This window comes from Bactrocera tryoni, chromosome 3 (assembly GCF_016617805.1).
Source record: "Bactrocera tryoni isolate S06 chromosome 3, CSIRO_BtryS06_freeze2, whole genome shotgun sequence".
NCBI lineage: Eukaryota > Metazoa > Arthropoda > Insecta > Diptera > Tephritidae > Bactrocera > Bactrocera tryoni.
In genome coordinates, this window is record NC_052501.1 from 71,562,007 (window position 1) to 71,676,927 (window position 114,921).

At 36.9% G+C, this 114,921-nt stretch overlaps 1 protein-coding gene across 1 annotated transcript; it reads right to left on the reverse strand.

Moving 5' to 3' along the window:
- Positions 1-3,383: 3,383 nt before the first annotated feature.
- LOC120772224 (DNA fragmentation factor subunit alpha-like) lies at positions 3,384-112,822 on the reverse strand. The gene is made up of 4 exons (XM_040100709.1): positions 111,912-112,822; positions 41,089-41,307; positions 15,474-15,751; positions 3,384-4,117 (listed from the first exon to the last, which is right to left on the reverse strand). Exons 1-4 carry the CDS (start codon positions 111,939-111,941, stop codon positions 3,601-3,603), a joined length of 1,044 nt encoding a protein of 347 aa, XP_039956643.1. The 5' UTR covers positions 111,942-112,822; the 3' UTR covers positions 3,384-3,600.
- Positions 112,823-114,921: the final 2,099 nt, after the last annotated feature.

Below are 114,921 nucleotides of genomic sequence, written 5' to 3' on the forward strand. Positions count from 1 at the left end.
AATCATCGATAGCTGCGGGTTAGTTGTAAGTACATGTAGTTTGTAAAATTGTAAAATCTATGGCATAAAGTTACATTTTACTGTTTTGGATAAGTTTCTATGTTACGCTCATTGTTAACATGGTGATGCTCTTTTTCTCTTTGGTTTTATTTACTTTCAGTTTTGCTTTGCGGTATTTTACGTTACTTACCTTACGTCTTAAACAGTTAACATTAAAATGCTTGCATACTATCATTCACAACGTTCAATAATGAGTATTATTTTGAGTGACATCGATGATGAGTTGACATAAATGTGTATGAAATGTTCGTTTTAATGTATATGTGTGCATGTTGTGACATTTAATAAGAATATTGAGATTTAAAATTGATATTATATATAATGGCTTACTTAAAATTGAGTGAATTTGTTAAGTAGAAACCAAAAAAATAGTTTAAGTGACATCAATGAAGAATAGAGAAAATTGTGTGATATAATATTTATTCCAGTATATGAGACAATTATTATATTTTTTTTGCTCGAATTGAGTGAGTTTGTATATTAAAGTGAAAATAAAATTAAAGTAAAAAATTGTCTCAAAAATATTTTTACAAATTTTATGAATTGAGTGACATCAGTAAACTAAGCCTTAATAATATCAAATAATTGCAATATTTTTAACTTGAGCATAAAATATTTGAGTGATTTTCGAGTGAGTTTGTAAATTAAAGTGAAAATAAAATTAAAGTAAAAAATTTTCTCAGAAATATCTTTAAAAGTTTTGTGAATTGAGTGACATCAGTAAATTTAGTCTTAATAATATCAAATAATTGCAATATTTTTAATTTGAGCATAAAATATTTGAGTGATTTTCGAGTGAGTTTGTAAATTAGAAACAAATAATATTAAATTTAAAAAATTAATTATGAGAAAGTATTTTCAAAATTCAAATAAGTAGTGTTTAACCTTAAACAAGGTGTTTAAGGATTTTAAAATGAGTGTACAAGACGGAAAAATATATTTTTGCGTAATAAAGCGCGATTTTTTAAAAAATCACTCAGTAAATTATAAAAATTTTGTGAAATTAGCTATGCTATATCTTCAAATATTAAATAATTGCAATATTTTTAATTTGAAAATAATATAAAAAGTGATTTATGAGTGAGAATTGAGTGAGTTTTGTAAATTATAAAAAATTAGATTAAAATAAAAAATGTTATTGTGAAAATCTAATCTTTGATTTAAATATGTAAATTTTGAATGAGTGTAAAAATCAACTTTGCAAATGATTTTTGCTTAATAAAGAGAGATTTGCTCAAAAATCACTCAATAAATCCTACACATTGAGTTATATCAGTGTTGCTATGTCTTAATAATATCAAATCATTGCAATGTGTTCAATTTAAAAAAAAAATATAAAAATAATTTTTGAGTGAAAATTGAGTGAGTTTCGTAAATAAACTATGAGAAATTATTTTAAAACTTCTTATAAGTGGTATTAAACCTTGAACAAGATATGTAGGGATTTTTGAATGAGTGTAAAAAAAATATGATTTCTTAGTAATAAAAAGCAAATTTCTCATAAATACCTTAATAAATTTAAAAAACTGAGTGATATCAGCAATGTTAAGCCGTAATAATAACAAATTAATGCAAAATTTTTAATTGAGTGATCTTTGGGTGAGAATTGAGTGAATTTGTAAATTAAAAATAAGAAACAAATTAACTTTAATTAAAAAAATAAATACGAAAAATTTTTAAAATTTACAAAAGTTAATCTTTGATCAAAATATATAATAATGAGTGTAATAAAATTTAAAAATGATTTTTGCGCAGTAAAGAGCGATGGGAAATTATTTTAAAATTAATATATGTAGGTTATGCTAAACCTTGATCAAGAAATCCAAGGATCATTTAGAAATGAGTTTAAAAGGACGAAAAAAAGTTTTTTTGGCGTAATTAAGACCAATTTTTTCATAATTCACTCAAAAAATTATATAAACTGAGTGATATTGGGAAATACTAAGCCTTAGTAATATTAAATCATCGCAATATTTTTAATTTTATAATAAACTAATTGAGTGATTTTTTTGAGTGAAAAATTTTGATAAAGGATTTTTGAGTGAGAAGAACTAAGTTGATAGAGATGTAGCTAATCAATTGAAATATGAATTTTATGAATTAATATCAAATTATTGCAATAATTTTACTTTTATAATAAAACAATTGAGTAATTTTTGAGTGAGATTTCTAGATATATATGTTATATGTAGCAGATGAAATGAATTTTTATAAATTGAAAACTTATTTACTATTAAATCAAACAAAATAATTTCTTAAATTGGATTGTACCCTCATAAAACACTCGAGGGAAAAACATTTTTTGAGTGCTTTCGAAAGGGCAATGATAGTATGAAATTGTGAATATTATTTAGGTACTTACTGTTTTTCAATGTTCATTGTTAATATATGATAAAATAATTTTGTTATAAAACACTTGAGTGAAATAAAATTCTTGAGTGATTTCGAAAAGGCAATAATTTTATGAAGTTATGAAATTAACAAATAAATTAATGAGTAAATGAGAATCTTGAGTGAAATGAGAAATGAATACTTATACATATATATGTATGTACATACACTGTTTTAAATTGAGTGACTCAAAGACTAAATATATGATGGTGAGTAGAAATATGCTTTCATTGAAGTTCAAATAAATGCTTGAGCAAATGAGTATGTTGAGTGGAATGTGCACATAAAAGTGAATACTTCTCCATAATTGAGTCATTTTACTAATAAAACACATTTTTACTAAGCCACTGAGCCACGAAAAGAGTTGAATTTTAACAAAAACTAGTTTCAAAACAGTTATTAGCCTTCAAATACAAAAAAAAACGTATAACCTCTCTAGTAAAATAATTTCAACTCCAATTATCGCAAATTGAGTGATTTTATGAGTGAGTGTGCGCGTGCGATGAGTGAAATGTTTGCATAACAGTGTGCGTTACTAATGATCTACACTTTAATGGGTGAGCGTGAAATTCAATTATATTGCGTGAGTGTTTTTTTTTTATGAGTGAGTTTTTTTTTTTGTGAAAAAGCTAAAAAAATAAGTGCTGCTTACATTATGAGCTACGTGCTAACTGACATATGTACTAGCGCCGTAAATTTAATTCGTTAATGAGCTTCTTCGTTATGACTTTCAACTATAATTATGCTTCACTCGGCTAACGGCTCATGATTTTTGAGTGTTACATCTATACTACGCACATAAGCACTTAACTATAGCTAAACATGGTTCGTGACTGATCGCGTCGCGTTTCAAAGTTTGAATGTTTTTTTTTTTTGTTGTTATACAGTTAGGCTTTACGCTTACACCGGCATCAAAAAATTTCTTTCATTGCTTGTATTTTTTTGTTTTTATTGTTGTAGCAGCATACATATACACAAAATACGCACGTTAACTGTAAATATTACAACCAATGCATAACTGATTGCACCGCCAACTTCTTACGTGGCACAATGTCACGCTGCTCTCCCCCGCTCTCCGCCGTTGTGCTCTTAGCCCTTCTCCTTGTAAACGCTCTCTAAATTTCAAGTTATGCTACTAAAAATCGGTAGTCAAATATCGTTTGTCTTGTTATTGTTGTTGCTGCCGGCGGTTGTCATCTTCTGCTGATTATTATTATTCTGTGTGTTTGTTGTTGCTGCCGCATGTGTCTCCACAATGGTTACCACATCCACCGACGTCATTTGCGTCTCCATTGTTGCGCGGCGTTGAGCTGCTGCCGCCGCCACCGCCGCTGCCGCCACACTTTGCACTTGTTCGATTGTCTTGTTTGTTGTAATAGTCTGTTGTAGTTGCTGGTGTTGCTGTTGTTGCTGCTGCTGTTGCTGTTGTGCTGTTAATACGCCAATATTAACTGTGGTTGTATTCGCTGTAATTGTTGTTGTTGTGTTTGTATTAGTTGTCACCGTGGTGGTGGTTTGCGCCACATCCATATTCAATTGTCTGCTAATCTCCATGTCGATGGCCTCCGCATCCTCCGGATAACGCTCGGAGCAAAAGATGGCGCCCTCACGCAGCAATTTTAACAGGTTAATTCGGTCCTCAGCGTTTCGCTTTGCACACAATGGTCTGCAGTGGAGAGAAAAAGCACAAAAAAATACACAAAATATTAAAGATTATACTCTACATTATATTATAATAAAACGCTCAGCGTGTGAGTGAAAGTATGAGTGAAACCATTGAGTACATAATAGCAGTCAGCTGCATGAATGAACACTCGATTTATATGAAAAAAAAATCTTTAATATTTTTGTAAAGGCTTTCATATTTCGTTACTAGCTACAAAAGGTTTACGGCTAAGTTCGTTCTCATATATTTTATGTACTCAATGGTCGTGAGTTTTAACTCAATAAATATCTAGCTTATGAGTGTAATGAGAGCGCATATTACAAAACTATTTTTTACATTACAACAACAAGAAAGTAATGTAAGTAGTTACGAAAATAAAACGAAAGCAGTGAATTTATGATATTTGAGATGACCTTATACCTACATATGATACCTATAGTCGTACGATCTGAACAATATTTTCGAAATTTGTAGCATTGTCTTGAACCACAAGCCGTGCCATATTTCATGAAGATATCTTGTAAAAACTCGCCATATTTCGTGAGGATATCTTGTTAAAAAATATCTTTCCATACAACAATTTGATTTGAACGGTCAGGTTGCACGACAACTATATGCTATAGTGATCCGATCTGTATAATATCTTCATATTTTGTAGCATTGTGTTGGAAAGCAATATATGCCAAATTACGTGAAGATATCTCGTTAAATAAAGACGTTTTCCAAACAAGCACTTGATTCCGATACGCTATAGAAGTCCGATCTAAACTATTTCTTCGAAGATAGCACCACTGTCTTAGGTAACAACAGATGCCGAATTCCATGAATATATCTCGCCAAATGAAAAAGCACCTAAACGATCGGAATAGTTTGTATGATAGCACTATTGTATAGTGGTCTGATATCAACGGTTTCGAAGAAGAAGCAGATTTTTGAAGTGTAAAGAATGTGTGCAAATTTTGAAATCGATAACTCAAAAACTCAGAGACTTTTTCGTGTATACACAATCAGACGAGCTTGAATAAATCCGCTCAGCTCATCACACTGATCATTTATAAAGGATCTCCGGCGTTCACTACGAAACCAAGCGGCAAACTTAATATAACCATAAGTTAATAAGCCAAATTCTGGCCATAAATATTAATAAATGATTTCTGAAAACTTGAATCTCTTTACAATTTTAGTTAGGCTCAGGGAAATGGACGAAACTTTATTAATTTTGATATTGGAGTGTTTAAAACAATACCACATTTGCAAGTAGATTCGGAAGATCTAACGAGCAGAGCTCATCGGCATAAATGCCATCTTGCATATAGTTTCAAAGATATCGCCGAAATTATTAGACTCAGAGAAACTGAGCATCCAAATGAACAACATGTCTGAACATACGGAAATCCTCATACGCTTTGACTTTATACGAGATGTTTGGTTCATGGAATCGCCAAACCAAAATCTAAAAGATTTTATACCTGATCTTTTGAATCATGGAGTATTAAATCAAACTCTGGCGGCTTTTTTCCGCCAACATACCTGTGAGGGATTTGTGGGTGGGTTGAAACCATTCCAAAAGTGGGGCAGTAAGCTACTTTCCGAATGGATCAGAAACTCTCTATCAACTTCAGTTTCAAACTTCCAAGGTTGCTGCCATTAAATTAACGGTAATTTTAGGAAATAGAAATTAAAATCCGGGGCAAATTACGTGAGTCGCCTCATTCCACAATGACGATTCGAAACGGTGAAGTTTTATATTCAAAACAGCTGTCCGCGTGCATATTGCCGAACCATTACCACACAGTCTTTCGAAGTTAGTGGCCAAAATAGTTGTATTCAAGGAGTTTACAACTCATTTGAGATCCACAAAACGGCATTACATAATTTAAAACTACTATTTGGATTGTCGATTGTACCAAAACTTTGATTTTGCTATATTTTAACAAAATCAAACAACAAAAAAGACAAGGAGCGTTTGTGAACGAAGTCGGTAAGCGTAAGATTATTGTGTCTCTCCACAATGGCCCAAAAAAGCTCAAGGGACAACTACCATCAAAAGTCACAGTTTCGACCACGAAAATGCAAAAAGGATCTACGTTTTCTCCAGGGCTGAAGAGGTGGACAAGAAAGGTCTGTTCTGAGTGCTCCTTTACTACTCATACGACCCCGATAACTATCAAAGTACACGCCACAAATACATACTCAAGTCGGTAGACGGCAGCTCATGGAAAAAGGAGCCTTTATTTTTTGCATTATACATATATGAGTTTCAGTTGTAGAACTCAGTACATTAAGTAATAAAGGCTTCTTATTTTTCTTTATTGGTGTAGGCACCGCTTAGGCTTGGTTATAGCCAAGTTTACAATAGCGCGTCAGTCGTTGTTCCTTTTCGCTGTTTGGCGCCAAATGGAGATTCCAAGTGTAGCCAGGTCCTCTCCATCTGGTCGTTCCAACGGAGTTGAGGTATTCCTCTGCTTCCCCCGGCGGGTCGATTGATCTCAGAGCTGGAGTGTTTTCATCCATACGGACGATATGAGCAAGCCTGCGCCATAATCTTGCGTAAAACCTTTCTCTCGACTCATCAGATGTGGTCATACTCCATGCCTCTTAGATGCCATACAGCATGGCGAGAATTATGAGTGATTTGTAGAATTTGGCCTTTGTTCGTCGAGAGAATACTCTATTTCTCAATTGCCTAATCTAGTAACACCTGTCGGCAAAGGAACTGCGTTGGATTTCGAAGCTGTCGCTCCTGAAGCTCCTTTTCGAGCTGTAAAAAGACTTCAAATTTATTTATTTTCACGGATTTTTTCTAAAATTTGGCGCATCTAGTCAGCTGTTGATTTTTCCGGCCTGAAGCCACTCTAATAAAGTCCAATCAGTTTGTTGGCGGTGGTCTTCAGTCTTTCACACAGTGAACTCGATAGAACTTTATATGCGATGATGTTAAATTTTATTCGTCGATCATGCTTTCCTCCTACCATAACAAAGAAGCTACTGCATGCTTCTTATCAGTCCTTCGCCGCCGTATTTGAATGCTCGGCCGACAATCCATCGATCCCCGCCACTTTATTGTTCTTCAAACAGATAATTGCTGTTCGGGTTCACCATTTCCTGGTGTTATGCTTTCACTCCCATTCAGCAGGCTGGAGTAGTGTTTCCTCCAAAATTCCAGTAAGCTCTGGGCATCAATCACTTGATCATCTATGGGAGATCACAAGAGTATGCTCCGGTCTTGAAACCATATGTTAGTCTCCGCATCTTTTCGTAGAATTTTTGAGCATTACCCTTGTGAAGCTTGTGAAGCTCTTCGTACTCACGCATTTCGGGCTCAATAAAGGCTTAAATCTAGAATATTTCAACAGTAGGAACTGTAATATCCAACCACTCACAAAATTAGTCAAAGAATACGTCAAGACACGATCTCGTTTTCTTAAATATTTATTTTTAAAAATATATTCCATAAAAACTAACTGACTTTAATATATGTGTTTTCTAACATCACCATAAACTTGCAACTTTCAGTGCTGATGTCTTCACATAAAAAAGCTTTCTCAATTTTCAATACCACATACCGTTATGCAGCACAAAAACTCATTAACGTCATTCAAAATGAACGTTTCAGCAAAATATTTCCCGCTTTCACACACCGCCGATTTCGAGGGGACCGCAACAGCCAATCATGCACCACCGATTAACGGTGTTTTCTTGTGAAAATTTTTAAATTTTCAAACCACACATTCTAAGCAAAAAGCAGCGATGCAGCAAGCAAAAGAGAAATACAAAAACGCATATTTAAAGACGACAACGTTTGTATGTGTGTGTGTGTGTATGGGTGTGTTTTTTATGTGAGCAATTTAAAAGCACGTGAACGCAACCACCGAAGAAAACCATTAATTTAACGGTATTTTTGCATTTAACAGCGTTGGAAAACCACCCATTAAGGTACATGTATATGCAGTAAGGGGTCGCTGGTTATACGAGGGTGAACAAAAAGTATTGTGGACCCGGATGTTGGAGTGAAATTTTCGCTCTTTTGCAGATTGGAATTTGTTTGGAAGTAGCAAACATTCATAAGAGGCATCCCTATTCGAGAACTTAAGAATATTTCTAAGTCTTCTCTTATTTCTTCTAAGAATAATAGTCTCTTTTCTCAAATGGGAATATTCTTTTTTCCTTCGCATAATATAGAAGATAAATGGATGCAAAATTTATTGTTTTTATCCACAAAAAGTCGTAATTGGAGAATATATTCTTAATAGTGCTGCCACCTATTTGAAAATTCTTTAAACCGGGCTGCCACCTATTTAAGAAATATAAATACATAAAATCTATAATTTAATTAATGTTAAAAACACTTTTTGAACGATTTAGAAAAAATATTGCTGATAAGTGTTGCCACCAGTTTATGTTTTTTAAAGTAATCGTTAAATATTGAAAAAAACATATGAAATATTACGTGGACGACAAACTTAAGAGCTTTAAAAATATTTTTTTTTTATATATTTTACAAAAGCGTTGCCACCTGTTTCAAAAAAATCTGCGTAAGCTAACTGGTACTAGTGCATTTAAAGAACAATTATTTATTAAGCAGATTAATGAGATATTTTTGATAAGAGTTGCCACTTATTTAAAAACAATATCAACTTCGTAACTGTTGTTGATGCATTTCAAAAACAATTATTAATTAAGCAGATTTAAGAAAATTTTCTGGTGAAATATTTTAAAAAGAGTTGCCACTTATTTAAAAACAATATCAACGTCGTAACTGTTGTTGGTGCATTTTAACACTATACATACACACATACACACAATTTAAGTTTAAGTTTATTAAACGCTATACAAAAAGATACACAAAACTACGCAGAAAAGTTGCAATTAAAAATATTTCTGAAAAGTGTTGCCACTAGTTTAAAACTTTATTTTTACAAAATTTAATTGTTAAAATACATTCAATTATACAACAACGCATGTTAAAGTAAATTTTCCGTCAAAAATTTTTACGAAAAGGGTTGCCACCTATTCTAAATTCAATACAGCCAAGTTCAAAGTATTGCTACCAGCAACACTTGTTATACAAATTAAATTTATTAGGCAACCAAAGGCATTAAAAAGGCTTGCAGTTTAAAATATTTCTAAGCAGTGTTGCCACCAGTTCAAAATGTTTTTCACAAAATTTAATTGGCAAATTTTTTTTTTTTTACAAAATTTAATTGATAAAATAATTTACATATTACAACGAAAAAGCTTAACGAAAAATTTTAGTCATCTTTTTTGAAAAGAGTTGCCAACTGTTTTAAAAAATCTCCACATCTTAACTGTTGCTAATACATTCCAAGAACCGTTCTTAAATGAATTATATTTAAAAGATAAATATTACTAAGCAGCAAGTTTGCTGTAAAAAATGTTTTCGAAAAGTGTTGCCAGCAGTTTACTTTTTTTTATGTTTTGTTTCTGCGAAATTTCAATAATGCAATAATTAAATGTTATAACAAAACTAAATTTTAGAAAAAAGTTATTAAGAAAATTTTGAGACAAATTTACATATTTTTGAAAAGCGTTGCCATTTATTTGAAAACAAAATGTGCATAACTCAACTGTTGGTAATGAAATTAAACAACCTTTATTAAATAATTTTCTTTTAAAGATAAATAAAACTAAGCAGTAAGCTTTCTGTAAAAAATATTTCCGAAAAGTGTTGCCAGCAGTTTACTTTTTTTGTTAATTTTCATTTTACAAATTTTGTTATAATTGAATATTACAACAAACCAAAATTTAAGAAAAAAATACTCAGAAAATTTTCGGACGGTTATATTTTTGAAAAGAGTTGCCATTTATTTGAAAAAAGTGTATATCTTAGCTGTTGCTAATGTATTTAATCTAGAATTACTTTATAAATAACGCCAAGAGTAAAGTTGCATTACAAAATATTTCCAAAAAGTGTTGCCACCAGTTAAATATTGTTTTTTTTCAACATTTGAACAATACAATAATTAGATGTTACAAAAAAGCAAAATTTAGGAAAAAAATTACTAAGAAAATTTTGAGACCAAACAGCTTTTGAAAAGCGTTGCCACTTATTTGAAAAAAAATGTTCATATCTTAACTGTTGCTAATGCATTTCAGCAAAAGCTATTGTATAAATAGCACCAAACAGTGAGTTTGCATTAAAAATATTTCCAAAAAGTGTTGCCACCAGTTAAATATTGTTTTTTTTTTTAACACTTGAATAATGCAATAATTAAGTGTTCCAAAAAAGCAAAATTTAAGAAAAAAATTACTAAGAAAATTTTGAGACCAAAAAGTTTTTGAAAGCGTTGCCACTTATTTGAAAAAAAAAATGTTCATATCTTAACTGTTGCTAATGCATTTTAGCAAAAGTTATTGTATAAATAACACCAAACAGTGAGTTTGCATTAAAAATATTTCTAAAAAGTGTTGCCACCAGTTTAACATAATATTTTTTTTTTCAAAATTTGCATGATACAATAATAAAATGTTACAAAAAAGCAAAATTTAAGAAAAAAATTACTAAGAAAATTTTGAGACCAAAAAGTTTTTGAAAAGCGTTGCCACTTATTTGAAAAAAAATGTTCATATCTTAATTGTTGCTAATGCATTTTAGCAAAAGTTATTGTATAAATAACACCAAACAGTGAGTTTGCATTAAAAATATTTCTAAAAAGTGTTGCCACCAGTTTAACATAATATTTTTTGTTCAAAATTTGCATGATACAATAATAAAATGTTACAAAACAGCAAATTTTAAAGAAAAAATTTTTAAAAAAAATTTCGCCCAGTTAAATTATAGAACAGAGTTGCCACTTACATATGTATTTCAAAAAAAAAATGCATAACTTAATTGTAGTTATAAACTAGTAACTAAATATATTGAGTCTCAATACTATTCATAGCACCCACGTACGCTTAACCGTATACTCAGTCCGAACAAAAAGAAACTGTGGGCAACCAGCCAAACACACTCCTGCTGTGTTATCCTTTGTGTGATAAAGTATAAATGTTTATCTGGTTTGTATGCAGATGACGTTTTCATTATTCAATGTGCACACAGCCACTCAAATATATGTAAACATGCAGTGCACACATTTTTTCACACAAACACATTTCCATATAAGTGGTTACAGCAGACCTGCGGGATGCTAGCTCCCAGCAATGTAAGGTAAGTGCCTTGAAAACGACAGCTGACCATCAGCACAGGCGCCACAAATGATTGACTGCGCGAAAGCATAACTGTGTCTGCGTGCACCTTTGTGCTATGCGCTATTATGCGCGAGTAAGCGCCATATCTACATATGTGTATATATATATGTACATAGCGCTATTGAAATTTGTACGCTCAAAGGACGCCGACAAAGCTGCAGAAACCTTTGTTGGCATTGTAATGTATTTAATTGCATAACCGCGCCACATACGCCCCTATATAGGTACAAACATATACTACTTACGCCTAAGTGAGTTATAGTTGCAGTCGGCATGCGAGCTCTCTTCCGCCCACTTCTCAGGTGAGTAAATCGCTGTGTGCGAAAAACGTTTCCATTTATAACACTTTATTAAATCATTTGTAGCTGTTGGCTTTTGTTGCATGCAACACATGCTCGTACCTGCCTGAACATACACACATATGAATATTTCAATGTTGTCGGTCAAGCTGCCGTTTCTTGTTGCTGGCCTGCCGTGACAGCAGCGGCCCCGGCAACGTGATGCATTATTCATGCGCCTGCTTCGTGTCGCATATTTTTCCATTACGACATCGCCCGCCTCAACGCTCACCGCAGTTGAGTACAAGCAAGTTTTTCACAGTTCGCAGCCGGTTAGTAGACCAATAGGCTTGCTGGCTGCCGTCAACGTTTCCAAATTGCATTATATCTTACATTTTCGGCGAGTGCACATTGCAACTATTTTTACTCCAGCTTGTTTTCCAACACTTTCAGCCAATTTCGTACTTCCCTTTTTTCCATAAAATCTCCGCCTATTTGCCGTTATGCATAAAGCATAATGCTTTATGACCGTCAAAGGCTGACTTTGCCAAGGAAATATCAAATTCCAGTGCAAAGCCTTCAGCCACATTTATCAAAAAATTGATAAATTGTCTTGCTTCGCACAAAAAAGGGTTGCCTAAAATTGCTAATGGCAGCTTGCTTTGCTGCCAAAAGGATAGCGAAAAAAATCTTGAGTGCTGAAAAAGAATTAAATACTAAATTATGGCTTTTGTGAATTTCGCATTATTTCTGTACACTTTTACATTGAAAATGTTCTTTGATGTTAAGAATATTCGTGAAATTATTAAAAAGTGTCTACCGAATTCTCTTTTTAACTAATTAAAGGTTTATTCAAGTACTACCAACTTGGAGGTACCCGTACACCTCATCTAATATCTAAGTGAACATTTTTAAGTATTTTTTAATACGTGTGGCTTTCTATAAGCCAATACTTTTTTCGGAGTTAATCTGCCTGATAGCTGTTACTTGATATATAATCAGTTTGATTTGCCCTTTTATGAAGAGATTTACTACGGAATCAGATTTACAAACCATGCAAATTTATTACCTAAATAATGGTTCGGTTCCGGCAACGCAACGCACAGCGTCCAATCCTCGCTCGATATAGCATACCGTTCAGTACCGTACCGTCCAGCATACCGAACTTTACAACCTGGCCGAGAGGGGTAATGCTCGAAAATTCTACGAAAAGATGCGGCGACTAACAGAAGGTTTCAAGACCAAAGCATACTATTGCAGAACGCCCAAAGGTGATCTATGACTGATGTCCAAAACATACCGAAATTATGGAGGAAACACTTTTCCAGCCTGCTGAATGTCAGTGAAAGCAAACCACCAGAGGATGGTGATCCCGATTCTCCAATCGATGACGAAGAGGCAGACGTTTCATTGCGCGACTATGACGAAGTTCGAATAGCAATTAACCGCCTGAAGAACAACAAATCGGCGGGGGCCGATGGATTGCCGGCCGAGCTATTCAAACACGGCGCGAAGAACTGATAAAAAGCATGCATCAACTTCTTTATAGAATACGGTCGCACGAAAGCATGCCCGACGATTGGAATTTAAATGTCATCTGTGCCAACTACCGTGGGAAAAGCCACCTCAACATCGCATATATACAAGTAAATAGAACCTTATAGCGTAATATGTGAAAGATTAAAGCCCACCCTTAACAAGCTGATTGGACCTTATCAGTGTGGCTTTAGTCCCAGAAAATCAACAACTGACCAGATATTCACCATGCGCCAAATCTTGGAAATGACCCATGAAAAGTGAATCGACACACACCACCTCTTCGTCGATTTCATAGCTGATTTTAACAGCACGAAAGAGAACTGCCTCCATGTCTAGTTTCGATAACCCCGCAAAACTAATACGGCTGTGTAAACTTACGTTGAGCAATATCAAAAGCTCCGTCAGGATCGGAAGGGACCTCTTCGAGACTTCCGATACCAAATGAGGTTTCATACCAGACGACTCCCTGTAGGGGCGTAGACACCGCTTACGTGGTTACAACAACGCGCCAGTCGTTCTTCCTTTTCACTGTTTGGTGCCAATTGGAGATTCCAAGTGTAGCCAAGTCCTTCTCCATGAGATCTTTCTAACGAGGTGGAGGTCTTCCTCTTCCTCTGCTTCCCCCGGCGTATACTTCGTCGAATACACCCATACCTGAAATGTTTTCATACATTCGGACGGCATGACCTAGCCGCCATAGCTGATGTCTCTAAATTCGCTCAAACATTCAATTGTCGTAGATCTCGTACAGCTCATCGTTTCATCGACCACGGTATTCGCCGTTGCTAATGCTCAAAGGACCATAATTCTTCTGCATAACCTTTATCTCGAAAACTCGTAACGTTGACTCATCAGATGTTACTATCGTCCATGCATCTGTACCATATATCAGGACGGGGATGGTGAGTGACTTGTAGAGTTTGGTCTTTGTTTGTCGAGAGAGAACTTTACTTCTCAATTGCCTACTCAGTCCGAAGGAGCAGCTGCTGGCAAGAGTTATTCTGCGTTGGATGTCAAAACTAATACTGTTGATGGTGTTGATGCTGGTTTCAAGATACAAGTAGACGAAATTATCTACAGCTTCGAACTTATGACTGTTAACAGTGACGTGGCACCCAAGTCACGGGTACGACGACTGTTTGTTTAATGACAGGAGATATTTTGCCTTTCCCTCACTTACTTCAAGACCCATTTTCCTCACGTCTTTGTTTAACCTGTAGACAGCAGACCTAAGGTTGTTTAAATTGAATTAAAATTGTGACTGTCTCTTTCTCCTTTGGCTCTACAACCGTGGGTCGGTCTGGGCCGACCAAATTTTCGCCAGCTGTATCAATCTTTTTTCGAGATCACGCCAGTTGTACATACCAGTTACGTACAGATCCTTATACATTTGGTATTTCCATTGGATGTGTGAAAGCCCTTGTCGTGAGCGCGAACGGCTCCAACAATCTTGCAGAGAACAGTTTTCTCTAAAGGTCCAAGTGCTTTCTCATCCCGGTTTGTCTTAGTCCATGCTTGTGGGCCGTATAATAGAACGGCAATGATAAGAAGCTATTTGAGCCTATTCTTGACAAGAAAAGAGTCTGCTTCTTAATTGTCTACCGATCCTAAAGTAATATATTTGCCAACATTGAGTTGAATACACACCGATTTTCTTTCTAAGCCAGGTTCAACTCGAGCTAACACTATCAAGTATATATGTCACCCTAATAAAGGAAGAATTGGACTATGTAAAAAGTTTAGGTAGATTCTTAGCTTCACAGTTTCATTTTTTTTAGTCAATATCTCGGTGAAAAAGAGAAACAATACCTACGACTAACAAGGATATACTAACTGGTACTGATTAGAAGTCTTCCTTGGGGACTCTTTCTAAAACTCTGGCAGCAATATTATATTGAGCAAGACAAAGGACTCTCTCAACAAATATATGTATAGTATGATCGATATCGTAAGTATGAATATATATGTATGTTTGAATGGAAAATATATACGCTTAGAAGTAATGGTTAATACGAGGATAGTTTGATACCTTCATGACTTTTTGCATACCGAAAGTATCACTCTGCGTGGTTGAAACGCAATCTTTTTCTTTTTTGAACGCAAGGAGTATCCAAAAAAATCGGTATATTATTGGAGATGGACTTTTATCGGCTACCTTTGGGGCCATAAAACGGAAGGCAGTTGCTATTTCAATTGAAACGCGACACACAGCCATATCAAACTATCCTCGTATTTACGTATAATGCATAGAAATAAATGAAAGAAAAGCACATCGAGACAAAGATTGTGGGGGGGATAACCACCACATCTGGGCCTCTCCCCCTAACCTGCCTGAATCCTTCAACTGCTCCATAAAATCCTTTCCCGTTATATCCACCAACGAATTGGGATCCATGTTCGACAAAGAATCCAAATCCGGATCGCTCAACACCGACACATTGCACAGATTATTTTGCAGTTGGCCAACCAATTGTTTGATACGCGCCGTCTCGGCCACAGCATCGGTGGTGTCACCGAGTTGCTCGCTGCCGACACCAAGACCGCCACCAACAATGCCGCTATTGCTGCCGCGATGATGACTGGTGATGGTGACATAGTTAGTGGGCTGAAAAGAGAAGAGGAAGAAAAAGAGTAAAATTATTATTTATATGCATTTGAAACGAATTTTCTTAAATAGCAATAAATTCCAAATAAAAAAACAGAAAAATATTGCGTTTTTCCTAGTAACAAGCCCTCTCTATTAAAAACATGAAAACTTTTTTAGCAGAATTTCTTTGTTGCCGAGCTCACTGTAGGCTTTTTAGCATTTACATTTACTATTGTGTTTTGATTTTTTCCTTCGGCAGCACACAACAATCCAGAAGAGCGAGATGAGATAACATCAATTCCACTCTTTCTCTCTTTCCCACATTCGTTGCTCCGTTGGTCCCTTTCGTCCATGCGGCAATTTGTCATGGTTTGTCACCATTTATATTTATGAGCCTTTGAAGTTTGAATTATAGAGTGCAACGCACACTGCTCACGAACAATACAAACAAACAAAAAAAATTAATTGTTGTATGTGAGAGCGCGGAGCTGTCCTTGAATCGGAAAGATACGACAGAGTTGGTGTAAAAAACTTCATAATTCCTCTTATAAAGCGCAAATTTGTAATGCTGAAATCCATGAATGGCGAAAGCTGCTAAGCTTCTTAGAATTTTTAAATTTAGCACGATTTACGGAAGATTGCTACGTTCCTAAATCTTGATAGCGTACCACCAGTTACAAGTACCAAATATTTATCAGTATTTGGTACACTTTTTGATTGTCTTTGCCGTCAACTCTTAAAATCATTTTGAAACTGCTGAATACTAATCAGTTCTTCCACTTGCTTTGGTCAATAGGAGAGACACTGTGTTCCATCAGAAGAACACCAGGCCACACAACTGATTCGGAGTAACTAACTAAGAGTAACTCGCCAGAACCACCGTGAGATTGATTAAGAGGTTCTTAAGCATCCATAAAAAGGTGCAGTTATAGAACAAAACGGTTTAAAATGATCTAAATCGAATCCATCTAACTTCACCAAATAAAACCATTAATCGAATGCTAAAATACTGGTTTTCTTATTACTAGACTTTGAATATATATTTCCATAACAATAACGGCTCTAATACCCAATATAAGACCCAATATATTCGACGCAGTACCCGCCGGGGGAAGCAGAGGAAGAGGAAGACCTCCACTCCGTTGGAAGGACCAAATGGAGAAGGACCTGGCTTCGCTTGGAATATCCAATTACCGCCACGTAACGAAAAAAAGAAACGACTGGCGCGCTGTTGTTAATTCGGCTATAATCGCGTAAGCGGTGTCTACGCCAATTAAGAAGAAGAATATAAGAGACACTTCCTCAGAGAAAATTATAGGAACTTGTCGACGCGTTTACCGATCTACCATGGGATTGCTTAAAACTGTTAATTTAATTGTTAATTTCTTCCAAACAACGAAACCTTTGTCATCTTTGTTTCAAGATCGCTAGTTCATCCCAAAAAGCAAACATAGTACAGAGAACCTTTCTAAGAATATTTACTATTTTGGAACTCTCGTTAATACATGCTCGCTTGTTCTAAAGACAAACCTATTACAGAAGATCTTTCTTAGAACTAGCTATCGAGCTTAGAACCATTTTGGATATCTCCACTATTTTTGTGGAGTTCTTAATCTAATCATGCAGTATCCCACCACCAACCAATCGTTACACATAGTTAGGCATCTAAAGATTCTGATCAATTGTTGATTCCTTCTTTGATGGCTTAAAAACCATCTCGTTTCTTTTGAAAACATAACGTTTACATATATAGTCTCTACCACTGTACAAGTTCTTCAGGCTTTCAACACATTTAAGTGTTGGAGATCTCTGTAATCACCGCTTGGCTGTCTGTCATTTGTCGGGATTGATTCGGACTCATATTGAAACAGACCGGAGTGGAGCATTATATTTAAAAGAAGAAGTTAGATGAATTCCGCTATATGCATTAATAGGAAGCATGGAGCTAGAGATTGTGATTGTTTAGTATTTTAATGTGGTCTCTAGGACTGCGGTTGTTTCGTCTTTTTACTATTTACAGTGTTTGGCCATGACTAGATCAGCTCTTGATGTCATGAATAAAAAGAAGGAAGCCCTTTTTAAACAATTGCTCTGAAAGTTTGTCATTTCGTTTACTTTATGACAAGCCACACTCATGTTTGATATTGGTTAGAATAGGTTAGGTAAATAGGCTTATATTCCTGAGACCACGAATAATAACTAGACTGCTAAAAACGCTGGTCCGTTGTGATGTCCAGAACTTCCAAGTACGGATCAAAAAGAGCGTCACATATCTACTAAGTGCCTAGAGCCAGCTAAAAATTTATTGAGCTGGTTAATATCTACACCAGCTAATTTGGCGGGTTCCAGAAAAAGTTTGGCCTACAAAATGCTTCAACCTTAGTTTGGCGAAAGCTGTATTATAAAGGAGAAAGTATATTATTTCCATTTCATCTTCAACCCTGCAGATTTGATAAGTTGCATCCTCCAAAATAGTTAACCTCACTGCGTGAGTGCCAATGGGAAAATGTCCAGTTAGGACACCTATCACTGGAACAGTGTGAACCTTGCAAAGAGCTAGTAGCTTCATCGAACTTTTGCGTTCCACTCTGTGCTAGAGGGCTTTCACAATCCCTCAAGTGCTGGCTGCTGAGATCAATCGACAAAAGACTCCAACTCCAACTTTGCGAATGAGAAAATGTGGAATGGCATTAAGTGCCATTGTTGGTGTTGTACGCAGTGCACCACTGATTCCAATGAGAGCTTTTCGAACATGTTCCAGTACGGTTTTTTTCCACCAGACAAATACACCATAGAACAGTATTGGCTTAACTACGGTTTCATAAAGCCAAAGCAGAACTCTTGGTGAAAGTCCCCATCTCTTTTCAATAGCTTCTTTACAACAATATAAAGCGAACAATGCTTTTTGCACCCTCTACTCAATATTGGGCTTACATGATAGCATTCTATCAAGGGTTAGGTCCTAGTACTTAACCTTTTCGATAGGGTGAAGCCGAGCCAGCACTCCATCCGTTCTTTCTTTTGGCTGTTTGGCACCAATTGGAGATTCCAAGTGTAGCCAGGTCCTTCTCCACTGGTCTTTCTAGCGGAGTGGAGATTTTCCTCTTCCTATGCTTCCCCCGGCAAGTACTGCGTCGAGAGCTGGAGTGTTTTCATCGATTTGAACGACATAACCAAGCTGTAACCGCTGTCTCTTCAGCTGAACCATGTCAATGACGTGGTATATCTCGTACAGCTTATCGTTCCATAGACTACGGTACGTTGCCAATGCGTAAAGTACCATAAATCTTCCGTAGAACCTTTCTCTCGAAAACTCGTAACGCCGGCTCATCAGATCTTGTCATCGTCCATTACCTACGACTTCAAAGTTATGCCTGTCAACAGTGACGAAGTAACCAGGTCGTAAGTGCGATGACTGAAGATGCCCTCGTTCAATATCAGACTATTTTTTTCGCTTCTTTATCTATTTTGGAGAAAGCAGAACTATCGGCACGGTTGTTGATATCAATGATATCATTATCGGCGTACGCCGAGTATACTCTTGTCGAAGATTGTGCCTTCTCGATTCAGCTTTGCAGCTCATATTATTTGCTCCAACAGATTGAAGAAGTCGCATGACAGGGAGTCGCCTTGTTCTAAACATCGTTTGATATCGAACGGCTCGGACTGAGCTTTCAGTATTGCTCAACGTCAGTTTACACAGTCGTATTTTCTACCTCCTGGTAACCAGTTCACTTTTATTTGGATTGACAGCTAGACCGCTTATTTCCGCCCAGCTAGCTACCAAATTGAGGTACCCTTGTGCAACATCATTTACATTTACAGTTAGAATATTTAATTTCCAAATTTTCGCTTTATTATTTAATTATTTACAAAAGCACTTTTGTCTCAGTCTCAATCGCCCACACTTTGAATTTTAACGTTAATGAACCCAGACTTATGTAAAACTATGCAAGGGTACTTGTGCTTCATGCTGTCTCTTTCACTTTACCGTTTCTTTTTTGTCTTTTTTTTTTTTGTTTTCGGGCGAACAAAGACTTGATCCAAAGGAAATTATTTATGCTTAACTCATTTTACCAAATGAATTAAAAGACTAACGAAGCGTTAACCAGGGAAATGTGCTAGCCAGCGGGAGTAAGGGATAGAAACAGAGAAACAGCAGGAGACGAAAAAATGCAACAAAGCGGAGAAAATAGGCGATAAATGTTTAACACCAGCGCCGGGCAAGTGCAGTTCAACTCTCGGCATTGTCAAGGAAAATTAGCACACTCAAGACGCGCGAGTAAGCTGATAGACGCATTCAAGTTCCTGCAATGTGATCGGTATATATGTAGGTTGATGTCAGTAAGAGAGTCGTGCCTTTATATACATATTTATATATGGGTGGATATGTCGTCTTTATTAAATCTTTTTTGTCCACTTGTGCGCGCCTTAAGTGGCTTTTGATCCTGAGTAGCAGCGCCGGCACTCGCATTGAGTATTTATCTTTCAGGCAAAAATCGCAAAAAAAAGAATGCACGAAGCAGCGTCACAAAGCACGCAAGTTAAAGGCACGCGTTGAAAATATTTTAATTACTATGGGAAAATTGCACTTCTTTTGTCTGGTTTTGGGCAACGTGCGCTTTTCCTCTTTACTTCGTAATTCATTTCTTTCTTCCAACTGAGCCGCTTTTAATTACACGAAAGTTCGCAAGACGTAAATCTACAAAAGCGCGCAACTTCAAGCGAAATATGTACGCTTGCTGCTTTTTGGCTTATTAATTTTTTATTATCCAAAGTTTTGCAACTTATTTTCACTTGCTATTTGCTTATTTTCGTTTACAAAGTGGAGGGAAGTGGTGAAGTTGCACAGAAAATGTTTCGTTTTCAAAGAGAAATGATGCTTGAGACATTAAAAATTGTTTGCGGATAACTTTTTAAACTACAAAACGCTAACTAAAGCGATGTGATAACTCTATAATTATCGTAAATACCTAAATAAATGTACATACCAGAGACTTTAGAAAACACTTTTCAAGAACGAGAAACTTTTAGAGAGCGTTGAAGTCTCGACTATCACCGGGAGTCACTGACTCTAATACTAAAGAGTGATCCAATACGAGGTTCTCTACTTTTTTCAAGAAAAAACTTGGAAACTTAAAATTTAATGAGGAATGTTTGTTATCATTCGAAAGAACATTCTTTGGCATTTCTGTTTTGAAGATTATCTCTTTCAAAGTTTGGCGCTGGTTACGTCTCAGGTGGTTCATCCATTGAGTTTAATTTTTGATGACTCGTTCGAGCATTTCGACTAGTAACTGGCGAATGACTCGGGTGATGTTTTACTCCAAGGGCTGAATCGAAGCGGGATTGTCCGCATAGACTTTAGACTTTACATATCTCTACAGGAAAAGTCTAACGGTGTGATATCACATGATCTTTATGGCCAATCGACCGACCTAAAACGTGAAATTATCTGCTCATCGAAGTGTTCCCTCAATAAAGCCATTGATTAATGCAATGTGTGGAAAGTAACGCCGTCTTTTTGAAACCAAATGTCGTCGAGATCACAAGCTTCAATTTCAGGCATCAAATAGTCATCATGGCGCGATAACGGTCGCAATTGACGGTTGCGTTCTCACTGGCATCAATTTCATCAAGAAATATGGACATACTTGTATGATTCCACTGGTCCACAAATCACACAAACTGTTGTATTAAATGGCAGCTCTTAAATCTATTCAGGTTGCTTTTCATCCCAAATGCAACAAACTTTCTTGTTTACATATCCATTGAGACAGCGATGGGCCTCATCGCTGGACAAGATGTGACTCGAAAACGTCGTATCTTTTTGGAACTTTTGAAGAGCCCATAGAGCGAAGCATTGTCGCTTAGGATGGTCCAGCGGCTTCAGTTCTTGTACAAACCAACGCCCTCCATACGTCAGTCCCAGCTGCAGCGAAGGAAATAATTTTTCCGAAGCGCAGTCTATTAGTGCAGTCTATTAATGCTTTTTGTCCGATGCTCTTATGGCTGCTGCAGACCAGTTTGCTTTCAAGTCTGGAAGGTTTTTGGTCACTTTTTTGTTGCTCCTGTTTAGCATGATGAGCTTAGTTCATTATGCGTAGTAACTCAGTTTTTGAGATATCGATCTGAAATTTTACACACAACTTTTTCCACCCAGGTTAAGTTATGTTAGGTCGCAGAGTTGATCCGAAATCGGTGAAGCCCACTTTGACAGATATTCGTCCATTGTTCATATTACCCATAAACTCTTAAAGGTGGATCACCATAATAATCTTCCTCTATATTGAGCTCAACTCAAATCTATTAAAGCGGATTATATAAATCCCAGCCACTTCGTTAGGTTCTCTATTAGTTTATCTACCGCGATATTTCAATCACAGTCTGGCGAAATCAGGACAATAGGAGAGGAAATAACAAGATGATTCCAGCTCGCCTTCCTCCACACAACTCCAAAGAACGTCCGACGTATTATTTAGCCACATCTTCTGTGAAATTTTCGGACAGTGTCCAGTCAGAACACCTATTTGCGGCGAGATTGACTTTGCTAAGGTCCAGTAGTTTAGAAGCGTAGTCGCTCAAGTTCTGGTTTCTGACCAGCACTTGCTTACCTCACTGGAGGTCCAAAAGTCTAGCGCCAAAAAGCAGGAAGATATTGAGAAACCGACTCGCTTGGAAGAAATTGGGGAAAGAGTGCCTTATTTATTGAGCTCATCGGCCTGCGATCCCGCTCTGACTAACACAAGTCTAATATGGAAGAAGCTGGAGTCTACCGCTAATGAGGTCATGTACATACAGCTCGATTAGTTTTGAGCGCATAGTCCGCGAACTCAAAGCCATTATAGCCACGGCTATCGGAGTAAATGCACACCTTTCTGAAGGAAGCTGCACTGCATCTGGTCTACGATCTGGTTGTCTGAAACTAGAGTTGATTGAGAGCTTCCGGCTTCACCAATTATTTTGCCTCTTAACTTCATTACGTCCATAAAAGATCTCGCTACAACCATTCTCAAACGACTTTATTCAGTCCACAAATGCCTCGCAGTTGTGTGAGCAGAGAAGGAACCGCCGGAAGCAAGTTCTGCGATGCAGTGATCCAGATTGAAAGGAATGCAATTGAAAAGGTGGAGAATTTCAGTGTACCACCTTTAACACGGAAGCCAGCTATATATACTTCGAAGAGGAGATGAGCCTAAATTGAAGTGAGAAAACAAAAATTTCTGGAATCTTGATTGAAAAAGTTAAAAAAAAAAGAAAAGTGAGTGATGATGAAATAAATAAGAACTAACATAACTGTTTATAAGCTTACTAAAATGTAGTTGCGCAAAAAGAATTTCGACAAGCGCAGCACAAAAATTTCGGGCAAAATCGGCAAAAACGTTTAAATGCCATTTGCCCGAAATGAAAATATTTTGGTCTAAGTATGTAGCTTAGCTCCTTAGGTATTTGGCGAGTACATAGTGATGCCGCTCCGCTCTTGACAAAAGAATTGCCGACAACAAACTGAACTGACGAAAGTCACTTACAACTCAACAGCATCGTATTAAATACGATGAAGTAGACAACCAACAACGAATTGAAAGGAAACCGAAAAAAGAAATGTCAAAAAATACTTGAAGACTACTTAAAAAGTAGTTGAGATAGAATGTGGAAAGAAATTTAACTTAAGTCATAATACCTAATGGACTGCTTCTATAACTAGAAGGCATAGAGTAAGTGAGAATTTTGCGATAAAAAATTTTAGAAGACAATTCAACCAACCGACAATAACTCTCCAGAAAGGTAACAATAAAATACGTGACAGCTGTTCAACACAGTTAAATGTGGGTTCCAAGCCCCATCCAGATCAAAGTCATTAAGAACGACAATACACAACTTCTAGAGCTATTGTACACTCGAGCTCTATCCAATATATTGGAGGTGTCTTATGAGCTATCTATTGAGCTATGTGCTTCCAACCAGAAACGCCTTCCTTCGAATGTGAAACTTCTACAGAAGAGACAAAGCTTTACACCCACATCGTCTATTGGCTCTACACAAGTGTCATCTGTTCCACATGAACACATGGTACTGTTATATGGTGTATAGCGTTATCGAAAAAGTGCCTTATTAAACCCCTGGACGGATGCAACGGGCCTGTTTACTGCCGATTACAGGTGCAATGAAAGTAACGTCAACTAGGTATCTGCAGGTTATCCTCAACATCCGACCAATACATATCCGATTAAAGTATAAGCTTTCGGCCAGCTGTCTCTTGATCTTAGGGCATTAGAATGAAACTCAGCGTCAACACCGGCAAAGCATCACACTCGAGCTTACTAATAAACTCGGGTTAAAATGACAAGCAATCGAGAGTGGAAGACTTATGAAGAATTAAAACTACGTCTTCATTTTCGGTAGAGAAGATTGAACCAATGCTGCTTAATCGACAGTTCCAACGTGAATATGCACCGGCGGGTCCTTCGAAGTTATCCATAATCAGAAGATATCTTAAAACTAAATGACGACAATTCAATCTTTCAGGCCGAAATTGTCAGCATAACATAAGGTGCCAAGTAGGCTTTTGCTCTAACAAACAAGGCTATAAACCTTCTAGTGGATAGCAAAGTGGCAATTAAGGCTAACCGTAGGCCAAAAAAAGTCAGAATGAGCCTGGAATTCATCAGAGTACAGTATTTTTGTGAGTCCATGAGATAGAGGGAAGGCCACAATAGACCTCAGACCGCAAGACAAAGCTCTATTTAAGATATTCTATATTTTATTTTATTCCATTTGGTGCTTTTTCTTGCCGAACTTTATTTTTTTTAAATCTAAATAACCAGCAATATCTAGTAAGCAAGGACTAAGTTCAGGCTGAGCCGAGCATGGATGTTCGCTAACCCTAAAGGCGAACAAGGATTACAAACAGAAACCGAAACTTGAAATTGAAATATTGAAACAGAAGCTTTGAATATCAGCTTGATTCAACAAAATAGATCTACGAGTTATCGTACGTCTTATACATTAATATCAATGGTATTCGGCAGGGCTTAAGGTCTCAGATTGTCTATGAAAACATGTTTTGTTTGAACTCATAAGAATCTAGCTGTCAACCAGAACCGTTTATGGAGTAAGTAAGGTTAGGTTAGGGTAAAAGGTCGATCCTAAGAGGGATCTCACTTGACTGCTCCATTTTAGTACTTAACACTCCTAAATACTGGATCATAAGACTCTTACAGATCGACAAAGTGATTTATTCATATCTCACATTGGTTGACACAGCTAATGTTAGTTTCGGCTATGTCTTTTGGTTCACCTAAGGTAAGTCATCAAGAAATTTCAGCCTCATCTTGCAAATTGTGGACAATGGAGGAAAAATCACGTGGATATTGCTTCCTCATGAATACCTATTGGACAATGTCCAGTGAACACTGCTATCGAAATTTTGGACGAAACACTTCTCTAATCTGCTGAATGACAGTGAAAGTATAATCACTGGAGTTAATGAACCCGATTCTCCAATCGATGCTGATGGACGGATGTTCCATTTCCCGACCATGAAAAAGTTCGTATAGCAATTACCAGTCTGAAGAACAACAAAGCGGCGTGGGCCGATGGATTGCCGGCCGAGATATTCAAACACGGTGGCGAAGAACTGATAACGAGCATGCATCAGCTACTTTGTAGAAATTGATCAGACAAAAACATACCCGACGATTGGAATTTAAGTGTGTTCTACCCAATCCATAAAAAGGGAGATCCCACGATCTGCACCAACTAGATTAAGGCCAACCATCAACAAACTGATTGGATCTTATCAATGTGGCTTCAGGGCTGGAAAATCAACAACTCACCAGATATTTACCACGCGCCAAATCTTGGAACAGACGCGTGAAAAGAGGATCATTATCCCTGTGCAGAGGCGTGGACGATAGCAACATCTGATGAGTCTTCGTTACGAGTTTACGAGAGAGAGGTTCTGCAGAAGTTTTGTGGTCCTTTATTTATTGGCAACGGAGAATACCGCAGTCGACGGAACGATGAGGTGTACGAGATATATGATGATATTGACGAAGTTCAGCGTATTAAGAGACAGCGGCCAGGTAGGGAAGAACCTCGGGGTATATTTTAAGATACAGTTACTCTATGCTCCAACACGCCGTAGCGTCTTAATGTAACTTTGCAAGAGGTCCTTGGGGCGCCCTGTATTTATTCATATTTAGCGAGGATCTACACGCAGAGTAGACATAACTAAGCTGCTGTTGACAAAGTCACCAAAAGCCAGCTACGTCAAAGCAAAGGAACGGTTCTTCTCTGCTCTATATATATGCTTCGAAAGTCACAAGAAAACAGAAGAAATTTGCAACCACAACTACAGGAAAAGCATCCTTTCAAGAGGCAAATAATTTTTCAAAAAAGAAGCAAAAACAAAAGTACGAGAAAAATATGAAATAATTGAAATAAACATAAAAAGCAAAACGTAGCTCAAAGGTGAACTGTGCGTGGAAATGCCGGCGGTTTGGCAATGTTTTCCTGCTAAAGAAATATGTATTTAAAGTGTGTATGTACAAAGCTATATCTATATTACGAACTGGATGTATATGCATATCGGTGTAGCCTTGGCTGACAGTCAGGAAATTAAAACCGACAAAGAGTGGTGAGCACATTAAGATGAAGATGCAGGAAACGGATGGCAATATTTATGCTACATGCACGCACACACAGACAACATATACATAATACATATATAGGGGAATATATTTTTACGGCAACTACACATGCACACCTGCACACACGCACATGCAATGCCACACAGAGCTCTAAGAAACCTGCCTGAAATATGTACTGTCTATATGTCTGCAGGCTTGTCACTTTTATTACAAAGTTTATTGCGCAAACAAACAGGTTAAACACTTTTAGTTGGCAACAACAACAAAAAAGCACACACATAAACTCTTACAAACAGCAGCTTGAAGGTGATTTCTTACTTGCAGCACTTTACAGTCGCTAAATATGCTGTGTGCGACAGTGCCACACATGTGGCTGCCAAAATAAAATTTGGTAACAGTTACAAAATTTTATGCACATATACAGAAGAAATTTGTGTAAGAACAAGAAAAAACTGAAGCATCAAGTTGAAATACCCTGCACAGCAGTCTCTTTTTGAAGAAAAAAAGGCATAAAAAGATCTTTTTCTTGTTTTTTATTTTTCAGTTTGCATGGCAGCTATATGATATAGTAGATCGATCTCGAAAATTTCATCAGATGTATTAGCCATTCTCCAGAAAATATAATTTTCAAGAATTTCGTGGAGATATCTTGAAAACTAAAAAAGTTTTTCATACAAGAAATTGGTTTTGGTCGTTCAGTTTGTATGGCAGCTATATGCTACAGTGATCCGATCTAGAAAATTTCTTCAGACATTTTAGCCATTCTCCAGAAAATATAAATTGCAAAAATTATAGAGATACCTCGATAACTGAAAAAGTTTTCCATACAAAAACTTGATTTTGATCATCCAGTTTGTATGGCAGCTATATGCTATAGTAATCTGATCTCGAAAATTTTTTCAGAAATTTTAGCCTTTTTTTAGAAATGAGTATTTGCAAAATTTTGTGGAGATATCTCGATAACATAAAAAGTTTTTCATACAAAAACTTGATTTTGATCGTCCAGTTTGTATGGCAGCTATATAATACAGTGAACCGATCTAGAAAATTTCTTCAGATATATTAGCCATAGCTAGAAAATATAAATTGCAAAAATTTTGTGGAGATATCTCGATAACTAAACAAGTTTTTCATACAAGAACTTGGTTTTGGTCGTCCAGTTTGTATGGCAGCTATATGAAATAGTGGTTCGATCTCAAAAATGTCTTCAGATATTCTAGCCTTTTTTCAGAAATATATAATCTAAGTTTTCTTCAGAAAATAATATATGCCAAATTTCGTGAAGATATCTCGATAACTGAAAAAGTTTTTCATACAAAAACTTGATTTTGATCGTCGAGCTTGTATGGCAGATATATGAAATAGTGGTCCGATCTCAAAAATGCCTTCAGATATTCTAGCCTTTTTTTAGAAATGAATATTTGCAAAATTTTGTGGAGATACATATCTCGATAACTGAAAAAGTCTTTCGTACCAGAACTTAATTTTAATCGTCCAGCTTGTATGGCAGCTATATGCTATAGTAATCTGATCTCAAAAATTTCTCTATATAATCTAAGTTTTCTTCAGAAAATAATATATGCTAAATTTCGTGAAGATATCTCGATAACTGAAAAAGTTTTTCATACAAAAACTTAACTTTGATCGTCCAGTTTGTATGGCAGCTATATGCTATAGTGATCCCATTACTTCAAATATATTAGGCTTTCTCTATAAAATAATATTTGCAAAATTTCGTGGAGATATCTCGTATATACAGACAGACGTGCACGCAGATATGGCTAAATCTGCTTAGCTCGTGGGGCTGCTTATTGTTTCCAACGTTTCTCTCTGATTATTCCAAACTTAGTTGCAAAATTAATATACCGTGTGTAGGCTACAAAAAAACCATGCTTACACACACAATCACTCATAAATTTTTGCAGTTCTGGTTATCGTGTGTTTGCCTATATCTCTCAGCATTCACACTTCTTGTTCGCTCAAGACTTTTGGTTGCACGTATAATTTTGTAATTGAATTTCCAAATTCAATTAAATCAATTTTGTTACAATTTATAAAAACCAGAGCCTTCACAAATACACAAACAATGCTGCCAAGTCGTAATTCATGTAGCATATATTTTTTTTTGATATTTTGTATTGAGTAAGTAAATCAACAACTTTGCAAAAGTGATATTCTATATTACAAAATTGTCTGCTCTACAAAAAAGATTTTTTTAATTTTTTCCATAAACACTTTTCTTCAAAAGTTATACGCAGTTAAACTTGTACAACAAATGACCTGAGCATTCATATAAATGATTCGTAGATTCTGTGTTGCTCATACGACATGGTGTACCATACGAATGCACTACATTTGCTGCATAATTTTAATTGCAAATAACTTTTAAAAGAGTGGCTTTATGAAAAAAATTATTAAGAGCTTTTTTGTAGAGCGGAAAATTTTGTATAAGAAAATATCTTTTGCAAAGTCGTAGGTTAATTTTATTTTGAGATAAAATAAAATTATTGTAATAAACCACAAATCCCCTATAAAATATATGTGAAAAATAAATTGATTTAGGCACGTTTTAAATTAAAAATAGTTTGTTTCCTTTGGAAAACATATTTTTCGGGAAAATACTGAAATTTCAGGGGACAACAGCCCTTAAGGCTTATATATGGTATGAAGTTATGCACATATGTACAGTATTTACAATTATTTACGAGTCTTTAAATCTTTACAAGTTTACTTAGTTTCCTTTGTATGCCCTTCGGGCGCCACATTTCCACATTTACCGCTGTGCCGCACGTGAAAAGTAGCAACAACTGTACAAGCACAAGCATTTATGTCATTATGCTTGTATATCAACATACTTACTACTACTTACTAGTAGTCCTTCATACTCTCATATATTTAAAAACATTTTGTACACATTCTACATGTTCTTTTCACCACCGGCATTCCTCAGCCAGCAAAAGCCACAACAAGAAAGAAAATGTATTATATAATAATCAAATAAATATGGCAGCTTTCTTGTTGCATAAATGTTGCCCTTATGTACAGCTACGGAAGATTATTCCAAGAAAAAGCATTAACAAGCTAACTCAACTTTTACATGGAAAATTATTTTAAGGAAATGGTGAAAAAACTATGCTGTACCAAAAATCAATAAAAATCGTCAATAAAAGGTAAAATACTTTGCATACAATTTTAACATTCTCTACCGTAGGCAGGGTGTTCTTATACTGATTATAAGGATTAAGCCTTTTATGGTAAAAATTACTAAGTAGGAATTAAAATTTATTAATTTATTAGCAATTTAAAGGCAATTTGAAGATTGTTGTTGTGATATATCAGCTGGCATCCGTAGCCTAGTTCCATCACACCAAGATGCTTAGGTTATGAATAAAATATTCGAATATCAGGACTTAACAATGAAATCAACTTAATCTATTTTGCAGAAAAGGTAGCTTGTTGCCAAAATATAGAATTTCAATATTCAAATATTATTTGATATCCTTGGTGTATCTAACACCAATATGTTAATATCCCGATTCAACCGGCTGAACACTAGTTATTAGTAGAAGTGATGCTCTAACGTTTCCTGATTGGCAGACAAGCTTTAAGTTCTGTCGATTCCATGTTACATGTTACAAGTTTCTGAAATTGACATTTTTTATGCGGTAACTGTCTTTCTACTGGAATTTTATACTCCCAAATACTGTTAAATCGACTGTAATTTTCTACCAAATTTTGTCAAATGTCTTACGCCTTACCACAAAGGCAACAATTCGTATCCGACTACAATAGAAAGTAGTTTGAACCGATCCTTCTCTTGAAGGAAGTTAAATGTATTTCTACCCGGTAAATACCTTTTCCAAATATCTTTAATTTCCAATTGAGATATTGACTTTTTTAAGCGCTCCAAAATTCAAATGTGATAAGATGATCAATCATCAAACTAATGTTATACAAGAAAACAGCCTACATTCCTATATCAGATAATGGAACATATACTAACTAAATCGCTGAGATGAATGACTCTTTAGTTTACCGAAATTTCGGAGCTGACAAAATTACTTGCACCAGCATAGGAATGAAGGAGCTCTTATCCACAAACCACTAATCCAGTTAAGCAAGTACTGGAGAAGCTTTACGAGCAATGTCCGAAAAAAAGTTTTTGTGCTGAATATATACGGAAGAAAGTTGTTTTCGAGTAAAAGATTATTTTCCACAACAAAAAAAAACCGGTTCCAACAGTTGATATAAAATAGTGGAACCCATCGTTCTCTCAAATATAACACTATATCAAAGAGATCTCTGAGCTCATACTATTAGACAGACAGTTAGACATCCAGGGGAAATAGTGGAAATATAAATTAAGCACCTAAGCCGATTTTTTAGAGATTCAAAGCTTAACTGATATCCAACTACCCGAATATTTCTTCTGGCTTCACAGAGGACTGTACATAACATTCTAAGTCTGATCCCTCGCCTTACTGAGGGATCTGCCAACATACCAAACCTAACGAATAGTGTTCAACTTAAACTAATTCTTTTGCTATACGATTACCGCTACAAAAAATGCTAATAAAAACATTTTAAGGCCATACTTTCGTTTAAAAAATGCTTTTTACTTTTACGGCCATGTGATACACGGCATTTCAGCTCAAGATTCAACATATAGAAGTTCATATAGACTATAACTTAAAAATGAGATAGAAATTTGTAGAAAACGACAAACCAAAATAAAACCACAAACACGCAAGAGTTTTCTAGAGATTTCAAAAGTTTAGAATGACAATTGAAACTAAGCTGCTGAGCTACAAACGCATATTGAATAAACGAAATACAGGGTACACCAACTTCTCTGTGTCTATGTATCTCTAGCTTTATGGAATTTTGATGGCAGATTGAGTTACTCAAACTGGTTTTAGAAAAAAATTATTATACATATTTTTCAGAATTTAAAAAAATCGTTTTCGAAGAAAAAATTATGCATTTCTTAAAGAAAATCTGAGAAATATTTCCTTTAAGTATTCCCGACAAATACTTTTCGAGTTATTCGCTAATAACCAAGCGTTCTTTAGCGCTCTGGATCTGGAGCAGCTGCAAGAGAGCCATAAATTGTATTTCAAATTCTCAAATTTATGTTTTTCGAACTGGTGACTAGTGATCAAAATCAACATAAAGACCTTTTCATACACCTTGGGCTATAAAAATGCGTACTACGTATAAGAGTTTTTAGAGCAATTATTCGCTAGAACTCCTACCTCGATTTTTATACTCTCGCACCAAAGTTGCTAAGGAGAGTATTATAGCTTTGTTCACATAACGGTTGTTTGTTAGTCCTAAAACTAAAATAGTCAGATATAGGGTTATGTATACCAAAGTGATCAGGGTGACGAGTAGACTTGAAATCCGGATGTCTGTCTGTCTGTCCGTCCGTCTGTCCGTCCGTGCAAGCTGTAACTTGAGATATCACGATGAAACTTGGTACACGTATTTCTTGGCTCCATAAGAAGGTTAAGTTCGACGATGGGCAAAATCGGCCCACTGCCACGCCCACAAAATGGCGAAAACCGAAAACATATAAAGTGTCATAACTAAGCCATAAATAAAGATATTAAAGTGAAATTTGGCACAAAGGATCGCATATGCGGACGTAATTTTTTTGGAAAAGTGGGCGTGGCCCCGCCCCCTACTAAGTTTTTTGTATATATCTCGGAAACTACTATAGCTATGTCAACCAAACTCGATAGAGTCGTTCCTTTAGGCATTTCCACATACAGTTCAAAAATGAAAGAAATCGGATAATAACCACGCCCACCTCCCATATAAAGTTTATTTTGAAAATCACTAAAAGTGCGTTAACCGACTAAATACTAAATTCTACGGAAGAAATGGCAGAAGGAAACCGCACCTAGGCTTTTTTTAAAAATTGAAAATGGGAGTGGCGTCGCCCACTTATGGACCAAAAACCATATCTCAGGAACTACTAGACCGATTTCAATGAAATTCAGTGTATAATATTTTCTTAACACCCTGATGACATGTACAAAATATGGGTGAAATCGGTTTACAACCACGCCTTCTTCCAATATAACGCTATTTTGAATTCCATCTGATGCCTTTTCTGTATAATACGATATATATACATTAGGAACCAATGATGATAGCGGAATAAAACTTTACAAAAATACGGTATTTGAAAAATATTTAAATGACGAATAATGAAATCTCGATTCTGACTTTATCATGCGAGAGTATAAAATGTTCGGTGACACCCGAACTTAGCCCTTCCTTACTTGTTTTTTTTTTTTTTGTTATTTGACCCACCTACCTAACTACAAAATTGCCCCACCCTGTATAAAAAACTTTGAAAGTAGTGAATACGAAATGATGATGCGCCGAGTGGATATTGAAAGTGCATGCAGAAGGCATTAGAAATTCCAGTAAATCAAATAAAAATTATTGAGAAATGCAAACTAAAATGATTGCATGATTGAGGAAAAAGTGAAAGAATTTTAACTGAAATTGAGTAACATTTGCATTTGCAGAAAGCACGAAAGAGTAGAATCAACAAATATACGTATATCAACTTTGCATCGCCCTTATGTTGCAGCCACTGGTCATTGGTATAAAATTGTATGACAGACGACCACATTTACTCGATATTGAACTCAATAAAAAATTCATTGACACATTTGGGCAAACAATACATGGCAATTATATGCAACCAGACTTGTTGATAAACATTTCATATTCATGCGTTCCGAGGAAAACACTGCTCACATACCTTCACACACAGATTTATGCTCCTGCACGGATACACAGATATTACTCACACATACAAATATATATATGTTTGTACATGTGTTTGAGAGACAATGTATAACATGGCAGCCGAAATTTCGAAGCTGACAAAATTACTTGCAGCAGCACAGCAATGAATAGCAGAGCAAACAATGAGTGCAAATTTAATACGGTGGCAATATTTGTTTTTGCTTTTAGATTTGGTTTGGCAAAAAAACAATTTACAAAAACCAAAAACAAGAAAACATGCAAATTAAATTTCATCAAAGCAAAAAGAAGATCAACAACAATGTAAATAAACTTTTACACCGACTGCAAGCAGTTGCAAGCTAGACAACAAAACCGCATGAAATAGCACCTAAAAATATGCAATGGAATAGAAATACCACTAGAGATTGCGAGCGCCGGAAAAAGTGAGCTTTTCCTTGTAAACGCTGCAAAGAGATGCCTACTTTTTGGCATGGAGTTCTCTTTAGGGTGCTAGGGCAGTCTTGAGTGCCAAGAAAGGGTCCAATTTGAAGAGTTAATGCTAGAAACAATGAAGAAGACACATTTTCAGGCCTTATTAAATATGTATTTGGGTAATCAGTGCACAGAATCGCTTATTTTAAGAGTTTCACTACAGGCGACGGTGAAAAAAATCAAAAGCGATATGCTTATCCTTGCTTAGCTTCTTGTGCGAATTGCCGCTTCTGCGACTTGGAATCTAAAACACCAGAGCACCTGTTAATTGACTTCACAGCAATCTGTAAGCGCAGGATAGAGGCCCTTGTATCCATGTTCCAAATAGGAATCACATCACTTCAATAGCATCTAACAGTATATAGGTATGTTTCAATTTGCTGGGCTTGTTGAGACGTTGTGACTTAGGAGAGGGCACAATAGACCCTATCTCGTGGTGCAATCCTCATTTACTTATTTGATCTAATGCTCATCTAGATTTGTTTGTAAAAGACGCACGGTTTTAGATTAAATTGCCGGTCTAGTTAAAAAAAACATCAATTTTGTACAGAAAAAATTTATATTTTTGAAAGCATAAAAGGTGTTTTCGCATAAGATATTGTAATACTATAGAAAACATGCTTTGAGTACCCAATCGATTCCTCTTGCTAGTAATATAAACCAAATTCATAAACTTTTATGAAAAATATTTAAAAACAAAATTGCCAAATTATACCAGTTTAAGTTTTCAGAGGGTTGCTTTACTTTAGTGCTGCCCTTACACAGTTCCTCTCCTGAGTTTCATATAGAACTTATTGGTGTGTTGGAATTTCCCGGCAAGCAAAACTTTGTTGCCTACATTTGGGCTGATAATTTTCAACCGCATTCCTGAAAACAAGAAAATGCAGAAATTTTCTCCTCCTTTAACTGCAATCCAGAAAACTTGGATCACTGCGTCACAGAGGGCACAGATGGTGCTTTTTTCTCTGCCACATTCCGATGAGAGATATGTGGTTGGAAAGGTGGCATTAGAGAAGAGGCGAAGTGAGCTTTTTCGCGGATAGGTCGAAGCTGGGAGGGAAAGTTGAGGGAAAGTTTTTTGAGTAAAGCTCTTCCTGGATCTCAGCTTTAGACTTCCGTACGACCGTAGTGTTTATCAGGCAGAAGTGGCGGTAGACGAACTGTTACGTAGGACTGCCAATTCCAGGGAGGTGAGTATTCACTCCGATAGCAGAGCGGTATAACTAACGCTGAGCTCGGTAACTGTGCGCTTAAAGCCAGTCAAGAAGTGCCTGTCTTCATCAGAAAAACCATCAAGCTACTTCATCACCAGACTCGTTTGAGAGCCTGGTCATAGCGGAATCCCTGGCAACTGCAAAAACGATGGATACGTTAGAATGCGCAGCCCCACCCCGTTCACATCAGAAAGGTACCGAGTTCAATCTCCATTGGAGTGCCTTGCGTTCAAGAACTGGACCAATGAACCTCGCTTGCGCTTAGCAGGCGCTGATCGACGTCCGACTCCTGTGCGACTGCAAAATCATTTTAGTCTAGAGTAGACCGCAACAGATCTATTGAGCTTCTTGCCTTTCGTCTTGCCGCAATCGAAAGGGTTCTTACTGAATACCGTCCAATAGTCATTCAAGCGGTAAGGCTAAAAATCTCATCGGACGCTAGTTGGCAAAGGAGAGTGCTGTGGAAACATCCAAGCACTTTATTTTCCATTGTCTGGTCTTTGCAAAGACAGAAGTTGAAACATCTCGACAGTTGAAACTGTCACTAGCGGTCTCAACCATTTTGTGATAGGCTCAAAGCGCTTTGTCCATTTGGAGGGGTCCAATGATCTATTATATAAGCATTTTAGGTACCAAAACGCAACGGTGGTCTTAATATAAACCTTATAAAAGAGTGAGAAGCAGACTAAGAGCACTCATTATGTAACACAAATCGAAATTGAGCTGAAAGGAAAATATGTGTGTTCCCCCCAAGAAGCTGCTCATTTGTTGGAACCGTCGATACGGTTCACTATAGCATATAGCAAACTGACCGATAAAGATCTTTGTATACCCTTACCCCTTCGAGGAACAAGCCATGTGTAGAAGTTCACCCAAGTGAGTAAAGTTCTTTGAACGACATTCATTTGGGAGTGGCCAGAACCGATACCAACCGATATGGCTCAAGCAGCTCAAGCGACTTCCGGCCTTAGAACAAGTATCTTCTGGGTATCCAAAGAACAACCGTTTAATAGCGAGCTAAAATGAGAAGGCGAATCATCCCACCTTAGAATTGTCTACTGGGTTTGTGACCCGCCACGTAAATGAGAAGACGAACCATCCCTCCTTAAAATTATCTACTGGGTTTGTGACCCGCCACGTACAAAACGGCCCAAATGTAAAATAAAAAACTGCCTCGGAAGAGAAACCCCATTTAATGACGACCATGGCAAACGCACTAAGATAACGATTTAAGGGCATGAACCTGCAATGTCCGGTCCTTTAATTGGGAAGATGCCGCTGCTCAGCTGGTTGTTGTCCTCGTTAGGGTAAAGGCCGACATCACTGCCGTCCACGAAAAGCGATGGACTGGACAAGGACTGAGGCGAGTAGGTTCATGTGGCCTTTACTGCAGTGGCCACCGAGAAAGCATTGTCTACGCCAATAAAAAAGAAGACGATACCCTTGCATACTATAAAAAGTGCACATGTGAAGGGTATTATTGCTTCGGGACAGCTTTTGTTTCTACAAATAATTGAATTACCTTCGCCCGTCGCACATAGTTTGTCGTGTCTACGAAACTCGAATGAATAAATCAATAAAGTTGGTGCCTCCAACAGCCAGTAGCCGAGGTCGGCGCACATAAAAATTACTACGACAACTTGACGGCATGCGGGCAACAGCAAAGTCGGAACTTTCAAACAAAATGAAAGGTAAAAGTTGCACAGAAGACAACTGCAAATGATACCATTAAGTGCTTTGGCAAATTAAAATGAAATTTCAGATCGAAACGATAAGTGGCAGCACAACAGCACGAACAAAGCGCCAATACAAATGCATATAAATAAAGAAATAAAACAGTTGGAGAAACTATATGATAAAAGACAAGGAAGTAGAATAAATCGCACGGGCGACTAGTGTAGTCTGTTGTAGAAGAAGAGCAATGAGAATTGTTAGAAACGAGAGCTACAAGTTCGGCATGAGTGAGCAAAGTTTATGCCATTGCATGCGATTGAAAACAAGTGCAAAGCGGCAGACAAACGTTCTAGCGCCTTTAAGTATGCAAAATAAAGCGACTAGTGCTAGTAAGTTCTGCTGCTGCTTCTTGTCTATATAATATTTTCGAACAATGTAAACTTTTTTTTTGCCTGAAAGTACTTAAAAATGTGTGCAAGTGGCAGGAAAATTGTGAGTTGGTACTTAAAAACAAACAGCAGCAAATATATCCAAGGAAATGAGCACGAGGAGAAGGCGACGCCAATCGATACGGCCAACACAATGGAAAGTATGCGGGTAGTAGGTAGGTATGTCTGGTACAAGCGCAGCATTTAACGGTACGCTGAGGTAAAAAATGCAACGTGCAACAACTTTGTCTGTCTGAAACTGTCAGTCTAAATGAATATTGGCGTGCAAGGTAAAAGTTTGCTGCAAATTCGCAGATTAAAAGTACACTAACGATAAAAATGACAAAAAGCACGTGCGCTTCGGTAAGGCAGGGAATGAACGGTAGGCAATAACTTTCCATATAACGGGTGGTCCTTGTTGAGTTACTTTTTTCAACAGCTTTTTTTGCTGGATCACGCCAAAATTGCCAGGCATTTCATTATGGAAAGTTTTATTTAGCAATGGGACGCATTTCTGGCTCAATGAGTATGTAAATAAGCAAAATTTCCGCATTTAGAACGAACAGCAACGTGAAACTATTCAAGAGCTGCCACTTCATCCAGAAAAACAACGATTTGGTGTCGTTTGTGAGCCTGTGGAGTCATCGGTATATATTTCTTCAAAAATGATGCCAGTGCGAACATAACCGTCAATGGCGGCCGTTATCGCGCCATAATAACCGACTATTTGATGCATAAAATTGCAGCTCGTGATCGCGACGACATTTGGTCTCTAAAAGGCCGCGCCTCTCTCCACACATTGCATCAATCAATGGATTTATTGAGAGAACACTTCGGTGAGCAGATAATTTCACATTTTGGACCGTTCAATTGGCCACCAATATCATGTGATATCACACCGTTAGACCTTATGCTGTGAGGATATGTGAAGTATAAAGTCTATGCGAACAATCCCGCTTCGATTCAGCCCTTGGAGTAAAACATCACCTGAGTCATTCGCCAGTTACTAGTCGAAATGCTCAAACGAGTCATCAAAAATTGAATTCAACGGATGAACCATCTGAGACGTGGCAGCGGCCCACATTTAAAAAAGATAAACTTCAAAATATAAATGCCAGAGAATGTTCTTTCGAAGGATAATACACATTCTCCATTAAATTTGAAAATTTTTCTTTAAAAAAGTGAAACCTTGAAAAGAATCACCCTTTATAATTAGAAAATTAAGTTAGCGCTCACATTTGCAAATTTTTAATTTCATTTTTTTCATTGTTTTGCTTATTTATAATACAATAAAAACAAAGAAATAATTTAATGGCTTTTAAGTAACAAAAATCGTTGCCTACATTCGGGCATAAATGTTAAATAAAGTAAACAAAAAAGAGGAAAGCTCGAGTAAGCTTCGATGTGAGACATTACTTTTGTGAGGTGAGAGAGTTAAAAATAAGAGAGTTAAAAAAATTTTTAATTCCATTTAAATGAATAATTCAGCCATGATTTGTTATATTTTTTCTTTTTTAAAGCAAAAAAGGGAGAAAGAAATGTGGCTGCCATTGCCTACCTTCAGGCATAAGTGTTTTATAAAACAAAACCACAAAAGATTTCCATGTGAGATATTATTTTCTCAGTGGTTAACAGAAGAGTTGAAACAAGTTTTTATTTAAATTTTATTTTAATTGGAGGAAGTTTGCTTACATTTATCAAATAATTTAGGCAATAGTTTTTCATTTTTTCTTACTTGTAGCGTAAAGCAAACAAGAAAATATACTAGGTTTTTTAGTAAACAGAAATGTTGCCTACCTTTAGGCACACAGTTACATAAAGGATATATGAGAGAGTTAGCTCGAGTAGGCGAGTAGTGCCTCACATTCAAGCATTACTTTCCGGTTAGTTAAAATAAGAACGAAAATGTGTATTTATACAAAAATATATATTTTTATTCGAAGCAATTAATGCATTAGAAAAGTCGCTGAAGAGCTCTTCGTTGAACAGTGGTTGTGAACCACGGAAATGGTAGAAAGCTGTTTTTATTTTTTTTATTTTTATTTTATTTTTTTTATTTCAATTTGATCAGTCGATATTGGTGACAGCTATGTATATGCTATAGTGGTCCGATCAGAACCATATATGCCAAATTTTGTAAAAATTTCTTGTCAAATACAAAAAGTTTTCAATAGAAAAACTTTATTCTGATCTTGCAGTTTATATGTCAGTTACATGCTATAGTGGTCCAAACAAAATTATTGCTTCGAAGATTGTAACGTTAGCTTCAACAATAACCCATCCAAAGTTTCGTACAGATATCTTGCCAGATAAAACAAATTTTCCACACAAGACCATGATTTGGATCGTGCAGTTTATATTGCAGCTATGTATATGCTTTAGTAGTCCGATATCAACGGTTCCGAAAAATGAGTAGCTTCTCGAAGAGCAAAATGCAAGTGCAAAATTCCAAACCAATATCTCAAAAACCGATGGCCTAGTTGGGTATATACAAGCAAACGAACTGGTAAAGAAATGGACATGGTTAAATCGACTTAGCTCAACGCACTCGGCATTTACTATATATTTCTAATATACATTGTCTGTATAGTCATATTATAGGGTCTCTCTAAGCGTTCAAACTTCGTGGCAAATTCGTGAGTCATAACCTTTACGCACTAAAATCACTCAATTGAGCAATTAACAGACCTTTCCTCGTATGTATGCAGTATGGATCGATTTACCATACAAAATAAAAATCATATTATATGTAGTAAACATGAATTTTTAATCCTATGGAAATCGCGTTTAAACTAATATTCAACTCGGCGGGCTGTTGTCTGCACTAAAAATTTGGCTGCGCTTAACTCTGCGGGTTGTTGTCCAGACTGTTTGTGTGCATTGATAAGGTGGCTACCTATCAGTAGATGAATTTTAATCATTAGAAGAGATGGAAATTAAACACACAAGCAAAGTACCAGCTGATCGTTGATGGATTAGCTGGCTGTGCGAAAGACAAAAACTGGTTTCTCAATAATAACTTTGATTTACTCAATTCCTTTGACTGTACGAAAAGTTTATAATATCGATAACGCCAGTCACACCATTTTTGGGCCTGATTTCTGCATGTTAAATTTCAGTTTCCACTTTCTTCTGCTTTTGCAGAAATATTTTTCGTATCTCTTTTATGCTTGTATTGGCTACTCACACCCATTTTTAACAGATAAAAGCAAACTTTAAGCGCCACAAATAAAAATTCCACAGTTTCTCAATGTCTATGATAATATTTTTCAGTAATTAATGGAAGATTTTTTCTCACCGATAATTTTTTTATAAGCAATTTAAGGGCAAAACTTTGGTCAAAATCGATTTATTTTTGAGAAACCGCCATTTTGTCAAAATATTTTTCTTATTCCTTCGACTAATTGCTAGATTTAACATTATTTTAAAGAAATCTGTTTGGTCTGCTCAAGAAAAACGTTTTTTGAGAGTAGCTCCCCGAGATCAGTTGTAGTGCCTCTCCAAACAAACATTTTTACTAATACTAAGTCTTAAAATACAGTTATAAAATACTATAATATATGTGTAAACAATTTTGGATCAATAAATTTAAAAGTTTTTTCAGAAAAAAATCTAGAAAATTAGCTTTTTTCGGCCTTCTAACTGTTATGACCTCTTAAGATATTTTGGTAAGAGAAAAACTCTGCCAATATTATAAAAAACAAAACAAAATTTTCATAAGAAAATAAAATTCAAAGCTTTTACTATTTTATAATTTTATATTTCTAATAAATTTTAAATTAATTTTCAATGTAAATTTTTCTTAACATTCAAAATAAAAACAAATTTCCCATACAATTTAAGCTTATACATATAAAATTTTAATTTAACAAAAAATTTAACGGTATTAAATTTAAAATAAATATTAATAAATTAAAAAAAAAATATTATTAAGCATAAATTAAATATTAATAATTTATAAAAAATATTAATAAATTTATAAAAATATTAATAAATTTATAAAAATATTAATAAATTAAAAAAAATATATTAAATTCAAAATAAATATCAAAAATTTATTTCAAACAAAAAAATATCTATTTTTTTCCAAAAGTCATACGAATATCGAAATTTCGCTCCAAACTTACATCAACCCATTTTTCGCCCGGAAATACTGCAATCAATTCTGTGTTCTCGTCCAGCGTACGGAAATACTCCTCATCATCGATTTCCGTGCCATCGGAGTCCAAGTGTATGGTTGGCGGCTGATCGCCGACATGATCGAATTTTTCGGCTACCTTTGTGCGCAATTCCTCGAGTGTGCCAGCCACGACAGCTTTTTTGATATTGCGCGTCACATCCTTGATCTGCAACAGAGCATAAGTGAGATAAATTAATAACATTTTGGCATTTTTTAAATTTTTTTAGTACTTTAAATAACGTTTATGTAACTACAATTAAATATTTTCACTACAAAAATCTGTCTCTATATATTTTTTCATAGCCAAAACCTAGCAGCAACTTTGTGCCATTCGAAAAGCACTTCACTTGCATGCTCAGTGCCGCACTCTACGGGTTTTTACGCTCATTTCTTCTATTGCTTCCGCTTTCAACTAATCTCCGTCTCACTTACGGCTTTGCCAAGCAAGCAAATTTAAATTGAATCAGTAACTAGAGCATGCATTTCTTTTGTTTGATTTACAGAGCTGTCTAAGAGAACGCCCAGCTGTTAGCAAAGTGCTTAATAGTATTAGGCGGCATAAAAGTGGGCCTGAGACAAAAGCAAATGTCGTTAAAATTTGAGAGAGTTCGCAAAAGCTTTAATTCGCTGGGTTGTTATAAAAGCTTTTTTTTAATTTACTGCAGAAACGACTTCTAAAAGTTTAAAAGTGCATAAATCCTTTACTTTTCTAGACCGACTCTGTAGGTCCTGCTCGAATTAAAAATTTCTTCTCAAAGCTTTTTACGACCCATATAGCTTTTAAAGTGTTCACCATTCCACAGTGATAATGTGAATGGTTTAAGCAACATATTGAACCAAAAATTAGAAATAGAAGCTCGATTTCGACAACGCGAACTATAACTGGAACTTAATTTCAATTTGACGAGATCCTAAAACAGACAAATTTGACTCACAAAAAGACAGATTTGAGCCTCAAAATGATAGACTAGACTCTCAAAAAGACGACAGAAACATCTATCGATGCTTTTGAGAAACTTAAACACAAAATTGAAACTGAACTGAAAAGCGGTCAGTTGATAAGAACGCCAGCTATCGGTGCTTCTGTGAAGCTTTTAAGTACTTCCTCAAAACATACTATTACGGAATCAGCTATGCTATTTCTGAGTGAGGTCAACTATAACTGGATCTGCATTTCAAGTTGACGGGAGCCTCAAAAAGACAGATTTGACTCTCAAAACGACAGATTTGACCCTCAAAAAGAGCACAGAACCATCTATCGATGTTTCTTGGATACTTAAGCTCGAAAGCGATCAGTTGATAACAGCGCCACCTATCGGTGCTTCCGCTGAGCTTTTGCTTACTTAAAATGTAATATTACGGAATTAGCTAGGGTATTTATGAGTGAGGTTAGTTATAACTACATCTAAATTTTAAGCTGACAGGATCCTCAAAAAGACAGATTTGAGCCTTAAAAACAGCACTGAACCATCAATCGATATTTTTTGGATACTTAAGCTGAAAATGGAGACTGTACTAAACAATGTGATCAATTGATAACAGCGCCACCTATCTATGCTTCCGCGGAGCTTTTGCTTGCTCAAAAAGTACTATTACAGAATACACAGCGCGTTAGGCAATTTTGCGTGAGTTTCTGTTTCTAAGCCGCAGATCTTTTTAGCCAGCCAAATATTATCTTACAAAGGTAAAGCAACTTCGGAATTTCACTCAAATTTTAAGTACTTCCTTACAGCCTCAAAAGTACTCATTGAAGTCAGCGCCATCTATTGATGCTTTCTGGTTAAATTAAAGCTTTTGCGTGTTAAGATCGTGCTTTCACGGCACAGAATCGCGTTAGGCAAATATTCTTGATTTTCTAAACCGCAGACTTACACTACCTAACCCAAAATTGCATGAGAAAAGAATTAAACTCTGTAAAGCGCCAGAAAATTCACCCAAATTTAAGGTACTTCTGCAGATCCCAAAAAAAAATCATTAAATCCAACAAAAAATCACAGCAACGACAGGCTCTTAACTAATGTGCCGGCGTTAATGAGCCACACAAATATACTTTACATAACCATCTCTTAATGTGCTGTGCGCCTAAAAGTATGCAGCGTAATTTAAGTTATGCCATTTATTGAACTGCCGCTTTGCCACCTCGTCGGCGCGAAATGCTTGCGGCATAACAATTAATCAAACTGCCAATAAGAGTCATTCGCTGTAGCGGCAGCGATGTGAAATTTATAGCTTGAAGTTGGATCAAAAGGGCATACTTACGCAAAGACATAAATTTACAAATATGTTTGTAGCATTGGCATGAGCAAATAATGTGTACAATGCTTAAAAACGGCGTGTGTGCGCCCAAAAGTATGCAGCAGCACAAGTAAATAAAGCGTGATTTATACGGAAATGAAAAACGGAAATGCGAAACGAAATTTAAGATAAAGCAGGACCGGAAATCAGAGCACTAATTTGCAATATGGCAAGTGGGTAGCTATGAAAAAGGAATGCGAGCGGGATTTAAGAGGGAAATTATGTTAAGACAAACGGATATAGAGAAATCTTGTTGGTACGAAGTTAAGTAATCATAAGATGACATATAAACCGTGGAAGTCAAATTAAGCGCAGCTTTTAGGTATATTTTTGTATCCTTAACAGATTATATTAAGAGTTCCAAGAAGTTTGTGGCAATCAGCAAGAAATGTGGGAGAACCTATAAGATGACGAGTTGAGCTGCAGTTTTTGAGATATCGTTCTGAAATTTTGCAAACGCTCTTTTTTCTCTAAAATGCTTCAGATTTGTCGGAATCGCCGATAATCGGATCAATATAACATAGAGCTGCCATACAAACTAATTAATTGGAATCAAGTGCTTGTATAGAAAAATTTTTCATTTGAGGAGATATCTTCATGAAATTCGGCTTGAATTATTGCAACAAGCAACGGTACAATCTCCCAACAAATTGTTCAGATCGAATTACTTTAACATGTAGTTGCCATACAAACTGATCGATCAAAACCAAGCTCTTGTAAGGAAAACTTTTTAAATTGACGAGATATCTTCACGAAATTTGGCAGAAATTATAGCCGAAAATAAATCTATACTGTCCGCAGAAATTATTTAGATTGGATTACTATATCATGTAGCTGTCAACCAAACGGACCGATCAAAACCAATGTCTTATATGAAAACCTTTTTTATTTGACGAGATATCTTCACAAAATTTGGCATACATTATACCCGATGGCAATCCTATAATCTTCCCAAAAATTATTCAGATCGGATACCTATAGCATATAGCTGCCATACAAACAGACTCCTTATAATAAAGTTCTTGTATCGAAAAACTTCTTATTTACTTATAATAGCTTCCATACAACGGATTCCACATACATACATATATTCAAATATTTCAGCACTTATTTTCGCGCACTATTTTCTTTCCACGTCACAAAGCTTTAATTTGCTTCTAAAAAACAAATCCGTCCTTCTTTTAAATTAACTCAACCTTAACACGATTGCTTGCTGCTTACGTATGTGCATTTAAATAGTCTCATTGGCGCTCACTGTAAGCCAATAGTGTTGCAAACTAACCACACAACCTACACATGTTGCACGCAAGAGACCGTGTGGCACCAACGGAAGCAATATTCCGCCCTATGACGTGGTGGACTCACGCTGAAGCAATTTCCGCGCAAGCCAAGATAACATAGTCACAACAAACAACCAAAGAGGAAAACAAAACAAACAAATACACACACACACACTCCAAAAATTATCAACGAAAAATTCATAATTACTTTAACAGTTACACTCTTGCCACAAATGTCAATGGTGCGTCGCTTATGGCAACACTCTACAAGGCTGTACAACAAACAAAACAATCGCTGTTTCTAATTCGTATGTATGGCACATTCGCTCGCTTTCGGCTAGCACACGCTGCAATACAATGCCAACATTAGTTGGCTGTAATTACATTTCGCTTCTGTCTGTGTTCTTCGCAAACAAGGCTTACAAGGTCGAACAGAGATAACAAAGCCCATTAAAACACATAATAACAATTTATTACGCACTCAATATTACACAGACGAGTTGATGCACGAAGCGTCAGCGGCTGTTGTGGTAATCATGGTAATCAAACTATGACTTTTCATCGAATTTGTAATGGTACAAATTACAAATATTGGCCTGCATTGGCACATGGTATCGCCTATTTTATTTGAGTATTTTAGTTCACAATGGATTACGATTAATGATTACTTAACAAGTAATCACATAGTAATCTTTTTGTAGTGAACAAAAATACAAAATTCAGAGGAATCGATTAAACCTAGCCACGGATTTTGGTTTCCTAAAGTTTTTTGACTTAAAGAATTATGTATGTATGTAATCATTACAAAATACAAATTACTAATTACAAATTATGGATTACAAATTACAAACTACAAATTATAGATTACAAATTATAAATTACAAAATATAAATTACTAATTACAAATTACAAATTACAAATTACTAATTACTAATTACAAATTACAAATCACAATTACAAATTGCAAATTACAATTACAAATTACGAATTACAAATTACTAATTACAAATTGCAGATTACACATTACAAATTACAGATTACAAATTATAAATTACAAATTACATATTACAAATTACAAATTACAATTACAAATTACAATTACAATTACAAATTACAAATTACAAATTATAAATTGCAAATTACAAATTACAAATTACATATTACAAATTACAAATTACAATTAGAAATTAAAAATTGCAAATTGCAAATCACAAATCCCAAATTACCAATAACAAATTTCCAATTACAAATTATTAATTACTAATTACAAATTACAAATTACTAATTACAAATTACAAATTACTAATTACAAATTACAAATTACAAATTACAGATTACAAATTACAAATTGCTAATTAGAAATTACAAAATACAAATTACAAATTACAGATTACAAATTACAAATTACAATTACAAATTAAAAATTACAAACTACTAATTACAAATTACTACTGACAAATTACAAATTACAATTACAAATTACAATTATAATTACAATTACAAATTACAAATTGCTAACCACAATTACAAATTACAAATTACAAATTACCAATTACTAATTACAAATTACAAATTACTAATTACAATTACAAATTACAAATACAATTACAATTACAAATTACAAATTACAAATTACCAATTACAAATTGCAAATTACAATTTACAAATTACTAATTACAACTAAAAAAAGAATTAGCACTCCAAAGCTTATGTATATATAAGATCCGCTCTACTCCACAAACTAATTTTCGATTTTTTTCCTTTTTAATTTTTTTTCCAGATAATATTTTTTTTTACTCCCCAAAAATATTCAAAAAGCAATACAGATAAGATTTTTACTCATTTAAATACCAAAAGGTTAAACAAATAAGAACACATTTCTTCACATACTCGTTTTAATCTCACTGATTTTATCTCTCTTTCAGTAAAACATAACAAGAAAAACATTTTATATCTTCTCCCATTAAAGCCCTAAACACACATACATATAAAGGTTACCAGTCTCCGCAAGTGTGAGTCTCATTACGACAAACGAATATTTACAGACAAAACACAAGACACGAAACCTGCTGTTCAACCAGGCGTATGAGTAATTGAAATGGCATAAAAGGTAAGTGTATTCCCAAAGGCAATGGCTTATAAAAATATTTATGCTTGGTTTTTATGATAAGCAGCAGGTATTTGCCAAATGGAAATGAGAAATAACATAAAAAGTAAATAACCAGCAGACAGATATTTTCCGAGAACGGCTACGTTTATGCACATTCGCGCCGGGAGGGCAAGAATGTTGTAGTTGAAATTCTTGGAAAAAGTTATTAAAGAATAATTTTTATTATTAAAGAATAACTTTTAGTTATGTGCGAATTAGAAACGAAATGTAAGTTGAGCCGACTGATTAGTAGCCGCACGTGTACTAAGTTTCGATATTTTTTTATAAGTTTTGAATATTTGTATATAAATTCACTAATACAGTTATATCAGGCCTGAAATCTTTTCTATTTGTGTCTTTGTGTACTGAAAATAATAAAATTTTATTTGAATGTTTTATGATTAATTTGTAAACCATACCAAAAAAATTTTTGCTTTAAAAATTTTAATTAAATCTTTTAGAACAGTTTATACAAAATTTTGGGATTCTTATAATTATAATTGTTTCTTATTGAGATATTTTGTATTTCAACATAACAATTTTGAATTTTCAAACAAACACTTAAAAAGACCATAAAAATATCACAGTACTGTTTATAAAAGATTATATGAAAATATGAGATTCTAAGAAAATATAATCAAACATTTGAAAAAATTTGGTTTTAAAAAAATTTTGAGTTAATAACTTTTGAAATTAATTTCTTCTTTATAACTAGATTCTTAAATTTTTCATGATATCTTAATTTAAAAATCAAAAAATTTTTTAACTAGATTTCCAAATGTTTGATAATATTTTCATAAAATAACGTATTTTAATATAGCTTTTTATATAGAATATTTGGATTTAAAAAAATTTTTAAAATTATTCGATATTTTTGATTTAACTTCAAATAAAAAATTTAAAAAAATACGATGTTTTCAATTTAATTTAAGAAAACAAAAAAAATTTCGATATTTTAGAATTAATATTGAAAAAAGACCTTTTGAAAAATTTAACCATAATTTAAGATTAATTTTTAAACCAAAAATTTTGAACAATTATACGATAATTTTTAATTTAATTTTTTACCAAATAATTTATTAAACATTTTTGATTCTGTTTATTGAAATTTGGAAAATCGGTAAAAAAAATTCTGAAAATTTTCAATTTAATTAGAAAGGAATTAAAACTTACTAAATCTGAATAACTAAAAAAAAATCAGGTATATTTTAGTATTTTATATATTTTTAATTTATAATTAATTAATATTAAATGTAACGAATTAAACTAGAAAAAATTTTAAATTATACGATTTTTTTAATAATTTTTTTTAGAATTTAGAAACTCGATTAAACTTTTTAATTTGAAAAAAATACATTAAATACAAAAATAATAAAAAATTTTGAACTATACATATTCTTTATTAAAAATTAATTATATTATTTTTTTCTAATTTTATTTTTTTCCAATTTTGAAAACTGCTAAAATTTTTTTAATTTATTATTTTAATTTAAAAATATTAAATTCTTAATATAATTATTATTCTGTCTTTTATTAACTATTTATTAACTTTTTCTTTTAAGAATTTTCAAACTTAATTAAACTTTTTAAATTATACGAATTTTCATAAACAATTTCTCATTAATTTTTTTTTTTTTTGGATTATGAAATTCAATATTTTTGTTAGGAAACTTTTTATTTTAATCAGAAAAGAATTCAAATTCAAATTTTTAAATTATACAAATTTTTTGTGAACAATTAATTACATTTACTTTTACTTTTAATTTTATTTTTTTTTTTGGAATTTTGAAAATAGCAAACACTTTTTTTTAACTTTTCTTTAGGAGAATTTTGAAAATCGAGTAAATTTTTTTATTTGAAAACAAAAATTAAATCAAAAATATATTAAAATTTATAAATTAGAGGAATTTTTATAAACAATTTTTCATTAATTTTGTTTATTCAGATTTTGAAAATCGATAAATATTTTTGTTAGACATTTTTTTATTTTAATTCGAAGAAAATTTAAATTTAAATTTTAAAATTCTTTCTTATTTAATAATTAAGTATATAATTTTTTTTAATTTTATTTTTTTTGGAATTTTGAAAATGGCAAAAACTTATCTTTAGCTTTTTTTTGTGGTAGAATTTTGCGAATCGATTAAATTTTTTCATTTAAAAAAAAATTAAATTAAAAACAAATTCAAATTTTAAAATAATTTGAATTTTTATAAACAATTTTTCAATAATTTTGTTTTTTTTTTGGATTTTGAAAATCGATAAAAATTATTTTTAGGAATGTTTTATTTTAATTAGAAAAGAATTTAAATTCAAATTTTTTAATTGTAGAAATTCTTTATTACTAATTAATTATATAATTTTTTTTACCTCACTTTTTTGGGAAATTTTGAAAATTGATTAAATATTTTAGTTTGAAAAAAATTTAATTAAAAAATAATTAAAATTTTTAAATTATACGAATTTTTGTACAATTTTTCATTAATTTTTGGTTTTTGTACTTACAACATCGATAAAAATTTTTGTTAAAAAAATTTATTGAAAAAATTTTTTCATTCAAAAAATTTTTGTTAAAAAATATGTTTGTTAAAAAATTTTTATTTAAATTAGAAAAGAATTTAAATTCAAATTTTATAATTTTACAAATTCTTTATTAAAAATTAATTCTATATTTTTTTTATTTCATTTTTTTGGGGAATTTTTAAAATCGCTAATTTTTTTTATTTTATTTTAATTCAATAAATAAGCACTTTAATTGAAAATAATTGTAGTATGGTTCTTTATAATTTATATAATAAAATGCGTTTAGATTAAAAAAATTAATTTTTGAATTATACGATTTTTTAATAATTAACAATTTAATTTAGTTGTCATTCGGGATTTTTAAATTAATAATTAAATAATAAATAATAATAAATAATAATAAATAAAATTAAAATTAAATAAATAATTATTTTTTACTGAAAATTTTATTTTAAATCAGATCAGATCACAAAAAAAAAATTACTTTAAGAAATTTCGAGTATATTTAATATTTTAATATAATTTTTGTTTGAATACAATTTTTTATCGTTTTTAAAACACAAATTTTGAACTGTTACAAAGTTTTTGAATAACAGACTTTTAAATATATTTTGAGCTAATATTTTTTAATTTTTTCTTCTTAATATAATACTTGTATTAGTTAAAAAAAAACATAAATTTTTGTATTTATAATATCATGTGTTTTTATTATGTAACAATGAAACAAAATTTTCAAACTTCTTAAAGCTTTCTAAATCCCTCGCACTAAAAGCTGCGTTAAAGCATTATTATTCCTTGCCAAAAAAATGGCTAAGAAAATGCAAATTACTACAACAGCAGCAAATTAAATCAGTATTTGAAACAAAACAACGCACACTAATATCTCCCAAAGATACAAACAAATACATCTATTGGTATATGCAATAACAATAACAAACATGTGGCACGTGTAGACGCACCGACAAACCCACACACACTTCACATAGCAATAATTTGCCATTCTGCCATTCACCATTTAGCCCACTACTTGTCAGCATAACGAACAACAATTTTATTATGCTAACTTTCTATTTGTAGCTTTGATTCAATGGAAATTTACCGCTGACAGTTCAACATCACTCCACTCATTATTTGCGCAATCATTTAATTATTTGCTTTGGTCTCCGTAAGTATTTTATTGATACGGTTAGTTGTACCGTTAACAGGCAGCATAATGATAATTGTGTGTTCTTTATATAATTGTAAGTAGATATACAACACATACATACATGTATTTATTTGTGAGTATAATAAAGAAAAGCGAAATGTATAGACTGTTAACATAGCCATAAACGCAGGCGTACGTGTGGTATGAGTGATGCGAGTTGTCGTAAGCAAGTGTGGGCGCATGTAAACGACTTCTTGAAAGCTAAATAAATAGAAACTGATTTTTTTCAACGAATATCAAGACTGTTGTTTATTATTTCTGATAACTAATTAAGATTTAAAACATAAATTGCTGTTAATGATAGACTTGTGTTCTTTACGCAATTCTATACTGAAATTAGTCTACTGCAAAAGAAAGGCGTGAGCGCAAATGCTTGCTGAATTCAAGTGTTCACTCTTTATAATACTTTGTTTCTGTTGTGAATGCAAAAGCAATCATTTTCAATAATAATTTTAATAACTAATTTTCAGTAATAAATAAAATCATTTGCCTTAAGTCTTCCTTAGCGTCGCTAATATTAATGCTATTGGGGAACTAACAGTGAAATTGGAGTCTATAAATGTTATACTTATGTATATCAATTGAGACCTTTCCACGCCATAAAAATACACCTTTTCTTTTAAACTCTCTCTCTGAAAGTGATTTTCAAGTAAGCAGCGATTGCTAAGCTAGCAACAACAAGCTTCTTTTTATTAAAAGCCCCTCGATATTTAAAGTAAAATTTCCTAGGAACTTAAGCTCTCTATCTATTAATGATTCACTCACTTAAGCAACTTCATATTCTAGGAAAAAGCATTAATACTCAAAATATTTGAACCGGCCTTGCCAACAAGCAGTAAACACTGCGTAAAACATCTCAAATTATCATTTATTACAATAGACCTTAGGTTGCAAAGCAATCCTCATTTAGGTTAAATTTTTTTGAGTCATTTAGTTACAATATTAGAAAATTTTCAGTTAGTGAAGAGATTTGCCGATAAAATTTTTTTCAAACACTTATTGTTATTGTACAATACTCGTATTTTTGTTATCTAACTAAATGGTGTAGTCCAACATAAAGCCTTTCCTCAACATTTTTCGATGAAATTTCCAATCTGTGTGATGTTTCGAACAATATTTGAAACTTTGTTCCAACAATACTTCCAACAGATTTTCCATCGAAGTTTCCAAAAAATTGTCAAAGGTTGGTGCCAACAATATTTCCAACGACGTTCCACTGATGTTCTAAAAATGTTTCCAAGGGCGTTTCGAATGATAATATTTCATGCAATGTTTCAGCAATATTTTCAAATATATTTCCAACAATCTTTCAAGCGCTGTTTCAAACAATAGTTCAAGTGATTTTTCAACATTATTTCGAATGATGTTCCAATAATATTCCAACCGATGTTTCAACAATGTTTCAAGCGATGTTTCAGCAATATTTTCAAAGATATTTCCAACAATCTTTCAAGCGATGTTTCTGCAATATTTTCAAAGATATTTCCAACAATCTTTCAAGCGATGTTTCAACAATATTTCCAACGATGTTTCCAACAATATTTCCAATGATATTATAAAAATATTTTCAACGACATTACACTGATATTCCAAAAATGTTTTCAAGGGCATTTCGAATGATAATATTTCAAGCGATGTTTCAAAAATATATCTAACAACGTTTTCAATGATGTTTCCAACATTATTTCCAACGATGTTCAAACAATATTTCAAACGATGTTTCAACAATATTCCGAGCTATGTTTCAACAATATTTCCTACGATGTTTCCAACAATATTTTAAGTGATATTTCAACGATATTTCAAGCGATGTTTCCAACAATACTTCTAACGACATTGTTGGAACAAGAGATGTTTCAACAATATTTCCAACAATGTTTCCAATGATGTGCCAAAATGTTTCCAAAATTTCTCGTCAAATGAAAAAGTTTTCCCCACAAGCACTTAATTCCGCTCGTTCAGTTTGTATAATAACAATACGCAATAGTGGTCCGATCTGCGATAATTCAAAATCTGTGATATTTTTTATTTTTTTTCTCTTTCAATATACAATATATAGTATATATTTAACATGTAAACAATACATTATTATATTAATATTAAGCTTATTAATATTGCAGATATTATTAAATGTTATATGATCACCAATATTCGAATACGAATTGGCAAATAAAGAAGAAGAAGAAGGTCCGATCTAAACCATTGCTTATAAGATAGTACCACACTATCATACAACAACCCATGCCGAGTACCGTGAAGATAAGTCCTCAAATGAAAAAGTTTTCCATACAAGCACTTGATTCCGAACGTTCAGTTTGTATGACAATATAACGCTATAGTTAACCGATATCAGTTGTTTCGACAAATGAGCAGCTTCTTAAGGAGAGAAGGTCGTGGGCGAAATTTCAGCTCGATAACTAAAAATTAATTGATTGGTTCGTGTATTTACAGAGAGACGAAGATTTCTCCGACATTACTATCTGCAACAAACACAGTTTATAATATGAATATATATTAAAATAATATAAAGTTATATTTGACGATTTCTTTTTATTTTTATTTTATTTTTTTATTTTGTTTTAAACCCAATTCCTGAGTACAATTGCAAAAAGCTTCGGAGAATGCTCAATAAACTGCTGTGCCATACACTCTAAGCTAGCAAATGCGAAAAAAACATGCTTATCATAAATCTAAAGAAATATTCTCCAGAATTTCCATTATGCGTAAATATTTTTAGATTAAAAATGCTGTGTATTATATTTATTTGACTGAAAACTAGCTCAATCCAATTTATGCAAAACAACTGAACTACTGTTGCAATACAATCAAATCAATACCTTGACAAATATTGTTGTGAGCGAAGTTGAGCTCTCCAAAATAATTCAGTCACAATGCGCTGAACTGCAGCGAGCTCAAGCACTTTGGGGAATCCAAGCATTAATAAAACACCTCCAGCTACAGTCTCCGCACAAAATAGCAGATGATCACCGACATTATTGACTGCAACTTCGAATAATATCACAATTTTATGACTTCACTTCACCAACTCACACAACTGTCGTAAGTTATTCAAGCAAGCCAAGGGAAGGAAAACAACGACAACACTTACGAGTAAGCTTAGACAACTACCGTTATGCGATGCACACTCACCCATAAACTTTCCAGCTACTCAAGATTATTTTTAGCATTTTGCTATTTTTCCATATTTTTGTTATTCGCAAGATTTTAGTTTTTTTTTTCGCTGACACTTGCCTTTCAACGCATTACCGTAAAACACATGGCAACTTGCGAGAGTGAAACTTTTCTATTGGCATTGTAAATAAGTATTGTATCAACATGTGAGAATTATGCATGCTAGTTTGCTGAAAATAAATGTAAGAAATTATATGATTGCCTCACTTCACCGCACTTCGCCTGACACAGTGGAAGTTATTTTGCAGCACTTGAGTTTGGGAATGTGCTCCAAGTCGCAGTGAGCGCACACAGCAAGCGGCGTTAGAGGGAATACGAAAGCAGCAAATAATCATGACAAATAAACATGGCAATATACTTACGTGAAGTGTCACAATTGTAGAAATCTTGAAATATTATTTTCGTCGGAAACTTTTGCGCAGCGGAAGAAGTATTTTTATACTCACGCTTGAATTTTTCTTTAAGGCTTAAAGCATGCTATGCTCGTAGACATGTCTAATAACTTACATTATAAAGCTAGAAAAGAAATAAGTCACTCATAATGTGGAGCCGGACTTTGCTAGGGGCCAGAGGAACTATCAATTCATACTAGAATTCTAAAAAAAAGGTAAAGTAAACCTCATAGGGTATTTTTGCATTGAATATCTTTCTAAAAACAAAAATATATCAAGCGCTCAGGAATTGTTTAAACCTTATAGAGGCTGTCATTTTTCGAAATCTAGTCACCCATCACATCACTATATCCTGCGGAGGGTATATTACGTTTCATTCGATGTTGCTAACACCCAAAAGTAAGCGTTGCAGATCCTACAAATTATAAACTACTATGAGCAAGATGAGGATGGAGTCATGTATAGAAGTTCAAGTAAGTTAGGAAAGAACTCTGAGCGCCAATCAGTTGGGATTGCCCAGAAACTATTTTTTTTTTTCTTTTACATATGGCTCAAGCAGCTCACGACTTCCGGTCTTGGACCAAGTATCCCCTGGATAGTCAAAAAACATCCGTTTGAAGACGAGCTAAAGTAAGAAGCCGAATCATCTCTTCCCAGGATTATGCGCTGGGTTTGGGACTCGCCACGTAAAAAACATCCCCAATGAAAAGAAGAAACTTGCCTCGGATGAGAGACATCCCCTTTTGATGACGCCCAAACGTATTACGAATAACGATTTAAAGGTATGCACCCAGAATGTCCAGTCAGACTGGCATCACCGCCGTCCAATAAGTGCGGTGAACGAGACAAGGACTGAGACGAGTAGGTACTTGTGATATTTACTACAGTTACCATTTAAAGGAGTGCAAATTCGGTATGGGATTCGCGGTGGGAGAGAGACTCCGTTGTCGAGTTCTTGCTTTCACCCCGGTGGATGAACGCCACAATCCGTATCAAAACGAAGTTCTTCAACATAGCGCTTATTTGCGCCCACTCCCCGACTGACAAAATGGACGATGTGACCAAAAAGGTATTCTATGAGTGCTTGATGCGCACCTATGAGAGCTGCCCACGCCACCATGTCATAATCGTACTTGTCGACTTCAACGCCAGGGTGGGCAGAGAAGGTATCTTTGGCACAATGGTCGGTAAATTAAGTCCGAAATATGGTTATCTATAGTACTAGATTCCAGCATAGGAAAATTCATCAAGCTACCAAGCTGGCACTGTCTTGTTGCCCAAGCACACCCTTGAAGAACCCCCAGATGTGATATAGTGATTGATGCTCTAAACTGGAGACAACACGTCTCGGGTCTGTTGAATGGCAATGAAAGCATAACGCCACGATATGGTGAACCCAATTCCAGAATCGATGGCGATGGAGTGGGCATTCCTTTGCCCGACCATGAAGAAGTCGTAATAGCAAATACCCATCTGAAGAACAACAAAGCGATGGGGGCCGACGAATTGCCGCCCAAGCTATTCAAATACGACGGCGAAGAACTGATAAGGAGCATGCGACAGCTTTTTGTAGAATTTGGTCGGACGAAAACATGACCGATGATCGGAATTTAAGTTAAGCTCTGCCCAATCCACAAAAAGGGAAATCCCATAGTCTGCGCCAACAACTGTGGGATAAGCCTCATCAACATCATATATAAGGTTCTATCAAACAACAAATTGAGAGGACTCTATTAACGCGACTTCAGGGCTAGAAAATTAACAACTGATCAGATATACACCATGCGTCAAAGCTTGGAAAAGACCCGTGCAAAGAGGATCAAAACACACTACCTCTTCATCGATTTGACAGCACGAAAAGGAGCTGCCTTTATGCCGCTATGTCTGAATTTGGTATTCCCGCAAAACTCATACGGCTGCGCAAACTGACGTTGACCAACACTAAAAGCTCCATTAGGTTTGGAAAGAACCTCTCAGAGCCGTACGAAACCAAACGAGATTTCAGACAAGGCAACCTATCGTGCGATTTCTTCAATCTACTACTGAAAAAAATAATACGAGCTGCAGATCTCAATAGAGAAGAGTGTATAGCTGCTGGCGTACGCCGATGATATTCATATCATTGGCCTCAACCAACGACCGTACCGCTAGTTCTACTTTCTCCACACTGGATAAGGAAGCAAGGCAATTGGGTCTGGTAGTGAATAAGAGCAAGACGAAATATCTCCGGTCATCAAACAAATTGTCGTCGCATTCGCAACTTGGCTCCGAGGTCACTGTTGACAGTCATAACTTCGAAGGCGAAGATAATTTCGTCTATCTTCGAACCAGCATCAACACCAACAACAACGTCGAGCTCGAAACCCGTAACAAAATAACTCTTGCTTATAGGTGCTACTTCGGACTGAGAGGACAATTGAGAAGTAAACTTCTCTCTCAACGAACAAAAACCAAACTCTATAAGTCACTAATCATCCCCGTCCTGCTATATGGAGCAGAGGCATGGACGATGACAACATCTGATGAGTTAATAAGACGACTAAGACATCTGATGACGTTACTAAGAAAAAAAAAAACATATTCAAGGTATTGACCATTGCTTTTTACAAATTTTTACCACCTATCAGTCATTTTTTTGATACCATGCCAATAAAAATGTTTATCTTTTGAAGCAAACCAATCTGACATCCAACTTTCGCGTAGGAATCGAAGTGCTGCTCAGGCAATGAGTATCCCATGCAAAAACACAAATGGTAATCGGTAGTAATCACATGGGACCTCGTCTGGTTAATACGGCGGATGAGGTAGCAGCTAATTGTGTCTTGAACCGATTATTCTTGTTAGCTCTAACCAACTGTGCTAAGATGTATCGCCAGAGCATAAGAGAGTAATGAATTGAACATATTAAACGAGCTGTTCAATAAAACTGGAAGCATAGAGCTAAAAAGCATTTCCATACCTTATAAGCCCCAACATAATAAACTACTTTTTCGTTTCCAGACTTTGAGCAAGCATTCATATAGCTTAAATAGGCTTAAATTTGTTAATCTTTAAAGCAACTTTGCATAAAAAATACATCCACAACACAACACATAAGTATGGCATACACTCGTATATAAAATCAACGCGATTCCCACCTCAACTCACACAAATCCTTAGGAAATGCCATTCGTAACACTTATCTACTAACAAATTTGTCCGCATTTAGTCGTTAAAAGTCTATATGCTATATATGTACATATATATCTATATCCTGGACTGACGCTTACTTGCATGCCACTGTAATTCCGGCAGATAAAAAATGTTCTGTTCGCATACAGTAAAATAGTATGTAGTGCACATGTGTGTAAGTATGTCTATGCGCAGTCGCCGCTTCATTTATGCAACAAAATATTTATAGTGCTGAATGCGAGCCAACAACAAGCATACAGGCAAATGCCATACATGACGTCGCTTAAACTTTGGTATTTGCAGCGTTGCCAGCGGCTTTCACTCTGACATTCCGTCCTTTGTCGCTGCTGCTCGCTGCCTCAGTCGTCCGCTATGCTAATAGCCGCACTGGGTAGTGAGTTGCATGGATGCGCCAAAATATTCCGGAAAAGTGGAGATAATTTTTGGTACAACTCATGTGGGGATTAGCATTTAAAGCTGCGAGAGCTTTTTTTGCATTTCAAAATAAGCGAAATAAGTGGAATATTTCGGGGATTAAAAATAGTTTGGTCTTTCAAGGATTTGGTTACTTACGAATTTCGGTGAATAAAAAATGATTAGAAATGCAGAAATTTAAAATTAATATTCCTTAACATTTTCTTTCAATTTAAGAAGATAAACTGTAGGTTGGAGTCATGTGTAGAAGTTCACGCAAGTTAAGAAAGTTCTTTGAACGCCTTTCACTTGGGAGTGGCCAGAAAAGATCCTTTGGCATATGGCTCACGCAGCTCACGGTTTCCAAACTTGGACAAAGTATCCCCTGGATAGCCAAAAAACATCCGTTTTAAGGAGAGCTAAAGTGAGAAGGCGAAACATTCCTTCCCAGGCTTGCGTGCTAGGTTTGGGATCCCCCATGTAAAAAGCACCCCTAAAGAAAGGAAGAAAACAGCTTCGAATGAGAAACTGAATAGCGAAGTTCTACAACGACAAGTTCTCAGTGCCTTTGACATCCGCACGACCCGATTACCTAACATCGATTCGAACTACTATCTTGTTGTAGCGCAGATACGCGTCCAACTCTGTACAAACACAATCGCAGGCAGGTACGACGTCGAGTAGCTACCATCACAACCGACAGCTAAATGGCTTTCTACTCTACTTGCACTCCTGCTCTCTGAGAACACTCATCAGCAACTTAGTATAAGAGGACTGTGGGCGGCATTTCAAACTCCTTACGTACAGTTGTAAGCGAAATCATTGGATTTCAAAAAGGTCGAAAGAACAGCTTTTACGCAGTGGGGAGAAAGCGGACAGCCTTCCTCGCAATGTTGCAATCGACCACAACACGAGCGGTTTGGGATGGATACCGAGAGTTGAAGAACAAGGATGAGGAAGGTGAACCTCATAGGCTTACAAAAGAAAAGAGAGGCCAAAGCGCATGAGTATGAGGAGCTTGAGAAACTGGCTGACAGGGATAATGCTCGAAAATTCTACTACGAAAAGATCTGGCGACTAACGGAAGACTTAAAGCCTGCTGAACAGCACTGAAAGTGTAACATCTGGAGATAGCAAACCCGATACCCCAATCGATGACGATGGAATAAATTTCCCATTGTTCGACTATGTTGGGATCTAATAGCAATTACCCGCCTGAAGAAAAACGAAGTGGCTGGGGCCGATGGATTACCGGCCGAGCATTACAAATACGGCAGCGAAGTACTGACAATCGTCGATTGGAATCTAACTGTACTCTGGGACCCCATATCAAGCCCACCATCACCAAACTGATTGTACCGGAAAATCTACTATCGACAAGATTTTCATTATGCGCCAAATCTTGGAAAAGACCAGTGGGGGGAAGAACGAGGCATACCACATCTTCGTTGATTCGCCTTCATCACACGTCACTTTCGACAGTACTAACTTTGAAGTCGCAAATAATTTCGTCTATCTTGGAAGCAGCATGAACACCAACAGCAATATCAGCCTTGAAATCCAACGCAGAGTCACCCTTGCCAACAGGTGCTACTTAGGACTAAGTAGGCAATTGAGAAGTAAAGTCTTCTCTCGACGAACAAAGACCAAATTCTAAAAGTCATTCATCATCCCCGTCCTGCTATATGGTGCAGAGGCATGGACGATGGCTGAAGAATGGACTTTTCTGAGAGCAAAAAGTCCACTAAACCTCTTACGAATTACTCTGGATAAAAGGACTTTGCGACTGCACAGCTGCTAGTAATTGACTTACGCTTGTTATTCTTGTTGGAGGCTCAACAATCCAGTGGTGGACGACAAGTAGCCAACAAATCCTTCCCAGTTCCCGTTTCGCAATTATTCAGGCTGCAGCATCTATCCTGGTAAACTCATCAGCCTTGCAGTTTGCCGCAATACCGCTGTGGCCAGAGACCCAAACCAGTATGATCATTTAGTAGCTCTCTGCTAGAGATAAGGAGTCTAAACATTCCCACCCTAGCCTTGAGCGCGCATCTAGCGAGCTGAAAGTTAATATCGCTGCCCTACTAACGGAACGGATAGGAGATTGCATTCCGACGCAGTAGGTCTGATCATTTAGTAGCTCTATGCTAGAGATAAGGAGTCTTCATGGCCTTGAGCGTACAGTTAACGAGGAGCGGATAGGAGCTTGCATTCCGGAGCGGTCGGTCTATGGTTACCTTTATGGCAGTCACTTCCGTTTGGAAAGTTCTCGACAGTGTACTCTTCCACCACCCTTCACGCAATCTTTAATCCATCCTTAAAAATACTCACCACAGTCAGGCTGGGCTCGGAGATCTGGTAATCCAAGTATTTTGGAATGAAATCAAATAACTAGTAGGTGGATATGAGACATTAATGAGATATCAACATACACATGAGCATTGAGTTCAGCTCTATAACTTTGTGGTACCTTTCACATGTAAATTTCTCATAATAAGCGAGTAAGGCCAAATATAATGAGTAAAGTATTACTGGTCGAAATCTGCCTTTCCATATGCGCTATATCAACACTAATCTCATATCTAGACACTAATCAACAAATTATTATTAGGTTTACTCATATAAACTTTAAGAATATGCGTACTGAAATGTCCTTGAGTCCTTGCAACATTTCGGTACTTATTTCCTCACCCACGCACCAAAATATAAAAAACAAAAATATCACTAAAATTATTAGCTACTAAGGAATTTTCCGCAAAGAAACTGCTGTGCAATGCAATTACCACAAAAGAATTCGCATACTCACAACATTCTGCAGCGCAAAGCAAGTGTGTCCTTCTACTTTTTCTACAGCAATACAGCAGCAACACCACCACTTTTTTGTCTTCGTTTTGCGTCAGACTAATCATTCGTGCATGACTTGAGACATTTCGGCATTCCAGTCAACAAGCAAAAAAGTTTGCTGACGTTTAACCAAAAAAAACGAGCGAACATTCACAGCTTCGTCGGGTGAAGAAATGAAATTTCTTGTCGCCTGCTGTGCTGTGCTAACGACTCCTCAAATCACTCCGAACCAAGAAGCGAAGATTTCTGATTTCAACGGAATTTCGGTGAAAAGCAAAAGAAACATAAAATTTAACGCGGTTCAAGAGTAGCGGGAGGCAGACATTAAACTTTGGCTGCATTGGCGGAGATTTGATAGAGAGCAGTGTGATAAAGTATATAAAATGTTATTGGTAAAATGCTAGACTAATAAAGTGGCAAAATCAGACGAAAAAATAGGAAAACAAAATGAAGAAGGCGCTAAAATTGTAAAGATTACGGCACATACGAGACATTACGATGATAAAGCTAATGCAGAGTTGAATCACGCGGCTGCAATAGCAGGTGGCCAATAACTTTTACTTCGGCTTGATTGCCAAAGAAACTTTACAACTCATAGCATTCAGCTTTAACGTAATAACGGTTCCGAGGAAGCCATATCTGGAATAATCCTTTCAGATTGCTCCGAAAACGTTCTTAGAAATATAGGGCTCTTGAGAAATTGAAAGGATTGAAATTAGTCAAAGAACTGTTGAGGCTAATTCATGCAAAATGGTTTTAATCAAGCAGATATGACGGTTCCAAGGAAGCCTTTTCTGAAATAATCCTTTCAGACTTCTCGAAAACCTTGCTAGAAATTCGAAAGGGATTCGGAGCTCTCTCCAAACCGTACTATAAGCTTTGTTAGGACTCAGAGAGCCCTTCAGCTTAGCTCGACAGTCTTTTTGGGCGTCAGTGTCAGTAATTAAAGCCCTTGAGATCATATGTAAAGTCTTGTTAGGAATACTACAGCCATTGAAGCACTATAAGGAACTTGTCAGACACCAATATCAGTAATCAAATCACATGTAAAGCCTTGTTAAGAATCCTACAGCCATTGAAACACTTTCAGACTTGTCAGACATCAGTGACACTAACCAAAGCGCTTCAGATCACACGCAAAGCCTTGTTAGGAATCAAACAGACATTGAAAAACCTTCAAAAACTTGTCAGTAATCAAAGCCCTTCAGATCACATTGGAACACTTTCAGGAACTTGTCAGTAACCAAAGCCGTTCAAATCACATGCACGGCTTTGTTAGAAATCAAATAGACATTGGAAAACTTTCAAGAACTTGTCAGACATCAGTGTCATTAATCAAGGCCATTCAGATCACATTGAAACACTTTCAGGAACTTGTCAGTAATCAAAGCCCTTCAGATCACATGTATAACCTTGTTAGGAATCATACAGACATTGGTACACTTTCAGTAACTTGTGTGAAATCATAAAACGCTTCAGAACACTTCGAAAGCCTTATCGCAAATCAGAAAGTCCTTCTAAGTAACTATACTGTAAGGGTTGTCAAAAATCGAGTAGTTTTCAGACCACAAAGAAAGCCTTGTTAGAAATCACAAACTCTACAGACTAACTCGACGGAGTTTTTTGAATCGGAGCCCGGATTAAGTCAACGCGAAAACCATTACATCAGTTCCAAGAACTTTTCAGAAATAAATAGAACGCTTCAGAACAATACGAAAGCTATGTCATAAATCAGAAAAACCTTCAAACTATTGTATAAGAGTTGACAAAAATCGAGATTTTTCAGATCACAAAGAAGTCAGAAGCTTTGCACACTAACTTAAGGCAGTTTTCTGAAATCGTAGCCTGGATAAAGTCAAAGTGTGTGTGTGCAAAAGTGTTTTCAAAAATCGGAGCGCATTTAGATCATAACGAAAGTCTAAGCAGAAATCATGGAGCTATGCAGACCAACTCGACAGAGTTGTCAGAACTTGCAGAGATCTTCAGACGACTTCGCAATGTTTGTAAGGAATTACACAACCGTTCAGATAAACTCGACGTCGTTGATAGAAATCAGAAACATGGAAGTAAATAGTCCTTAAGGCCACACCGTAAGCCTTGCCAACCACAAAAAGCTTTGACAGAAACCATAGCGTCCTACAGATTGCTTCGAAGGCTTTGTCAGACATCATGGAACCCCTCAGACCAACTCAAAAACATTTCCAAGAAAATATACATAGATCTTTTGGGGTAATTTCGGCGCTCACCATCACCACCATAAGTACTGAAAATTGTCTTCTAGCAACGAAAACAGCGAAGCGGCAAATGAGTTAAAACTCAAAAGTCGTATGTGAGAACATAAGGATGTGAGGATGAGTTGTGACGCAAATGAAAACCGAAATTAAGCGCTGTAAGGACGAGTCAGAGTCAAAGAGCAAAGGTCTTTGTACGCCAACGAACAAAGAACAAAGATTTCACGCTTAAAACAAGTAGACATACTTACATTCATACCGACATATAAACGGGTTTATGAATACGAAAGTGAAATAGCAAAAAAGTGGAAAAATAAATGGATGTTTATTTTTATATGGGAGCTACGGAAAGCAGCCACTCAACGAAGATATATAGAGAATGAAGGCTAAAAAGCAACTGTAATAAATATTCTGCAGTGTTGTTGCCGCAAAAATTTAACCAGTCAATGTCAAGGACGTGACGCCGAGTGTTGCGTGACAGCTGTTCAAAAGCAAGAAAGAAAAAACACAGTGGATATACATATATACTATATATGCTTATGTAGTGTTGTATACAAGTCTAAATTAATTTTTCTACTTATTGAGACTCAGCAGACAGAGCGAACACTTGCAGTCGCAGTGGCATCACAGTCATGTCATGCTATGACACTTAGCCATTTATTCATGCACTCAATGTCATAGCTAGTGACGCAACTGTAATATATACACTTTGTATTATGAGTTCGGGATTGTTATGTCTTGTATATATAGTATGCAAATTTCAAACTAAAGTAGCTGAAGTATGATAATTGCTTCCCCAGCAACGCCCAAAGAGACTTCAAACCTAAACTAACACAAAAAGTCGCATATGAAAATGTTCAGGATGACGAGACTTAATGAATTCCGAACATCTGTCCGTCCATCAGTTAATACAAATGTTTCTCAGCACTCCGATTAGGTTAGTATTACAGATGGATGGAATCGGATCATTGTCATGTCAATATTAAGAAAAATAAATAAGCATACTTTTCTTGTTTATTGTAGACTGTATGTTAGGAATCATGGCAACCCTCCGACCAACGCCAAAGCCTTGTCGTAAATTAAAGAGTCCTTTCGTATGCCTTAAGTGAACTGTCAGAAATCAGAGAGTTCTTCCGACCACCCTAAATGATCTGTCAGAAATTAAGGAGCCTTTCCGACTACTATCAATCAACTGACAGAAATCAGAGTGCCCTTCTGACTGCCTTAAATGCTGTGTTAAAATCAGAGAGCCCCTCCAATTGCCTTAGCTGAATTGTCAGAAATCAGAGAGTTCTTCCGACTGCCTCAAATGATCTGTCAGAAATCAAAGAGCCCTTCTGACTGGCTTAAATAATATGTCAGAAATCAGAGAGCCCTTCTGACTATCTTAAATGATCTGTTAGAAATCAGAGAGCCCTTCCAATTGCCTTAACTGAACTGCCAGAAATCAGAGAGTTCTTCTGACTGCTTCAACTGAACTGTCAGAAATCAGAGAGCCCTTCCAATTGCCTTAACTAAACTGTCAGAAATCAGAGAGTTCTTAGGACTGCCTCAAATGATCTGTTAGAAATCAGATAGCCCTTCCGATTGCCTTAACTAAACTGTCAGAAATCAGAGAGTTCTTCCAATTGCCTTAACTGAACTGTCAGAAATCAGAGAGTTCTTGCGACTGCCTCAAATGATCTGCCAGATATCAGATAGCCCTTCCGATTGCCTTAACTAAACTGTCAGAAATCAGAAAACCCTTCCGACTACCCTAAATTATACATATGTCAGGAATCAAATAAAAAAAAAAGCCGTATTATAAATTGGAAAGCCTTCATGCTAACTCGACAGAGTTATCAGAAATTAAAGTCGGGAATTAATACGATCTTCAGAATACATAGTTAGCTATGCCAGAAATCAGATAGCCCTTTACACAAATTCAAAAGGTTTGTCAAGAATCATGAAACCCGTCAGCCCAACTAAAATGTCTTCTCCAATATCACAGCATTCTTTAGAAATCATTGTTCTGATATACCCAAATTTAGCTCTACTTTACTGGTTTCATTTTCACGATTGTCGGAAATAACTTTTACATTTTCAAAGTGTCAGACAAGAATTTACCGTTATCGTAAAAGTTGTCAAATGGAAACATGCACATCATCTAGCCTACACCTTTTGCTAACCTCGAACCCAGTACTTAACATTGCAAATACTGACATGCATATTTCTCACGCACACAGTTCGTGGCGTTGTAAACTTTGCCGAATAACAGTTAAATGCTGTTAATGTTAATGCAAAGCGACCACTGAGACAGCCATTGACACGCAGTCTGGCGTAAGAAGGACACAACGGTTGTACATATTAAACATATACATTAGGGTAAGTGAAAAAAAATAAGTGCAAAAAATTAATTTATTGAATTTATGGGTTACAATGAACCCAGGATATGTTAAACTAATATCACTGCAAGATATATACATTAGGGTGAATCAAAAAATAAATAACCTATCGAATACCCCTGAAAGACAGAATTTTTAGCTCAATTTCCAAAAGTCCAAAATGCATTTCATTAATAGTATCAAAATTTTTTAACCGTTTAATATAGGATTTTTGCAACGCGTATTCGCGTGGGAAATTTTAGCTCTGCAAAAGTTTCTTAGAAAATCTAATTCAGTGGTATTCTCTTCAATTCAACTTTTAGTAGCATTTAAATAAACGAATTATTTAATTTATAAAATTTCCTTTTAAGAGGAAATTTGGGAATATTTATGCTCTACAAAAAACGAGTAGTTTTATGTATATTATTAGATTTTTACTTATTTTCAGTATTCGAATTTTTGAATTAAAAAAAATTTCCCTTATGGGGGATAATTTCCCTTATGGAGGAAATTTTTTACACTATAAAAACAAAAGGGTAGTTTTATGTATATTAGCAGATTTTTATTTGCTCCCCTCTACAGTATTCGAAATTTTTAATTGAAAAAATATCCCTCAGGGGAAATTTATTGCTCCACAAAAAATAGGTTAGTTTTTATGGCTGACACTAATAAACCTAAACGTATATAAATATAATATACATATATACTAAGTGAAAAAACACCTTTTTCAAAAAAAAATATTACAAAAAATATAGTTTCCCACATATAAAATGAAATTTCTTAAAATATCTACATTACTTCTTAGTACTGGGCTTAAAAGTAGTATAGTATACAATTTTTTTAATCGAAAAAATCTCCCTTTGAAGGGAAATTTAAGAAATTTTATGCTTTCGAAAAATAATAAGATGGTTTTATGATTGACCATAATATAACTTTCATACACATGTACATTATTATATAAGTGAAAAAAATCTTTCTTCATTAAGAATATAACGTTTAGGCATGGAGAATAAGATTTCCTAAAAATTTCCCTTAAGTGGAATTTTTTTTTCAGTTTAGCTTTTAAAAGCACTTAAAACAGAAATTTATGAGTTGAAAAAACATTCTCTTCAGGGGAATACCACATAATGCTAAATTAGCTGCATTAAAGAAGCCAAAGGCATATACACACCCAATCCCCCAATTAAACGAATATCTTGAGAATCATTCATAATATGAAAAAAATTTCCCCTCAGGGGAATTTTTTTAAAATGTTATGCTCTACAAAGGTGATAGGTTAGTCTTCTGGCTGATCACAATATAAATGTACATACATAGAGATAGGTGTTAAAACCTTTTTTCACTCAAAATACCATAATTCTCGAAAAACATACATTTTCCAAAAAAAAACTAGCTTAAAGGGATTCTTATTTTAATACCGATGTTGAAAGCATTACCGTAAACGAATTTTAGAACTAAAAAAAATTTCCCTTAGGGAAATTTCCTTTAGGAATTTTTTTGAAAATTTAGTTTGTGGTTGAGCCTAAGGTATTTGTATATATAGAACATATACACACATAATTATATAAAATCTTAGTTCATAAAAATTACCGTAACTTTTGAACATACAGCTCAAAATTTCCTAAAAAATCTGCTATAAGCATTTTTTAAATTTTTAAGAACTTTTCAGCAAACGAATTTTTGAATTAAAGAATTCTCATGTGATTTTCGAGCAAATTTTAAGCTCAACATGAACGATAGATTAACTTTTAGGATCACCCTAATATACATTTATATACAAATATCCATCCATTACCTATTTGATATTGCTTTTACACATGTGCCTATATATATGCATATGTGTATACTACTTGTATATAGCGTTGTATGTATATAGCTGTGCATCCATATATTAACACGTTGCTGACGCATAGCTCTGCATAATTAATTTTTGCGTAATATTTGCCGGCGCTTTGAGTCTCATGCTCGTATACATAGATCTATGCATGTGTGTGTATGTAAATAATATCATATATGTATGAAGGTCGCATTGCGTTATGTTTGACAAATTGTCATTAAACTGACGCGTTTGCGCCAAACACACGCTCCTCCCTCTCCTGCCTGCGCGTCTCACCATATTACTTGCTGTGTGGTGCACCAGTGCGTATGAGCGACTTGGCTGGGTTTATTACTGCGCTGGTAATTTTAATTGCAAATAAATAAAAACATTTCAAATTGTCGCTGGTTTGGTCGGCTGTTGTGCCAGATTTGTGCGCATTTTGTGTTCATTGAATTTCAATTGAATTAACTGCGTTGGCGCCCCAAATAGCATTTATGTATAATCTGGCAGTTTAGCTGGGTAAATTAATTACTTTTAAAGTTGGCTTACAGGATTATGCTTAATTAAAGTGGTTAAAAGGCAATTTGGTACGCAAAATGACCGCGAATAATGTGTAGCACGTAAAGAGCATGCAAATTGCAAATGGCGATGGCAATAAAAATTTCGAAATTTTTTGCATTATTCAAAAGCGCTTTTTCATGTAAAGAAAGTAATGAAAATTTAATGAATTTTAAATGAAAGTATAAGTTAAAGCTGATCTTCAGACGAAATGACTATTAAACAGCTAAGCTCAACACTTAAGTAAACAAGTTCATAAAATTCATAGAAACCAATCGAACTGACTCTTGCAAAACCCTCAGAACCATCACTTCTAGTGACTGATGCTTAGAGCAAACAGAAATTATGAAGGGAAAACTTCTTCAGCAAGGATATGATGAATCCGATGATGACGATGGAGCGAACGTTCCATTGCCCGGCGAAGAAGAAGTTCGATTAGTAATTACCCGTCTGAAGATCAACAGAGCGGCGAGGATCGATGGATTACCGGCCAAGATATTCAAATACGGCGGCGAAGAACTGATAGGGAGCATGCATAAACTTCTTTGTAGAATTTGGTCGGTCTAATCCACAAAAAACCTTATCAGTGTGGCTTTAGACCTGGAAAATCAACAAATGTCTAGAGGTCATCAGATGGCCATTATATACAAGTAAGTAACCATTAGTTAAAATATAAGTGTACTCTGCTCCATCCACAAGCAGTGAAATTACGCGGTCTGCTCTACTTATCACGGGATCCGCCTTCTAAGCATAGCGTATATATGTTCTTTACACAGTATTGTGTAGTAAACGAAAGCCCGTTGTGAATGAACTAATTGCACATGGCTTTAGACATGACAAATCCACTATAGCCCAGATTTTCATAACATGCCAAGAACTGGAGCAGACGCTTGGCAAACAGATCGACACCATCATCTTTTTGTCGAACTGAAAATCGCTTTCGATAGCACAGCTCCATTTAGCTGCCTATTCAACGGCATGTCTTATGGTATATCTTTAGTTTCGCAAAATAACATTGAGCATAACCATCAGCTCCGTCAAAATAGGAAAGGGTCTCTCCGAACTTCTCTCTCTCTCCTTCTCCCTTTCGTCTTCTTCAATATAATGCGGAAAATAGTGGTACGCAACTCTAATCTGAAGCGCAGTAGCATTGTCTACTCTAAGAGTACAATGGTACTAAGGTACGCAGATAATTTTGACACCGAAAGCCCCAGCAACCGAACCGTCAACGTAGCCTTTTCCATAATAGAATCGTAACGAAAAATAATGGTCTTGTAGTGAACGATAGCAAGTCAAAACACCAGGAGGCTACACACAAAGATTCCTCGTATCTTGGGAAATATGTCACTCTTAGTAACTTTAAAATTGAATGAGTGCAGGACTTTGGAAACAGCATAAATTCCATTGCCAACAGGTAATATGTACTTTAGGATCGGTTAGAAGCCGATCCCCTATAAATCTCTCATCCTTCCCGTCCTATTATGCGACACAGAAAGATGAACGATAACGAATCGAAATGAAAAAACCTTTGAAGCATTCGAGGGAACTGTTCTCCGCAAGGTCTTTGAAGCTGGCTGGGTGAGCGAAGATTATTGGACAAGATGGAAGCAAGAACCACGAACTGTAAGAGCTCAATGGCGATATGGCCGCATAAAAATCCAACTACACACAACTACATCCAACTATGACACATGAAAAATGATGCTCCCGTGTTTAGCTCAGTCGATTCGAGACTCATGGTGAACAACGGTAGCAAGGGCGCTCATTTAGTCACCCATGAAAAGACCAAGTACATAGCGACCTGGCTGCACTTGAGGTGTACAACTAGCGTGACCTCGCAAAGAATAGAAGCAGTTGCCAAAGTTTTGTGTTCTCAAGTTCGACCGACCCTCGGCTGTAGTGCGAAAAAAAAGAAAAAAAAGTAACGGATTTTCAATAGGGACGCTACAAAAGTTGTCCGATAGGGACAGCAAACGACTCCATATTTTGCCGCTCTTTCGACATTTCTCTTCTGTACGGTTTGGCAATTCAACGCGGAAAGGAATATGATCCAACAACGAGTCGAAATTATTAAAATTTACTACCGAAATCTGGAGTCATAGACCTCAGATTTAAGAGCGTTCCAACCAATTTATGGTCGTCATAATCGTCCTGTCAGATCAACAATTGAGCGTCTAGTAGAAAAATTTGTATTCACAGACACGCCACAGTACAAAATATTCCTCTGCCGTTGAGACAAAGAAGTGCCCGTGGTGGCGAGAATATTGCTGCAGCTAACGCATCTATTGAGGAAGATCCAAATCAGTCTCTCACACGTGATTCTCAAGCGTTGGGCATCTCTGCAACGTCGTTGTGGCAATTTTTGCGAAAATAACTTGACCTATATCCTTACAAGATCATATTGACGCAAGCACTGAAGGCGCTTGACCACCAGAATGGTAGTATATTCGTGAATTAGCTGAGCAATAACTTGAAAATAATCCGGATTTTCATCGGATCGGATCAACATCTTCAACGATGGGCTGATTTCTGTCTGATTGGCCTCAACAATAAGCAAAAAATCAAAAAATGCGTTATTGGTCAGGCGGCAATCCACATGTACTTCCTAAGTCACCATTTCATACCGAAAAAATTATAGTTTGGTGTGGTTAATGGGCCAGCAGCGTCATTGAGCCATACTTCTTCCGTGAAGATCAAGATCGGCACGTTACTGTTAATGGGAATCGCTACCGCTCAATGATAACCGCATATTTTTGGGCCGTATTGGATATATGGAATTGGACAATACGTGGTTCGCACAGAACGGCGCCACAAGCCACACAACAAATGTCACAATCTATGTATTGAAAACCAAGTTTGATGAACGTATCATCTCACGAAATGACCCAGTCAATTGGCCGGTCAAAATAACACATTTCTTTAAAAAATCATTTGACCTTGACTTTTTCTCTAACTTCTGATAGAATATATACATAAATTTTTCACAGAAACTGAAAACAATGATCACAATAACAATTTCCCAGTAATAAATGTACTGTCAGAAATGCATCACCAAACTGTACCAATCGTCCCGGTTTCAATTACAGTACCTCGCGCCTAAATATGTGCCCACAGCTTCACTTATGGTTGGCAATGCGATTCATTCGCATTTCGATGCTGTTCCCATTCAAAACAACGCTGGCAGTTTTGTTGCGCCCAAATTTCGTTGGCAATTTGCAGAGTGACGACAACACAGCCAAATAAGCTGTTACCTGATGTTTACAAAAACAACACGACACACAGGTATATATGTATAGCACTTTACTAGCTCGCACTGTGAGCAATTTGCGCTTTTGCATGAGGAGCTTGCCATATAGTCTTCTCATAAGTGCCACTACTGTTGTTTTTGTTAGACAACGGTATTTCGTTTCTTTTTTTGTTTTTGGTTGCTATGTTGTTGTTTGTCTTGCTCTCCATTTCTTCGCTACTTGGGAGCTGATTGTGTTTTTGCTTTTCTTGTTGCTACACGCTCTTTGCCACTTGTACTTTGTGTGTGTCTTTTTGTCATTTTTACGCACACATACAAACATATGTAGACACACTCACACACATTTACGCAAAACGGTGTACACTCATTTGCAGCGCCTTTAGTTATGCAAATTGCTTTCGAAAACGGCAACCAGTAGGTAGGTAGCGCAACACAGAAGCTAAGCTTGAGAAATTTATTGCGAGACATCAGCGTATACAACGAGGAATATTATAGTTTTGTTGCGTTAATGCTCATCTGGAAGAGACTGTAGCTTAAATCTTCAAAGTGAGTAAAGAAATTCAATTTAAAATGCCTGGAATCATGATAGTCATTATATTAAAGATATGGGAGATCTAGATTAAAGTCTAGACAGTTTGCATTTATATTTAGCACTAAGCCACATTCAACTAATGACGTCCAATTAATTACATTAAAATACCAAAATACCATCATAGATGCTTTTAAAGTCAGGTTGATCAGTATATGGGTTCAATTGGGGGTAGGAGAAGCTCAGTGCTGATCATCCTACCGGAGAAGCTCTTTTATGCTATGGGGACCACCTCCAATAAACGATTCGAATCCTACTATGTTGGTGACGAGCTCATCAGGCAGTACTTTCCCGGCTATACCTTTCTGACCGAGATAAGGTGCACGTGGTCACGATCTGATAGACTGTTCAGCCGTTCTATGCACTCTTCAACCAATACCGATTTGATATCGTATGCAGAGATCGCTTTTAGTGCCTCTTGACTGTCGCTGAGTATAACAATACGTTCATTTCGATATTTGCATCGGAGGTTTATCTCTACGCACCAACTTATAGCAAAGATCTCGGTTTGGTATACTACTGTGCCCAAAAAATAAGGTGACATTGTATTTATTTTGAAAATTCTTTATTTATTCTCCCAAATCAATTTCATCCCCTTCAAAGTAATCCCCTCCTGATGCAATGCACTTATGCCAACGGATTTTCCATGACTTTGATTTTGAGCGACTTTTTCGCGATTTTTTGGTCTCGGCTCTCTTTTGGCACGATATTCGCTCGATTGATCGGTTGTTTCGGGGTCGTAAGCGTAGATCTAAGTCTCATCGCCAGTTATAATGCGTTTCATGGCACCCCGGTAGTCGGAGAGCATCGTTTCACACACTTCAAAGCGACGCCTTTTTTCCAAAAAATTCAATGTTTTCGGTACCAGTCGAGATTTGACGCGCTTGCGGCCCAAAATATCCTTCAAAATGGTATTGGCTGAGCCTTTCGATATGCCAACTTCATCAGCAAGGTCTCTAATTGTTAATCGACGGTTTTTCAACACAAAATCTTTGATTTGTTGAACGTGAGCTTCATCGGTTGAGATTGATGGTCGCCCTGGACGCTCTTTGTCTTCGACACGTTCACGGCCGGCTTGGAACTCACTATACGACTTGTAAACATTTTTTTAGACATATCCTCATCACCAAAGGCTTTCTGCACCATCCTCAACGCATCTCCAGTTGATTCCGTAAATAAAATTTCATGCAAATTCTTTGCTCAACAAATTTCGACATCGGAAAAAACGAAAAACTCACTTTAGCAGCTCACAAAACGACACGTATCTCAAACACTAATGAATATTTTGACATGAAATTTGACATAAATGTGACTGATAGTACTACCAACCTAAAAAAAAATAATTCTCTAAATCCTTCGACGCGCGCAGTTTAAATTCAAATGTCACCTTATTTCGGAAAACTTTCCATAGGTATGTAGAATTTGATGCGTGGTCATGCGACTACTGAGCCAATTTCCTCCAAAGTTTTCGAGCCATCAGTGTATCATTTGATTGTACTGTCCCTAAGCAGTAGCTCAAGAGTGGAATCGTTCCATTCAGCCTTACTACTGAGGGGTCACCTTGAACTTCTTAGTGATGTGCACATTTTTGGTAATGCTGTCCCTTGGAAGAAGAGCCAGTGGAATTTCGGAAGCTACCGTTCTATATGTAATAATCGGTAGCACGATCATGGTGTGCAACCACCTGACAAACCTTGGTTTTCAGTCCAGGATTTACCAACTAGCCGATTGTACACCATAAGTGTTTTCGTAGCTTTGACCACATGGTCAGGTCCACATACTGCTTCCACCGCAGAGTGCAATCCAGCGAGAGATCAAAGTATTTGACTATATTAGTCATCTCTATTTCTCTGCGTCCAAGGTTTAAGACCTGACCTGACCTGAAGCCAGGAAGGAACTTGTGTCTCGTAAACGGGACAATGGTCATCGTGGTTGATGTTCAGCCAACCCCTCTGCTCCATCCCTCGGCTAGGCTAAGCTAAGTCCCCTCTGTATGATATCGCAGAGAGTATCCTCTAATTTTCGTTTAGCTATGATAAGAATGCCATCCGCATATCCTTGACAGCGGATTCCCTTGTTAGATGGCAAAACGAGCAGTTCGTCCACGACAATGCTCCATAACAGTGGGGAAGCTATACACAAAAACATATTATCACGCCATTTATGTCGCTTGTGTCCGCTTAGGGTATATGCCAAGTATATGGCAGGAAGCCAAAGTTATGTAAAACCAGGAAAAGAAAACTCTCCTTGCCAAAATCTTACAGACTGATCATACAAACATCCTTCCCACTAAAAAGTATGGAGACGAATCGTTTGGAGTTCAGGCAGCAAGCATAAGTCAAAGGAAAATCGGTTGAGCCCGTCCTACATAAGGTAGTCGAGACAATCGAATTATCCTTAGATAAACGAGAATTCACCCTAGCAGCATTCATAACGTTGAAAATTCATTCAATAACGCTAGTAAGGCCGCACTCATATCGTACACCCTCGCTGCCCTCTGGACTCAGGATTGAATCTTAATCGCCTATCTCGGCTCATAGGAAAGACCTTTGAGGTCTTCGCCAACAGAGCGGAGGGTCACGGTCTGACTGTTAATCCGGAGAAAACAAAAATTCGTCTTTTCACAAGAAGTATGAAAACGTCTCACTTCAATCTCCCCTACATAAGTGGTACAACTCTACCCTGGAGCTCTGTCAAATATCTTGGAGTCATTCATAAAAAAAAAAAGCTAAAGAAAACACATTGAGAGCAGAACTCAAACTAAATGACTACAATTCAGTCAAATCTAATTTAAGCCAAGTGGAGTTCTGTTATAACCAGCAAGTCTATAAACATCTTAGTGAAGGCAATAGCTCAACTTTCAGTAGTTAACTCGGATATTATCATCTGGGTACCCAGTCATATGGGTATTGAAGAAAATGAAAGACAGGCGAGCTCGACCACTCGGGGACAGCTGGGGACACAATTCCGCTAAGCTGCTCGAGACTTTTCAACCACATCAAGGTCTGCTTGAAGCAATGAACCCCAGAGGAACAGCTCAGGTCTTGAAAAAACTCCGGTGGTAAAGTATCACTGAGTTGCTGTAGAAGACTTAAATTGGTTAAGATCTAATGACTTAAATGCAGCCGCCTGGCTGCGCTGGCCCAGCTGGAGACACAAACCGCTAAGCTGTTTGAGGCCATTCAACTATTTGAAGTGTTGTTTGAAGCAATGGACGCCGGTGGAACATCTCAGGTCTTGTAAAAATACAAACGGAAAAGAATCAGATTTTTTACCAATTCCACAGAGTTGCTAGATAAGGCTTAAACTGGTTATCACCCGGGATCACAATGGACTTAATGATGGCCTAAGTGCGGTCGCCTTTTGAACGAAACAACCACTTTGTTGTTTCCTCCTAAAGACAGAGAATTTATTTCTCGATTCAAGTTAAAAAAAAAAAAAAGCAATATTATTTGCAAACATTTTCTCTGTTACTCCCTCAATGTGGGTCCACCCTTAACAGCGGCAGCGCTATTGTATCAGCTGTGCTTAGATACCCAAAGTTTAATTTAATTTGCAAAATGCTGCGCAACCGTAGCTAAAAAACAAACTGCTCGACACCCTTCTCTATTTTGTTGCAACATGAATTGTATGCGAAATACATAACGGCACCTTTCGTATACGCCACACAACTCCTCTCGGGCATTCCTCCTAAAATAGGAAACTATTTATGCCGTTGTTTTTACTGTGTTTGCTGCAAATTCTCTTTCTTCATAATTTATTCATTGCCATTTCTTTGCTCTACATTTGTGGCGTAGTTTCTTTCCATATTTCCTTCTAGTCGCCTCTGCATTATTTTGAGATCTTTAGTGCCGTTTGTGGTTGTGTTGTGGTTTTTTGATGATTGTCGGTAAATTACTGCGCCGCAGTGTGCCTGCCAAATTTTTTTTGCTACTCGCCGAGTATGCAAACCGCAATGTTGCCTGCAATGGCAATACTCGGCTGCTTTTATGCCTCATAGTATAAACGAAGAATTACATGAGCGAATGGCTATAAATAATTGACGAGTTGAGAATTTTATTTTTTAGACAAAGGAATATAAATAAAAGCGTCAATCTAAGATATTTTATTAAAAGGAGGGAGGAGAAAGAGTAAAAATTTGAATAAATTATACACTTAGGGACAAGAAAATGCTACAATGGGTATAGTCATAGTCCTTTAAGCTCAGCTATTTTTAATAAAGTTCAGTTGCATCGCTTGTATTCACGTTGCCTTTTAAAATTTTTGACCACGGCTGAACAAATAAAGGCTTTCGGGCCGTCATTCCGACGTATATGAATAAGGGAACCACTGAAATAGCAAAGAGCATAAAGAGAGGCTCTCTGCGGGCCTATGCGAAAGCAAGAATTCCTTTAAAAAAAAGAGTACGTGCTAAAAAATAAATGCCGTAGCGTTGGTTTTTGCTAGAAAAAAGACACAAAACCTCAAGTGGGTCCGCCGATTTATGATAGTAATCCCTAAAAACAGTATAAAACGTAGCCGGAAAACTAAAGACTGCCATCTCTTACTTTCAATAGATGGATGTGGGTAGACAAAAATACATCGGACCATTTGGCGTCTACGTAAGGCAGAACGGACTCGGATTTTTTTCCGGCCTGGGGCAAAATTCCTCACAAGCTTGTCAAGCTTGGAGAGAGGGTCAGCTACCATGGCGAAATACTTGGTGACGGGTTCATAATTTGTAATTCAGTGCGTAAAAAGTTGTTCTTTCAGCATAAAAACGCTTCAGTATTCGTCGTTGCCAATGCGCAAAGAACCATAAATCTTCCGCAGAACCTTCCTCTCGAAAACTCGTAATGCCGACTTTTTAGATGGAGTCGTCGTCCATACCTCTGCTACATATAGCAGGATGAGTAACTTGTAAAATTTGACTTTTGTTCTACGAGAGAGGACTTTACTTCTCATTTGCCTACTCAGACCGAAGTAGCACCTGTTGGCAAAAGTTATTCTGCGTTGGATTTCACGTCTTTCGTTATTGTTGGTTTTAATGCTGGTTCCCAGATAGACGAAATTATATGCGACTTCGAAGTAATGATGTGGAAACCAAAATGTGGGAGCCAAGACGTGGGAGCCAAGACGTGGGAGCCTAGTGGGGAAGTGATACGACTGTTTGTTTGATGACAGCAGATATTTCGTCCTGCCCTGGTTCCTTACCAGACCCGCTCGCTTTGCTTCTTTGTCCAACTCGAAGGAAACAGAACTAAAGGCGCGTTTGTTATGGCCAATGGTGCCAGGGTGGTGGGCAGGGTTTGGGACCCGCCACGTAAAAAAACATCAATTGAAAAGGACACAGGAGCTAATACATGGTTGTAAAGTTGACTAGATCGACCTTAAAGTTTGCGTGGAGGGATAAGTCATGCATGATTTGTTTAGCTCTCACTTTTGATGTCTTACCTCGGCGCCAAACCTATAACTGTAGGTAAATTCAATTTAAATTATGTGAATTTTGGGCACAAATATTCGATTTCGCATCCACACAGATGCCTTTAGGCATTCTTATTTCTCTTTCACTCACACGCTGCCGCTATTTCACTCCTACATACAAGTACTCACTCAATCACCTTCGCTTTGTTTCGAATGCCATCAGTCGCCAGCACCTAGTCATTATTCCAAGTTCAACCGACCAACCATTTGCGACGTGATGCATTTATATGCCATTAAATGAGCCTTTTGTGTCTCTGCAGGCATGCATGCGTTCTTCACCCTCTTCCTGCCCATCAATACATATGTAGGCAGTTGTAGAGGGGCGTGTAGATATGCCAGCTTATTTCCGACAGTCACTCAATTTGTCGTTGCCACCATTTTGCCTGCTGGCATTGCTGCGGGATCATGATTACTCGTCAACTCTTCGAATATGCGGCTGTCCTGAGGGTCCTACTTACACACACGCACACCTACAACTACTATATGTTCATTGTATCTGCTCATATGTATGCGTATGTGTGTTTGTTTGTATTTGCGCCGTCGTAGGGATAATGCTAATGAAAACAAATGTTAACGGAACATTTTATGGTAATGATGGCAAATGTGTTTGCCTAGCAATAGAGCAAATGTCTGCTTACACATATGCAAATACACTTAGCGAAACAAAAACAATATTATGTGTATGTGTATGTGTGGTAATTACTTTTGCAAAGCTATATTTAAGTGTGCAGACTATGTAAGAGGCGTATTTCTGCTTTTCCAAGCATATGCCCTCAAATTAGGGGATATCAGAAGTTTATACGAACCTAACCTATTGTCTATTTGATGAACCGAGTGTTGACGTGCAGGGATTTACATACATACATATGTATTGCAATTAAAATTTCCTACAAAAAATAAAACTTTTATACATTTTTTTGATTGCTCAAAGCAGTCAATAGTATGTATGTATGCAGACTTATGATAGTTTTGGTCGTCGATTTATCGGCAAGTCGGACATAGAGATATGTATGGCTTCGCTTGGTCTGGAGCTCAACGTTGTACAAGAAATACTTAGAGCCACTTCAACGAGGCTGGATGATAAAAGTAGTTGGCTGTCGCAGGAGTTAAAGCTCGAAACCCTCATAAGACCGAATTTCCAAACGCGAATCTTTGCTAGATCTCAATAAAATCGAACTATAGGGTTTGGCGATTTTAACGGCAAGCGAAAACAGACTTACTAGCCGACGAAAACGATAACCAAACTTAAATTTCTCTTTGAGCAAGGTTATGCTAAGTACTGGGTGTGATTTCCATATCTCTTCTATATTCGAAGAAAACTGTCAGCATAACCTTGATTTGACCTGCTTTTATGTGATTTTTTCAGTTTCGGCCGACCTTTGCCACGGTATTGATCGTCTGTTTACCGGTCGTAAACATAATGGGTTGTCAGAAAAGTCTTGCGGTATTTTTATTAATTTTTTTTTTTTATTGAAATTGAAATGAATTTTTAATGACTCATGCCCAGCTCTTGACCGATGCTACGGCTGCTACTATGCCGGTCTCTTTCGACCAATTCAGCGATTTTATCGCAATTTTCGACGACAGGCCTTCCGGAGCGTGGCGCATCTTCGACCACCTCTACACCAGAGCGAAACCGTGGAAACCATCGTTGTGCGGTGGAAATGGAAACTGTATCGGGTCCATAAACTGCACAAATTTTATTGGCGGCTTGAGATGCATTTTTGCCTTTATCGCAGTAGTACTGTAAAATAAGCCGTATTTTCTCTTTATTTTGCTCCATGTTTGCGACGCTATAGCTCACGAACGACGTTAAAGAAACGACAATCAATCAAATACGTGTTAGCGCGTGAAATGAGCTTTCCAAAAAGGTATAGCACGACCCGATGCGATGAATAGAACTAGAACTACGCGCTTTCAGCGCCAACTAGGGAAAATACCGCAAGACTTTTTTGACAAGCTAATATATCCAAGACTCATAGCCAGTAATAATAATTTTCATAATATCGGGCAGCATTGTTTCACAGACGTTAACGCGACGTTGTTTTTCGAAAAAAATTGAGTGATTTTGGAACCACTTTCCTAGTCCCATATAATCTTTCAAAATGTTTTTCACTGATCCCTCCGATATTTCAACGATGCCGTTAAGGTCTCTGACTATTAATCGTCGATTCTCAAGCACAAATTCCTATATCTTATCGACGTGTTAATCATCAGTTGATGTTGATGGCTGTGTTGGACGTGGTTTGTCGTCAACACAATCTCGACGTGAACTAATCGACGCTAACATTAATAAATGAGCAGTAATTCTACTGTCGAAATATTCAAAAAGTGCTAGACGTGGTAATTAAGTGTACCGTTATTTATCTAAGTTTAGACTGCTAACAACAACCCCTATTGAGCTATTTATGTAACTTGTGAACAAAATATGAAAGTCTCAATATTTTACTACATTCACAACTCACTCAATGAGTATAATTAAAGATCCTAGCATGCAAATAAAGAAAGTTAGGATTAAATGCTGATATAAAATGGAACTCCGAGCACATATAGGAGCTCATACTGGTAATTACTTTTCTACTATATGTACATATATTTATATAAAAGTACCTACGTATAATATATATCCTTTGCAGAATTGAAATGAAATCATTTGCGTATTTATTTATGCCAAAGTGTAGCGCTGGTACTTCATGGATTAATGCTAAGCGTGTATATGAGCATATGCATAGTGAGCGAGTATAGGTACTATATATAAATGTCCCTCACCTCCCTCTGCTGTTTAAACAAGTGAATGGTTTCACATTGCACAGAAAGTTGTTATGGCCATTGTTCCGGAATTAAAAGCTGTTTAATTTTTATGGGAATGCAGCTTATTTTTTTAGGTTAAATACTCGAGTGTGTTTGCTGTATGTGTGAATTACATATCCAGCAGCATTGGAGCTAGTGGCAAATTCATTATTTATATTTAATTCACTTTAGTATTCATCAAAATTCAGAGTTACGTAAATTTCTTTGAACAAAAGTAAAATAATATATTTCTCTCCCATTTTAGTGGTTTTGTGGCAGCCTGTGTCACATATTCATGAGTTTGTTTGTATGTATATTGGTTTGTGTGCAATACCTTAATATATTTCTATGTACTACTGGCTTTGTGTGTTGATCCAGCTATACAATGTTGAATCAGAAGCCTCTTGACCTCTGGAAGGATAAGAACAGAATGGAACGACGCTGGAATGAGCAAGGAAATCTGTAGTGGTACTCCGCAAGGTGGAGAGCTATATATCTCCGCTGCTATGGACATTAGTAGTGAATAAACTGCTAAGGAGCTTATAGCATTGACAGACGGCAGCGTTAAACCAGATTAATTGCATTTTTCGGGATTAATTCAGGAGTTACCACAGCTAACTCGGTTGCTGAATCCAAAAATAACTCTCAAAATTTTAGGGAGTTTGTGAGATTTTCGTTGGCAACATTGTTAAAAATGGCCAATTTTCATCTATTGTGAATGAAATACAAGCAACCCTCACAGCTGTTTATCAAATTCTCAATATAATATCAATAAAACTTCTATGTTATGATGCAGTTTTAAAAATAATGTGTTGATATGCTTTTGTAATAAAAAATGGTTTGGTAAAAATTGGTCGGCTAACAACCGTAATGTTTATCTTCTATCAATTTTCTTTGGAAATATTATAAAAAGGACAATGCGCTGTTTATGAGAGTTTCAAACTCGCATAGCTGCCGTCTGTCACCTACAAATTTGGATCTGATTAAGTGCGCAGTTAATCCGGATTAACGCTGCCGTCTGTCAAGGCTATTAGACGGCAAAATAAAGGCTTATGCGTACGACATTGCCATATTAATTAAGGGTCTTATGTCCACCACTCTCAATACTGTCCAGAACTGGGCATCACAAGCGGGACTGTGGTTGAACCCAGAGAAAACTGATCTGCTTGTGAAAAAAATAAAACACAAAATTACTCTATGGAGGTTCCCTACGATGATTGGAAAACAAATCTCTCTCTGAAGGACTACACAAAGTACCTTGGGGTAGTCTTGGACACCAAACTGCTACGGAAGCACAAAGGAGAAGAAAGAGTTAGAAAGGCTAGCAGTGCTTTATACGACAGTAGGCTGATGCTCGGCACAATCTCACTCATGCACTGATGCTATACAGCTATTGGAAGACTAATTCTGCTCTATGGCAAAGTAGTATGGTAGACAGGCGTACGGAAAGCAACCTGCCGGAAGCCAATGGAAAGGGTTCAGAGGCTCACTGCGCTATGCATAACGGCAGCTTTAAGATAAACTCCAACGGCGGCTCTTCAACTAGTACTAAACCTGCCAACTATAGACTTCTTCGCTGATAACTGCGCAGCAAAATTGGCGGGACGACTACTGGCTGCAGGAGAATTTACATATAGAAACTTCGGCCATAACTCGGTGGATAATGGCGGTTTGACAAACACCGACTACATGATCCCACTTTTCAACTGGGAAGGAAGGTTCAAAGTGAACATAGAAAAAGATGACTGGCGTAAAGGTATGTTAACTACGCGCAACACTCTAAACATTTATACTGATGGCTCGAAAATGGAGGATGCAGTTGGTGCGGGGATATACCGTCCAAAGTTAGGCATTAGGCACCCTTTTAAGTTGCCTGATTAGTGCTGAGGTATTTTCTATTGCGAAAGCAGCGGCAATTCCAGAGTCAACATCTACGTAGACAGCCAAGCAGCAATAAACACAGTAACCTCGTATCGCATATCGACCAGAGGCTGAGGAACCAGGCCAGCAGTGGAAAGTATTGCCAGAAGCAAGCAACGTCACTTCTACTGGGTGCCAGGTCACAAAGGCATCGAGGGCAATGAAAAAGTAGACGAGATTGCCAAGAAGAAGTCTACGGCTAACACCCGAAAACGTGATCAACATTGAGAAATTCATGCATTGCTTATACGATGATCTAGTCAGAAGCATGGTAAAGAAAATCAAAGACTGTATCGCAGTCGATGACCTTAAATTTTCGACTGTCAACAGCACTAAGATTTTAGGTGCAATATTCGAGAGCCTGTGCTCGACTGCAGTGAGGAAAGTCGTCTGCTTGAAGCGGAGCCGCCGAGAAACCTCAAAAGTTTATCCTTAAATACGTCGAGGATATCGAACACCTTACGACGACCACACTTCGGACGTAACTAACTTTAGCCACTTGCTACCGCCATTCACAATGGACTCGTCAATACTTTCACCGACTAGCTCTCAGCGCATGGCGTACTTGAAGTCAAATCATTACCCATTGCAGACGAAGAGCTCATGTTGCCCCTGAATCTATAGTGACCCTTGCGCAGCTTCATTCTAGCTATAGTATCCAAGGTAACTTTTCCATAATCGACTCCGACATGCAAAAAATGGGTCCAGCGTGCAATTAGTCACCGCCTGACTCTAACTCTACTCTTCTTCGGGAATAAATTACTCGAATAGTAAAGCCACTCCGCGCTAAACTCATTCAATATTTCAGTAGTACCGAATATGAAACCGATGATGCCAGAACTCCCATTAATTATTTTCTACCATCTCTTAAGTCGCCGTCGTTTATGGTTCGAGGTCGTTGCTATCAAATTTGTTACCTCGACTGAGTTCCGTTGAAAATCTCATGTCGCGAATCCAATTAAGCAGTAGAATGTCATTTTGTTCGACTGTCAATATTTTCCGTTGAACGCTTCCAAACAATTTGCACCAGCAACAGCGCACTCTACAGTGCACTTATGGCAGCTTATTTAATAAAAATCCACAGGGAGTGGATTTAACAATACGTTAAAACTTTGAGTGCAAAATGAAGCAATAAAGCACAATTTGCAGGGTGCCACACAGCATGTCGTTCGACATGGTAAGCGGAAAGTTAGTCATTAGAACAATAAAACGATGAAAACCATAGAAATTTGGTGTAAATTTGTTAAGTTTCATACCATCGACCAACTCGTAATGCATTTTGCAGCAAAGCAGCTTAACTACAAAACTGTGAAATGCTTGTAAATACATATATTATTACAGCATAAATACCATGTACAGAGCTGCGCCGAAAACAATTTGAAGATGCACTGAGAGGAGTTCTGTAAGCTTTGAAAATTTTGGTGAAGCAAAACTACTTCAACAAATTGCAGCGCTTCGTTGGCGGAGTCGCTGTTACGGTGGCTTATGGTACTGAACTTTCATTATATGTACGGCGGTACGGTAAGTACTTAGCCTAGAAAAGAGAAATGAAAAATTTTCAGAGGTCTGACAATTTCTCGAGCGGCGAGTGATTTTTTCAAGTTTGGAAACAAAAAAGAATAAAGATTGTGAACCGGTTTCCAGGTAGTCGATTTCGATGACATCTTGTGTATCTCTGAAAACGGTGGTAATCATCTTTTTGGCCTTAAGGACAGTCTTCGCCGTTTTCGAGGCAGGTTCACAGGTTGAAGTCGATTATTTTGACTGTTCCTTGGTCTTCGATTTTTGTTTTCAGTTTTTGCACTTCTCCAGGTAGTCGATTTTGATTTGAAAACAGCGACATTGGAAGATTCGCCTATTGAAGTCCATTATTTTTATCATTCCTTGTTCTCAGTGGATATATGTTTAGAGCTTTTGCACTTCTCCAGGTAGTAGATTTAGATCGCACTTTGTGAATCCTAAAAAACAGCGACCATCATCCTTCCAGCCAATAGAACAGTTTTCGTCCTATTCAAAGCTGGTTCGTCGAGTGAAGTCCATTATTTTGACTATTTCCTGGTGTCCGTTGTGTCTCAGTGGATATGTATTTCGAGCTTTTGCACTTCTCCAGGTAGTAGATTTAGATCGCACTTTGTGAATCCCAAAAAACAGCGACCATCATCTTTCCAGCCAATAGAACAGTTTTCGTCCTATTCGAAGCAGGTTCGTCGAGTAAAGTCCATTATTTTGACTATACCTTGGTGTTGGTGTCTCTATATTTGGAAACTTAGGATGCACTCTCGGCTTGAACAACTCGAGCTGTAAGTGTTGTACCTATGCGAACGACCTTCTTCTTCGGGTCGAAGGTCTCTTGCGGTCTGAGCGAGAGCAGATGGAATGACATCTCTTAAGGATTATAAATACTTGGGGCTTAGGTGGAAGGGCCGGTTCGTCCACCGATTGTCCGACTGACCATGAGTGAAAGAATGTGTTTCACTTCATACTTGGTGAATATGAGGGAGCGACTGCAGGTAACCACATGCAAAATACGACGCATTTTGCGGAGTGATTGGGATCTCGTCGTGCTGTTCGCACCATATATCGTGGGAAGCAGCCACGACAGTCTTGGGGTTTCATAAGCTCCTCTCAATACAGCGTTGTACGATACTTGCTTGTATATCGCATTGTCTAACGGATGCTATGCAGGTTCTGTTAGGTGTACCCCGTCTTGACCCGATTGTCATACAGCGTGCTGTTGCATTCAAGTTAAGAAGAGGCTTAAGAGTGTGATTGCTGCGGAATGACTGGATTTCCGACGATGATGTTTAGAAGGAAGAATATCTAGAGAGCAGGAGGCTTCTAGATGATAGGGTCAAGTGTAGGTGGCAAGACCGTTGAGGCAATAGTCCTAACGATCGAGTAACTTATAGGTACATTCGGGACGTTGGGTTTGTTGAGGGTAACCCAGACTTCAGATTTTGTCTGTGATTTTGTTGTGAAGTCCCTTAATCCCTGATGTGTTTCAGTGAATCAATATTTCGTCGTTAGTCCCAAAAAAAACACTAAGACTCCTTCGTAAAGCCCTTAAATGGCGTTAAAACCTGCTGTAAAATGGTCTCTCAGTTGAAGGCAAATGCGACGCTCATTGTGACGACAGCTCCTTCACAAGCCTTATGTCTCAAGTAGGATATGACCCAGACACGGGCTTAAGATAAGTATGTGCCTGCCTTACTTCTATCTGGCGTAACTTCAATCGGTGATCTGCCACGAGATTGTGGAATTTCGTCGCATTATTCTTCGTGGGAATGACTTTCGGCAAACTTGGACTTGGCTAAACAAAAAACGACGTACGACTTCGTTGCGACTATAAAACCAACTTTTGAAGGCCTCTGTACAAAAAGAAGATTTATCGTTTATCTACCCAAGCGCTCTACGATTTGCCTTCCATAAACAAGAATCGAATCCATTTTTTTCAAACCTAACCCTAAGCACATATTAGACCGCCCTCGTATGTACTCACACATCCTCAGAAGTGTGTATATGTACGATTTTAACAATTTGTGTAAGCAAATATTTTCATATGCGAGCAATATTGTATAATGCATCACTCTCGGCCATCAAGCATTCACACCTTGCTCTCCATGGCTGCCACGGAGCCCGCAACACATGCAGCCGCTGCGCAAAAGCAATTCACAACAACTTTGCAAAGTTATAAAATTCAAAGCAGCCGCTCTCTATGGTTAAAAACCGGCAATGTAATGAAAATTTGTTAGATGGAAATTTCGAATTTCGCAGCGAGTGAAGTTGTGCCAAGTAAGGCTGTGTATATATCATGGAACAATCGGCAAACTGCAATGCGAGGCGCTCGAATAATTTATGCGCAACAACTAATTTACATAAAATCTCATTAAAATAACACTGCCGCCGAGTTTGGTGCGTATTATTCACCCTTTTACTTGGTTGGCGTTTAATTTTCAGTTGAAAGTGGATTTATTGTAGTTAGCGGTTGTAGAATTTGGTTGTAAGGTTGCAACGCCTTTTGGAAGTAAGCGCATTGGACATTTTACCATATTCCCTCCGCCGCACTTTCAAAGTTAGTAACTGTTAACAAAACAACAGTTAGTTAATGCGAATCAATTGACGAGGAAGCAAATCGATTTGTGTGAGTGACGAAGGAGGCGAAAAGTACAAGCAATATTTTATACGTCCAAGACACGGCCATTTACTATGTAGAATGAATTTCAGCACAGACTTTATTTAGGAGTCATGTAGAAGGGGTGCAAAATCAAACCCGGTTAGTGTTAGGTTTGGTTAAGAGGTCGATCATAACAGCGACATCACTTAGACAGCTTAGACAGCCTACAACTCGGATATAATATGTAGATCATAAGACCCTTACAACTCGACAAAGCGCTTTGAGCTTGTCAAAAATTTATCGAGACGGCTAATCTCAATTTCGGCTAAGTCTTCTGGTTCGCCGAAAATAAGACGAGAAATTAGTTTCAGCCTCAGTCTTGCAAAGGCTGGATAATGGAGAAAAAAGTGCCTGGATGTTTCCACCTCACCCTCCTTCATACATTGAGACGCCTAAATCTTCTAGTTGGCCGAAGATAAGACTGCCAAGATATTTCAGTCTCAGTCTTGCAAAGGCTGGACAATAGAGAAGAAAGTGTATGGATGTTTCCACCCGAACCTCCTCCCTGCAACTTTGACAACTAGCATCCGACATTTTTAGCCTTACCGGATGAATTCCTGAACAATGTCCAGTAAGAACGCGTAATATTGCGGCAAGATGAATTTTACTAAGAGCCTGCTAAGCGTACGCGGGGTCCATCGTTTCAATGCTGGCAGGCATTACGCCAAAGGAGATCCAACTCGGTCACGTTTCGATGTGCGCAAGAAATGATGTCCTCTCTGGATGTTGCTACAACCAGGCAACCAATTGAGTCTGATGAAAAAGTAGCTTAATGCTATTTCTGGTGCTGATAAACACCAGCTTTAGACTAGCTTGGAGCGCACAGTTAGCAAACTCAGCGCTAGAATTGTCGCACTGCTGTCAGTGTGAATACATACCTTCCTGAAAGAGACCTCACTTGGTAACAGTTTGTCTGCCGCCACCTTAAAAGCAGCCACATCTGCCTGAAAACTCTACAGTGTAGTCCATCTCTACAATAGTCTAAAGCTAAGATTGACAGCCCTGCTATATACAATCCATCTGTGAAAAAGCTCACCGCTCCTTCTTCTTGAGCAACCTTTACCCATCCACATATCCTTCGTTGGTATGTGAGCAGACAAAAAGCCTGGGATACCTGAGTTAGACGCGTCGGGACGAGATAAAAGCAGAAATGCAGGCGGGAAACGAACGCAACTAATTCCTTGGACGATGTCCAACGCAAGTAACAACACTTCCTTAACGGACTGCAGCAAGCCCAGTAGATCAAAAGTCGGAGCAAAGGTGACGAGGAAAAAGAAACGGCAAACAAAACGAGACAACAGCGCAGAGTAAACCCCAGAGAAAACTTGACGGACAAGAAGATAAGAAGCCTCAGACGCATACAAGCTGAGGTGTTTCAAAATATGCGACGTAATGACGAACCAAGATAAGGTTGAAGTTCTGGCAATGCATAAAACAACAATTAGTTGTGATCCTCGTATTAATGAAAGAAGAAAATTTGTGACGTTGACAGCTTTCGAAAGGAAAGTCATACAAAAATAGGAACGGATCAGTTGCAGGATGAAGCTTATAAAGGAAGGCAAAGTTTTGTACAGATGTCTCAACTTCGATTATCATCAATAAGAATGTAAAGGGCCCGCCAGAAAAGGTCAAGGATATGGGAAACCCGGTCACAAGACTGCAAAAACCCACCGAGCTGATGCCTGTGCGTTGAACAGAAACGCAGTTAAACTCACCATAACAGAGGGGCACGGACGTGTGAGTAGAGGAGGCAAGGAACCAATAAAAGCGTTGACTAGCTTCTGCTACAACTCGTGCTGGAACTCGGAACTTATACAACAAACCGTCAGGTAGAAACGCTTTTCGTAGCCGTACATTAAAATCCACAGAAATAACCAAAGCAAGCAGCCTAGCCAGATTTGTTGCAAAAGAAACTGTGAGCAGCATCTGAAGCGGACTTCCAAAAAAAGCAGTTTACTGGTGGACAGAGCAAATGCAAAATCTGAAACAAACTTGCCTGTGTAAAAAACGTCGATATATTGGATCTTTCACTGAATAATTTCGTTTTTCTATTTCGAGAAAGATATTGATTCCACGCTCATAAACCTTTAGATTCTTCCATGTGAAAAACTTGTCCAAAAGGCTTTTGACGTCCTGACTTGAGGAGAAGGTTCTGCCATTCAAAACTAGCAAAGACTGGAATAATTAATAGTCCGAAAGTACCACATCTAGAGAATAGGCCAATATATTTACGCAAAATTCGACACAACGACGTTAAAGAGATGCCAAACGCTTGAGAACATCGTGTGAGAGACTGAGTTGGGTCTTCCTTATACTTAATTCCAGCGCTACAAGGTTATACGCTAGCGGCAGCAATATTCTCGACACTATGGCCACTTATTTGTCTCACTGGCAGGGGAACATTTTGTACTGTGCTTGTGGATTCAAATTCTTTCACTAGACGCGCAATAGTTAATCTGACAGGACGATTATAACAACCATAAATTGGACGTAGCGCTTTTTTTTTTGAGGCTATTGACTCCGAATTTCGGTGGTAAATTTTAATAATTTCGACTCGATGTTGGATCGTATATCTTTCCTGGATGAAATAGCAAACGTTACCGAAGAGAAATGTCAAAAGAGCGGACAAAAATCTGACAACGTTTTCCATATAGGTCTACTTTTGTAGCGTCCCTATTGAAAACCCCGTTATATGCAGGTGAAGTATTCGAAGAGCCCGACTTCATTTTCCCGAAAGTGATCAGAAGAAAAATGAATCACCAAAGGCTTAAGTCCTTGAAGCACAAACTTCTATTGCTTAAGGCTTTAAAGCAAAAATAGTGAAATTAAAACTAGAAGATTTTAATACCGTGCAACGAGCAAGAAAAGAGCAAGAAAATATGCTGTGGAGCCTTCAATAGCCGGAGGTATCCAATTAACAGGCGGCAATATGGTTGCCCATGACTGTCAATATGGTGACAAATTACCGCTATATAATATAGTATACGTTGCGGGTTGACCACAATAAGCAGCCAATATAATGAGTGGCATAAGCAATAACAACAACAGCAAGCAAAGCAATGAGCAAAGTGAGCTAAACTCAGCGGGAAGTGACACAAATGCCAAGGCGCCTGCTCTTAGCAGCTTGGCCGGCATTAAACCAAAGAAGAAATGGATTTTCGCACATAATGACAAAAATTGCAGCTGAGCAGTGCAGGATTGCAGCTTTTTGTTTGTTTTTGTTTTTGTTGTTGCTTATTAACTAAGTTTGTACACTTGCAGTAGCAGCTATTTGATTTTAATTAGTTTTGTAGTTGTTGTACTTAATTTATGTTTGTTAATGCGCTTGCCATCAAAGCAAGGCTCACTCCCGCTCTATATATACATATATAACTATATAGGAATATGGTTACAATGATAACAACAACAGCTGGCATTAAAACGCATTTTGTCGGCCGTTTGTCCAAGGCGAGCGCGACTGGTGACTTAATGGCAAGTTCGGCGAACAACGGAAACTGCGCTAAGTGCCGTTGAAAGCAATTCAATTATAACGAGCATGTGCACAACAACAACAACCAACCAACAACCATAACAATAACAAACAAGGTTAATCAAAACAACGGGAAAATAGTTGAAGTAGCTCGTGGATAACGCAACAACAATAAACAAAAACTAAATGGAATCAAAACAAGCAACATAAGTGCTGTTGCAAGTGCACGCTGTGTAGATGCGCGCGGGTGCATGCAACAGGAAATGCGACTTGAATGACAGTTGAAGCATACAAGTTTTCAAAAAAAAAAAAACAACAACAAAATGGCAATGAAAGCAAAAGCTTGCTTCACTAATACTTTCTTGTTCAGGTAGCTAACGAACAAGTCCATCAGCGAAAAGTCGTAAGTGGAAAAGAACTTCAAGCGAAATGGGCGGACTATGCGCTCGAATTGCTGGCGAAATTGATTGATTGGCAACGGCGGAGAAAGCAAAAAGCAATGAAAATGTCGCAGTTTTTCTTTTAAATAGACACACACACAATGTTTGGCTGTCGGGCAACGTTACAAAAGAGCTGTAATGGCAATTTGATTTAGCGGAAACTGAAAAGTTACTTGTAAAGGGTTTTTTTTTAGACATATGCTTTTCAAGAAGAAGTAAAACAGCAAATAAGTTAATGTTATGAGCAAGAATTTTGCTTTATTATACAGCAAAGAACTTGCGTGACCGCCATGACTGATTAGAATAAACATCCAGCCGAGATGCCCAACTTTCGACCACTTTTTGCAACAATTGCAGCCGTAAGTCAATATTCTCTTCCAAGTGATCAATCTTCACGGATTTATCTACGTTGACAAGCGAGTTAACATAACCTCACAAAAATAGTTCTTCTTCTTAATTGGCGTAGACACCGCTTACGCGATTATAGCCGAGTTAACAACAGCGCGCCAGTCGTTTCTTCTTTTCGCTACGTGGCGCCAATTGGGTAGCCTAAGAACATCCGTTCGAAGGCGAGCTAAAGTGAGAAGGCGAAACATCCCCTACATAGGGTTGTGCGCTGGGTTTGGGAACCGCCACGTAAAAAGCTCACCCCAATGAAAAACCAACAGCAGCCTCGGATGAGAGACCCCCCTTTTGATGACGACCAAAAAATAGTTCAGCGGTGCTAAAATCACAATAGTGAAAGCCTCATTTAAAACCCACAACGTGAGTTAATGTTTAGCGTTAGGTTAAATGGCTGACCTAGAGAGATCGCACAGGGACAGCTATATGTAGTCCTTTGTGAAGCCAAAGAAATGAAGAACTCCTGCTTTCAAACTTATAAATTAGCAAAATGCTTAGTAGCCAATACAAATTAGCACAGACGTTTAATTTCCATTCCCACCAGTTCCGTGGGATGTCTGAAGGTATGCGCTCCCAAGAGTTTAAGTCTTGACCTTCTAAAAGCGGGACAGTCAAGAAGGTAGTGTTGAGTTGTTTCCACCTCATCTTCTTTAATACAGTTTCTGCAGATGGCGACTGGTAAGACTCTCAACTTCACAGCATGGACGCCAATAAGGAAATGGCCTATTAAAAGCCCAGCAACTAGGAATTGGCTAGCCTTTCTGATGGCAAAGAGATCCCTAGATCTCTTGTGTTCGATATTGGGCGAAAAGGCTTTTGAGACAACGTTGACCAAGCTCCTGCGAAACCCAGCTAACTAGTAGCAGAACATAAGAAGATAGAGAGCACCAACCCGCTCCCATTCCACTGGTAGCGGGCCAAGGATGCCTTTCCTTGCTAGCTCATCAGCTTTACAATTTACTGCGATTCCGCTGTGGCCTGGCATCCAACGCGATATAATGCGTTCAAACAAAGATTTCCTGCAATAAATTGATTGTTTCGTTGGCTGTACGGCATGTAGTCCCCGTTTTCTAGGAACCAAAGATCGTCCAAATCAAAATCTTCAAATTCAAGCACGAAAAAGTCATTATTCAAGTCACCATAGCGTTCCTCATTGACTGTAACATTTGACCGGCTTTGATTTCTAATGGAATGTGGACCAAAGAATCCCTCTGCCTATATAGCACACGAAACATTGACTTTTTAAAAATGCAAAAGCGTCTGAAAAATGGCTTGTGGATTCTCATCACACCGAAATTCGACAATTTCCAGTTCCAAACCAGGAACATTCCGCAAAATCTTCCATAAATTGTATGGGCATAACTGCACTATTGCACCTTGATAGACTCATTTGAGTCTTCTTCGATACTCTGCTCAACACCAGCAACAGTGTCTTCAGTGCGCACTGTACAGCGTCTCATTTTCCAATAGAGCTAACATGGTACAAAGCCATGGTTGCTTGAATTAACGGATTCTGCTGAGCGATTATATCGACCGAATGTATTTACCTCCTAAACTTGCATTACCGACACCTATCGACCTAGTCAATAACATATCGTCCCTAGAAATCTTACTATGATTCCAGAAAAATATTAGACTTGTTAGCAAAGCAGGCAGACCATCAACACCCGTCTTTACCTAAATAAAAAGACTCAAATTTGTATTTGAAGTTGTCATTCTCAATGGAGATTAACACTATAAAAAGCTTTTATGACGTTAAATCCTCCAGAAAATCTCCTTTGCTATGACACAATAACACGCACGGGCTTTCTCTGCGAAATTTAGGCCGCGGGTGCTCCAAAACCAGGTACCACAGTAGTGTTGCCGGACCGTCCACAATCTTGTATCGAAAACTGAGACATCTGAAAAGATGGAATGAATCACGTCCTCTAAGAAATATTGGGAATGAGACAGTTGTCGACGTATTGGGTGCCGCGTTTGCCCAGTCAGGGACCGCTAAGGCAATTGTGAACAATTTCTTCGGAGATTACAATGTTGCCCTAGAAAATAATCTATACCAAATTCATGAATATATCTTGTTAAACTCAAAAGTTTTCTATACCAGCACTAGATTCAGATCGTTCAGTTTGTGTGGCAGCTATATGCTATAGTTAACCGATCTGAACAATTTCTTCGTAAATCACATTATTATCTTAGAAAATAACCAGTGCCAACTTTTGTGAAGATATGTATGTACATTATCAAATGTGAAAGTTTTCCTTACAAGAACTTGATTCCGATTGTTCAGATTGTATGACAGCTATATATTATAGTGGTCCGATATCGGCAGTTCTGACAAATGAGCAGCTTTTTGAAGAGAAAATGACGTTTGCAAAATTTCAAAATAATATCTTAAAAACTGAGGGACTAGTTCGTATATATACAAACGGACAGATGAACATGGCTAAATCGACTCAGCTCAACATACCGACCATTTATATATGTATGTATATACTTTAGGTCTCCAACGCTTCCTTCTGGGTGTTACAAATAAATAAATAAAAAACATATGGCAACCGTAACTGAGAGTGTACACGAAGACCGTAGAGGGTCGATCGAAGCAACTCGGACTGACGTATGGAACCACTTTTACGTCGAGATTTTGAAAGTGTACAAAATACGTGTTATATAAGAACTGGAGCCGCACGACCTTCTCAAACGACATCGCTTTGCTCGATAGGCTCTTGAAAAGCTCAAAGATGATCCGACGTTTTTGAGCCAAATATTTCTTAGCGGTGAGGCCCATTTCCAGCTCAATGGGTATGTAAACAAGCAAAATTTGCCGTAGTGGTGACGAAGAGCAACCTGTAGTGATTCAAGAGCTACCATTTCGTCCAAGATAACAACGGTTTGGTGTGGTTTTTAGGCCGGTGGAATCACTGATCTTTCAAAATAATGCCGGTGAGAACGTAATCGCCAGTGGCAAGCGTTATCGTGCCATGTTACCCGACTATTTGATGCCTCACATTGAAGCTCGTGACCTTGGGGACATTTGGTTTCAACGAGATGATGCCACTACCCATACATCGCATCAGTCAATGGATTTATTGAGAGAACACTTCGGTAAGCTAATAACTTCGCTCGGTCCGGTCGATTGGCCACCAAGATCGTGATCACATTGTTCGACTTTTTCCTGTGGGAATAGGTAAAGTCTAAAGGATATGCTAACAATCTCGCTTCGATTCAGGCCTTGGAACAAAACATCGCGTGTGTTATTCGCCAGTTACCAGTCGAAATGCTCGAACGAGTCTCGAAAATTGGACTCAACAGATGGACCGCCAGAGACGTAGCCGCGGCCAACATTTGAAAGAGATAATCATCAAAAAAATAATGTTCTTTCGAATGATTATAAACATTCTCCATTAAGTTGAAGTTTTTGTGTTTTTTTTTAAGATGGGAACCTCGAAGCGGATCACTCTTTATATATATCACAGGGACTCCGACGTTTCTTTCGACCTTAATACATATTAAATCTTTATTTTAAGTATTTTCTGGGCACAAAAGTATTATTCAAACGATTTAAAGAAGTTAAAAATTGTCGGTTTTTCATTTTAAGTTAAGTACTTATTGGACTGCTCACGAATACATACGTGTATATTGCATTTAACAGACAATCGATGAACATCTTCCAACAAAAAGTTGCAGAATTACCAAACATAATTACACTGCTGCCTTTCACAGCTCATTTACCGCAACCGCACTGTGTGGCTTTTACCCTTTATGATAGGAAAAACAAATATTTTCTTTCAATTAAATTTTCACCTTCAACATTTTGTGTGTATGTGTGTGAACTCGAGGTTGCATTCAAATATCTAAATTTCACTTAACTGTCCTCCAATTAAAACAGGCGCTCACAGGTTTGTATTGGCGCTGTTGGCATGGCATGTACTTAGATATACATACATACATATATTACAGTCAGCATGCATTGATATGTGTATGAAAATGTATTTATGTGTTTATGTAAGCGTTTACTCCTGCAGTTAATCAAATTAATTTAGCAAAAGCGCTTGGCAGTTTTTATTTGCGGCCATTGCTTGGTTAGGCTCACTATTTAAGGTCCGTCAAACAAGAGTAATGATTACTGTCGTAAACCCATTAAAGCATTAACGTGCAGCAAAAAGGAATTCAATCAAAATGCCAATATATTTAAAACTATTTTTTATGAAGTATACACATATACTTTTATATAAAGATATCTGTGTATAGATTATCAAGAGACGGCTACAAAAACAGAGACTTTGTAATTGAACTCCTGCGCAGAACTTTTAAAAGCATTTACGGTAATTGAATTGATATCAGCGCGAAAAGTTTGTTTATTCCGTTGAATTGCCACAACATTTTCACTTGCAACAAAAACAATGCAATCGAATTATATTGCATGACGTGTTGTAATCTGGCACATGAGCGTATTGACAGCTCAATTTACTTTAGCACAGCAGTAATTAAATCTGTTTTCACATAAATTTTTTTATTCAATCAATTATCAGCGTTAAATTCGCACGTTCTCATCAAAAGTTTTTAATTAATTCATGCTTTTCATCCTATGACATTGACTGTAAAGTTTTTTCATAACAAGTTCCGTTGCCTTTGTGTGATTTTTATACTTGTGCAACATGTTGCTACAGAACATGTTGCTAGAGAGTATTATAGCTTTGTCCACCGAACGGTTGTACGTATAAAAACTAAGCGAGATAGTTATAGCGTTATATACAAATAAATGAGCAGGATGACGAGACGAGTCGAAATCCGAGTGGCTGTTTGTCCATCCGTCCATCCGTGCAAGCTGTAACTTGAGTAAAAATTGAGATATCTCGATGAAACTTGGCATTTGGGTTCCATAGTACAAAAAATTTTCGAGTTCGTAGATGGGCGTAAGCGGAAAAATGCCACGCCCACAAAACGCCAATAACCGAAAACATATAAAGAGCCTTAGCTAAGCCCCAAATTAAGAAATAAAGCTGTAATTTGGTGCAGAGCCTCAACAATTTGAAAAAAAAAATTTTAAAGTGGGCGTGGTTCGTCCTCTTATAAGTTTAATGTACATATATATCACTTAAGTAACTTAAGCTAAAACAACTAAATTTGCTAAGCTCGAATATTATAAGAACTCCTACCGGCAGTGTGAAAATAGATGAAATCGGAAGATAACCCCGCTCACTACCCATATAACGGTACTGCTCAAAACTACTAAAAGCGCAATAAATCAATAACTAATTTTGCCAGAGACACTAAATTTTAAACCCTGAGATGGTATGAGAGGAATTTAATGGAGCTGGAGTCGAAATTCAACGATGGGCGTGGCACCGCCTACTTTTAGGTGAAATCACATATCTGAAGACCCTTCCGGCATTCATTTGATAGTTTTATGCTACACTGTGGAAATGGGCGGAATCGGAAAAATCAGCCACGTCTACTTTCCATATAACACAATTTTAACTTCATCTGATGCTTTCCTTCGAGTGTACAAATCATGAAGCAAATAATATAATGGGATAAAACTTTGCCGGTATAATGTCTTTAGATAATGCCAACTTATGACTAAAATTACGCAAATCGTACGAAAACTGTTCAAGCCCCTAGTTAATACATATGTGGACGCAGGGCTTATAGTTGACATTTTAACCAAAATATCGGTCAATATGTGCGATATATACTTGTAATTCAGAGAGAATCCTTTTCTGATAGTAGTATTTCTGTGTATCAAAAATGGGTTATTTTGAGTCAATATTTCCCTAAGAAGATAATAGAAAGATTTTCGCCCACTAGTTGGCGCCGAAGTCAGGAATCGTTGCGAATATTGGAAAAGGCTTACAGTGATTTAGTTTCAACAAAAACACAAGCCTACGAATTGTGCAAAGACTTGACAGACGATCGAGAGATCTTTGAAGAAATATCTCGTTCCGAACGACCTTCGACCTCTCCAACTGATGAGAATATTAGAAAAGTGAAGGATATGATGCTTGAAAATCGTCAGGCAGTACTAGAGAGAAGACAGGAGAGCTCGAAATCTTTCGTGATTTCGTTCGAATGATTTTGGTGAATATTTTGAGCATGAAACGCGTTCTTGCTCGACTCGTCCCGACAAAGCAAATTTTTTTTCAAAAAGAATACCGTAAACAAGTCTCTTTAGACATACTTGAACGTGCGGATTCCGATTCCATATTCATAGAGAGCATTGTAACTGCCAATTAGACATGGGTTTATGAGTTTGACATGCAAATAAGCCAACAATCATCGGATTGGAGGAAAACAACAAACCGGAACCAAAAAACCACACCAAAGATGCTTCAAAATCAAGATGTTGCTCATTATTTTTTCGATTTTCGTGGTTTGGTGCATCATGAAGTTGTTCTGGAGGAACAAACGGTCAATAAGGAGTTCTATTTGGCCGTATTGAGGCGTTAGCATGAAAACATACGTCCAAAACGGTAGGAATTGTGGAAAAAGGTTCATGGATTTTATTTCTAGTTTAGTTTTCAGTCGATCAAAGAGATAAAACAAAATTCGTTGAAGAAAGGAAGGCCATCCCAAAAAGTGCCTTTGAAATGTGCGTCGAGGACTGCAAAAATAAAAATAAAATAAAATAAAATAAAATATTACAGCTGGTGGGGATCACTTTGAAGGCGACATTATAAATATTGATGAATAAATAAATATTATTCGTTATATTTACAATTTTCGGGTGCTTTTTTGTCACAATGTATGTTCTTTGGGCAATAAATACAGCATATCATGATAAATTACAACATAACATACATTGACAAACTACCTTTTACTTAAATTTATTTAAATTTAGTATCATGCTACCCTAATTTGCACTTTTTCCTATCTAAACATGCCTCAAAATTGGCCTCATTCCTTAGCCGTTCAATTTAGTGGCATTTTTCCGTCCTTTGTCTATTATCATGGTATCCATTTTAATTTTCCACACGATTTGTAGCAGCAAAAGGCATATCAATAGCTAAAAGAAATTCCGCTTTGACGTTTAGCAACCAAACACTGCATTAACAATGGCATCCTTTCGAACCCGCTTGCTTGCTATTTTGCCAGCTTGCTTTGGCACATTTCCTGTAACCTTTTGGCAATTGTTTGGCATTTTGCAAAACACTTCTGAGTTGTTTTTTTTCGCTTTAGTTATTTTGTACGCTGCTGCTATTTTTTCGCAAATTTTCAATTTCCAGCAGCCACCTACTGCTTAGAAGCATATCAACACGTTTCCGCCTTCAGGCCAACTATTTTTAATATAGACGCACACAGTAACACCCGAAGCATTCCTATATGTATGTGTACATGGTATATGATAACACAAGTATACTTTTTGTAGAAGAAAAAAATTTCTGCACAGTCATGTGGAGACAAAATCCGTGAAGTATATGTGTGGAATTTATTATAGTCAAAGGGGGAAAGAGATATCTTTGTGAGGTTAAGTTACACGCTTCTTTTGATAAGGCATTTCAAAGTATGGAAAATATAAAATAATGTATCTGGCAACATGTTGTGAGAGTAGATAGATAGAGTAGTGTAGAGAAAGTAAATGGATTGATAAATATACGAGGATTGCACTGCGACCCAAGTTTTCTCGTAAATCACAAAGACTTACCTATCCCCAGCATATTGATAAAGTCCATTATACTGCTAAATGCTAGTGAGGTAATGTGATCCTTTTTTGGTAACATGGATCCCTGGGCCTTTAAGTATTCTGCGTTTGCAGACTGGTACGCAGTCAATTAGCAGATGTTCTGGAGTTTCAGGCTCCCTGTCGCAGAACCGGTAATTTGCGCAAGAAGATTATATTATATAAGTGATTCTTCAGCTTGCAGTGTAGAATGCGACAAATAACCTGAATTTGTTCCTGCTAAGGTTATAACCCTACAATAGCAACTTGACATTTCACAGGCCTTCAAATTGTTACCAATATCTATCCCTCCCTACTTCTTCTTCCTTGCGGAGCAGCTCCTTTATGGTATGGGAACCCAGTGCAATGAAGGGTTTTGGTTCTACCATGTTGGTGGATGCTCTGGGGCAGGAGAGCTCATCAGCCAGTTTATGCGATGCACTTAGTTACTTAGAGTATCTTTTAGTATGGTTATACGTACGTTACGATAATTGCGTTGGAGGTTTATCTCTACGTACCGACTTGCGGCAAAAATTTCTGCTTGAAAAATACTCGGAAAACTTCCCACAGGTATGGAGAGCTTGGTGCATAGTCTTGTAAATCCTGCACCAATTCCGTCCGGCGTTTTCAAACCGTCGGTGTACCACTTGATTGTACTATCCCTAAGCAGTAGCTCGAGAGTGGAATCTTTTTTTTCAGCCTTGCTACCAAGGGTAGCCATGTACTACTTGGAGAAATTTACCCTTTTGGTAATGCTGCCTCTTGGGAGAACAGCCAAGATTACTTTACATCTGCCATTTCCTTCTACTGTGATTTGGAGCTGTGTGTCTTTCGCTACCTGACCGATTACTAGGTGAAGTGGTGTGAGCTCAAGCATGACTTCAAGTGCAGATGCATGCAAGTCATTGTAGCTTCGATAGTTGGGGGCCTACCGAAGTCACCGAACAATCCTTGACTTGCAACAGGACTTGCAACAGGATTTACCAGCTAGTCGCTTGCAGACCATAAGTGCTTTAGTCGCTTTGACCATGGTCAGCTCAACATGCTGCTTGCACCGCATAGTGGAATCCAGCGTGAGACCAAAATCTCTACTTCTCTGCCCCAAGGATTAGGTTCCTGAGCTCGGGCAGGGAACGTAAACGGAACGATGGCCACCTTAAAGGGTTTGATCTTCAGCTCAACCCCACGCCACAATCCCTTACACAGGGTTAATTTGCCTCTGGCTATAATAGCAATGCCGTCAAAATTAGTCCGCGATAAGGCTCCATAACAGGGAAGATAGCAATCCATCCTGTGGCTAGCATCTTTTAGTGCCGAGACGAGTCCCGGTATCTCCTACTTTGGGTTCTGTTAATCTGGTGCGTAGTACGGCCTCTATCCATCTACGTACAGGTACTGCCACATTCGTTTTCTCAAGTGCCCTGGCCAGGCTCTTGTGAGACGTGTTGTCAAAAGCAGCTTCGATGTTTAGGAAGGCGCATAACATTACTCCCCCTCCTTCCAGTGAACTCCCTATCACCGAAGTTAATTGGTACAGAGCAGTATTAGTTGATCTACCTGCTCTGTAAGGACACCGGTTCATATGCAGGGCGGCAATTTTCAGCGCCTTCGACCTTATTTCATGATCCATGATTTTTTCCATACTTTTTAGTAAAACGGAAGTTATAATAATTCCTCTGAAGGATTTTGCCAGTGAATAGTCCTTTCTTCCTACCTTGGGCATAAAGATCACCTTAGCGATCCTCCATATTTCAGGAATATACGGCAGTGCAAGGCTAACCTTCATCAATTGAACACAGTGTGGCAGTAGAATCTGCTCTCCGATAAACATTCTGCGAGAGTGTAGTAAAAGTATTATTTAATTTAATATTTATCTAACAACAAAATAGAAAATTTTTGTTATCTCTAGCCTCCAAGGTCTAACCCAGCCATCAATCAAACCCATCTAATTGAATTAATGCGGCTGTTTGGTAGTTTAGCAGCCATCAATCACCGCTGTTATTGTCAATATGATATTGTTGAAGTCAAAAAGAAGAACAAAAATAAAAAAATAGCAAAAACAAAGCCACACAAACGAAAAAAATACTTGAACAACACGTTTACAAGCTAAGTTTCAACTTATGATTGCGCACTTATACGCCCATTAGCAGGCAACATGAGCAACAAAGAACACGCTACGAAACCTTAACAGTCTTACCAACAACCACACATATGTACACTTTAGGATACCGGAGACAAGCATTTTGCAAGCGCTTTGAAATTTAGCTAACCGCCATGCCTTGATTATTGCAGCCAGTTTGGCAGCGCAGTGTAGTCACACGCAAGGGTGAGCACGCACGAGCACACAGTTTAGTTCATATATATATGTACGAGTATATGTATATGTAACACCGGCATTATTGAGTGATGTATTTCTTACAGCTTCTCGTAAGGACTACCAAAATAAAGTTTTGGCTTTTGTGGCGGCCATTTATAACTTTTTGGCGTATTAAAATTAGATTACTGAAGAAGTTTAGTTATATGTAAAATGTAAAATATTTTACCCTAAACAGAGCCTCTTAATTTGCCAAGTTTATTACACCCAGTACGAAACGTCTAAGAGGCAAAAGTATATATGTATAAGACTATAAAGTATATATGTAAAGGATCAGCGTTACGAGCTGAGTTGATTTAGCCATATCCGTTTCTCTGTCTGCTCGTACGACCAACTTATAATTCAGTTTTGGAGCTATCGACTTAAAATGTGACACACGTCCTATTCTCACCGGGAAGCTGCTCATTTATCAGAACGACCAATAGCAGACAAATAAAGCATATAGCTGCCTCACAATCATCATAATTAAGTTCTTGTATGCATCATTTTTTTATTTGACGAGATATCTTCAAGGATTTTGGCATGGCTTATTTTCCACGGCAATGCTAAAATATTTGACGAAAATTTTAAGTTCAGACCGCTATATCATATATCTGTCATACAAACTGAACGAACGAAAAGCAAGTTCTAAAAAATTGGACTTGAGAATGAGAGAGCTTGTTTTACACATAACAGCTGCGTACTAAGATAGCTGAAACCACTGTGAGGGATAGTAAGCTCCTTGAGTTGCTCATTAGCAATGCGATACGATGCCAGGCGTACGCCGATGACATTGTCATAACGGCACGAAGTAAATTTTGAGAACACTCTCTGCCATATAGTTCAAAGGGGCTTAAGTCTAGCAAAACGTAATGTGCAATACGTCAGGGTAAATATCAACCCGTCGAAAACAACCTTTGTCCCTTTTACAAAGTGAAGATCTCTTCCGGGCTTGAGGCCCCATACACTTAGTGGCAGGGAATTGGAGATGTCTAAAGGGGTCAAATTCCTCGGTCTGACATTAGAGTCAACCTTACGGTGGAGTACACATGTGGATTTAACACTGTTCAAAGCCACCAAGGCTCTTGAGATATGCAGACGCTTAACCGACAGATTCTGGGGCTATAAGCCAGGTATAATGAGATATATATACCTGTATCATATACCATGATCGTAGGACCTATTGTCCCTTAGGCAGCGGTTGCTTGGGCATCTCAGGCAACGCAGTCTTCGGTAGGCCTTCAATTATCTAAGCTTTTCTGTTTCTGCGCCTCGGCGCCAATACGTCCTTGCCCAACCGCAGCACGTGAAGTCATGCTGGAGCTCACACCACTGCATCTATTGATCAAACAGCAGAGCGTTCGGCAAAAGGAAGATAATGTCGTCTCAACAAATGAAGTTACAAGCGGAAGACACAGCACTGGGAGTTCTTTCAAGGGCGGCGTTACGAAGAGGGTTAACTTTACAAAGAAGTTCAGAGTTATTCTTGGCAGTAAGACGGATGGGAAGGAATACACGCTCGACATACTACTGTAGGCCCTCATTTTCCGGTGGTACACTGATGGCTCGAAAACACCGTGCAGGCATTGCAGGACCGCAAAAACCTTGCAAGGTTTGAAAGAAATAATCAACCTCCTCCGAGACGAATTCCGCCTCCTTGTCGCGCCTTATACAGAGCACTGCAGGCTCAGGAAGCACTTGTTCGAGAAGGGCATAGTTTCATTCGCAAACTGACCGTTCTACGACAAGGAGCAGGAAACTCCGGAACACCTGACTCTGAAATGTTCAGCAATTTGCAGAACCAGGGTCAAGTCCCTAAGCTCCAACTAGGTGGACAGAGATCACATCAGCTCAGCTGCGCTCAGCTGGCTCCTTGAATTATTCAAGATGCTGGACCTTTGTGACCATAAGTGATATAGGGGAGGGCACAATAGACCATAGATCGCAGTGCAAAGCCTCAATTTTACTACCTATCTATCTATCTACTCATAATGGTGTAGCTTTGCGCCTAAAATAGATAAAATTGAGCAAAAAACTTGACTTAATATGTGGATTTTTGAACATCTTTCTAACTTTACTCCGTATCATTGGTGATCGTATGTGAGGAACTTTATGAAACCCAGGGAACATTTTTTTAGTATGTGGCAAGCAACACAATATTCATGCTTCCCATTATTTTTCCTACTTTCTTATACCTTTGGCATTCATTAATGCTCATTTTGATCAAACCAGATTAGTGATGTACCTGTTTACTCATTAAAACATTTTGGCATTCATTTTGGACGGCATTTAAACTTCGCAATGTCAAGCACGGCGTATGAGTAACGTTAGCGTAAGTTAATACTAACTGTCCATATGCAGTAATAAATACATGCGTACCTGTATATATGTATGTGCTTGAAAATTGCAATGCTTGTTAATGCACAGCGTTCGCAGAAAGGTCAACACTTCACCAGAGCGCAGTTTCGCAATTATTTTGATTTTCTTCCTAATTAAGTACACCGATAGCTTTCACCTTCACGGCTGCCTATTGACCTTGTAATATGAGGGAACGAATATGCAGTGGCACGAAATACCTGAGTTAATTTGTAGTAATTTTGTATGTATTGTATATTTTTAAATATATGCAAACATGTAAATCTGATTGTAGCAATATTTGTAATTTTATAAAAATAAATGAAATTGAACGTTGAATTATAATCATAGTATTATGTCGTAATACGAATACTGAACAATTTGAACTGTATATTTAATAGTTCACAGAGGAGATTATAACACTGTCTTCGTCAATAATCTTTAACGAAAATCATGAAGATATCAAAATATATAAGAAGGTTTTCTTAGAAGGACTTGATTATGATCGGTCGGTTCGTATGGCAGCTATATGCTATAGTAGTCTGATTTGAATAATTTTTTAGGAGATTGTAGCACTGTCTTGGTCAATAATTCATACCGAATTTCGTGAAGATATCTTGTCAAATAAAAAAGTATTTCATACAAGGACTTGAGTTTGATGGGCCAGTTTCTATGGCAGCTATGTGCTATAACAGTCTGATCTGAACAATTTCTTCGGAGATTGTAGCGCTGTCTTGGTCAGTGATCCATACCGAATTTTATGAAGATATTTTGTCAAATAAAAAAGTTTTTCATAGAAGGACTTGAGTTTGATCGGTCACTTTGTATGACAGCTATATGCTATAGTAGTCTGATCTGAACAATTTCTTCGGAGATTGTAGCGCTGTCTTGGTCAGTGATCCATACCGAATTTTACGAAGATATTTTGTCAAATAAAAAAGTTTTTCGTAGAAGGACTTGAGTTTGATCGGTCAGTTTGTATGGCAGCTATGTGCTATAACAGTCTGATCTAAATAATTTCTTTGCAGATTGTTGCGCTGCTTTAGTCAGTGAATTATACCAAATTTCATAAAGATATCTTGTCAAATAAAACAGTTTTTCATACAAGGACTTGAGTTTGATAAGACAGTTTGTATGACAGCTATGTACTATAGTGGTCTGATATCGGCGATTCAAACAAATAAGCCACTTCTTAGAGAGAAAAAGGTGTCTATAAACTCCGGATCCTTTTGTGTCTCACAAACTTTGTGACAAACTTAATATACCTTTCTTAGGGTATAATTAAGAACTTCCGAAAATACCTTCCTTTTCCAACTTTAAAGTTTACAAAATTGAAAAGAATTTCTAATGGAATAAAAAACCCCTAAAAACGTTCAATATCGTTCCAGCGATTCTTTATATTTTTTCAACTTATTAATTATATTCAACATATTTCGCATTTAAAACCCCAAACCAGCATCAAACCAACCTTAATTTGTTGAAGCAAACCGCCTTCTTTTTAAATTCTATATAAAAACAAGACGCGTCTCTTAATTTACCTCAATTACTTGGACACACACACTTTTTCATATTATTTCTTATTTACTTTCATTTACTGGCTTGTTTGGCACTTTACTTTCACCCACAATCCCGTTAGCCATGGCAGTCATTCAGAACTCATTCAGGCATGCGATTTTAATCATCACAAAAAACAACAACCAAATACATAATAAGCGGCAAAAAACAAAATGCTGTTAGTTCCGATGCTAGTGTGCAGTATGGCCACACCCCACGACTATTTACAGTTATTTCACTGAAAGCTATATTTTTTCCACTTATAATTTGTATAGTTTTATAATTAAATACGAAATTCGATTTCTACGAAATGCAAGTAAAAATAAAATAAATTTAAATTTAAAACGTTGGCGGGTGGCGCCTATATATGTATATTTTAAAAAAGATTTCCAAGCATACTACCGCGAGCAAAAAATAGTAGCGTCGCAGAGGAAACTCGAGACTCGAAACTCACATACCGGCGAGGGATATATGGATGGGGTGGCGTCGCTGGAAAAGAGGTGTTGCAAGCTTTTTCACGGATGGACTGAAGCTACTAGGGGCGAAGGTTGGAGGGGGTCCCATAAGGAGATCTCTGTCAAACTTAGCTTTAGGCTACAGGAGCACTATAGTGTTTATCAGACAGAAGTGACTACAATTGAGGTGACAGTGAACGTACTGCTACGAAGTGCAACTTCTTTCGGGCAGGTGAGCATTCACTCCGACAGCAGAGCGACAATACTAGCGCTTAGCTCGCTAACTGTGAACTCAAAACTCGTCAAGCAATGTCTGCTCTCACTAAAAATAGCGCCAAATTACTCATCATCATCAGACTCATTTGGATCGACGACCAGCTGCTGCGCGACTGCGAGATCATTTGAGTAGAACACAGGAGATCTATTGAGCTACGTGCACTTAGCAAAGTTCATCTTGGCGTAATCGTAACGGTTCTTCCTGGACACTGTCCAATAGGAAGACATGCTAAAAAGATTTTCGAATGCAGGTTGTCTAAGTGGTATGAGTGACGGTGTGGTGTGATGGAAAAAGCCAGGCACTTTCTCCTCCGCTGTTCAGCCTTTGCAAGACTGAGTTGAAACAGCCCTGCATTCCTACCTTCGGCGAACCGGTAGACATAGCCATAGCTCGTTTTGACGACAGTCAGGTCTACGTAACCCCCGGATTTTTTATTCGGCCAAAGACTGTTAACTAGGCAGAATATAGCCGAAATTGACATAAGCCGTCTCAACAAATTTATGACAGGCTCAAAGAGCTTAGTCGATTTGTAAGCGTCTTTTGATCTAACATATAGAAGTTTTTAGATACCACAACGGCCGTCATTTAAAGCTGTCGAAGTGAGGTGCCTGTTAGGATCAACCTCTTATTCTAACCTGACCTAACGTTGGGTCTCAGCATCCTGCTCACATAGTCTTTTTTCAGCTGATACTACTTTTATAGATTTTTGAAAATTAGATCTTGGACGTAAATGCCCTATGTTGATCACTACAATTTAAGAGATTTGCTGGTTAAAGCTTGGTGCTTTTTATTATTACAAGAGTTTCGTCATGAAAGGCTTGGAGCTCTGAATTTTAGTCGTTTAGTTTACAACTATCTTCTGTACAGAAGACATCTTTCCGTATTATCAAAAAACTTAATGTGATGATATCCATCCACCATAAGAAAATAAGTATCCATCTGGCTGTATCCGTTTCGGGGGCACCTCTTCCATTTTTGTCTCTACTAACGGCTTTAGACACGTGAATCGAATTGACTGAGCGGCTCAGCATGCAGGCAAACAGAAATCGAGTAATTAATAATAAATCATACTTTACCTTTACAAGGATAGCATATGTATAGGTAGTTGTATACTCGTAACTGTACAAAATTTCAAAAAGGTGTATTTGCATAGTGGTCAACATAATAAAGTTGGCCAACACGTGCGAGTAAAAAACGATTATTTTCTATTTTACTAGCGCCTGCCTACGTTCTATATGTACAAGGGTGGTCCGAAAAATATCTAGTCTACAAAAGAAATACAAAAATATCGGTATATTCCAGGCTTGCTGCAACTTCTTTATCCCGTAAAACAAAAAGAAAGATCTGCAAATTAAGCAGCTTTTCGCAGACTTCAACCTTTTTTCATCAATTCGGTATCAAAGCGGCCCAGTAATTCGGCTGAATAGAGTCCTGTGAGCGTTTTGCGCTACCTTTTTTGAACATCAATATCTTCGTATCATGGAAGGGTTCTGTAAACTTTAACGTTCTTTCTGTAAAGAATGTCTTTCGGTGCTTCACTTAACTTATGAGCCGCATAATCGGCTTACTGACCATAGTATTCGCAACCCCATCACTCATTTTGAGATTCAGCATTCATTATTGGATAATATTCGACCGAATAGATCATATCCAGCACGTAGTAAAAAAATTATAGCAGCCGTAGCTGAGAGTGTACACGAAGACCGTGGAGAGTTGATTCGGCGCCGTTTGCAGCAACTCGGACTGACGTATTGGCGTATTTTACGTCCAGATCTTAAATTGAAAGCGAAAGAAAATGCGGCTTGGGCAAGAACTGAAGCCGCTCGGCCTTCCCAAGTGGCATCACTTCGCTCTATGGAATTTTGAAAAGTTCTAAGAAGATCCGACGTTTTCGAGTCAAATTTTGTTCAGCGATGAAGCCCATTTCTGGCTCAATATGTATACATATAAACAAGCAAAATTGCCGCATTTGAGACGAAGAGCAACATGAAGAGATTTAAGAGCTGCCTGTTCATACAGAAAAAACAACGGTTTGGTGGTGGAATCATCGGTGCATATTTCTTTAAAAATGATGCCGGTGAGAACGTAACCATCAATGGCGACCGTTATACTATTATATGCCTGAAATGGAAGCTCATGATCTCGGCGACATTTGGTTTCAACAAGACGGCGTCATTTTCCACACATCGCATCAATCAATGGATTATTGAGAGAACACACTCGGTGAACAGATACTCGTAATTTCACGTTTTGGGTCGTTCGATTGGCCATCAAGATTGTGTGATATCACACCGGTCAACTTTTTCCTGTAGGGATATATAAAGTCTAAATTCTATGCGGACAATGCCGTTTCGATTCAGGCCTTGGAGCAGATCATCACGCGTGTCTTTTACCAGTTAGCAGTCGAAATGCTCGAACGAGTCATCGAAACTGGACCCAACAAATGCACCATCTAAGACCTAGCGGCGGCCAATATTTGAAAGAGATAATCTTCAAAAATAAGAATGTTCTCTCGAATGATAATAAATTGACGGACCTTGTCATTTTGAGTGCTTACAACTTACACTGCAAATATTTGCAGACATTTTTCTATTGCATTTGAATGTTAAATCTACATTAAATGCAGATAATTAGTGAGCTCAACGCTTACGACTGTGTGGTGTGTAAACATAGCGGTATACACACACTATTTGCTATTGTTAGTACACTCGTTGCGCTCGTTTACTTTTCCGTGTCACTACCGCCCACAACAGGTTTCCCTTACGGACAAATAAGCTACACGCATACATGCATATATAGTATGTGTGTATATATGTGTACACTGTGCTACGCAACTTTAACGACTACTGTCATTTCCGTCGCTTGCTAAGCTTCCTTTGAAGTGTAAATAACACCGCACACGCATACTTATGGCCACACAAACACTGGCTGAAAGCAGTGCGCACGAATTGGAATAAACCATTCTTTTAAAGGACGCAAACAAAGCGAAACAAAAAAGTAAACAAACCATTAAAATACGAAGTATACTCTCTGCTAAAAGTGGGGAAGATAGTGTAGGGGAGACTATGGACCACCCGCAGTGCTGTGGATGCAAGTATATACAATCACATTTACATACATATGTGTATATACGATTGACGCTGACAGTTGGTCAACGCCAGCATTAGCGACGTCATTGTCCATTGTGAAGTAAGATTCTCGATTGTTGTCGCTGTCGTCTCTTGCAGCATTTCGTAGTTGGGCGTCGACTCTTTTATCAGCTGCGCAACAGCAATTTCGGCAACATTAACAGTAGTGAGAAAATTGGAAAGGCTATAGCAGCAGCAATTACGCCAGCAACAGCAGAACAATAACAGCATTTTAAGGGCACTGAGTGCTGCCAGAGAGTTATAGGTTAGAGAAATTGTAGATAGGTGGGAGAAAAGCAGCAAAAATATAAGCGTTAAAAAATACATAAATGTTAAAAAATAGATATTTAAACAAAATAATTTATGAATTTAAAATAGGCACATTGTGACAATAAAGCACCCGGAAAATGTAATTAAATTCCCCGGGTAAATGATATTTCAAAAAGAAATATTTTTTTTTCTAAGTTTGAAGGACTGTTCTTAATTACTATGCTAAATACTAGCCCTATATGTCAACCAGTTTCTTTACAGCATCTGTTTAAGTCGGTACACCACATTAGTGCGTTTCGATTTTTATATTGGACAAAAATATTGAACAAAGAATTCGTCTAAAATTTTGTATTTCTAACCAAATTTTGTATTTCTAACCAAATTTCGTACACGGAATTGTTGCGAATGTTCGAAAATGCTCTACGGTTATTCAGTTTTATCAAAAACACAAGCCTACGAATGGTAAAAAAGCCTTAAACGACAGTCGAGAGATCGCTGAAGACATACCACGCTCTGGACGACTTTCGACCTCTTTAACTGACGAAAATAATGGGTTGTCAAAAAGTCTTGCGGTATTTTTATTGAATTTTATTTTTTATTGAAATTGAAATGAATTTTTGATGACTCATTCCCAGCTCTTGACCGATGCTACGGCTACTACTATGCCGGTCTCTTTCGACCAATTCAGCGATTTTATCGCAATTTTCGACGACAGGCCTTCCGGAGCGTGGCGCATCTTCGACCACCTCTACACCAGAACGAAAACGTTGAAACCATCGTTGTGCGGTGGAAATGGAAACTGTATCGGGTCCAGAAACTGCACAAATTTTATTGGCGGCTTGAGATGCATTTTTGCCTTTATCGTAGTAGTACTGTAAAATAAGCCGTATTTTCTCTTTATTTTGCTCCATGTTTGCGACGCTATAACTCACGAACGACGTAAAAGAAACAACAATCAATCAAACAGGTGTTAGCGCGTGAAATGAGCTTTCCAAAATGGTATAGCATGACCCGATGCGACGAATAAAACTAAAACTTCGCGCTTTCAGCGCCAACTGGCGAAAATACCGCAAGACTTTTTTGACAACCTATTATTAAATAAGTGTAGGATCTGTTGCTCTCTCGCGAGGCTAATCGAATGATTTTGGTGGATATTTTTGGTATGATAAGGTTTTTTGCTCAACTCGTCCTGATAAAGCTAAATTTAAAAAAAAAGTACTATAAACAGGTCGCTTTGGACATGCTTGATAGTGCGAATTCTGATCCCACATTCATAGAGAGCATTATATCTACCGAAGAGACATGGACTTATGAGTTTTATATGCAAACAAGTCAACAATCATCGGAATGGAGAAAAAGAAAAAGAGCCGAAACTTCATTCTTTTTTCGATATTTATTGTTTAGTGCATCATGAATTTGTTCCGGAGGGAGATACGGTCAATAAAAAGTTCTATTTGGCTGTATTGAGGCGTTTGAGTGAGAATATTCGTCAAAAAACGGCCGAAATTGTGGAAGAACATTTCATTGACTTCACACGATAATAATGAATACCATCGATTAGCCATCGTATTCACCAGATTTGGCTCCGTGTAATTTTTTCTTATTCCCCAAACTAAAGATGCTGCTTCTTGGAACCTGTTTTCAGCTGATCAAAGAGATAAAACAAAATTCGCTGAAGCAGCTGAAGGCCATCCCAAAAAGTTTTTATGAAAAACGCTTCGAGGAGTGGAAAAAATGTTGGTTAAATATTTTTCGAGTCAAACACGAAACTCGACGATGCGGATAAGAAGCCGTGAACTACTGCAGTTATTCCGGGTTAACCGTGAATTAAATCTAAAATAAATTTTTTTTGTAGAATATATGGACCGTAATTAATAATTAACAATATGAGACATATTTTAAAAAAAGTGTAATTTTACCACAAATTTTGAAAATTTTTGGCTGGGCAAAATTTGATATTTTAACACATTTTTGGCTGCGAAAAATTGGATTTTTCAAACATTATGACAACTCATTCATTTCATGTTAATTATCAATAAAATGCTGGAATTGCGCCAGGAACTATTCCACCAACCCTATATCCACCAGAATTGGTCTCGGCGACTATTTTCTCTTTCCAAGACTCTAAAAGTGGATCGCTGGGAAAACGATTATATTGAGTCAAGATCTAGATGGACATGAACGCATTTTTTTAAGACCACGAAGAATAACAATATCGAACCGGTATCGAAATCTTGGCGGACCGTTACATTAAATGTATTAAACTGACTTCAAATGCAGTATATATAATAGTAAAATATTTTTCCTAAATATAAGAATTAAATTCTTTATCACTCAATTATAAGAAATATAAATATGCATATGTAGATATTTGATATTTTAAAGTCTATACGAATTCTGCCGACAAGTGATTCAAATGCAAAATTTAAAAGATTTTCCGAAAATATTCATATGGCAACTATAAATATTTATATGGCAACACAGACTCACTCTCGCTCATAACACAACGCGTAACAGCATTATTTAAAGTCGACGCAATACTCTTTACCGAGTACGCATAACAGGTAATTCTCTTAATTTCTAATGCTAAGAGAGCTACTAGCTAGCAATAATAAAATAAACCAGAATTGGGTGCACAAAAAGAAAACATACAGTTTCACCCAGTTTTCAATATGAAAAACATACATATATACATAAGTACATACATACACGTTTGCAATAAAAACAAAAGCAAAAGCGGTGGCTAAGGACAACAGCAAGTGAATATGTCTAAAACTGGTGAGACGCCCAAAAATAGACACATGTTCATGAACTCGTGCTGTGGTTTAGTCTTTTTTTATTTAATTTGATTTTTGAAAATATAAAAGAAAATAAATGCTATAAAAACAGACTAAAAAAAATAAATAAAATATTATAAAAAAAATAAAATAAAAAATAAAATATAAAAACAAAAAATATAAAAAATATTAAATTTAAAAATATAAAATATAAAAAATAAAATAAAATATATAAAAAAAATTTTAAATAATTAAAAATTATGTTTGCACATTTTATTTTTTATTAATAAAGTAATCAGCATATAATATACATATGTACATATATTTGCATATGTAGTGATATTGCTTCTTTAAAATTTTTTATTCGATTTATTTTTAAATTTTTACAAGCAAAAATTTAACTTATTGACATTTTTGTGTAAAACACTTGACATACTTACATAGAAACAAGTTGAAACATGTTTACACCTGAAGAATAACGTTCACATATATGTATGTATGTATGCATATTTCCTGATATTATTTCCTTACAATTTGTTATTTGATTTATTTTTAAATTTTTACAAGCAAAAACTTAACTTATTTACACTTTTGTGCAAAAAACTTGGCATAAAACAAATTGAAACATGTTTAGCATGAAGAAAAAGATTTGCTGGTGCACATTTGAAAGTTTCTTACATGTAATTAACATTTTTATGTAAAAAACTTGACATAGAAACAAATTGAAACATGTTTGCACATGTGCAATAACATTCACTGTTTCACATAATAAATAAATAAGTAAATAAGATAAATAAGAACTTTTATTAAAATTTAACTGACCTTTCAAGGCTTTTAAAGCAAATTAACAACAACAAAAATATATTATAAATCAAACTTGCATAAAATATCCGCTATTTACATTTATACATTTATACATACATATGTATGTATGTATATATATCTGTAACTATATATTTTCTTCAATTATATTGTTCTCCGCTTTTTATTTAAAACTATATTAATTTGCACTCACCTTAAAAGGCTTTTTGTTGTCTGTATCCATTTTTAACTTAATTTTTTAAACGCTCAAATATATTTCTCAGCTTATGCTTATGCCAAAAGCACTTTTTAAAGTTTTTCACACCTTTTTTTAATTGTCTTTAAAGCACCTTCTTTCACTTAGGCCACTACACTTGCTTTAATTGTTATATTTTCAATACAAAACCGTTTGTTTATGCCTACACTTGAGTTTTGTTTTTGTTATGCAGCTAATTTGCGCTCCTGCTATCAACTATTGTTGCTGCTGCTTCTTCTTACGTACAAAAGTGGAGCACACGTTGTTGGCACACAAATGCACTCGAAGCGTCTCGTCAGCGCCCAAATATTTCCATGCACACAATACAACAATAAACAAAAGCGATAACAGCGAGTCACCAGTCAGTTGTATATAATTTACCACAAGAAATTCATAATAATAATAATAAAAGAATTAATGTCAAAACAATGCTGGCAGCACGAAATTCCCGCACACTTGCCTACCAGTGTCTACCAAACTGCGTGTATTTAGCAAAACACAAACAAAACTCACTACAATGTTTATTTTGCTGATTTAAAAATTTTTTTGCTGATTCAAAAATTGTTTTGCTTGTTAGCTAGCTACTTATGTGTGTGTGTATGTGTGCTATAATTTAAAATTAGCTCCATGCACATTTGGAATTTATGCACTTAAGTCACTTGGCAGCGAACGCACTGCAACCAGCAGTCACAGCTGAGTTTGCCAGCGCCCTTTGTTTTGTATATGTTTTTTCTGCTTTATTTTCCTTTTTTCTTTGACGTTTTCGTTTGTTTTATTTCGTTGAACTGACGTTTTGCGCGCACCAATTAAATCGTATACACACTGCTTGTAAGCACCGCCGGCGAATGACAGCGCTGCCAATGCTGATATGCCGTTTTATATACGCTGCTCGTCTCGGTTGTGCTGGCCTGGCATATTCGTGAAGCTGCTCACTTACACACGCTCCACCGCTCCACGTTCACGTTCGCGTTCGCGTTATTTTGCCCAGCAGACAGCGCAGCGCCAACGAGAATGAAATGTACGAAAAAGCGTGCGTGCCATGCAACTGCTACGGAGTTGCATGCTGACTTTGTGGCGTTTGTTGGCGCGTGTGTGTTTGTTTGCAGAGCATTTTAGTTATGTTTTCTCTTTGCGTTAAACTCCACTCTTACCTGGCCACATTACGTTACGCTGCGCTCTTTCCGCTGCAAATGTATCGCCATCTGCACAATGCTGCTTCTCAAAATGAAGACTACATTTTTTCTATGTGTACTTTACGTTTCTGCCACAATTACGTAGCTGAACGTCATCGCGCTCTTAATTGGTGCTCCTTGTTGCTGAGTGTATAGTGTTGGTCATGCCGTTCTTACGTCGTTCTGTTGGTTTGTCAGACTGTCATTTCCTTCGTTCATTGGCACATCCGCTCAAGTCGCAGCTCCTACAAGTACATGTGTATGCGTGTATTAGGGTGTGTCATATTTAGGAGCTACAGTGCAGTCAAATTTAGGTTACTTAATGAGAAAAAGAGATATTTTCTGATTATATTTATCTTGTTAAAATAAAACAAGAAGAAAAGGTAGCTGAGTGTGTACAAGAAGACCGTGGAGAGTCGTTTCGACGCCGTTCGCAGTAACTCGGACTAACTTATGGAAGGACTTGGCGCATTTTACGTCGAGATCTTAGATTGAAAGCGTACGAAATACGGCTTGCACAAGAACTGAAGCCGCTCGACCTTCCCAAGCGACAATGCTTCGCTTTATGGGTTCTTGAAAAGTTCCAAGAAGATCAGACGGTTTGTTCAGCGCTGAGGTTCACTTCTAGCTCAATGGGTATACTACTTATGTATATTTAGTAACATTGCCTTGGAAAATAATAAAGTTCCTTTAAAATGTATTGTCAGTAAAAATATTTTCCATACAAGAACTTGATTTTGGCTCGCCCGTCTGTATGGCAGCTACAATACTTATATTGTAGTGACCGGATATCGGCGGTTCCGACAAATGGACTGCTTCTTGGGTTGAATAGGACGTGTGCAAATTTTCAAAGTGTTATCTCAAAGACTGCGAAACCACACGAACTGTCATATGGATATCTCGAAAACAGAGGGACCAGTCCACACATGTACAGACAATCAGACGGACAGACCGACACTCAACTAATCAACTAATCGACTGAGCTCGTCTGATAACGGGTTAGATCGTGTGTCTCCGACATTTCCTTCTGACAGTTACAAACTTCCTGCTAAACTTTATATACCGTCTTCAGAGTATAAAACCCGTTTTTCCATGACTTTTATATTGAAAACGGAAAATTAGGAACAGACAGCTCTTAACATTAGTAATAAATGATCGAATTTTAGCTTACTACCTTTATCATCCCCCTCACATTTTATTTTACTTGAAAAAATTGTCTCAAAAGTGACACACCCTGATATTTATCCATTGTCAGTGCAGTCGGCCCGTTCCTATTACATTTGCACCACAACTATTGTTGTTTTCCATTTACGATTATGCCATGTCTGCTTTTGTTGTGCATCGGATTTAGATTTTGATATGTACACACATACAGACATAACCCTAAGTACATACATAGAGACTATGTGAAAATTCGGTGTGGTCGGTGGCTGCATTCTGTTTTCGTCAACTAGGATTGTTGGGTGATGGAACGATAGCTAGTGATGATTATACGAGTTGCCAGATGTACTGGGTTTATAAGTTAAAAATGTTCCTCTAAACAGTCCCGTCCTGTTAATCCTGGTTTAACTAGCGAACACTCAAGTTCACTGTGATTCGACAACGACCGTTTACGCTTGACGTTGTCGTATGTAACCCGCTTTTCGTTACCCGTAAACGTCCGCTTCAGATGTGGATCGATTGTTGTGATTCAGCATCGATGCGCTGATGGAAATTCGTTCCATGAGAATTTTTTGCGTTGCCATGTTCGACACTGATATATTGAGCTGCATTTTGTGATGTCGAAGCGTGATATT

Excerpts from the sequence above, each read along its gene's own strand:
- LOC120772224 (XM_040100709.1), bottom strand. The coding sequence starts at position 111,941 with ATGGATACAGACAACAAAAAGCCTTTTAAG. Across the intron at positions 15,752-41,088 it reads CGGGCGAAAAATGGGTTGAT|CCCACTAACTATGTCACCAT; the intron begins GTAAGTTTGGAG and ends TTCTCTTTTCAG. Across the intron at positions 4,118-15,473 it reads CAGTTGAAGGATTCAGGCAG|ACCATTGTGTGCAAAGCGAA; the intron begins GTTAGGGGGAGA and ends TCTCCACTGCAG.